At 41.8% G+C, this 144,179-nt stretch overlaps 1 protein-coding gene across 1 annotated transcript; it reads left to right on the top strand.

Annotated features, from left to right (window-relative positions):
• Positions 1-37,876: 37,876 nt before the first annotated feature.
• Positions 37,877-135,527, top strand: LOC117547585 (zinc finger protein GLI2-like). The gene is given in 15 exon segments (XM_034218403.1): positions 37,877-38,350; positions 58,270-58,404; positions 87,483-87,588; positions 97,080-97,276; positions 101,600-101,649; positions 101,651-101,798; positions 117,823-118,024; positions 120,058-120,250; positions 122,196-122,306; positions 122,724-122,864; positions 125,307-125,456; positions 126,922-127,086; positions 128,815-129,096; positions 130,533-130,896; positions 131,519-135,527. Coding segments are annotated over 14 exon segments (4,512 nt in total). The 5' UTR covers positions 37,877-38,350; positions 58,270-58,289; the 3' UTR covers positions 133,807-135,527.
• Positions 135,528-144,179: the final 8,652 nt, after the last annotated feature.

The raw sequence follows: 144,179 nt of genomic DNA, 5'->3' as shown, positions 1-144,179 counted from the left end.
TCCCAGAGAGCTTTCTTTGAAATCACCAGGCAACGCTAAAAAACACAACATTTAGATTGTATGACAAAGTGTTTGTTTAATATATCTGGCTAGCTATAGCTACTTGCTAACGGTTTAGCTTACCCGCGCGATTCAAAGTAACGTCAACGTAGCTATAATTTATGCTTTGCTTACATGTTCGCATAACTTGTAAGTTTACTTACATTTACATACCTTGTTCACCTGGCTCAGGTGGTGGCTCTGGGGTTGTTGTGTAAGCCACCACTTGAGAATTGCCGTCTTTTTTCTTAAAAAAATGTCTATTGTCCATCTTCAGAAACTCCGCGTCCGCGGCTGACAGTTTAAAGTTTAAACACTGTCACAGAGGAGAGGTACGTACCTGTCAGTTCCATGCAACTCTCTGATTGGTCTGGTGGTGTCTTGCCTCTGTTGCATTCACTGAACACGGGAAATTACAATTCTGCCGTCCTCTAAGTAAAGTACGGTTAATGTATTATATTATTGAGGGATAATTTGTCCGGGGATAAAGAAAAAACATCCGGGGGTAAAGCCCCGGATGCCTACCCCAGGCGACGCCCATGGTTATTACGTCTCAGCATATACTTCAGCGGAATATCAAAACAACGGCCCGGGGTGAAAAACGCATCAATGACAGCGACCCTCTACCACACAAAACAACACCATTTATCTAAACACCTATCATGACAGGGCACCCACCCACAGCCAAGTAACAATTACAAATGAATTAAGTCGGCATGGCGGCCCACATTGAAAATGACTTAGGCCTACCTTTGATGATCAAATCCCTTAAACACAAAGTCCATCCTCCTGTCCTTTTGGATGAAGCACTTGCGGGTCATTCAGCTGATCCTTTGCCATTCCAATTTATCATTGTAACTCAATCTTGAAAATTACTCGGTTAATAATTTCGCAACGATGTAATCACTATCACTGACATGAGCCATCATGAACGAACTTATGCTAATCATAAATCTATCGATCATAAATCTATCGATTAGATGTATGATTCGAAAATAATAAAAGTAGGGTAGACATATGGATATTATCCGGCTGAACACAACGTGCAAATTATCTAACAGGTTTGTTTTCCACAGACCTTATTTCGAGCTATTTTCCAAAATCCTATGGAGAAATCCCATTGCTTTTCTGTCGAGGGAACCCGAGCGCAGCTTACTTCCGGGTTTTAGGATGCGTCACTGCACCACTTTATAACACACATGCATAAACCATAGGGTGTTTCTCAATCGCGAGTAGGCCTACGCTTGCTTGGTAGCACATGTCTTCCGAGTCACTTCCTTCAGAAGCGAGGCAAGAATCCTTCCTGGCATTCGGAAAACGAAGAGTGGAACAGGCGAGCAAGTGTGCAGGTGTGCGTCATATGAGAGGCCCCGCCTTACATTTTCCGCCACAGATTTGTGGAAATTGGTCCGTGCGCAAAGCATTGTGGGGATTTTAAGGATGCAAAGTCTACCCATGTGCAGCCTCGACATTTCCCCCAAACCAAGGACGCGGCCTCGGTGGAATTCCAAGTATGCTGGACATTGGAACGGTCCTGCTGCGCAACTTGATGATGTAGCATCCTTGAAATATTGGCTTGGAAGCCAGTATCCTCGAGATTGAGAAACGGCCACAGACTCATAAACTTCACAGCGGGCGGAACCTGTCATAAAGTCCGCGAAAATAAAGCCCACCCATTTAGAGGGAAGATATGATTGGTCAATTGTACTGTCATTTGACATTACTCTCTCATTGAGTTACTATAGCGGGCCCTCAGTACAGAGGGACCAACAAGCTCTCCCGTCTTCACATAACTCGCAGAGACGGCGTTTAACCCTTCACATTCCAACAGAAACTGAACAGGCAGATTTGAAGGATTTATTTCTTTGGAAATGTTATTTTAAATACAATTAAAGGTGGGGTAGGTAAGTTTGAGAAACCGGCTCGAGATACTCTTTTTGTTATATTCCATGGAATGCTCTTAACATCCCGATAGCAATGAATATCTTAAGTGCTTTGACAAAAAATCCATTAAAAAAATGTTCATCTGTGGAAGCCGTGTAGTACTGTAAAAAGCACGATCAATCATTTTAGCCGGCCCGGCTAAAATAACTGGATGGCCTACCTGCCTGTCAGCCTTCCATCTGTGCACAAACTTATCTCGTGCCCTCATTGGTCATGTGCGCGTTCGTGTGTGTTGGAGGAGGGGCTCTGTAAGGAAGTGGCAGATTTTCTCCGGCTGTGTATTTTCAAATTCTAGCGCACTCGAGCTGGTTTCTCCAAAATTACCTACCCCACCTTTAAATCAAGTTATTTTGTTCAAACTAATGAAAAATATAACTCAAAAAATATATATATATTTTTTTTTTCAAATATGATTTTTTAGAATATCTTAGGCCCTCAGAGAGGGCCTTGAGGGCCCTGACGGCTCACCACTGGATGCTCGACTCTCACTCCTCACAAGACGGGATTATTCTTTTAACCTCCTGGACCTCGGAGCGAAGGCTTACAATATTGAGATGCAGGAGTAAAAGAATATAACAATCTTTGTGTACTAACTTATGTGCAGCACAACACAATCATATTCCAGGTTTGTAAAGTAATACATATAGTATTTTGACACTGATAAACAATGTTTGAAGCCATCTCCATCACAGACTAACGACAACACTAAAAGCAAATAAAATGCTCCAAAGCAACATGACGAAGGCTTGTGTCACAATTGCTAATGTATGTTTGTCTGTATGTGTGTGTATGTTATGTTTTCTTGAGGCGGGGACTGTGTAATAAGCATCAAGGGACGGACAGTAGAGGGTTCTTGGGTTTAGCCTGCACATGAGCTAATCCCACCCCCAACCCCATTCTGCAGACTGACTGCTTATTAGGTTTTGACCTGAAGTTTTTGGAGGGAAACAGCAAGCTTCACAAGATGATTAATGTAATGGAAAATAAGTGTACATGTTTCTTAAAAATGGAAGATTTCATAAAAACTCCAACAGGTGGTGCTGGACCATCAGCCACAGACATTCGAGACATTTTGGAACTTTATCTCTTCCTGATTTCAGCCTCATTCCATTTCTCTCTCTGACTCATGTGAAAGGTGTCCTTTTGTCCTCTCCATGTGTGTGCAGCTTTCCCTCTCTCTTCTGTGTGAATGATGTGCTTGAGTTTTGCCTAGTGTGTATTGTGTCTTTCCAGTCAGTGGGGCTCAGGTATCAGTTTGCCAGAACCTGGATGTTGCTGCTCATGATCCCGGGTGATTATCTTCATACAGGGTTTATAATCTAAAAACTGTAAATATCCCAATGACAACATGTTGAACGGAAAGTTACGGATGATAGAAGACACAAAAACACAACAAAGCGCAAGGCATTTAACATAAAAAACGACACCAAAATTATCCTGAAACGTGTCACCATAATTTAGGAATAAAACAAAATAACTAATACCACCGACTGCCTAAGAAACAATGTCATGGCAATATACGTATATATATATATATATATATATATATATATATATATATATATATATATATATATATGCATGGCTTAGTTGAATACTCGGTTCTGGTTGGTAAATTTGGACATTTCAGAGGTTATTTAATTCTTGCAAACTTCCTTTGTAAGAAGGATCAAGGGACTATCTACATACAGAAAGTAGGTTCAATAACACTGATCCCAGTAACTGGGACACTGTTCCTGGAAAGACATAGGCCTATCTATGTTTTGTAATTTAGGTGAACCAACCCTTTAAACCTCTCAGCTGCCCAGCGGAAGGGTTTCTATTACAGAGCATTGTCTAAGTTATGCAAGAGTTCAAATAAAAAATCCTTTTAAACCACACTAGAATCCCAACCTGTGAATGTGTGTGTGCCTATGTGTAAAGTACACGTAGGTGTATATGTGTGAATACAATAAATGTGAGTGTGTGTGAGAACCTATACCTGCATGTCCTCAGGGGGGTAACTCACACGGCCCTGACACTTCCCTCTGAGGAGTTGCTGATTATTGAGATCTGAAATATGTGGTGCATCATGACCAAAACAGAGAACAATGCCTTTATAATTCACATGTTAGTGATACTACAGAGGGGCACACAGGAACAAGGAGCCAAATAATCACATTATAGATATGTTTCACAACAGAGACCTTTATGGCCTCTCACACGATTGGAACAAAGGAACAGAACACAGCACTACTGGATGAAAACATTGCACTCTGAAAGAATAGCTTTATTGTTATATCGGTTGGCATTCTTTAAAATGGACGACAGATACTATTGGTCCTTTGAGAGAAGAACATCATTTTATACTTAATGGGTAAGCGTGGAAAATCCCTCTAAATAACCAGAACTGTAGCAAGTGGTATTACATAACCCTAATTATACCAAGGGGGCCTCCACAAAGTGACAATACAGAGACTATAGCATTGCCCCAGCCAGTAGACTGGTGCAGGAATTAGTCTTAAAACCTGGAAAAGACTTATCACTTCTGGATCCCTTGTTACAATGTTAACATTTTTTATTTTATTTTTGTGGTTAGAAGCCTGAAATAAGGTATTTGGTAACACATGCTTACACTGATACAAACGAATAATAATAATAACTAAACAAATTATTTTACTCAAAATCTCTCCTTTTATAGAATGTGTTACTTGAATTTGCAAGTATTTTATATCTTCATTTTGATAAGTACATTTAAATCATAGCACCAAGTAAATATTAACTAAAGTAATGGGTTGACCTACAACCTGTGAAAAGCTAGTAAAATGTACCTGGGCAATGTGAGTAAAGGTGGGCGACGCCCCCGATGACGTCAGAGGAGTTTGCGCACGGTACAGACATTTGAAAAAAAGCAGACGGTTCCAGTTGAAGAGAAGAGTGCATGGACCCTCATCTAATATGAACGCTCGTGGATTTTGAATCATGGAAGTATATTTTTGTACTTTATTAACTATGTACATCCCTGTTAGCTTGTCAGCTTAATGTGGATATCAAACAACGTTAGATAAACGTCAGTGTTTCAGCTTAGCAATTTAGCTAGTTACCGTGCTAGCTAGTCATGGACGAGGCACACACAACATGTAATACTTAGTGGTTTAGTTTGCTTCAAATTAGATAACAGCTGGCGAAATTCATCGTTTTGAATAAAACATGTGGCAGTGGGGCACTAGTAGCTCAGAAGAGTTTTTTTGTAGGTGGTGTACGCGCTACATTTTCAAATCCTGCTCGGTAGTTAGCAGTGTGTCGCAAAACTGAGTTTTCCTTTACTGTGGGAATCAAGTCAGTTCACTCACATGCATCCGACTGTGTGTGATGCACATGTGTGCTTTTATTTCCTGTGTACACTGAGACAGATGGCGGCACCAGATTCCTAAAAAAAGGGTCACATTCACTGTCATGGACACTGCTCTGTGGGCCAGTCTGTGATGCGGCCTGTTTCACTGCAGCCTAAAGAAGACGAGGGGTGATCCAGGAAGACTACCGTTGAACTGTTGGTGCCTCCTTCTGTAGCGCGTTAAAGTGAAGTTAAGGCATAATCTTTATTTCGAATTTATTTCTGTACTTACTAGGGATGTAACGATATATCGGATATCGCGGTAAATAAATGTCTCAATTTCGTCGTGAGACTGACGCAATATACCGCAATCTTTTTCTTTTTTTTAATAATATCTATTTTTTAAAAACTTTATTTAACCAGATGGTCCCATTGAGATAATCAATCTCTTTTTCAAGTGAGACCTGTCCAACATGGCAGCAAGTAGGTTACAGCATGAACATAAAACAACAGATAACACAAAAGGACATCGTATTTACAGGGCTACATGTACATACCTAGAGACATTGACAAGTACCAACAACAGTATATTTATATCTCGCCCTGTCAATAAGCCTCACCTTCTGAGGTGATGCACAGTTTTACCCACTGCTGTCACCCATGGCCAAAGCATATCTCTCTGTCCCAGCAACATCAGTACCAAGCAAGAGAGTTTTTTCCACAGCAGGGGATCTTGTAAACGCCCAAACATCCCAGCTTCTACCTGGAAATGTGGACATGCTCATATTCCTAAAAGATAACCTTGATGATGCTGAGTGAGTGAGTTAGAGTTGAGTTACTTGAAAAACTAAAGTGAAACTTGATTTATTCTATTGCAGGGTCTGATTATTATATTGTTGACACTTTAAAATACTACTATCCTACTAATATGCTGTACAAATCAGATTTATTATTTAATAAAGAAATAAATAATAATTCACATTTTTTTCCCTTTATTTTTCAATATCGTGATAAATATCGTACCGTGGACTTTTTATCGCGATATTATCGTACCGTGAGTTTTTTGTATCGTTACATCCCTAGTACTTACAGTTATGTGTGTTCGCTACAATAATTGACATGTCTGTTAAACTGCACCACGTTGAAGTTAGACGGAAGCCGTCCTCCCACCTGATGGAGCTTCTGGAAGAGTCTGCAGCGGAGCTGATTAAGCCTGAGAGCCCCCGGTACCGGGGGCTGCAGGGTTTTTTTCACGAAACTGTGTTTCAGGGCTTCTTAACATTTATGAAACTATTAATGTTACATACTCACTTAACGGGAAGAAACTCGTGTTCAATGGCATTAAAACGATAAAAACGCTGCTGAAGGTTAATCCAATGTTTAATACAATGTGTCTGTGTCACTTTGAAATTATTACTGATAATCCATCCTTCCATTTTTATGTCAATAACGGAGTTTTCTTATTAGCTGCTATGATAGACACCAGAGTTTATCGCAGCTTCTGGTTCCGGGGCATTCTGGCTACGCATCACTCATTCACCAATGGGTAATGTTTAGATGGATTTTAGGAACCTCCCCTCGATTCTATTGGCTCTAACAGTTAAAAAGAGGTGTCAATCATCAAAATCGAACGAGGGGGGCCAGAGATATGGAAAATAAACCCAAATGACCCCAGAAATGTTTATTTTTTTCTAAATCTCTCTAAAAAGGTCAAATGTCACTTGTTTTGCATCAATCTTGATACAGGGTACTTATTATATGTTATAGTTTGGATTCCTAAAGCTTTTAGTCTACTATCCCATCATTCAAGGGTGTTTTTTTTCACTACAAGTCATATATTTTTTTGGACAGACACTATAATTTACATTTTTTTACTATGTTCAATCTGAATTTACTTTAAAATAAAAAAAATCTATATTGATTCTGACTTTTCTACATCCAACTCACAGGTTTATCATTGCTTTGAGAAAATATATTATTTATTTACCCCTTTTAGAAGTGAAGATATAGTCATTTGTTCCGGGAATGTCAGACCTGAAAAACAGGCTTTGGGTTTAACAGGTTAACGGGAGAATAAACTCTGTGGTGAGTTAATGGTAGAATAAACTCTACCGTGAGTTAACGGGAGACTAAACTCTGCCGTGAGTTAAAGGTCCCATGTCATGGCCATTTCTACTGATCATAATTCCATTGTTGAGGTCTACTAGAATAGATTTATATTGTTCAATGTTGCAAACTCACATTGGTTTCTTACAGCATCTCTGTATAGTATGTGTATTCACTCTCTGCCCTTTGAGGCCCGAGGAGCGGACAGTGTGAGCTGTATTACTGGTGTCGTTTCCTGGTTGCTGCGTGGGGTCTGTGAGACAGCGAGACACCGCGAAACTCAGCCTGAGCACACACACACTCATAGCCAGGCTGTGAGTGCGTGTGTGTGTTTGTGGGGAATCGCGGAGCCGTGGCTGAGAAAAGATAAAGCTGAGTGATTGTGTGTGCCGGCGAAGCTCCACGGAATACCACGGCTGAGAAAAGATAAGGCTGCGTGACACACTACGATCAGGAAGAAAAAAATGGAAAAAGAAAAATCTGCAATGAGGCGTTCTGGGGCAGCATAGACAGGTATTTCTGTGTTAGAGTTTTACTCGCTACAGGGTGTACTTTGAGGGTTTGTGACTTTGCAGACCGTTTACATGCATGAAAAGCCACATAACACACAAGGGGACGGGTAATAACCAGAAAAGCATGGCATGGGACCTTTAACAGCAGAATAACCTCCTGTGGCGTTGAACCACATTAATAAACAATGAACCACAGCACTCTGGAGAAAAGTATAAGGGTTGAGAAGTAGATATTTACTTTAATCTGGCTTCGTATGATTAAAAGCAACACGATCATCGACCCGACGCAGTCCCCTATTGTTGTCGTTGTGAGCAGCATTGAGGAGAAAATCAGCGACGTAAACGGTGATGTCATGACGCAGCACCAAACACCAGTCGGGCTCTGAGCGGTGGAAACACAAGTGGTGCTACAGGGAAGAACCAGTTAAGCACCAGAAAAGTACAAGAACGGATCTTGAACCAGGACCGGTTTGGTGGAAAAGAGGCAATAGCATGTCATTATGTTACGGAAGGAAATCGAGGCATGTCAGGCAGGGGGGGGTAGTGTGTGGGCGAATACTCCCTCTGGTGGGCAATTTGGGATTTTAAGCCTTTGCAGACCATTTACATGCATAACAACATAACATACTACTGGAAAAGGAAAACAACAAAAAGCATAAAAGGGCCTTTTTATGAATAACTTTGATGTTGTTCAGTCTTGACCTTATGTTCCATTATTTTGTGTTTAGGTGTATTATTTGGTCAAGGATTAAACAAGAGCACTGCGAGATGTGCTGCAATGTTACATTTATGGGTGATAGAGCACTGTGAATGCACATCAACTGAAAGTTATTTTTGCCTTTGTTATTAAGTACAGAACTTGAATACATGTATGTGGTTTGATTACACCAACAGATCAACCTACAAACATCTCAATCATTCTATAACTAGTAAGGATGCATGATAATTATCGGCCCGATAATTATCGGTCCGATATTAGGAATTATGACGTCATCCCGATAAACCCGATACCAGTATTAATATACAATATATTTTTGGGAAAAGAAAAAAATACTGCGGTGTGGGTGAATTGGGATGAGGGGCGCTTGTTTTTCACTCGGCTCCTCCCGTTTTGCCAGTACTGTGGTATTAGTGGTTTAGGAAGAGGGGAGTTTTTCACAAATCCAGCGCTCCCTAACTCATGCCTGGCTGTGACGTAAATGGTGTGCGGCCGTGAAGCCAGGACAGTAAACAAACATGTCGTCGGTGGTATGGGCGTTGGAGCTATGTGCAACTCAAGGCATATGCTCGAACCGGAGCTGCCTGGACGCTGCAATCATGTTGCGCACTATCCGTGCTGAGTATGCTGACTTTTCATACAATGTCCCACTGTCTGGCTTCCTGCATAAAGTCAAGTGCTCGGCGCAGTTGTGGCGAAATGTCGCTAACAACAACAATGCACGTAAGGTCTCTCTCTCGCTCGCTCGGGCCACACATACACACACCCTCCCGGTCCTCCAGATGGCCAGTCGGTGCCTGCCGGTGAGCGTGGAAGTGTGGTCTGCCACAAGCGAGCGGCAGGAGCGGGGCTGTCAGCATCAGCTTGTAGATGGTATTTTAAACTCGATGCGCTCTGAAACTACGGGGCGGCCGAGGACAAAAAATACACATGCGTTAATCGCGTTAAAATAATTAGTGGCGTAAACATTTTTTTGTTATCGGTCTTGAGAAGCAGGAAGTTATCGGTATCGGTTTCAAAAAACCAATATCGTGCATCCCTAATAACTAGCTTCAATTTCATATAACCACTGAAATGGATTGAAGGCTGAATCAGATATGTGAACTTTGGCAGGATGCTGATGCCCTTCATTTAAGGACAGTAGCATATTCACCATCAGTGAAAGCACATGTGTTAATGTGACAATTTTAACTTCAGCTTGCCTTAATAATCCAAAACATTTTCATCTGCCTGTCCTCGGCTTACAATGTGTCCCTGTGCTCTCTAATCCACGTGTCTGTCTGGAACATTTCCCGCCTCATGAAGCAGACTTTTAAGCATAATCTACTTTGCACAGAAAACAGAGGTTATACTGATATGGGGATAACGGGGTGAAAGTTAAAATGTAATTTGTTTTTTAATGAACTCGAAGCATGTCCATACACAAATGGATAGTACAGCTTAGTGCGACCACTCATAACTCTTGTATGCTGTATTTTTAGAAACATTGCAAATCCTCTCTCCCTCTGTCTGATAGTCTGATATCATGCGGGGTTATGCCAGGTTTGATTTAGATGGATTATTAGATGTGGGTTGGCTGTGTGTGTGTGTGGGAAAAACTATGTAAAACACACTGATGTCATTTATGAGTTGAGAGTTTAGAGCACTGCAAAGATCACGCTGTCTAGACTCTGGTAGTGCTATAATGGGATTCAGCCGGATTACTGTGATTACACTTGTAGTTGTAATACGGGTAGCCAGAAAGCTTCGGTTTCATTCACTGATGTGTAATGTCCAATGGCTCAGACTCATAATTCATAGGGGGAGGATTTCCTCTCTCTTCCTTCTCATAAACATGACTTCCCAGAGATGCTGGCATGTGACTGAAAGATCACGGGTTTAAATTACTTTAGTTTATCAAATTTGTTTGTCAAGGACCATATACAACAACATTAATCTCAATTACAGTATGGAGAAGAGATGCATTGTATTAGATTTAGCTGTTTTCCTCCAACAGAACTTTTATGGTTACTTTTAATTAGTGGATATTGTTGTCAGCAGGATAACGAAAAAACTACGGGTCAGATTTTTTAAAAACTTTGTGGAAGGGTGTAGAGTGGTCTAAAAGGGAGGCTATAAATCGTACTGTTTCCGAATCATAGGGCAATACACTTTTAGTGAAAGAAGTTTTCGATTTCCCCATTGTCATTTTTTTTCTAATGTATTGGAATAACATAAATTCCAAGACAGTGCCGTGATCTGGCTCATTCAATGCAGAGATGTCTGAAATATAACAATATAAGATTATAATGACCACATTTTATTTATAGAGCGCCTTCCATAGTACACTGTACACTAAAAAGTAAAAATAAATCCTATAAAGCAACACATTACAAATATACAACACACACCATTAATCATAGATTGTGAAGATGTGTTTTGGGGGCTTATTCTGGAGGGAGGGGGGCAGCTATGGAGAAGGTTTCCTGATGCTCGGGGCTTGATTCTGAGTGGTGGTGATGGGGGGGGGTGAGGAGGATTGTGAGACCTGTTTGATTTTGAATAGCTGCTTCTACACTATATATTCATGCTTTAAGGGGAATCATATAGTAATAATAATAATAGATTTAATGTGTTAGCGCTTTTACAGGTGCTCAAAGACGCTTTACATATATAGTGAAGATAAAATAAAATAAATGAACAACAAATAAATATATAGTTAAAGTCAAATAATCCAAAAACAATCACACATTAAAAGCCAGATTGAAGAGGTGAGTTTTTGTAAGTTTTTTGAAGGTGGTGAGGTCAGTGCAGTCTCTGATGGGTTGTGGGAGTGAGTTCCAGAGGGAGGGGGCAGCGACGGAGAAGGCTCTGTCCTCCCAGGTCCGGTGATTGATGCGGGTGGGGATGGATAGGCGGTTCGCTTCTGATGAGCGGAGGCAGCGGGAAGGGGTGTGGTGGTGCAGCAGGTCTGTGAGGTAGGGGGGGGGCCTGATTGTTAAGGGCTTTGTGAGTAATCAGGAGGACTTTGAAGTTGATTCTTTGAGGGACGGGGAGCCAGTGGAGGTTCTGGAGGACGGGAGTGATGTGGTCTCGGGAGCGGGTGTGGGTGAGGAGGCGGGCAGCAGAGTTCTGGATATGTTGGAGTTTATTGAGGAGGTTGGATGGTATGCCATAGAGCAGTGGTTCCCAAACTGGTGTGCCGTGAGGCAAGTCCGGGTGTGCCATGGGATTTTGTGACAACCATACGTTATTATTGCGATATACAACTACACAAAAATAATTATTTTTTAATTTACTATATCAGTACTTTGTAGGTTTATATGTACGTAATCTGCGCGACTTGCGCGTCCACATCTCCACGTGCAGTGCTGCATAAACATGGCTGAGTCAGCGATAACTTTCGAGGGGTGGAGGTATGCCTATTATTTTGAGTTTGTCCGAAGAATAGACAGGAATGTGACGGTGAGGGGCAAACTGTGTCCAGGCCAGAAGCTGTTATCCACTGCTGTAAACACCACGTGGTCAAACCTCAACAAACACCTGCAAAGAACACATGCTAAGGTGAATCTACCGCACACGCTATTTGTTGTTTGTTTATATCACGTAGTCTGTTCTTCTTCTCTGTCTTCCGGTTGTTGCCTGTTTTTAATGACAAATACACACTACCGCCGCCTGCTGGTAAGGAGAGTTATTGCCACTCACGCATGCGCAGTTCGTACGTGCTCGGCGAGTAAAGTAACGAGTTACTTTATGTAGATAGTAACGAAGTAGTGTAATATATTACTTTTTTTTTTTAATTAATATGTAATATATTACATATTTTTAGTAACGACCCCATCTCTGGAGTTGGCGTTCTCTACTCTGATTTACATGAAGAACAACAGGAGGTCACGGCTCTCTGTTGAACAGGACTTGCGAGTGGCCCTCTCCTCAGTGCCACCAAGGATTAAAAAATGCTGCGCGCTCCAACAGGCACATGTATCTCACTAATTTGTTAGTCGGCAAAATATTTACAATAGCACATGTTTCAATGCTGATTGCTGAAATGTTACATTTATAATTTGTAGTTCAGGACCATGGACAATGCAGCTTCCTTGCATTGACAGTTCTCTGTGCTGAATGACTGCTGAGTTTCCTTTGCCTCATTTTTTATTTTGTGACCTGTCTGGTTTAAATGAGTGTGTTGCTGCTTTGATGAAGCCTAATTTGATAAAGTCTCAAATTAATTTCTGAGTAATATAGTTGTCTTTGTCACATTTTATTTGGCATTAGTAAATAATTATGCACATTTATAGATATTTTACATGATATGCGTGATAACACGTGTTATAAGGGCTTATGTTATATTTTGCACAATAGGTGTGCCTTGAGATTTTTACTTGTCCTTTGGTGTGCCTTGGGCACAAAAAGTTTGGGAACCACTGCCGTAGAGGATGCTATTGCAGTAGTCGAGTCGTGAAGTGATGAATGCATGAATCAGGGTTTCAGCAGCAGAGGAGGAGAGTGATGGGCGGAGACGGGCAATGTTTTTGAGGTGGAAAAAGGCGGTCCTGGTGATGTGATTTATGTGGTGGTTGAATTTGAGCTGACTGTCGAAGATGACTCCGAGGTTGCGGATGTGAGGGGGGGAGATAGAGTGTGGCTGTCAATGGTGAAGTTGAAATTCTGGATGTCTTTGATACGGGATGGGGGGCCGATGATGATGATGTCTGATTTGGCACTGTTCAGTTGGAGATAGTTTGTTTGCATCCATGCTTTTATTTCTGAGAGACAGTTGGTGAGAGTGGAGTGTGTTGTGGGGGTGATGGTTTTTGTTGAGATATAAAGTTGGATGTCATCGGCGTAGCAGTGAAATTGAAGGTTGTGACGACTAATTATTTTTGCCAAGGGGGAGCATGTAGAGGATGAAGAGGAGGGGGCCAAGCACCGAACCCTGGGGGACGCCTTGAGACAGAGGAGTAGTGGAGGAGGTGCAGTTGTTGATGTTGATAAACTGATGTCTGTCGGTGAGGTAGGATTTCAGCCAGGAGAGTGCAGTGTCAGTGATGTTGAGTGATGATTCGAGGAGGGACAGCAGGATGGCGTGGTTGATGGTGTCGAATGCTGCGGTGAGGTCGAGGAGGATGAGGATGTTCAGGTTGCCGGAGTCAGAGGAGAGGAGGAGGTCGTTTGTGATTTTCAGAAGAGCTGTTTCTGTGCTGTGTTTTGATCGGAAACCGGATTGAAATGGCTCAAAGAGATCATTGGAGCTGAGGTGGGATTTAAGTTGTGAGTCAACGACACGTATATGTCTTTACTTTCCAGAGCAGCTGCTTCAGGACCATAAAAGATATTTTGTTTTCTCCGTGTTTTTCCTTAAAAATACCCAGCTACACACAACACAGCATAATGTTAGGTAATAGGTAATATGATAGGAGGCTAGTGTTTGCTCCGTGGACATGTTTCAGATAGCAATAAGGACTGCTTCTCTCTCTGCCATCAATCACAATGGGCCCTCAAGATGTTTTTTACACCTACATACTTCAAATGTAAAAGTTCCCCAACAACAACAACGTGTCTATACAGGCATAAGGACTTGATACAGAAGACACTGAGTGACATGAAGAGGTGGTCATTCGGGACTTTGTCTCAGGGGGTTTTAAGTGCGCTCCTCAAACAAATCCCCTTTGTAAGATACTAAAAGGTGGTTTTACAGTAGGTCTGACACTGTTGACAACACAATAGCTGTTGTCTTTCATCATCTCTCATCTGTGTGGGACCATCACTCACCTGTCTTAGAAAGGAGCCCTTGGAAGCTATTATAATGGTACATCAAAGCACCTTAACTTAATCACCAAAGCTGCAGCGAGAGACCACAACAAAAGAAAGAAACAGTTGGGAAACTCCCCGACCTCTGACCTTTTCCCTTATGAGACTTCCCATGAGGAATTAAAGCGCTCAGATGTGGCACACATGAACCCCTTCTCCCCAGCCCGCTTCCGCCTCATGAGCTTGCATTTCGCTGTAGCCGCCGCTATGATCATGCAGCGTGTTATGGCGACTGGATCATATCTGAGAGGGAACAAGTGGATCCTCTGGAGACCACAAATATCTCAGCGAGAAGTGGGAGGCAGAGAGTCTAAGGCCAATTTCCTCGTCTGTCTCGATGCTCAAGGTTCCCAGACGTTTCATATGGGAAAAACAGCCAGTTCTTTCAGATGAGAGGAGCCATCAAGCTGGCCAATCATCAAGGTTACTGCATAATATATCACAGGCCGACTTTAATAAAAACAGAGGGGGGAAGGCATGTCAAAAATGAATGGCCTTGATCTCATACATCTGCAGAGCGTTGAGGCAACACCATCGGGACAGGTGCCTGAAAGCTCTCAGGTAGTAAAGGTAGACACGACCATGCTGTGCTGCAAGAACACACAATGGAGCCAGCAGCAAGCTTTATCTGCTGTATTCAAAATTGGAAGAAAAAAAACGAGCTGGAAACAGTCTTAAAAATGTAAATTACAGAATGATGTCATTCCATATTACATTTATACATAAAGGGTAAAATGTGCACTCCTCTTTTTTTGCATTATACACTTACTTGTAGATACTGTACATAAAATAAATACATCCACAAATCAGGAAAAGAGAAAAACGAGAGGGTAAAAAATATGAATGTTGTATCCTTTATGTGTAAGCTATACCTTATAAATTATAATCAAATTACACCACTTTTATTCAACATTTATAGTTAAAGGAATGCTCCACTCATTAGATAATTAATCAAAACTTCAGTATTTAGTGAAACATTATGTTTAAGCCATACCCTGAAGAAATCAGCGATATTCCCCGGTAAATAATGATTTTATAGCTCTTTTTAATCAAAACCTGTATATTCCGTCAGGCAGCTGCCATTTTCGCCATTTTCAGTAGTCACGTGATGGTCGTGACGTCATCCATGCGTTCACTTTGTAAACACACGAAAACATGGAGTATTTGAGTTCGGACTAGTCAGCCGAGGAAGAAGTTTTGAGCAATATGAAGAGATTGGAAGGGGGAATTCAGCCATACAGGTTCGAGCCTACTTAGTACTACTTAGTAGATACAATGATTTTGATTACTAGATATGTATGCATGTAGTACCACCCTTGCTAGCGATTCCCTCTCTAGTTTAGCATACTCTCCCTCGTTGTCCCTGGCCCTAGAACCACGATTTTATGGGGCCGGAAAAACTGGGGGAAAATACCCACTAGCCGGTACTACGCTATATGGAAAGGCCACCAAAAACTGGCCTGGCCTGGACGATAAAGGACGTTTAAACGGGGCTACCCGCTGCAATGGAAATGCGCTATAACATACCTTATTCTTACTCCGAGCACTACTTCTGGTCCTCCGTCGCTTCACACTTGCAGAGGGCGATTTCTCAACTGGCCGAACTGGTGTCCTGGTCGGTGATGACACCAGAAAGACCGATGGTACTGCATCTCCATTAAGTAATGGTTGTTCAATAAATCCCATGTTATGTTTTATCATACTCTCAGAGTAGTCGTCCGGAAACTTGAAATGTTCGCTGCATACATGCGCCTGTGGATCTTTCGGTTCGGGCCGGCCACATTTCGCTAGCCACTGCCTCCGAACGTACTTCCTACGCTTACCTTTTGGCAACAGATGGAACCGAGCATTCCGTGGATTGTTCCTATCAGAATTGTGGCAATGTTTCGCGATACAATGAGGCATATTTGAAGAGAGTAACTACAGTAAATAACATGAACATCAACGTGTCCTCGAAACCAAACGCATGGTTTACGTCACGTCCGGTAAAATGGCGCCGCCCACAGTGTTGATGTTATTTCGGTAATTAATCAGTTTAAAATCACTGATAATGTCATCGGATAAAAAAAAAAAAAAGAGAGACTGGCAGAGACTGGTCTGTTTTATCGGATGATAATTATTTAAAAATGAGTGTCATGAGCATACCATTCCTTTAATAATTTGAAGTATTTTTCTAATCTAGTTTGGATTATCCTCCCTACCCTAACTTTAATTAGAAAAGTATTTGTGATACAAAAGAAAATGTGTTTCACTTAAAACTAAATGGAAAACGCAGTTTGGTTGTGTCCGAAGGTCATTTTTGTTGCAGGCCTATATTAATGTGTTGCCAACTCATAGAAGGGCTCATCAAGATGGGCACTTGAAGAGGCCGAAAAGTCTCACGGAAACGAAAGAGTAACAAAAAGAGAGGATCGTAGGAGAGGGATTGAGAGATGAGGGAGAGTTTATTCCTTTCCTCTAATCTGCTGTCCTATCCTTCTGCGAGCCTCAGACCCGCGATGAGTATCTGGATCTGGCCTGCATATCTTGGACTGATCACTCCCTGGGGTTCCTCAAACTGCCCCTCTGTGTTTGGGCTAGCTTGAAAGAGAGCTGATAGTATTCAAAGTACCAAGACAAGAGAGTGACGCACACAGTCACTGACTTTTATCTCCTCATCGGCAGCTGGGAGCGCAGCATGTCCTCCGTCTCACGTTCCTGCTGCGGTCGGCCCCAGATGCAAAACGGGCCACGGACGGTGCTTCATAGGTCAATGGCTAGGTGATTTATGAGACAGTGAAGTACTGTAGCACACAATAACAATGCACTGCACGCTGTACTCTAGTTTCATTTGACGAGATCCATTGTAGGTATTGAAATGTCATCAGCTGGATCTCTGTTGAAGCTCCTCTAAGCCAGCATAGATGAACTATGAATCACTTACTCTTGCAGAAAGCCTTGAGGGGCAGTCAGCTGATAACTTAATCATGTTAATGTGCCAAAGCGCTTGGTCTAATTTCAAACAGAGAACAACAGGATGTTGGCCTGTGTTGTAATTTGGACCCACCAAGATGCTGCCCTGCATTACTGTCAGGAAAACTGGCAGATAGAGCGCGGCACACTGAGTGGATGTCACTAAGAGTGCCTTCGGTGAAGATTTGGGTCTAACTGTTCCTCGCTCTTATCAGCACCACAGATCACTGCTGGAAGGTTTTTCCAATACAAGGCAGGTCATCGCTCCACTTGCTGCACTTTTAATAAACAATGATTGTGTTTGTTTGATATTCTCATCAGTTTGCAAGGCTAGTGATAAGACATTGTATCTTTCTAGATATTTCAGTAAAAGAAACCTTTTGATCAGATCTGGTCCACTTTTTGCTGAACGTGACAAAAAAGGTTGTTATAGTTACAGATAAATTACTTATAAGGGTCTTAAGGAAAGTGCATGTGGTGTAGTTGTGTGTGTGTGTGTGTGTGTGTGTGTGTGTGTGTGTGTGTGTGTGTGTGTGTGTGTGTGTGTGTGTGTGTGTGTGTGTGTGTGTGTGTGTGTGTGTGTGTGTGTGTGTGTGTGTGTGTGTGTGTGTGTGTGTGTGTGTGTGTGTGTGTGTGTGTGTGTGTGTGTGTGTGTGTGTGTGTGTGTGTGTGTGTGTGTGTGTGTGTGTGTGTGTGTGTGTTGAATGCAGTCCCATACATGTAGTGTGTGCTCGTGTAAATAATTTAACAATTCTGGATTACCAACAGGGCAAAGTGGACAATTGCCCGGACTCTCAGGGGCCTCTAGGATTTCTAAATGCCCATTGTTTTTTAGTAACTGATTAAATTCAAATTTGGTTGGCGTTATCCACCACTAAAGGCATGGAGGGATTAGGATCAAATGGGCCTGTAGGCTATAGTAGCAAGACACCCAAACTCAAATACCACGTTAGCCATTTTGTGTCTACGTTGTAATTTTGTAATTTTTTCATGGTTGTTTTTGGGCTCTTTCTTGTAATTTTCCATCACTTTGATTGTAGGCATCTATATTCAAATGTTTGCATCGTTAGTGCTCGTTAGATTGTTACTTTAAGCAACTTTAATCGTTGTAATTTGTAAACGTTTATATTGACTGAATGCACTTTATTAGTGCGAATGCTGTGCTACAGCTTCAGCTTTTTAAACTCTTTTTTTAACATGGAAGTCAATGGGAGATGCCTTCAAATCCTTTTTTCTTACACCTTGCGCCAAATGCTACGTCTTCCACATACTTTCAGCTAGACACTTCATTCCAACTTTAAAATGATCACAAGACCTTCAGCTATAACACTTGTTATTCCGATTCTTCATATCTTTTACACTTTTTGAGATATTAGTTTGGAGCTTAGCAGAGAGGCCTTTTTCAGATTTTAACATTAGTGTGGATGGAGCAGCTCGTTAAGTCTAGAGTGCTTTGATCTCAAAACAGTGCAGGAGTGCTTGAAATTCTCCCCAAAAAATGTATTAAACTTGCCATAATTCCCAAACCTTACACTCCTCACACATATTCTTTCATGAAAAACGTAGGAAAACCTCTCCTAGGTTGGAAAATTAAAATAAATTAAGAACAAATATTAAACAAAATGCCTCTTGAGGGCATGAAGAGACAAAAAGTCCACCTAGCTCCCAATTGATTCCCATGTTAAATTTTTCCGGATCTTTCTTCAGAGCAGGGGTGCCCAACCAGTCGATCACGAGATGTGTCTAAAAATAGAACAACAATATTCAGTTGTATCGTTAATGTCCTATAACATAATCTTCCTGTGCCAGAATAATGCACTTGAACGCATCAAAGCTTTGTGATTGGTCGGCGTGACCCCATGTGTCGGGGCGTGGCTGTTGGGCAGTGCACTAGTTCGCTGACGTTGTCCGTGTCAACAGGAGTGACAGTCCGCACACACACAAGACCGCAATTATGGCAGAAGCAAAACATATATAATTTTCACTCCGAGTGGGAGGATGATTATTTTTGTATCTATTCCAATTCAAAGTCCATCTGTCTCATCTGCAATGCGAGCGTGGCTTTATCGAAGAAGGGTAATTTAGGAGCGGCATTTCAAAACAGTGCTCAAACGCTACGAGACAGAATTCCCTCCTAATTCTGCCCTACGCTCCCAAAAGGGGAGGGGCCTGAAATGACAGCTAAATGCACAGCAGTCCATTTTCACCAGGCCCAACAACAAGAGCAAGGCTGCCACCATTGCATCTTATCGTGTCAGTCATGTTCTTGCGAAACACATGAAGTCTTTCAAAGACTGCAAAGTTGTGAAAGAAGCATTCCTGGAGGCTGCCGACGCGCTTTTTGGGGACAGTAAAAATAACAGTAGCATTTCAACAGGTTTTGATATAATAAAAACTCAAGTTAGATACCGTTATTAATCAGCTGCAAGTTTTAGTTTGTTTGAACTTATTCATTATAATTAATGTACAAAATAGTATAAGAATGCAAACATTAAGATATGTTCTGTTTAAATTGATTATAGTCTATTATCAATTCAGGTTAAGAAACTAGTGTTGCTTTGTATACTCTATTAAAATGCAACAAAAAAAGAGTTTGATTCTATTAATTTTGTCTTTTTTATTGCACTTTGGCAGCAGATTCCTGTGTAGCTTCAGATCTGAGTAGTCTTATCAGTAAGCCTAATTTATACTTTTGTAGCAACACTATTTTTATATAATGGCAAAGAAAGGGTTCAGAGTATTTTCTTTTTTTCCTGTCATATGTGGCAGCACTGTTCAATGTTTCTCGACAACTTTACCACTGTAGTATGTGATGTGTGAATAAACTCCAACTCTGGTTTAGTGTACAATACTTGTATGTGTGTAGATTAGAATTAATCGTACAAAGGTCAGTTTTATACAAGTAGAAGTGTGTATTTACCTGGTAGTAGGCTGTCAGTAATGGCTCCGCCTCTCTATTTGGACTGGTAGATCTCGGCAGACTGGCAACTTTAAAAGTAGCTCTCGGTTCAAAAAAGGTTGGGCACCCCTGCTTTAGACAAACTGCTCCCATCTCCACATTTTACACACAAAACCCCCCAAAACAACATAAATCAGTTCATTGGGGTTCCCTGATGCTCACGGTCTGCTCATTATTTTTATAGGAGCCATCGTTTTTGAACAGGTGGCAAAATTGTCAGATATAATCCTCAATGCATTCTTAATGGGACTCAGTGCTGAAGTTGGTTATCATGGACACCTTTGATCTCTGGGCTCAAGCACAAGTGTCATGATACGTCATTAGCTCAAACACAAACGCCTGTGTGATGATGTCATAACTCCAACTGACGAGCTCAGAAGGTCACCAAACCATCACACTGTGGCCCTGAACAGCTGAATGACATCTTCTAATCAGAGCAGACACGCCCACAGACACACTGGTACACTAACTGAACATCTCTACCACACACACACACACACACACACTGAACATCTCTACCACACACACACACACAACACAACCACACACTCACTCTCTCTCGCAGACACACACATACTGAACATCTCTACCACACACACACACACACACACACACACACACAACACAACCAAACACGCTCTCTCACACAGACACACACACACACACACACACACACACACACACACAATGAACATCTCTACCACACACACACACTCTCTCTCACACACACACACAGACAGACAGACCCACACTCTCTCTCTCTCACACACAGACACACACACACTCTCTCTCTCTCTCACACAGACACACACCGATGATGATGAATGATCAAGAGAAAAGAGAGAGGGCGATCAAGAGAAGAGAGAGAGGGCGATCAAGAGAAGAGAGATAGGGCGATGAAGAGAGAGAGGGTGATAGAAGAGTGAGAGGGTGATCAAGAGAAGAGAGAGAGGGCGATCATGAGGAGAGAGAAAGGGTGATCAAGAGAAGAGAGAGAGGGTGATAGAAGAGTGAGAGGGTGATCAAGAGAAGAGAGAGAGGGTGATCAATAGAAGAGAGAGACGGTGATCAAGAGAAGAGAGAGGGCGATCAGGAGAAGAGAGAGAGGGCGAGCAAGAGAAGAGAGAGTGAAGAGAGAGAGAAGAGATAGGGCGATGAAGAGAGAGAGGTCGATAGAAGATTGAGAGGGTGATCAAGAGAAGAGAGAGGGCGATCAAGAGAAGAGAGAGAGTAATGTAACCTCCTAATGTAATGTATAACTCCTATGAAAATGTTCAAAAAGTGCTCATAACTTTTAACACGTTTAAAAAAAATGTAGTGTTGAATGTAAGCCGGGAGCAGTCCAAGAACAGCAATGGTTAGATCAGACAAGGCAGAGCATCCGACCTGATCACACAGAGAACAGGGTTCATGTTTTTTGAGGCTTGGATTAAATGTTTAAAATGACAACGTCCAACCTGGGTCACTTTAAGCCTTTACCATGTCAGACCATTTTTTACTTGTAGTAGAAGAAGAAGGACCTTTATTGATCCCCCGAGGGGGATATTCAGTATCTATTCTGTGTTTTATACACGCACATGCTTCTTATACAAGTACATTCAAATACACACAGTTATGTTTGTGCACAACATGCACATGCTTTTTTGTTATACATATACAAATACACAGTTATATGCACACATGCACATGCATTGAGCTTATTTCTACTTGATCCTTTTCTGTTCCCCCTCACCAAACCTTTCTCCCCTTGTCTTTGAACTTTACATCAGAGCACGACATAAGGTGGTGTGAGGCCAGGGTTAGTGGTATTACTGCATGTAAGACGTCTACTCTCTTTATCATATACATACTATAATATGTGAAATACTGATGAATTTTTGATTTAATCACTTTGAAATCAAACACATATTTGTTAAAGTTTCAGTTTAAAAACATATATTTTGGGATGGATGAGAATGTTTTATTGCTGTTAGTCTGTAGGAACCAAATGGAGATTTTGCTTCTGCCACTCAATAGTAAGGACAATGTACAATGACTGTGTGTTTGATTTATTCACCTGTTTAAAACAAATACGTTTTGGCCAGATAACAATTTTAATTCTTAAAAATAGAATATAAGTCAACAGTCAACAGATCACTGGTTCCTCCTGGTGTTCACTGAAAGTAATCCACTTGACACCAGCACAGAGAACTGAACCCAGCACGTCTGATGGTAAAATCCCATTTATTACTTCTTTTAAAAAACCCTGGCTCCAGCTGTAAAGCTTTCTCTAATGTGTGATTTTGTGGCTGCTCTTTACCGTAACAGTAGAGGAACTTTTACTGGATCATTTGGAAACATCACAGTAGTCCCTCACTGATTCCTCCCATGAGAGGCGGTTAATGTGTGATTAGCGGTCGTGGTGTGTGTTGTTGTCTGAAGATTTTCCATGTGCCCCACACGCTACCGTGCCTTGTAAAGCCAGACCGGCCTGAGTCAGAGAGGACAGGGGACTTGAGGTTAGGCGCTGGCTGTGGAGAGCTGACAGCTCCTGGATCTACAGCAATCTGCGGTCAGGAGTCTGGACCTCAAGTGACCAACCTTCTCATGGTCCTCAGAGGGGCGATGGAGGAAAGTCCCAGACAAAGTCATATCCGAGAGAAGCAGCCATGTAATTCTTCCTGTAGAAAAAGTAGAATTTAAGGTACGGACACACCAACCCGATTATCGGCGTTGGTGGGCGTCAGGCCGACGATGAGCGTCGACACGCCCTACTCGGATTGGTCTTTTCAGCCGACCCAACGCCTTTTCGGCCGAAAACCCGCCGATTCCCAAAGGCAGTCGGCGAAATAAATCACTCTGCACTGTTCAGCTAGCGAATCAGTGCATGAGAAGCGAAACGGAAGGGAGGGACCCAAACAAACTATTAAGAAGGCAAATCTGAGATTTAACTAGAAAATGCATTTCCTGCAGAAAATGCGTGTGAAAAATGCTGTAAACTGTGAACATTTAACTAATTAGTATGAATGCTGTTTACAGCATTCCATTATAGTTATTCAAATCATTATTCTTATTTCAGCCAATACTTTGGCTCTCCATAACTTCAGTTTACTTTCAGCTAAAGAAACCATTCAAATATTCAAAACTATTCAGCCTGTTCAGGAATCGATGGGAAACCTTCAACTTTTTAAACATATTTTATACTTTTTGAAATATTCAGCTTTTTAAACTCTTTTTTTTAACATGGAAGTCAATGGGAGGAGCCTTCAAATCCTCTTTTCCTACACCTTGTGCCAAATGCAACTACTTCCACATACTTTCAGCTAGACACTTCATTCCAACTTTAAAATGATCACAAGACCTTCAGCTATAAAACTTGTTTGTTTTGATATCTTGTACACTTTTTGAGATATTTAACTTAGTTTGGAGCTTAGCAGAGAGGCCTTTTTCAGATTTTAACATTAGAGTGGATGGAGCAGCTCGTTAAGTGCTTTGATCTCAAAACAGAGTGCAGGAGTGCTTGAAATTCTCCCCCAAAAATGTTTTAAACTTGCCATAATTCCCAAACCCTACACTCCTCAGACATATTTTTTCATGAAAAACGTAGGAAAAACTTTCCTAGGTTGGAAAATTAAAAAAAATTAAGAACAAATATTAAACAAAATGCCTCTTGAGGGCATGAAGCTCCCAATTAATTCCCATGTTAAATTTGTCCGGATCTTTCTTCAGAGCAGAGAGAAGTACACTTTAGACAAACTGCTCCCATCTCCACATTTTACACACAAAACCCAAAAAACAAACATATTTCAGTTCATTGGGGTTCCCTGATGCTCACGGTCTGGTATTTTTTTTATAGGAGCCATAGTTTTTGAACAGGTGGCAAAATTGTCAGATATAATCCTCAATGCATTCTTAATGAGACTCAGTGCTGCAGTTGGTAAATCGTCATAATTACATTACATTACATTGCATTTAGCTGACGCTTTTATCCAAAGCGACTTACAATAAGTGCGTTCGACCAACAAAATACAAACTTGAAGAAAACAGAATCATATAAGTACATCAGGTTTCATAGAGCAAAAACATTTCAAGTGCTACTCAACTGGCTTTAGGTAAGCCAGTCCTTTATTAGTATATAAGTGCTTTGTTAATAGTTATATTGCTCGAAGTGGAGTCGAAAGAGATGAGTTTTCAGTCTGCGCCGGAAGGTGTGTAAGCTTTCTGCTGTCCTGATTTCAATCCATCTTGGAGCCAGGATAGCAAACCCACGTGTTTTTGCTGATGGGAAATTGGGTCCCCTTCGCAGCAAGGGTGCAGCGAGCCGTTTGGTTGATGCAGAGCGGAGTGCACGTGCTGGGGTGTACGGTTTAACCATGTCCTGGATGTAGGAAGGGCCAGATACATTCGCAGCATGGTACGCAAGTACCATTGTCTTGAAGTGGATTCTAGCAGTTACCGGAAGCCAGTGGAGGGAGCGGCGTGGTGTGGGAGAATTTAGGAAGGTTGAAGACCAGACGAGCCGCTGCATTCTGGATAAGCTGCAGAGGTCGGATGGCACATGCAGGTAGACCAGCCAGGACGGAGTTGCAGTAGTCTAGGCGTGAGATGACGAGAGACTGGACCAGAACCTGCGTTGCTTTCTGGGTCAGCTGGGGACCTATCCTCCTGATGTTGTAAGGCGTGTATCTGCAACAGCGGTTTGTAGCAGCTATGTTTGCAGTGAAGGACAGGTTGTTATCTAGGATCACACCCAGATTCCTTGCAGTCTGAGTCGGGGAAACAATAGAGGTGCCAATGTTGATTGTTAGGTCAAGAGTGGGACAATCTTTTCCTGGAAGGAAAAGCAGTTCAGTCTTGTCAAGGTTGAGCTTGAGGTGATGAGCAGACATCCACTGAGAGATGTCAGCTAGACAAGCAGAGATGCGTGCGACGACCTGGGTCTCTGAGCGGGGAAAGGACAGAATTAATTGGGTGTCGTCAGCGTAGCAGTGGTATGAAAAACCATGCGGGCTAATGACAGATCCGAGCGAGTTTGTGTACAAGGAGAAGAGGAGGGGACCAAGAACAGAGCCCTGAGGGACCCCTGTAGTTAATTGACAAGGGTCGGACTCCGACCCTCTCCAAGTAACCCTGTAGGTGCGGTCTTTGAGGTATGAGGTGATGAAGGAAAGTGCAGAGCCTGAAACTCCAAGTTCTTGGAGAGTGAGAAGGAGGATCTGATGATTCACCGTGTCGAATGCAGCAGACAGGTCCAAAAGGATGATGACAGAGGAGAGGGAGGCTGCTTTAGCAGTGTGCATCATTGCAATGCATTTGAGCTGGAACAATTAACACACACACACACACATACACACAAGAGGGCGATCAAGAGAAGAGAGAGAGGGCGATCAAGAGAAGAGAGAGGGCGATCAAGAGAAGAGAGAGAGTGTGATAGAAGAGTGAGAGGGTGATCAAGAGAAGAGAGAGAGAGAGCGATCAAAAGAAGAGAGAGAGGGTGATAGAAGAGTGAGAGGGTGATCAAGAGAAGAGAGAGGGCAATCAAGAGAAGAGAGAGAGGGCGATCAAGAGAAGAGAGAGAGGTTGATCGAAGAGTGAGAGGGTGATCAAGAGAAGAGAGAGAGGGTGATAGAAGAGTGAGAGGGTGATCAAGAGAAGCGAGAGTGCGATCAAGAGAAGAGAGAGGGCGATCAAGAGAAGAGAGAGAGCTGGATAGAAGATTAAGAGGGTGATCAAGAGAAGAGAGAGGGCGATCAAGAGAAGAGAGAGAGTAATGCAACCTCCTAATGTAATGTATAACTCCTATGAAAATGTTCAAAAAGTGCTCAAACCTCACGTGTGCTAACAGTCCAGCCCTGAAGACATCTACGGGACAGTTTTGAGATTTCTTCAAATGCCGTTGCCATGGCAACACAATGCTCACCATGAAACACGGTTTTCTCATAACTTCAGTGAAAATGCTCGAAATGGCCCAAAACTTCACAGGTTTGGTAACGATGCAGCCATCAACACATCTAAGCGTATTATGGGGTGTCATCAAATGCCATTGCCATGGCGACAGATAATTCACCATCAAGTTAGTTCAAAAGTTTGCAGTTCAAATATTCTGCTGCTTTCACAAACCTTTTTACTTTCTTTTATCTTCTTAATACAAATTAATTCACTACTACTTACATCTGATATTTAACTCCTTCAGCCTATTTCCAGCTGCAGAAACCATTCAACTATTACATTTTTCAGCTATTTCAGGACATCAAGGATATACATGTTGTTTATACCTTTTTTTTTAAATATTAAGCTTTTTCTGCATTTTTGTAGCTAAAAGCATTTACCATTCAGCTAATAACATATTCAGCTTTTTCTGCATTTTCAGCTAAATTCAGCCACAAATGTTCACAGCACACATTTTCTGCAGGAAATGCATTTTCTAGTTGTTGCTAGTGGATCGCCGGAGCTGTTAGATTAACAATAACATGCTTATTGTAGTTGTAAGTGCACTGCCTTGCGGCCTGTAGCACCATCCTTGATGATATGTATGTGTGTGCTGGACCTGTATTTTACAGGAAATTAGTGAGCAGAGGGTAGAGTTGTCGATTCTTGTTCTGTTTTCTGTGACTATCTTCCTCACCCTCTCAGACTTTCAGTTGCGTGCTACCATGGAAACCAAACAATGGTGTAGCTGTATTAAAGTCTGAGTGGAAACAGTCCTGAGTAAATCTGATTTTGTCAGAAATGCGGGAGAAATATGACCCCGGGAGGAAACCGGGAGAGGGCAAAAATCGGGAGGGTTGGCAAGTATGCTCGTTGTAGAGTGAAAATGGAACACACACGCTATTTGTTGTTTGTTTATATCACACAGTCTGTTCTTTTTCTCTCGGTTATCACGCAGTCTGTCTTCCGGTTGTTGCCTCTTTCGAATGACGAATACACACTACCGCCGCCTGCTGGTAAGGAGAGTTATTGCCACTCACGCATGCGCAGTTCATACTTGCTTCTTGGCTGTCGGCTAAAGTCTTTGCGGTGTGTTCCAGTGCGAAACATGGCCAAGACGCAGAGACGCGAGGCGACGCAACAGTCGGGGTCCGTCTGTGTCAGTTCTTTGTTGTCAGATTGGTGTGTCCGGGCCTTAAGGACCGAGGCTGCTCAGTTGGCTTTTTTAAGTCTTAAAACCAGAGGTGCACTGAAAAAACTGAAACTAATAAAAAAAATATATAAAATGAAGTTTTGGTTCAACTTAATATTATTGCTTTCAACTAACCTAATACAGTTATGTGACATTTGTTGACATAATATATTTAGTCAACGTTTCAGTATTTTCAGTGTGGGAAGAGTACTCTTCTTGTACTTAATTAAAAGTGGAAGTACCAGAGTTTAGGAGTACTCTGCTAGAAGTAAAAGTACAACATTTGAATAATATATATGATATGTTTTATAATGATTGATCATGAAAGTGTTCTCAAAGCTGGTAAAGGTGCAGCTAGTTTGAATGACTTTGTATACTGCAGGGTAGCTTGTGAATTTACTCCAGGTGGAACTAAAGTCTGATTTAACACTTGATTATATTTGACATCATTCATCCACATCTGTGAAGTAACTAAATGTATTAAATGTAGTGGAGTAAAAGTACTCTCTTTACCTCTGAATTGTAGTGGAGTAGAAGAACAAATTAGCAAAATATTGAAATACTTAAGTAAAGTACTTGTTACCTTAAGTACAGTACTTGACTAATTGTACTTAGTTACTTTACCCCATTGCTTAAAACTTAGAAATGAGTTGTTCCCACCTGTTGGAATCTTAAAGCCTCAAACAATGACAACTTCTTGACCACTTCTTCCAGTAAAGCCAACAAAATGCCCTGAGCGGATGTGACAGAGTGGGTCCTTTGAGGTTGACCGTGAGTCACTGAAAGGGGACAACAACCCCCCCCCCACCCTCTTTGTGTCCCCTCCCACAGCTTTGAAGTGGTGGCAGATTGTGCACAAACAACATAAACCTCCCTGTGACAAACGCTGTGATTTACCACCCGAGGCACGGATATGGCCACTAAGACAGTTCCATTGAGTTTATAGGGGTGTTTTGTAGCTTTCGTACCTCCGGACGAACGCTCTTTTGTGAAGGCAACTTTGAGAATGCTGGAAATGAGGATTCCCAAAGCAGAGCCAGAACAAAAGCCAGGCCAGGCTCCTCTCTGAGGATCAGGACAACACACTCTCTCTGGTCTAACACCAAATGTCACCTAATGCAGAGGTGAGGAGATCATGTCAGGTTCAGGGCTCTCTCTTCACATGTGACCAACTGACACACTGAAATCATTTCAACTGTGAAGGGTGTAATTGGATATGTTTAATTTGACTGATTTACCCAATTTAAAGTATGCATATTTTATTAGGATGTGTTTCAACCAGATCGTATCCAATATATAAAATGCACTATTTGGTAATGTTTTTATTCCACTAATACTACACTATAGTATATGAATAGTATATTTAATGTTGATGTGAGAATATGTATATTACCCTTTCACTAACTAATGATATAGAGGCAGAACCTATGGCTGAGCTGTTGGATAACATTTGTGCATATATGTACACATTAGGGCACAATGTACATACTACACATACAAATAATGTGTAACCAACCAATCTTCACAAAGCAACACAATGTGTAATGGTACATGGTAATGATGAAACTCCTCCCACCTGAAGGGGTGCAACAAAATTAAAAGGACAAGGTGTATAAAATAATGAGAATCACACACACACACACACACACACACACACACACACACACACACACACACACACACACACACACACACACACACACACACACACACAATCTGAGCAGGAAATATAAGAAGAATACAAATAGTAATTTGCTGTTATACTTTTATGTAGGATCCAAAATACTCAAATATATACGTTTCATTTCCATAATCAAATGTAAATGTTTCACTCATTGACAAACAAGCTGCAATACTTTAAAATATCAGTGGAGGGCAGCATTTTATAACAAATGAAGGCCACTGCCTCTGGCTTTTTAAACCCGGACTGGACATGTTTTGGTTCTCAAGCATTTTATTTAAATGTCTTTATTGTTTCCTTTTTTTATTGTATTTCTATATTTAATCTTTGAAATTGTATTGTTTCGACATGTAAGAAATAGGTTTGCATCCGTAAATCCGTGCAAGGGTTAAATGTTGTGCAGCACCTTGGACTCAGCGCTCAGGATGAAACAATGAAACATGCTCAATAAGTATACTGGTGTTGTCTTATTATTAATTACATGTACATCTGTATATTCCACTTATATTACAGTATTATTTTATCTACTATGTTTTATCTCATTATTGCATATATTGTATTAAAAGTCATGCCACATACTTGCACCATTATGTACACTGTAAAATATTACCATGATTTCACAATATTTAGCTGTAATATTTTACAATAAATGACTGTTTTACCACTTTACAGTCTTTACCTGTAATGTTCACAATATAATACTGTAATTTAGAATTTCACAGTGAAATCAATACATTCACCGTTAATTACTGTGAATGTACAGGATCAATGATTACCAGGATTTCACAACATGTTACTGTATTAGTTCAAAGTAAAATACTGTATTCAGACCATCCTGTGATAACACAACAAAGTAAGTGATTTTCTTGCTTTTATCGCTCTTGCTAGGCTTTAAATACTAATTTATTTCTTTGGTGCAAGTTTTACTTCAATTGAAAGTGGCACCGCTGCATGTGCCTTAAAATAAACAATGCAACATATAATCTATGTAACATTGAAATTGTTGTCTTGGCTTATTGTTTTCAGGTGCTTCCTGGGCCTTAACCCTGAGACGGGCTCGAAAGCTAAAAAGAGGCATGGCAATTTAAACCCCCATGTCAGCACATTCTTCAGAAAATTGTTGACTTTGAGTGGATGTCTGTGTAGACATGGGTTACGTGCTCCCCTCCTTGTTTTCTTTTCTGGCTCCGCCTCTGCCCTGCATGTGCACCTGGTCTGCCCCTGGCTCCGCCTCTGCCCAGGTGCACCTGGTCTGCCCCTGGCTCCGCCTCTGCCCAGGTGTTCCAAATTCCACTCAGCCGTGTATATATAAAGAGAAGCTGGAGGAGAAGGATGTCTCGCCTATCCTAACGCCGGGAGACACTCTCCTTAGAATACCTCTTTGCCATTTTGAGCTGTAGGCCATATTTTTGCAGATGTGTTTATGTTTAGCCTCGAGGACCTGGTAGTCCAGTTTTCGCGGCTTTATTTTGTTTCCCATAGGGTTTATATTTGAATTCTGGTTGGGGGGGGGGAGCTCTGGGTCCAACGGTCCGTGGTGTGGCTGGCTCGGGTTCCCTCCTTCTGTTTGTTCCTTTTGGCCAGTCCTCCAGACCTTTCCCATTTCGCTTGTGTGAGCAAATGGCTGATTATCAATAAATGCTCGTTACCAAGTACCGGTTATTGCGTGTATTCTTTCATGTTGCGGGTCTCAGCACGAGCAACTACCGCGGAGTAGAGGTTGAGGCCGTAACAACATGTCCAAGACACTGTGAAATGTACTTTGCACTTCAATGGAGTAATAACAAGTTAAAATGGGCATTTTCTTTGTTTTTATTTGTTGATTGAGCTGATTGAATTGTGTAGTTATGGTAAAATCCCAGTGAACTAGTCAGATTTACAATATATTATCGTATTATTTACATTTTTATATTTACAGTAAATTACTGGCTACAGTGTTGCATTACTTCTACAGTAAAAGTGTGAAAATACAAGTAATTACTGTAATTTATGTACAGCAAGGTACCATAATACCACAGCTCTGTACTGCTATATCACAGTAATTCCATGGGCATGGCAACTGTAAAGTCACAGTATTTAGTTGTATTTGTATTCTAATTTACTCTAAAATATCTACAGTAAATTACTGTGAAATATTTACAGTCAATTACTGTGAAATATTTAGTCAATTACTGTGAAATCCATGCAACTAGTAGCCAGTAATTTACTGTAATTTTACAGCCAAACATTTTAGTGAGCGAATCTTTTTTCCTGAAACTTTCAGAATCTCTCTACACAGAGGGAACACATGTTGATGTAGAAAATACATGACAAAGTTAACTTTGCGTAATAGGTGACCTTTAAATGCTTTACTTCTTACCTGCAGATAGAGATGTGGTCCCCGCTCTGCTGCCCTGAGAGAACAGAGGAGAACAGACTGTCTGTAGTTCAGGGACGGATGATAAGAGGACAGAGTGTCCTCTGTTCAGAGGCGTCTCCCTCACCTTCACGCTGCATTTACCTGAGGAGAGTCAGCCTATTCGTCCAGTCTAAAGACAGAGAGCTAAATGTTGTGCGGGTTCTTTAACACTCTGAGTTGATGTTGTGATTGAACTGGTCTTGACTTGACTTATCTAACTTTTCCATGTCATCATTCAGTTCTGTGAACTTTGTAAACTCTACTGTCTCTCCTGTGCTGTGCCACCTCTTTTACAATTGCACAGTTCTTCCACTTTGGGGCAGCATTAGCTCAGTCCTTAGGAACTTGGCTTGGAGTCTAGTCCCAGTATGGACCAAAAACACTTGGGCACTGCCGAGGGGTCCTTTTGTACAACTTCATTAATGAGTTTATGTATGTGTAAACTTCCTTAAACACATTGTGTGTTCATATTCTGACAACTGTTTGGCTCTACATGTGTGTCATAAAAGTCTCTTTTGTTGAAACTATGACAGTGGAGGCGAAACAGCTTATTAGGTTTTGGACGTCCAATAGTAATATTGATTTTTAAAGCTGAAGTACCCAACAGTATATTTCACAAATGTCCAGTTTACCCACTATTTGAAGATTTCCTCTATAATTTTTTAGCAGGGACAATGTGTTTAAACCCTGCAGTTTGTTTAAAGAATTAAAGATTTAGTCTACTATAATTGCATTCTGTACCATTGCAGGATGAAAAGGATCTAAATGTTGAATTGAATGAACAGTAAAGCTGAAACCATGTCAATAAATAGCAGATAGTTGGGAAGCATCATTTTATTAGTTGACCTTCATGATGCATTATCTGCATCTAGAAAATAATTCGCAATTTGGGATCATTAAAGTACATCTTATCTTATCTTATCTTAGTGTTGTAAAACCTTTGGATCTTTTTAAAACACTGACATTTAAACACCCGCCCTTAAATTAAGAAATACAATTATAAATCAGTGAAAATATACACAAAAAGACCTCAACAATAAATGGTCTTCTTTTGTAATTTTCTAATCATAAATCGAATGGCCAGAAGAAAAAATGCTAGCGTTATGCTATAAAGGAACTACAGCCGAGTACAGCAGGGTCGCACGACTTCAACGTCACGCCAACTTAAGATCCATATTCAAACATACAGATTCTAAATGGAACAAGTCGAAGCGTTTGTTTGAACAGTCTGCAGGAGGACTTGCTTTCAAGCAGAACAGGGCAAACTAACTTAGAGGAGTGTTCACGTGTTCGGTGTAATGACGTAAAACGGCCTCCACAACTTCTGTAGTCCTATTCAGCCACTTGGTAACAACCATCGTTTTTCAGACACGTCAACTCTTCAGAAATCACCAGTGGGGTCACTGCTGATGGATTTAATGTCCTAGAACAAAACGTGATCCGTCTCTTACATTTGTGTCGACCACAGACCATATTTCCAGCTATTTTCCTAAATCCTATGGAGAGATCCCATTGGCTCTGAGGCGAGGGAACCGGTAGTGGTAAAAAGCTGACTCACTTCCAGGTTTTAGGACTCGTCACTGCACCACTCTATTGACAGGAAAGCAGGGCAGACGTGTTTACGTTGCTCAAATGATAACAATGTAATGTGTGAGTGTGTCCTTTGTATCTGTCTGTGTGTGTCAGTATTGAACACGGGTCAAATTAACCCAACATTTTACAAAGGGAATAAGGACGCATTTAAGTGTGAGTCTATTTTCTTTCTTCTACATGGTCTTTACATACAATAAGCTAAGGCCATGGAGTTTCAGGTAACAAAACAACAACCTTGTACTGTTTCTCTTTTAGCAAAACAGTACATTTTTGACCCAAACATCACACAGGGGTTGCATCTCAGTAAAAGCTACACACACACATGCACACGCACACAGTGAGATATACATTTGTTTTATTTCAGACACTAAAGCCGGCGATGGGTTTGTTTAAACAATATGTTGCCATAAAAATGTGGATAATAATGAGCTGCATGATGTCATCACAAAGGAATGCATTGGGTAAGATGATGCAACTATCTAACAGCCTTCCAATCAAACTGCAGATCATTTGCGTCTCTCCTCACCTCTGTTTATTCTCCTTCTCTTTACTCTGACTCTTTACTGTCTGCAATTACCTTTTTTATTTCAATCAGAAAGCTCATTAACATTCCTGCCTGTAGGACAGCAACAGCATCGGAGGGGTGGGGGGGCGGGGGCAGAGGGGGGGAGACCGGTGAGCCTAACACTGGCCCTCACCCGCTGCTGTAGGGCCCCGAGGCCCCGGCAGCCACAGAGACCCTGTGCACAGGAGCTTTCAGAGGCCACTCACAGGGGGCCAGCAGGGGCCAGCAGGGGCAGCAGGGCCAGCAAGGGCAGCAGGGCCAGCAAGGGCAGCAGGGGCAGCAGGGCCAGCAGGGCCAGCAGGGCCAGCACCTCCAGCCTGAGAGCCCCTCTCTGCTCTCCATCTTTACTCCGCTCTCTGTCTCAGGACCAGTCTGTGTGGAGCTCACAGGAGATTCACATGTTTGTGGTGAGTTTCCACGCATGTATCCCTCCTGTGTTCGGGTCACATCTGACCGTTTTACTACTTTCAACAATCGTAACAATTGTATTTTACATGTGATTGCTTCAAGGCCTTATGATATCCTCCACATTAGAAATGTGAACATATACAAATTCTGATCACCACTTTCCCTGCATTTTGAGTGGGTCAACTTTTTAACACTTTTTGTTCCCTGTCAAAAATGACTAGGAAATGAATGGGTAACCCGAGATTATGTTCATCGTCAGATAGCACACCCACAAATCTACAACCATGTTCATTTTGGAATACATTTTCAATGTCTGGTCTTTGTATATTCACTGCAGCATTAGTGTAAAACAGTATTCTGATCAATAGTTTACACCAAAGGGTGGGACTGGTCAAATTTGACCGTGAACACCAAAGTAAGGAGGGACGGTCAGATGCAAAAATACTTCTCAGACTGTGTGAGGTTGAGTGTGTACAAGGGAGTGCAAAACACAACAAAACAATGACGGGATGGGAAGGTGATGGAGAAAGAATGAATGAATGAGTGTGAGGCTTATGGTTACACTCAAAGGGCCCGTTGTAACTTTAAGACTATACAATATATGTAAAATATATCTTCTCTCTCTACGTTATTGTTGGGTTTAGTAATAACTGTATTAATAACTTCCTCTGAAAACACAAGTCTAGGGAAAGTAAGCAGATATTCAACAATTACAACTTATTGTACAATTTATATAAAAATTACTTCGGTATCAAAAACACATGGCTGTGCATTGATATATTCTGCATGTACGTAGACACACAAATATTGGGCACACACACATTTTTCTGTGTTATCATTACATAAATCCCATGAATTTATGAATAACATAACGCTCATCTTAACTCATCATTAAAAGTCAATGTTTTCATTTAATCACAATGTAACTCAGAACATATCCTCTGCAAGGTAGAATATCCCATCCCAATCCCAATCCACCACACCTTGAACTTTATGTATGTCATGATGTATGTCTTTGCCCTGTGCTGTGTGTTGTACTTGTTATCGTCTGTTTATTGTCTGTTGAATTGTATGGAACAAGCTGTAATACTCAAACACTGAACACGAATCCCACCAGCCTGGCTGTGTGGTCATTACAGATTCTAATTAAAGATTACAGATACTAATATATGTACTTTTCTTGGAACAATCTTCAGCAAGAATTGAAACATGCATGTTTTTAAAGCTAGGCTAAATGAAATGCTCGTTGATACTATGGGCACTTGTAAATGTCTATAACTATGTAAATGTATCCTGTAAATATAATGTATGATGTCCTTTATTGTTTTATGTTTCATGTGGAACCTAAATGCTGCAGGTCTCCCTTGAAAAAGAGATCTATGATCTCAATGGGACCAATCTGGTTAAATAAAGGTTTGAAATGAAATAACTTTGTTTCTTGGCAGTCTTTTAAAGTGTAAGTACTACTGTACTAGATTCCACGAGGTCGTGCTGTGATTTCTGATCCACTATCAATCATAACGGCACCTTATAGGGCTGTGTGATTGACTGATATGTTTTGTAATAAACTTCCCAACAGATTGTTCTTTACAAGTCACCTGTAAGTTAGTGCTATTTGTCATAATCCTGCTGATTTTTTGTTTTTATCTTTTTGGTTTTTAAATGCACAGATTGATAATTTTTCCCTTTTTGTATTCTTGTTATTTGATTATTTTCTGTGTTTGATTGTTGCATGTTTTTTCATCGTGTTTTAAACAATGGTGTCTTTTACTTTTCTGTCTTCCATTCGTTTAGTTTTTGGTGTTCATCTCAAGGCGTTTTATATGATAACTGTTTGACAAGATAACATTTAAATGATGCTTACCCATCAATGCAAAATAGTCTAAATGTATACAAAACAACGGGAACAGATCATTCTGTGAAATTAGTACTTTTACTTTTGATGTCACTTCTGATTTGTTTTTTATTGTGTTTTTAAGAAATGAATATACTGTATATAAATGGGGTAATTCAGTTGATCTAAACATTATACTTGTAAAAATAAATACAAAAGATTGTTGCACTTTTATAATGTGTTGTTAATGTGGAAATACAGTATCATGTTTTTTTACGGTAGTTCTTAAAATGTCTCTGTATTTTAGGGATATGCAGCAATGCTTTGTTTTTCTTTGGAATATGACTTTCAACCGCAGCAGTCTTCAAATATATTTGCTGATATTGTGTGTATGTTAATTATTTCAATGACAAGAGTTCAATCTTACCTTCACATTCACATCACTTCTTCCTAAGTATAATGCACATGGGTGCCTTTATGATGTGTATTTATAAATGAATGCTATAATAATAATAATAATAATAAAATCACATTTAAAAACAAGTATATAACAGCTATTCTGACTTCTATTCATTTACATTTGCTTAAAAATAAGAAGGACTTGTAACTCACTGAGTATTTCAATGCAATGGCACGGACAGGGTTACTTGCTATGGATCTACATGCATCCCATAATAAATGTTGTTGTCCACAACATGTCTGCCTGCTGCACCGCTGCCCTGCTGAATAAAGGGCTCCAGCTCAGATGAAAAGGGATGGGAATAAACACGGCATGAATTATGAAGATTGTTTGCCGTCTACTTTTTAAAACACGCAGCTCTAACTACAGACTGTGGATGTTGGGGAATGTGCCTTTGGATTGTTTAAGGTCTGAGTGCATGCTTATCTGTCCACCCACTCACTGAATCACTTCAGGAAAACAATGCAATTACAGCTTCAAGATCTCTGCTGCAACTGCAAGAATCCTGAAGCACTGTCAACACAGGCGTAAAGTATTCAGATGCTTAACTTGAGTACAAGTACTAATACACTGAACAAAACTGAATGTGTTGACATTAATTAAAGTCAACGGTTCTTTTTTTTCAGTGTTCCATACTGTTAAAATACTCAATTTCAAGTAAAAGTACTGCATTGAGAATGGTACTTAAGTAAAGGAACGTAAGTACCATTAGGAACATGTAGTTTAAGGATTAGGAGTAAAAGTACTCATGGCAAAAATAAATTGCTTTTTTTAAGGCAAAAGCAGAACATCTTCACATTTACGAAGCGTGAACTATTACATATTTTTATTTGCTTGAATATAATTGTGGATGGTTTAATCTAAACCAAATAGTCATATTTGAACAATCTGAAATTATAAAGTAACAAGTAAATCAATCAGTAAAATAAATGTAGTGGAGTAAAAAGCACTAAATGTGCCTCCAAAATGTAGTGGAGTGGAAGTATAAAAGCATAACAGGAAAATACTTGGGTAAGTTCTTTAAATGTGTACTTCAAATCAAATCAAAGTTATTTATACAGCCAAATATCCCAACATATGTTTGTGAAGTGGGCTATACAGAAAACACATAGATGACTGTTAAATGATAAATACAATTACAAGAAAATAATAAAGAGACCAGATAGAATGTTAAATGCAAATCAAATAGATACAAATAAAACGAGTTAAATCAATAAAAAAACTATAAAGTACAGTACAGTACTTGAGTGAATGTATGCTACTTCGTTCCTTTCCACCACTGACACGCATTGATTTCTGTTGCAGATGTTTGACTGGTAAACCAACACTGGCTCCAGCGCACATTCTCAGCAGTAAAGCCCGTGATACATCGAAGAGTAAATTAAACTTTATCTAACTTTTCCCCCCGACTGCAACTCTGGATAGAGTTAGCCCGGCCCATCTGGTGCAGCAAATGGCCCAACTCACCAGGGAGCAAGGGGAGAGGGGGAGACGGGGAAGAGGGGGGAGAAGGGGGGTCGGATTGAAAACAGATCAGCAGCCTGGAGATCTCAGCACCACCGCATGTCTCTGCAACAACTGCCGAGAGCAGCCAAACCGCGTTTACTTAGAAACTTTGACGCGCACTCGGGACAAAAACAAAGCTTTTACGCACGATGATAGTTTAGTGAAAAACGCGCAAAGCTAACAAACGGAACGCACCTCTGGGAGAAGATGGATTGTAAGAAAAAGTTCCACCCCGCTCCACACTGAACCTCCCCGGGACAGAGAATGCCGTGCGAACTTTGAGCGTCTCCAAACTTTCTCTGAACTCGGTACATGGAGTTTTCCGTCAAGTCCGGAGAGGCTTGTTTGCGCGTTTTGCCTTCGATGGTGCCAGCTCGGTCCTAGTTTCCGGGAAGCAGACTCAGGCAAAGTTTTCCTCGGACAAAAAGAGCGTGTGGAAGAGCCTCGGCTTCGCAGTGAGAGCAGCAGCGGAGGTAAGGGACTTTGTTCTGATGCCGACAGTCTGGATGTGTCCTTCTGTGTTTCCCTATGTTCGCTCTTATGTCCACACTTCAGTGGACTTTAAGTGTTTTTCTGCTCTTTCTGTTGCCTTGCGTGTCAGCGGCAGAAGAGGCTCAGGGCAGCTTCACATCTTATTTGCACTTTGAACTTATCTGACACAGGAATCCGAAAAATGTTCCTCCTGCAACTTGATCCATATGGGAAGAGATGTGATCAGAAAGCACGGCGCCAATCCCTCTAACAGCTTTTAAAAGTTCAACACCATTGTGATGTTTGAGCTCTCAAAACAGGGATGCTGCTTTTATTATTTAAACATGTAAAAAAAATATCCAAATGGCCTTCAAATATCACTATTTACATTTAAAACCTCAAAGAGCCACTTTGCTTTCTTCTCTCCAAGTTTTCTTAGGCTTGAATGAAAACTAATAAAAACAATTACAAAGTCACACACTGCACTGATGCATCCACACACACTCAGTGGAGCACTTTACTTCTTTTAATCTCTTAATGCCACAAAGCAAAGAAACAACCATGAGGCAGAGTGTGAGGATGCATGGGCACACTGTGACAGGAGGCTGGAGATGTGGACTTATTGTTGAAAGATTCAGAGTTTACTGTTTGCTCTCCGGCCTGAGCAGTCAACAAACACTTGACGCCTTTGTGGGGCCCTTAAGCAGCTATATTTGCTGTTGGCTTTTACTCCTATCCAACAGGCGCTGCTAATGATCTCCAAACTCATGTGTGGACATACGAGCCCCACTTTTTTCTTTAGTTGTTTTGGCCTACATAAAAATGAAAAAGAAGCAGTTTTCTCAAAGCTTTTTCCTTTAACATTTGAAAATCAAACAAGCTCCTTCCTCAGATGACGTTTACTTGCATATTGATGAGAAACAGGCCTAGTATAAATGAGAAGAAAAAGCCTTGAAGAATAATTCAAGTAAAATGAAATAGTGTAAAGGTTTCTACAATATTGTTAACCTTGTTTTTCCTTTTTGAATAAGAGTATGTGCATGTGGGTTTTCCGCTTCACATGATGACAACCCCAGTCAGGGCTAAAGGGGATTTGCATGAGAAAAAAACTAGAAAGTTTTAGTGCATTTGGCCATTGTGAGGAATGAAGAGTTCCAACAGTTAGGGCCTACGGAGAGTGAAAGGAGTAAAGAATGGATGAGCCTATTCAGCTTATTCAGCCTCCGTTCGGGGGAGACCCATAGTGGCCATGTCACTTTCATCTCCACAGCCCGGCCCTGTGTGTGTGTGTGTGTGTGTGTGTGTGTGTGTGTGTGTGTGTGTGTGTGTGTGTGTGTGTGTGTGTGTGTGTGTGTGTGTGTGTGTGTGTGTGTGTGTGTGTGTGTGTGTGTGTGTGTGTGTGTGTGTGTGTGCGTGTGCGTGCGTGTGTGCGTGTGTTGCTGTAGCCCCTCGTTTTCACACATCGCCTCTGCACAGGCCCCACTTTATCTGCTTCCTTTTTCTCTTTTCTGGAAGTTCACAGAAAATGTAATGAACCACATACTGGAAAAGCACTGACTAGGTTTTGTGTGTGTGTGTGTGTGTGTGTGTGTGTGTGTGTGTGTGTGTGTGTGTGTGTGTGTGTGTGCGTGCGTGTGAGGGGTATAGGCCAAGGAGGAGGAGGAGGGTGGGTGGGGAATACAGCTTTTTTTTTTTAAGCAAATACCGATGAAGTCTAGCGTACAGGCACAGAGAGGAGGGTTGGAGGAGAGGGTGAAGTCTGAGTGACTCTTAGGAGGGGGAGGGGCAGATGACCCCCCCCCCACCCCACCCCACACCCTCCTCCACCTCAACAACCTACTCCTGCTGAGTAAACTCAAAAGTTGATAAAAAAAAAAGAGAGAATACCCTGGACCCATCCCACAGCGGCCCTCTTCTCACTGATCTAACCAACTGTGCTGTACGGAGCCACTGTGGGGGTGTGGTGGGTTGCTTCTGAGGCCTCAGTGGTTTGGTTGAAAAATGTTTGTGCTGGAGTTCAGTGGCTGTGGATGAAGGGTAGCTGCTCCTTTAAGGTCCTTACACACCGAGCCGATTTTCGGCATCGATAGATGTCGGGCCTTCGATGAGCGTCCTGTCGCTAATTGATATACAAATAATATTATGGGGAATTAAGTGTTTCTTTAATATTCTTCTGTTATTAGAAGCGTTATTTTGTGATGAACTGCTATTCTTGTGTACCAACCTGCTTCCTATTATAGTTACTTCATTTCCACTATGGAGTGACTTTACAAGTGCCATAGCATAGAGGCGTTTCTAGGGTTCCAAAGGGGCGGAACATTTCCGGTAAATTTCCGGAAGGTTTCCATGGGAAGTTAAGCTGGGGAATTTTGGAAATATTCGATGCAAAATTAAACAAAAACATGACATTTCAACAGATTTAAAAAAAAAAATGTTTTAAGTAGAACAGAACCAGTTTTAATTATTTTATCAAACAATTATTTGTTTCATTGAAGAACGAAAACAGAAATGTTGAGTTAAATATTACTCATCCCCCCCAACCCCACTCATTAAAAAATGAACAAAAATGCACCCCCCATCCAAAAATCCCCACAAAGTCCCATTCAAAATGCAAATCTTCATTCAAGCGATCCTCTGCATTTTGGCTAAACCCTTTCAGTCAACGGGCTCTTCCTGGGCCTCATCAACATCCAACTCTGAGGCTGCAGCCACACGAGGACAAAAACGTCTAAACGCATAGGATTAACGTAAACGCAATCACAAACAAGCTTCCGTCCACACGCAATAGTTATCCGGATAGTGTCTGCCCACACGAGACCGCTCCGTTTAGCTCCAACCGCTGGAGAAGCTGCAGTACATATGCAGGAGCCTGTACGTGGCGCTGTAACTTCCTCCACAAAAGCAGCGAAGAAGCATGGTTGTCATGGTTGCCCTTCTGTTTATTCTCCGCGGTGGGGGCCGAGGAAACCGGGCAGAGTTTTTCGCCAGTCAACGTGTAATAAAGTTTAAATCTTCCGACAAAATTATAAAAGTGCCGGTCAAAGGTCTTCTTTGTTATTTATTGAGCTTTAAAACAAATGAATAACGACTCTATATAATATAATAATAAAATACACGGAGCCTCTCTTTTTCCTCCCTCTCTTCGGACAGCGTCAGTGTCTGTCTCATGCAGCAGCTGATCCAGTAATGAGTGACCCGGCCGACAGTAAAAATAAACATATGTATAACTAGTTTAGGTAGTTTGAGAGGTGTCTCCGTCCTGTCAGATTAGACTTCACTCGAGAGAAAGATAAATAATCTGAATTCAGTGTGCAGTTTACTTTGACGCGGGGGTGAGCAGCAGAGGTGGGGAGAGGCGGGGCTATTGCGCAATCATTATCAGAAAATGATCGTATAGGGCGCACACACGGAGCTGTTTGACCCCCCAGAGCGTTGCGTATGCCGTTCTATCCACCTTGGGACCCGTTATCGTTTCCTCAGTCGTTTAGTGCCGTATTCGGTCGTCCTCGTGTGGCCGAATGGTCTATATGAAACTAAACAGTAACGCAAACGGCCGTTTTTGTCCTCGTGTGGCTGCAGCCTGAGTCTTCCTCTTCAGTGTCACTGTCCGGCCTTGTTGAGGATGGCTCTGTGTCAGGCTCAGAGAGCCTTAGGTTTGCCCGAATGCCAACCAGTTTTTCCACTCTCACATTTGTGAGCCTGTTGCGAACATTTGTGTGGTCTCAATAGCCATGCAGTAAGCAGTGTGCTATGGCATGGATATTCAAGTGTACTTTCCCCTACTATATATAAGTTCCCTAATGAAGAGCCAACCTTCAATTTGGAAAATTCCCAGTTTATTCCCGTTAATTCCCGTTAATTCCCGTTGATTCCCGTTAATTCTCGTGGAAAGTTTCCATCTTTGAAAATTCCCGGAATTTTGCAACCCTAAGCGTTTCAATCTGAGACGAACTAAAACAGTTGCAGTGTATTCTGGTCTGCTGAGGATATAGAAAAGATGATCTCTGCTCCTTTATAAAGTCTTCAATTGTCCACTTGAACATATGCAGCTAAAAAAGGTTTGACCTTTGCTCTTTGATTTGGAGGGAACAGAGAAAGATGAATAAAATAGCGGACCTTGCATTTTATAATTCTTTAAGCACAGTAAAAAAAAAATCACAGTAGCATCAGTATTCACAACTGAGAATCTGCAAGCAGCAAATGTTTAATAATTTACTTTAACAAATAATAATGACTGGTAATGAATATAATTCTACTGATCCGAGGGGCTTCTCCACAGAGGGCCCTTCTGTGGATTAAAGTGACTCATGTACCGGGATGAATTGATGAGACATTATTGGCCTTTAAGGGGGCTGTAAAAGGCAGTGATCTGCACTTGAGATGGAGGGAAAAGAGGGAGAGATGGCCGCTAACATTCATGTGTAGAACCCTTCACTGCTTTGGCATGGGGACGGCCAGGACAAACATGCTTGTTTTAGCGCCTGTTGTATCCCCCCTCGAGGCATCCTGCTCACTCTCCCTCAAGTGTGTGAGGTTAAATAGGCTCACATCATATCTGGGTTGGGGCTGCACATTCACACCCTCCTGCTTCCCCCTCTTTACACTAGAGCAGGCATGAGTGGGCACTCCAGTCCCAGAACAGAAACGGAGGTCAGGCCGGATCGTACTCCGGGTTGCACCAGAAGGCCTCTGAAAACACGCGTCGTTGAGCAGCGGCGCAGAGCCTGATGTGCATTTAACAAGCCATTTTAAGGGCTGTACGGTAAAATAACTGACAAGCTCATTACAGGCCGATTGGCCTCATCAATCACCGCTCCCCTTCGTCTGGAACGCACAATTACAACGGATATAGGTAGTCTCTGAAATACTGTTTTTCCAAGTCATACAACACAGTCTAACAAGCCACTGAAAGACTAAAATGTGGGTTAGTTAATGGCAATAACATTATTGCTTTCAACAAACCTAATACAGTTATATGAAATCTGTTAGAATAATACATTTAAGTAAAGTCAATGTTTCAGTTTTTAGTGTATGCCGGTGCTTCTTTAATCCACGAAGCAAAAGACCTCAGCCAGCTCCAATACCTCCAAATGGAGTACAGCTTAAACAGATCCCGTCTTGTATACAAGTGTGATGCATGGTGTGTCAGCACCAAGATCTTCCCATCACATTCTGGCCCAACTCTTCACACACTCCTTCACTCTCATACTGAGTCATCGGAAACCCAGTTTCCCCAAAGCATTTCAGCAGTAACCTCATCATTGTCTGTGGGCTCACAAAGGAACAATGGAGTTGGTGGCTCTGGGGTCTTCTGGAGAAACCCTGCCCAGGTCACAGGAGGTCACTTCATTTGTAGGAGGGGGGGATGGTAAAGCTAATTTCATTATCTCAACACAAGATAAACTCCTCGCACAATGGAAAGTGTCAGGTTTTTCTTTTATCCCAACACTGTGAAAGTGTTTATCCACCTTCACATCTCAGAGCCTGAGAAGTGAAGGGATGGCAGAAACCCATAAACAGCATTTTCCCGACAACTTTACATGAACAATAACTAGGGATGCTCCGATCGCCAATTTTGGGGCCGATCGCCGGAATCAGTATCGGCCGATACCGATCGCCGATCCGATCGAGTGGGCGGGGCCTATGGGGATCTTCTATTCAAAGTGATGTTTAAAACTCGGTTAATGGGGCTCATTCACTGGAGCTTCCACAAACAACAACCAACATAATTATTACATTGAAATGAAGTACATTATTCAAGTTTACATTCACTTTGGATAATAACACGGGAGAAATTAGCGGAGCCTCTCTCTTTTCCTCTCTCCCTCTCTCTCTCCCTCTCTCTCTCTCCTGATAGCCTGTCAGTATCTCCTGCAGCTCACTGATCCAGTAATGAGTGACCCGACAGTGAAGAATAAATATATTTATAACTAGTTTAGCTTGTTCCAGAGGTAGTGGAATGCTAGACAATCTTTTCATTTTCAATTTTATTTTTGTATGACTTTTGAGTAGGTGAACACTATTATCAATATCAAGACAATATGCCATGTACACCATATTAGACATTGTAGGGCAGCTCAGCAGCTACGTGCTTAATGTTCAGATTATGATACACATTATTCTGATTTTGATGAAGCCTTCTTTGTTTGTATTGATTTGAATTGGCTTCCATGTTGACATTATTTGTGTTTTTTCATTCAGTCTTAATGAATGAATAATGAAGCTAGAACGAGCTGGAGTTTTTCTTGTAACAAACTGACTGTAATACTGAAGTTCCAGGATATGGTCATCAAGGACCGTGATATATAGCAGGACAGTCCTGTCTGTTCCCAAGTGTTAGTTGACATATAAGCCAAGTTTAAGACATTTTGGTCTCTATCAAATCCTGATGGGACTTTGTTTTATTCAATTGGCAACTGAGAAGGATAGTATGTTGGAATACGAGAGATGCATGCTTTCCATGGCTCCTCTGGTGAAATCCCTGAGATGTTAGCTCATCAGAGTAAGGCGATAAGGAGAAGGATCACAATATCCCCTCACTGTATCATTAACACTTTGCTCTGTGACCGTGAGCTTTGGAGATAGATTCGCACACAATGGGGTATTGTCTGCCATGTTTGCCGTGGGCTTTAATCTGATGCAGAGGCAGCGATGGGGTCCATGCAGAGGCCTCTGACAACAGAATGCAGCCAACGGAGGGACGAGGGGAGGAGGTGGGGTCTGTTTGTGTTGGGAGGGGAGAGGGTAAGGAGTTTGTAAGTTATGATTTACACTAGGCCCTCCCATAGCTACAAAGTGCACGCAGCCTCAAGGGCAGGGCGGTTGGACTCCTTTTTTCATACGTTTCCATATGATGGGAGATATTAGATTCCAAATTGTGCTGACTCAGTGCCAGGCCACAGTCTCCTCTCAGATAGAAGCGGGAGACAAGAGACGGAGAGTTTGGATACAGAGACATGTGGTTGTCTTTAGCGAGAAGCTCCGCAACCGTTCCCCTCCTCCCTCTCAACATGTCTCCTCTCTTCTGCTCCCTCGCTCTGGCTCGGGGCCAAAAGGAGGTTTGCTCATGTTTTGTAATCAGCTCATTAGAGAGAAAGTGGGATGAAAAAGGCGCTGGTTACGTGCGGGGCTCAGCTGGCGGAGGGTTCTTTCTCATGCGAGGCTCGGTAATGTTGGCTGAACTCAGCGGTGTCAACAGGTGGTCACAGCACAGCAAAGCATTCCTGGGAGAAAGTTGGTGAAGACAGCGGAAAATCTACATACATGTCATTCTGATGTCTGCACGCATACACTGAAACGTTGACTTTAACTAAGTGTATTATGTCAATCGCGATATGCGCATGCGCGATATTCACATCGCAGGACGTGCGATATCAAGTAGGCAAATGAACTCAAACACGTCATGTTACAATTATTTTGCTGCTTGCTACAAAAGGAAAACTCTCATGTCAGGGTTACTTGAGTGAGTGACAGCAATCAAATCTCCAAAGCAAACGGACACGGTGATTAAAGGTAAAAACACTGAATAAAGTAGTTTCATGTGTTTCTCCAGGGCAGTTCGGCGCTAACCGAGCTAGCTCAGCTTGTTGCTCTGATAACTTAAGATCCAGACGTCCGTGACTAAAGTCCTTCATCCGGTTGAATATAGTTAAAAGAATTGTATAGCATTAAAGTTCAAGAAAGGATGGTTTGCGGACAAAAAAAACGGCCTTTTCTTTCATTCCTGTATTTTTTCATATCGCAATAGGCCTATATATCGCAGGGGAAGAAAATATCGCAATGTCAGTTATTTCCAATATCATGCAGCCCTAATGTCAACATATTTCACATAACTGTATTAGGTTAGTTGAAAGCAATTATATGAAGTTTAACCTATTTAAACCTAATATTAATGTGTTCAACTAACCCAGGGGTCTGCAACCTTTTTGACCAAAAGAGCCATTTTGCTCCTTTTTCCAAAACATTTTTTTGTCTGGAGCCGCAAAACTTATTTCATAGTTTTTTATTGTTATATCAGACAAAAACTACAGTTTTTTTGCATTTATTAGGCTATTTATTACATGATATAAAACTGTTAACCTCTAATAAGAAACAAAGAACTCTTATAAGGAGAATTAAAAATAATACACAGGCCTACTTTAAAATAAATTAAACACAGCACTTGGGGAGTCCTCTGCACATTTGAAGGGAAAAAAAATATTATTAAAATGGGCCCACTTTGAAATAAATAAAACATATATAGCTGCACCCTAAAAAGAGTTAAGGTAAGAATGGAGAAACCAGCTCGAGTGCGCTTGAATACACAACCGGAAAAAATATGCCTCTTCCTTCAGACTTTCTTACAGAGTCCCTCCTCCAACACACACGAACGCGCACATGACCAATGAGGGCACGAGGTAAGTTTGTGCACAGATGGAAGGCTGACAGGCAGGTAGGCCATCCAGTTACTTTAGCCGGGCCGGCTCAGATGATTGGTCGTGCTTTTTACAGTACTACAGCTTCCACAGATTAATTTTTGTATGTATTTATTGTCAAAGCATTTAATATATGCATTGCTATCAGGACGTTAAGAGCATTCCATGGAATATAACAAAAAGTGTTTTCTGAAATAAATTACATAGCCCATTGAATTATGACTGAAGATCGTCAGCTGTCTTCCTCTCCCGTGTTGTTCCTCGATACGTAAAGGCTGCACCACCGTTGACAACTTCTCTCTACATATCAGACATACCGGTAAACCAGCATCGTTTGCTGTGAAAGCAGATAACTCTGTCCACACAGAATTAAATCCTGTGTTCCTCCGGTACTTTTCTTTGATTTATCCATAGTTCGCTCATCGAGCCGGTTATTCGCCTCCAAGAAAAGGCGCTCGCGCGGGACCGTAGCAGGATGTGACGCATATTTTAGTTGACCTTTTTGTTTTTTATTTATGTGTCACAGTATCACCTCAAAATACAAGATACGAAACATTTTCAACCATGCAACAAAATATAAATAGTCCTACAAATACTTTTATTTTATTTCCTTCTTATTTTTGTCTAAGCTCAAGGGAGCCAGAGCAGAGGGCTTAAAGGGCCGCGGGTTGCCGACCCCTGAACTAACCTAATACAGTTATGTGAAATCTGTTGACATAATAGCTTTAATTAAAGTCATCATTTCAGTTTTTTCAGTATAGGTTTTCTTTTTATGCACAGTAGGAACACTGACAAAAGCAACACTTGTGTTTACAAGAGTGTGTTATGTGTTTCTTGTTATCCACCTTGATCCATTTGTTAATGTGTCTGATTGACCTTAGACTGCCTCACTAAGCCAGATCATTTAGAACTCACATTTAAAGAGGCCCTACATTGATTTCACACATGAATGTCAGTTTATCACTTTGTACTTGGAGACAAACTGTGGTTAAGGAGTTTCAAATATGTTTCATATTGACTATAGGGTGTCATGAACACATATTGTTGGCTGCTTAATGGGGATTGGACACAGTGTTTTCCATATGGACACAACTTCAGTCTCCCTGCTACTTTAATTTTGACCATTCTGTTTTGCTTTTTGTGAACCGTCTCTTCGTCCTGCACTTCCATAAAGTTCACTAACTTTATGGAAGTGCAATAGTTTCATTGCAGAATAGTTCCACCTTAATGTGTGACTTTTTTGAAGAGATCTCCATCGGACTGGAACATCTAAACTGACACAGCCATTTACTGTGTGTGATCTCAGCTGCCTCCTTGCTGTATCCCCTTGGTTTCCATGATCACCTTTAAAGGGTCTCAGCACAGCCAGACCAGGGTTGAGTTACTCATTTAACAGGAACAAAACAAACTGCAGCATAGTTAGTGTGAACACATTCTAAAAAGGTGATCAAAACACACATTTTCAAGTTTGGCCAGCGTGGACGTAATTAGTTACAATGACACACGATCTCACCTGGTGACACGCTCTGACAGCTGGTACTGACACAAACACACACATAGCAAAAACCCCCAACTTCAAGGGGAGTCCCCCTCCCGTCACCGAGGGTCTGAGATGTGACTTGGACGTAGCAGCAGCTGGCTGGTGGGGGCCAGCAGTGCTCAGACGCTCAGACTGTGAACTCTCACATGCACTCCTCCTGGAGCGCTGAATTCACGCAACAAAGTGGAAGTCGCACCACAGTGAAACCGGAGTGCAGCAAATGCCAACTTTGATTTGGCCCAATCTTTACTCACTGGCTTGTAGGCATATCCGCTGTGGTTCTGCACACACACCGACACACACCGACACACACACACCGACACACACACACACACACACACACACACACACACACACACACACACACACAGTGTTCTGCTTAAGTAGTTGTGAGGTTATTGACAGCTGAAGCGGTGGAGAGTGAGTGCTAACAACACATTTAGGATGAACGACCCAGTCCAAATGCTTCAGAGAGGAAGCTGGCTGGAGTCGGCAGCGTGCAATGTGGCACCAGTGACAGCTGTGACTGTTACACACACACACACACACACACACACACACACACACACACACACACACACACACACACACACACACACACACAGATACACACACACACACCTCCATTACATGGTAACAGGGGCAGCTTAGTGTTCATTCAGCTGTGAACCGCCAGCAATAAAATCATCACAGTTTTTTAACTGAGTTTTTATTATCAATGAAGCTGTCATTTCTTTAATTGCTAAATATTTTAAAGTACAACATTTTCCAGAGCCTAAGCTGACATATATTGTTTGTTTTTAATGTACCATTAATGACTGCTGCATGAAGCAGCAAGTGTTCATGCCAAGTTAGCAACTTGACTTCAGGGGAAAACAGACTATAATATCCCAACAGCTATTGGACGGAGTGCTATGTCATTATGTCCAGACATGCATAGTGGCCAGAGGATGAACTTTGCCAGCTCATAGAGTCCTATTGTGAATCCGCAAATGTTGAGTACACCAAGGTTTTATGTTAGAAATGTACAGTACAGATACACATAGAAACTACCTTATGCTAACTTGCATATGTTGGGCAATTTGCCCAATTAGCATAAGTTGCATTAATTAGCATATGCAGACAATAGTTAAAAAATGCCTGGCTGATTTGGACAATGTTGGAGTGGATTTGGGGTGTTAATTAGGATTTAAATGAATTTCTGATATTTATGGATCGAAAAATTGCAATTTTGAGTCCCCTAAAACTCTGAAATCGACCCAAAATGTATAACAATCCAGCCCACTGGGAGTACAAATATGGCCACTTTCTGGTTAAAACTGCTATTTTTTATCCTGAAAATGTCAGAAATTCATTCAACATCCTCAAGAACCCATTGACAACAACTTATGCCAATTGTGCAAATTGATAGCATCCTGCAGTCTCTATGTGCTGGAGACCTGTATTATACATTTCTAATATACATCTTTGGGGTACTCAACATCTCCGGGTTCACACTGCTCGTGAGCAGAATATACTGCAATGTTGAGGTTTAAATCTTGTTTCTCTTTAGGGAACTGTCTCCACCACCTTTGGATGTGCATAAAAACGGGGAATCTCAAAATGCATTGGCTATCGCTGCTGGGGACGATTCAGCCTCTGGGGTCAAAAGCCAATATTACTGTGGTTCTGGTGTAGCCCGGGTATATCTGAGCCAGGACTTCCTTTTCTGTTCCGTTGTTTACTTAGATTCATTTATTAAGTTTTCTGTCACAGGATCTATCAACAAACAGGTCGAGCACTTCGTCCTGTCACCATATTGCCTGTTGAACATCATTTTAAAAAATGTATTCCATTCTCTTGCATCAGATCTGTTCTTTCACCGTAGTATTTTGTATTCTTCCAAGACAAAAATCCATGTATTCCTCCCGCTCTGGCCGGGACTGCAGAGACCATGAGCTCCACATCTGTTTTCTGTCGGTGAGGGAGACGCAGAGATCAACCACAGGATATTGCCTTTACTAGCAGGAAAGGTCAGGTTCAGGGGTGGGGTAAGAACTCATCCACAGGGCTTTCCTCTGCTGTTTTAGATGCCGTTTGTATTACATCAGTTGTTAGCTGCTCATTATTCTCTATCTTCCGCAGTCCACTGGATGATAGGGTTTGGGTAAGGGATTCCAGTCCCCATGTGCTGTTGTCCATTGTAAACGTTTGGAACGGATAAAGGCTTTCAAAAACAAGGAAAAGTGGAAGGATACGGAGGAAATATGATTTAAAAAGCTTGAATTTACATGATTACAAACACAATAGACATCTTGCTCTAGGTCAATATGATAACATCTGAATCATAGATTACATTTCCCTTAGTTATTGAGCCATGTGAAGCACTTACACAACCTGCTTACCGAAAACCTGCACCCGGGTTTGAGAAAGCTTATTGTGGCAATACACCTCTTCATGCTTCACTGAGCTGGATCTACATGTGTGACAGCCTGTAGTGATGTTGTTTCAACCTCTGAATCAGACTAATGGCTAATGTGTTTCAGTCAGACCTCTCACAGTCTACTTCATGACCTTTCAGACCTTAGCTTTAAACCCTCATGAGGAGACGTTCCACCACAGAGTGATTCACTCACAGAGAATGTGTCCTGTCCCAGTCTAAGCTTGTCCTCTCCCACAGGCCTCTGAAACCTGCCGTCTATTTCAGAGTATCGTCTGTCAACAAAAACATTCTCAGTCTGATAGGAACTACTTTTTCTGATGGAATCAAACTAATGTTTGTGATTAGGCTGATTTTTTGATTGTAAATGTATTTGAAAGTTTGAAGGTACAAAGCAAAACTCATTAAGAAAGACAATTTGCATCTAAAGGACATTTTTCTGGGCTCATGGAAGAGCATATCGCTTGTGTTTCCAACTTTCATTGTGTTGACCACGATTCTCTGAAGGTCTTTGAACCTCCAATGATTTAGTTTTGGTCTCCTGAATATCTATATTGGTATGAGAGAGGGGGCTTGCTGAACATGTCACTATTAAATATGAGTGTATGGTGTGAAAATTACCCTTTTTTACACCCTATTGTAAGATATGGTGCCAGTTAACATTGGAGTCAATGGGCACTCCTGTCAGTGCAAAATGTGGAGCTGAAATTGCTTGGATAGTTAGTTTTTCTTTATTTGTCTGTCCTTCCATTCAGAAAATATATCGTAAAGCACAGAATATGGAACACCAAAGTAATTGAGATGAAAGTGATGAATTTTAAAAAAGCCTCTTGATTAAACAGTATGGAAGAACTTTGGTGCCACCAATAACTTTGGAATAGGAAGACAATATTGTTACTGAAGCAGCTGTGAGAAAAAGAGCTGTGCGTCTAAGGAAGGAAGTATTTGGTAAGCTCGAGAACATTTGGTAAGTTTAAATGAAAGGTTTCTCTTGAATCTGCCCCAGAGTACGAGAGTACATCCGGCCATGGAGGTGGCCTTGTGAGGGGAGAAGCAGCTGTATTTGTATGAATTATGCAAGGAGCTCTCTGGAGCTGGATATAGTGAAGGTACAACAGGGAACAGGAAGTGTGTGTGGATTCTCCCGCCGCTCCTACACCTGTCCACCTGTAAATTCACTCTGACAGTTACCGCATTCCTCCGAGCGTATCATTGTTTTTAGCCTTTTTCCCACTTGGGGTGCAACTGGAGCAAGGGCAAAAGGCTGTAGTGGGGTTTAGACTACATGGTTTTATATTACAGCTTAAATACGTTTTCCATCTTAAAGGAAGACTTATTACTCAAGGAACAAGATATAATAAACCTTTATTATTCTTTGTAGTGAAATAATGTCATGTGTCAAAACAGCAACAGCAATCAGAATGAAACACAAGAGAGGTAAAGGTATGATTACAATCCATACAAATAAAGTATACAAATAAGGATAAAATAAAACACTGGGTTGGTGGCTATAGTCATCTGCCCTCAATTAAAATCATCCTATCCAGACTAGACAAGACAAGACAACTATCCCAGCCATTATTTGAGCCATATCACAAATTCGACTCCAGAGGATAACCCTGTAACAACTGATTGTTGGCTAAAGCATGACAACAGAATCAAGTTATTAACACATTGACATATGACAACCTTGTAAAGGTTATATGGCAAACTTGTCATTTTCCTATTTACACATAGCAGATATAGTACGCAGCAACATAAGCAGTTGTTTACCATCTGGAAACAAATATACCCGCTCTTCTTTTAGCTTAGTGTTTGTCTGAAGACAATATATTCAGCTGCCTTTGTGTCATTTTATTTATACAAAAACATTTCTAGTTGTTGGAGGTGGAGCTAATTTCAAAAACTGTTACATGTATAAAAACTTATAAATTATTCATTAGCAGCATTGCTACAAAGTGGTAACGTAACATCTGCAACGCAACCAGCAATTATAACTGACAATAAACGGGGTTTATTTTAATATAAATACTATTGTTGGAAAACATGTCAGCCCAACAACCAATAGTTGCCAATTGTTATTGTTGGTGTTATTTTAAACTTTTAATGTATCGTCTTAGTTCATTATAAGATGGACTTGCTGCTCAGAATACAAACCCATGTTTAAGTATAGGAAAAACACAATAGCGAATTGTTAATTTATTAAAATAATGGAAATAAAGAATGTAAACACTACTAAATGTGAAGGTAAATCAAAGCTGATTACATGGTAATGTTGCCGATTTGATCATAGAAGTGTCAGACCATAGAATTAGCAAAGAAAAATAGCCTATATATTTATCCAACCCTAAACCAAGTTACTACCTGATACGTCCAGTTCAAGCCTGTGATAAAGACTCCGAAATATGTAAAACAAAGCTCATTTTATCTGTTAATGGTTGTTATGTTAACCTGCATGAGTGCACCAGGAGTAACCTGAGCAGAGAGGTGCAGCAGACCTCAGCTATCTCCTCTCTGGGTCTGCCAAGTGAGCAGAGTGTGGGACAGCCTGTGTGTGTGTGTGTGTGTGTGTGTGTGTGTGTGTGTGTGTGTGTGTGTGTGTGTGTGTGTGGTGTGTGTGTGTGTGTGTGTGTGTGTGTGTGTGTGTGTGTGTGTGTGTGTGTGTGTGTGTGTGTGTGTGTGTGTGTGTGTGTGTGTGTGTGTGTGTGTGTGTGTGTGTGGTGTGTGTGTGTGTGTGTGTGTGGTGTGTGTGTGGGGGTGTGTGTGTGTGTGTGTGTGTGTGTGTGTGTGTGTGTGTGTGTGTGTGTGTGTGTGGTGTGTGTGTGTGTGTGTGTGTGTGTGTGTGTGTGTGTTGTGTGTGTGTGTGTGTGTGTGTGTGTGCTGCCAGGAAAGAGAGCCTACCAGCATAGGATCACATTGACTGAAAGATAGGAAGGAAGAAAGTACGAAGAGCAGAGCCTGGAAATCTTCACGATGATGAGAGGGCCTCTTTTGATGTGTGTTTGCATTCCTTTCAGTGTTGGTGAAAGGGGAGCTGTTGAACGGTAGTGAAGGAGAGGAACACTTGAAACTGACCGAGGCGCTAAGAAAAACACACGCCAGGTCTCATAACAAAAGTCTGGGGTGAGGGGGTGAGCTGAAGGTAAATGAACAGAGACAGGAAGATGAGTTCAGAGAAGAACACGGATACTTTAAATGAGAGACAATCAGATAATTTAATAACATAATCACGCACCTGAACTGTAACATCATTAGTCAAGTGATTATTCTGACTTTTAGTTTCAATATATAAGCATACTCTCATGAAAGATCTTCCCAACCGGGTGATTCTGCTCTGGTTTTATCAGAGCTCCTTATGATTGAAGGCCTTGGCAGATGAAACACGCAGACACTTTCCCCATTACCTCAGTGTTTTCCTGGGCCTCATGTGGTGAAGAGGCATGTCTGGGTGATGCATCAGAGCGAGGCCTGGTCAAAGGAAATCAAGATGTACACACTGACTTTTTCTCCTACTTTTTTGTTCTGAATGATCAAATATAAGCCAGAACAAAGTTGGACTGAGTTTAATAGCAGTATTGGAGAACTTATTGAATTTAAAGAGGCCCTATTATGCTTTTTGGGGTTTCCCCTCTCCTGCAGTGTGTTCTGTAGGTTTTTGTGCATGTCAATGGTCTGCAAAGGCTACAATCCCTGTGTTCCCTGTAGAGGGAGTTCTTCTCTGTAACAATTGTGCTTCTGTTTGCTAGCACTTCCAACACATTGTACATGATAGGCTAAGGGGCGGGACATCTCTAAGCGGTTGACCAATCACAGCAGAGCCGGTCAGCTAACCAATCAGAGCAGACTGGGCTCTGGTTTCAGACGGAGGGTGAAAAGAGGAGCTGCAGCATAGTCAGTATGAGGAAAACAGACAAGAGCTTTTTGAACATTAAAGCATGGAGACGTGTCACAGCAGAGACACTACATACTGATATACACCTGAAAATGAGCAAAAATATATTTCCTGGCATTTGTGTTTATTTCTATTTCAAATAAAACTCCTGCACTTGAAAAAGCAGACACACACAGCACAGATTTCTCACAAAACCTCATGTAAAATGTTTTTAGATAATTCATTAAAGGCAAAGACTGTTGTAAAAGGCAGGACGCATCCAGTTGTGTGGCTGTGTGGCAGGAAGGAAGAAGAACAAAGCCGCCTCACTGTAAAACTTATGGTTAAGGTTTCAGATATGGTTAGTCTACACAAAAAGCAGCTTTGCAGTGAAATCAACTAAATAAATCATGTAAAGTAGTAATCTGTTCTGGGATGTTGCTGCTAGACAGACATTGCTTTGGGGTTTTGCTTTGCACTTCCCAGAAATCATTTGGTAATCAGACAGTAAAGCCGATCCTGGGCATCTTTCCCATATTTTAACGCTTTTTGAGGTCTGTTCAACATCACTTCCTGTGACAAGTCAACATTCCAGATGTGGAATTGTTCATGATGTAGCAAGATGGTAAAGAGTTGATATGACAGGCATGAAATTAGATGTAATTATGTTACATTGGAAGTATAAAGAATTGTCATTAAAGTCTTAGGAGTTTACTCTAGATGGGTGTAAATCCTGCCCTGCTCTCAAGTCCCCAGTCTGTGGTCACAACATGGCACAAGAAGGTGGGGAAAGGAGAGGGTGTGGGGGGGGCTTATCCTGTTCGTGCCACAACGGGCTGCCCAGCCAACCAGAAGATGAGAAAAGAAGTGCACCCTTGTTGTTTGTTCGCCTTTGGCCCCGCCATCTGTCCGCCTGGTTTCTGACACCTGTACCAGCCTGTCAGACGGGGGCTTCCCTGTCATCGGGGGCGGTCACCGGGCGGGGGGATCAGGGTGAAGTTGGGGCCACTTTTGAGAAATGAACTCAAATGAAGGAGCTTTAATAGGCGAAAGGAGACCAAATGTGATTATTTTTAACAATTTTGTGACTTAGATCATTTTGAGAGAGGAGGTTCGCTGAACGTGTCGTTGTGGTTGAAATGTCCCTTTTTTTCATCCCTGTTGTAAATTCTGGTGAAAGTTAACTTTGGAGTCAATAGGGCAGCTTGAATTGCTAAGACACTTTGTTTCCTCTATTTTCATTCAAAAATAACGTACAAAATATATTCTTGTTTGAGTGGTACATGTTTCAAAATCATTAAATACAGTATATCGTAAATCACAGAACATAGGAACACCAAAAGTAATTGAGATGATTTCCTGAATGAGCTGAACAGATTGAAGTTGGAAAAAAAGCTTCTAGATCAAACAGTATGGAAGAACCTTGATGCCAAAAGTAACCTAAGAATAGGACGTTTGGTTTCACCAGCGCGTTTACTGGCGTCAGTGGCCTTCTGACACCATGCTATATGAGACTTCTTAAATGTTCTTTTGCACACTGGAATCTGATATTGGACACAAATTAAAAAACAACGTGAACAGCCGAATCTTAGTTCATAGCAATAAAACCAAATTGCGCACTGAGGCCTGCAGAGTGAGCGCAGCCAGGTTTGAGATCCAAAAGTCCCAAAAGCTGCCCCCGCTGATTCTGTTTTTTTATTTCGAGGTAAATGACCCTTACAGGTGCTTGTACCCCAAACCCTCTCCTCATCAAAATATTGGCTCGAGGTACAGAGGCAATTGGAAAGCAAATAGTTGGCATGCTGTAAAAGCATGGAAACAGCTATTAATGTGGTGCCAGATGTTCATCAGAAGCCGATGTTAAGGGGAGGATGCTCAGTCCTTTCTAAGGGCCGGGCTGCTTGAAAGAAGAACTGTGTTGCTGTGAGCTCTGGTGTGTTCATGGGTACATCTTATCTCTGCCAAGAGGGTTCACTTCCAAAGGAGCCGCTCCTCTCACCAACTCTGAATAAGATAAAAGCCCATGAAAGAGCACATTAAATTCTATCACAAAGGTGATGTCAGAGTGACGGAGTTCTCCAAGAGCAGACTCGAGACGTTCTGGCACAAGAAAAAAAGAAACAGATGCAGCCTAAACCTGTTAGTCACCCACCTTCTAATCGGCTTACATTGGCTGGGTGACAGGCGACTGGCACCTCCGGAGGGTCAGACATGGCTGCTAACACACACACGTCACAGCACAGGATGACATGTTGGATATCCACATGGAACCAAAAACAGCACTTCACACATTCGGCGGAGAGATCACTGAGCAATCACTTTTCCCTCTCAGTGATGGTATCATTCACAGCTCGTAATTACGTATTTCCATATTCTCATTCCATCTGGTTAGAGTTTGTACAAAGAGTGTGTTTTAATGTATTTTGATTCGTTTTATGGCCTTTCTTGAAGCCAAAAATCATATTTGTTTTAACCTGACTTGAAAATTAATTTCCGTTTCTCTCGAGGTGTTGTTTGTCTCCTTTGGGCAGAAATCTAGCCATAAACACTTTAGTTTTATAAGACTGGAGAATGCAGAAGTATTCAGTGAATTGTTTAATGAACTGACTTCCCGTAGCTTCCAACAGGTGTGAGGAGGGAACTGAAGCTTGTTTGAGATGCCCTAAAAGCATTCAGACGAACACTAACATGTTTTTACACTTCTCCAAACATGGAAAGAAGTCCCTTCCCTCGCACCTGTGAAACATTAAGCCCCCTCCTCGGATTACGTCCGTCTTGCCATAATGTCCTCTCAGCGCTCGGTCGACATTTTCTCGCCAGTTCCTGAAAGCAGGTGTTAAAGCGATGACCACGAGCTAGCAGGAGTGTGTGGAAGACCCCCCCCCCCCCTCCAGGCCGGGCTCTTGTTTGTTCTCAGCAGAGGATGATCTTGTAGGTCCCACCAAGTCAAACAAGTGGCACGTTGCCAAGTCGTCGGCCTTTCACAGACATGAGGAGGGATTGACACAGTATGGGCTGAGGGCCACTCACATCCACAATCAGAACAGAAGAGCACTGTGAAGTCATCAAACTGAGAAACCTGTGTGTGTGTTCAGGCCCGAACTGAGGAGTTACACTCATAGAATAAATACATACGCAACTCACACAGTAAACATTATACATCACTTCAAGGAAGATGCGTTATGGTCTGCTATTTGAAACCGTTATATTTTCAGCTAGCGTAAAATGAATTGTTTAACCTGGATCATTTCAGGAACGTTTTCAGAAAGGTTGCACATACCCATTTACCTTAGAATATAGGATAATGAAACCCAAAAAAACACCCTTTTTACAAAGACCAATGACAGGAACCCCTAAATAATTATTATAATATTATATATAAACCTTTAATAAAGTTTCTACTGAAATTAGTCAAAATCCCTCCAGTAGCTGTTAAAAAGCGTATATGTTGTTGTTTGTTTAGGTTGAACTATCCCATAGATAAGACATGAGTTTATGCCACCTTTTTGAAAACCTTCATGAAATGAGGTTTAGTAGTCCAAGTAGTTTGGATATAACTAAACTAAACATCCCCTTTCCTTTTTTTCAATGCTTTACTTTTCAACTTGTTTTTCTTTTGCACTGTGACAGGCTAGATCAGATAGTTGACCTAGCATTGTGTCCTGTTGCCTCCCCAGGACGGACAGTGAAGAGCAGCATGGAGACTTCAGCTCCAACAGCCACTGAGAAGAAGGAGTGTAAGGGGTCAGGTCTGGATGGAAGCAGCTTCTCAGAACTCCCAAAGAAGCCCTCGCCCACCACTCTGACCAGAGGTAAGCCCTTCTTCATTCACCTTGGAACTACATATCTAACACAGTGAAGACCAATGGAACTACACAGCTGGTGATTGTAAATGCTACTACAGTAGCTCTCTTGCATCCTTCTGTTTGTCTGTGAGATCATGCACTCACTCACAGTGCAGTGAACTTAAACATTATGGCTACTTTAAGGAGCTGGGTTGCAAATGAGAGATAGACCAAGAGATGGGGCAGCATGTTTCAGAGATGTCAGGGAATGGATGATGAAAACATGTTATAATGAGGTCGAAAGACCTTGTTCTCACCTCCCGAGTGTACATTTCATGAATTACTAAAGAAGGCTGGCACAGCAGTGGACGACATGGAGTATCAGAGTCCTCAGATAAAGGCTGGGCGGAGGGAAGCACCTTTGAAATGCTAAGAAGATGTGGCATGACATTGTGGCGTTAGCGGTATTTCTGCTTAATGATGGGCTTGGTGGCTTGGTGGCTTGGTGGCCTGCCACACGAGGAACCAGGCAGTCATTGTTTGGGGATGCGGGGTGAGAAACTAGGACATATCAGTGCCCTCACTGGCACCTCCACAAAGAGGCTGCAAGTTGTTCAAACCAGCAAGAAAAAATATTGTGCATGCCATGACATGAATTATTAAGTCATTTACACGTATGACCATTGTGTGTTATGTAGGCAGTGGGGAACGCATTTTCATAACCTTGCAGCGCTGAAAGAGAGTAGTCCGCACCCATCAGGGCTTATTTGTGCTTGTGAGGTACTACAGAGGTTGCATATTCCCCCTAGGAAGGGGTCATAATTAAAAGATGAGCTCATGTTTTCATCAGTGAATGTGATGAAAACTCCTCGTAACGAGGTTTGAGGACTTCGCTGCATCCTCTGAGGTACCAGGGTTATAAATTACTAACGCCTGCTGGTGGACACTGAAAGCCCTCAGGAAGACCCTCTGTTCATCTGAGGGGCCGTGGCAGGAACATGCCATTCAAGTGCTTTTACTGTTTAATGAAGGGCCTGGTGGCCTGCCATGGCAAAGCTCACTTTGTCACACGGGGGAAGAGAAGAAGTAGGCCGTCAGGACGTCATTAGATCCTTTTAATGCTCTGCTTTTGTTTTCATTTGATTATTCTGTATTTTTATTTGAATTGGTTCTGATATTAGTATGCATGTGGAAACATAAATGGGGCAAATGTGAATAAATAAAGTAGCTTCTTGGTAAGATGTCACAAACAGGCTAACTTAAAGGTCCTCTTGTATCTAGCTCTCTCGTATTTGAAATGGAATTCCAAAGTAGTCGAAAAACTCCAGACTGCATTATCAGTTTTTTTTTAAGTTTGAAAATGAAACCGCACTTTACAGTGTAACTTAAGCAGGAACATCCTGGGAACATCTTGTTCACCCTAATCCCTTGTGTCAGCTGGCCCTGATTCTCATAACTTGTTCCATGAGAGCTCACTTTGCTTGTGTTTCATAGAGACATGCCTCGCCCTGTTGAACGTGTCTGTGTCTCTGAGTGTGAACACATCATGTGAGTGTGTCTGGACTCTAATGCAGAGTGTGCATCGGGGTCCGATGGGTAAGAAAAGTCCAGGGTACTGGCTCCAAAGTGCAGGTCGGGTTCAGTCCGTATGAGGGGAATCAGGCTTGTTTCTCAGGACCTCCCCCCCCCATCTGTCTGGCAGCGAGGGGCCTGCTTCCACAGGCCCGGCCCCTGCAACCTGACTCCCAGCTCGGGGATTTACGAGTGTGTGTCGGCTCTGTGTCAGAGTAGCATGTGTCCAGATTAGGTACCAGGATTGTAAAACATCTCATGATTTCAAAGGAATACCTGTGATTCATGTACACCCCCCCCCCCTCCCCACTTCACACCAAAGACTAGCATATGGATGCTCTGATGTGCTGTTAACTGAGGAAGAACAACGCCTTCAAACACACATCCTCCAACATGTTGTTTTACGGCCCTTGTTATATTCCGGGGAAGTTTGCCAAGGAGATTTTTTTCCATCATCCCTCACGGAGGTGTTGACTGTACGAGGCCAGTGGAGCAGACAAGCTCGCTAACACTTGTGATTATTTCTGCCTAAGCAGTGCGTTACGCTCATCTTTCTCAGAGCCGGCCGTAGCTTGCGAGTTCCAGACGCAGATTGATGTTCTTCAGCATCGGAAAAACATTGTCCACAGATAATTATTCACAGTTTGATGTATGTAAGGAGGATGCCAATGAGAGGCACTACAGAAACATGTCCTCAGCTTTGTCAACACTTGCCGTCCCACTTGTACTCAAACAAGAATGCAGTATTAAATCACCCAACCTCAAGTTTTCCCCCGTGAGTGTTGTATAATTAGTTTAGCGGGGAGTGTCTCTGCGATAAGGGGCCGTATGTCACGGCCATCAGGGCGAAGTCTTACAGTGGAAAAATGCTGCTCCGAAATCAAGTAAAATAAAAACAAAGTGTTTTCACTTGTAATAAGTCAAACAAATCTGCCAATAGAACAAGTGAAATGTTCTTGCTGAGATTTCTTTAAATAAAATGGGATATTTAGATAATTGAGCTCTTGTAATTAGCTGGGAACATTTCTTTTTAACTATATATTACCACGATCAGTAAATGTTGGCTACAAAATAAGCCAGAAATGCTCCAAAGTTTTCGGTTTGTTAATGTTTTCAAGAGTCTTTGACTTCACAAGATACTTAAGATGCATTGTCTAAAAACCAGGCCCTATATCTCCCTGCATTGTTACTGCTTAAGTTATAATGTCTTATATCAAGTGGAAAGACATATTCTGACTAGAGATTAGAGAAATATACCTGATACAAGATTCCGAGTTTTTACAGTTTAAATAGAGCTGAGGGTCTTCACTGGGGTCTCCGCATTTCTGAAGGGTGCTCTGGAGCGGGTCACGCCCCCGCCGGCAGAGAAAAATGTCCTGGTGCAAAGTGTCCCCCCCGCCTCCCCCAGCTCCCTCCCCATCCACAGGCCGACTCCAAAGGGACAGCCACTAATCTTCCTGAGAAAGAGATTTCTGCCTTTCTTTCAGCGCTCCTAAATGAGGCTCTTACGCCGCTGTGGTTCCACAGACCGGGGGGAGAGGTGGAGGGGGGGGTTCTGGGACCAGGGTTATGCAGGGATGACCGCATTCAAGCCAGACCCCTGTGCCCCCTTTTGGTTTAACTTATTGGCCCTCCACCTCATCTGCTGAGGCCTGAAGTATTCTACTTCTACAAAGAGAAAAAATGACCTTTTAAACAATGCTCCGTAACATCCGGACAGGTTCATTATTTGATGACCAATGCAACTAAGCTTGTGCGTTAAAGGAATACTCCACCCATAAAATGACCATTTGTATATGAATTACTCTCACCGTTTTACTTTTTATTCTTACAGAAAACATTGTATTTCTCGCATGCCTGCACGGTAAACCAAAAGCAGAGAGAAGTAAATCAGAGTCATTAAAGCAAAACACCTATTTACAAACGTTCACACAACCATTGCAGGATCATGCAAGTTTTATCTCTACAGTCCTATGTTAGAAACATATGCTTCTTGGTGAAACCTTAAAACATTTCTTCATAACAGTCTCCTCTGTGCAAGTGTTAGCTCTAAATGCATTCCCAATGAACTTTAGTTTATGAACTGCTCTCAGGTTTATGATGCTTCATGCACTGTTAAGGTAAGCGAGAAAAAGCCATGTAGGTATCACAGCCCGACATCAGTGTAATTGATATACAAACTTTCATTGTGTGGTTGAAGTGTGCAGGGCAATGCAACTTTATGTGTCTTTGCTATTTAAAGAAATACTGCAGATCCAGTTAAGAGTTACAAGAAACCCTTTGCTCCGAAAGACCTGAAACATGTCATGGATTTTATTCTGAACAGCCAAAAGCATATATTCGATCAACAGTGTTGAGAAAGCATGGGCTCTATCAGGCGTCATCTACAGTAACATGTTGTTACAGCGTATCAATAACGCCTTTCCTGATACTCGAGAAGACCTGCAAGCAACAAGCTTACAGGAAGGCCTATTGACCAAGTCCCAATGTTGTTTATTTTCCTGTCAGGGTCTATAGCCTCACACTATCAGGAATTCACTGCTGTCCTCCCAGAACCACCTCAACACAGAGAGATATGGTTTCGGTCCCGGAATGACTTTCAATTTCTGGCTTAAAGCTTCATCCTCTGCACAGTCAGTTTACACTTGGACTTCAACGAGAGCTGTGATTTGGGCAGAAAAGGCTCTCAAATATATTGATTTATAGTTTTATATCAAACTCAATATCTTTGGGTTTTGAACTGACTAAACGAAATAAATATAAAGACATCAGCTCTTGTAGTAACCCAGAAACTGGTATTACAGAATGAATGAAGAAAATCAACAGCAATTGTAGCCTCTAATGCAGAATGATAGCAACAATGTTTCACATGTTCCTAACATGATGGCTCGAAACAGTTCACTTGCTTTCTACAGTAGGTGACCCCTCCCCCCCAGCTTCCATCCTCACATCTTTCTCAATCTATTTGATCTAGAGTTTCATTTTGTTCACTGCCTGGCTAGAACTGGATTTACAGATGATATATGCTAAGTGAAAGCAGAAAGAGGACATCTTGTTTATTCATTGTTTTGTTTTGTATCCTTGATGAGTGCTTTGTAACAGCCCGAAACACAGCTTTTTCCTCGCTGAAGTAACGGCTTTTATCACCCTTCATTACCGGGCCTTGTCATCACAGAGGGGCCGGCCTACATACAGAGCAGTGTGGAGCTCCTCCAGAGATTGGTAGCAATTGTTCACAAGGGTTTGAAACATACTGTATAGTATCATCATTACTTTATTGACTTTCTTACATTGGATTTAATTCTGAATTATACATTAGTTTTCCTGGATTCTTTTTAATGTTTACTTGAAATACATGAGAAGAAAAAAGGACGAGCTGAATCCAAGCATGGAGTTCAGAGGAATTCTTAACAAGAAGAAAGCACTGCGGAGACTTGTCTAACTAGTTTTGAAAAAGAATATCTCAAGACAAATGTTTATTTCAGTATATATCATAAAGGCAAATATTAAGCAGCCTTGTCTTCAAATTGTGTTTTGTGAGCCTGGATGGAGCGCTGACAGCCTCTGAAGCTCTCTTCTGTGGTTTAGAAATGTAAATCAGGCTCAAATGAGAGGACATTTCTGATATTGCTTGTTTCTTTGGAGCGCTTCAAAGCACCCTGAGTGAAAAAGCAACGTGGTATGCTTCGGTCAACGTCTGCGAATATAAATCTCTCTTTTCCAGAGGCGTCTACACACACAGCGCCCAAAGACAACATGTTACATTCCTGGCCGTTTACAAGCAGCGGGAGAGGAGGTGGAGGCAATATATGGATGCTTTAAGGGATTAACCAACAACCCGTCCGCCAGCTCTCTCCCTATCCCTCCGCTCTCTCGCTTGAACTTCCCTTTTTCTTTTTGTGCTTCATCCTCTCTTAAACAGAAAGCTATTTCCCAGCGTGAAGAGTGTAATCCATGCCCCTGCCTCTAAGACACTTCCTGCCTGTTTTGTTTGTCGGACTGATGGGAATCAGAGCAATAAGGTGCCTAGCTCTCCCTCTTCTCTGAGGTGTCGCCTCAGGCAACTGCTTTCTCTGGACAGGAAGAAGCAGCATGTTATTAAAGAACTTGCTATAAGACCATGCATTTCCATGCTCTCAATCTCCCTGACCCAGCGTGACCCTCGTCAGACTTCAGCCACCGGTCTGCCAGCTGCTTTCATCTGCTAATGTAGCCCCAACACTCACAGTTCAAGTGAAGCAACAATAAACGTCCGATGAGTTTAGACGTGGTAAAACAAAAATGTGTGCTGGCTGTAAACACGGGCGGGAGGCACTTATGTAAACAGGCCTAGTTCCTACGGGGGAGCTGGTCTCGAGGCGGACAGTCTGTGGTCAGGCTGTTCCGGTCCGTATTCCCTCAGACCCCCCCCCCCCCCCATCACACACACATTACCACCACCACCCCTCGCTTGCAGACACAGCTGTGGTCCGCCTGCAGACACGCTGCTGGAGAACAAGAATCAATGACAGAGCTGCACTGAGTAAAAAAACCGCACACTCACCCACGATGAGAAGTGCATGTCTGCAGGCACTGAGGCATCAGTCGAGAATATATAAAACTATAAACACCTCTAAAAGTTTGCATCAACGTAAACCTCTCCAGGGAGAACCTTTTATTAAATGTTCCAAACTTCTTCTCCTTAGACCCCCAACAGTTCTGCTGTGTCAAAGTCAGAGCATGTAATGCATGGTTTAATTGTGTTGTAGCTTCCCCAGGAGCAGGAAATAGATTTCTGCCACCAGTGAAACTCCTCATGAGGTGTTGCTTCTTGTAATTACAGATCTGAGATTTCACTGCTCTCCAGCCTTTGCTAGCATTTAGCAATTAGCCACATCACTGTTAGCTATGAGGTTCAGTCACATGGCAGGCAGACGTATGTTTGAACATATCACCTGCCAGCCGGCGGTCCACTGAGTCAAATGCACTGGGGTCAATGTTTTAAATAAAATGGCCGCGATGAGAAACAAAACCAAACCTTGCCCAGTCTGTGGCTAGATCTTGAAGCCAAGGTGGAGGAATTCCATAAACAATTGTGAAAGAATAACTTTTACGATATACTTTCATGGCCACATCCCCAGGAGGGGGATCTTTCTCCAGATGGAGAGTGGGCCTACAAAGGCCTGCGTCCAAAGGACAGGACGCAGACGAGTCGCGGTAATGCATGCAACCGGCAAAATAAGCCATATACAGTAAATCAAACAAAAGCTGCCCATAATTCATTGGCTCTCGCAATATATCCTTAAAACAGAATCAGAAGGGAAAAACTGAAAATCTTCCTAAACATAGCGCATACATATCAAATTCTCTCCTGTTTCTGAACGTTTGTTATATAAAACAGAATGTCTCAACTCAGTTCCTGTTACTAGCTTTGCAGGACATTTAAACGTAATCTCATGGTCTTCCTCAGAAAATGGTGCTAGCTCCGGTGTCATTGTCATATCCAATTTATGACAGTGAATAAAGACAGTAAGATGTGTTTGCAGGCTCTGATAAGCTACTAAGTAAACATTGAGTTTATTTGTTCAGAACCTGATGCTTTGTTACCTGCAAAATTCCTATGGTACGATTCCTTACTAGAAATAAAAAAGCCATAAGCATCCGTTTGCTAAAGTGTCATATTTTTTGTGAGACACAGCTTCTGGGCTGTGCTGCTATTTCTTTCCCTGCTCTGTAATCACAGCAAAGCCTGTCATCAAGCCATTGTATGGTTGTCATGGTCCATCAGAAAAAGAAAAAGAAATCAAACAAAATCCTGCCATATGGAAAACTCATTGGTAATGTCATCCATCACACAGCAGCAGGAACAGGGATAAAGACAGTGGTTCTGTAACAGCTGGGTAGCAACCGTAGCAACAGATGATGGAGCGCTGACCCACCCTGGGCTTGTATCGTTGTTTTTATTGGTACAAAAAAAGAGCCACTACATCTCCAGGAACAGGAAGTCAGATATTTGAACTCTACATTTTGATCCAAAGATGACCTTTACCCTTTGGATGAAACTTTTACCCAATATGCTTCCCATTGTTAGCTTGGATGGTGTTCTAAGGTGGCAGTGAAGGCATTATCTCATTCTTATGTTCATAGTTGAACTGAAACATGACATTGTTGTTTCAAATAGCTATAATAACACCCCTCAGTTTGCGTTGAACGTGCTTCACCTTGCTATATCTCAATGATGTAGGAGGAAGGAGGTGATGGTCTAATCAACAGTCTACAAATGAATGGGTTTGTTATTGAGTGAAAAGTGTGTGTGTGTGTGTGTGTGTGTGTGTGTGTGTGTGTGTGTGTGTGTGTGTGTGTGTGTGTGTGTGTGTGTGTGTGTGTGTGTGTGTGTGTGTGTGTGTGTGTGTGTGTGTGTGTGTGTGTGTGTGTGTGTGTGTGTGTGTGTGTGTGTGTGTGTGTGTGTGTGTGTGTGTTGCCGCTGCTTCCCCCCGTGCCAGTGGCAGATACAGACATGTCCGCGCAGACATGCATCTGACGTGCACAGATCTGCCAGAAAACAGCACAAGAAAAGGAGATGTTTCACCATCATCTTACTTTTGAAGATGATGTAATGATTTGTCGATTCAATTGTAACAGTTGTTCTGTTGTTATTAGTAATGTATTACTTTTAAGCTTTACACTGAAAACCAAACAGAACAGGCGATGTGAGGACACCTTGTCTGTGGGAAGTTGTGTTTGTAATTTTCAGATTACATTTTGAGATTTTTCAGAACAGATCACTGAATAAAGAAAACTATCATTAGTGTCAGCCCTATACTTACATTCACACCCGTTCACTATGTGCAAAGTAAGACCCTGTCAGAGTTCCTCCACTGAAGCTGTATTGACTGTAAACTTCCTGCAGGGGTTAGCTGCGTTCCTACCTTCAGTCTGCGAGGGTTTGGATTTACAGTTCAGTGACTTTAAGACTTTAAAGCTGAAGCACTGAGTGTTTGTGTTGCATTGTAATTATACTCCCCACAGTGACTGTGTTTAAATTTGTTTACATTGTTTCATACTGAAAATGAGACTTAATTACATTCTGTCAGTGACACTGTAACGACTTAATGCTCTATAAATCTAGTTTACATTTGAAAACACATATTTTCCTCTGGATTTGGCCTTTCATCCACTTTAAGCTGACATTTGTCTGCACAATAAGCATTTTCTCCAACTCTTTACCATGTGTAGTATGTGGTGCAAAGTTTTGTTGTTAACTTACCAAAAGAAGAAGAGATGAAATAGTTCAGGCCTTTCAGCGTGGACACACATCTTATTGAAATCCACCCGAAGATGCTCTGCATGTGCGCCTTCTAATTTGTAATTGCAGGGAACCTCCTAATGTTTAAAACAAACCATGACTTGTGCGTGACCTCGTAGTTTCTATTTATTTTTGGAATGAATGAAAACAACCTACCAGAAATCCCAAGTACCACAAGTTTACCTCCAGGCTGTTTCTGTTTATTTTCAGATCATGGTGACTACTGTTCGTGAGGGCAACAGTCTCCACATAAGGCTACATCCCAATAAACAATCTGCAAAAATGTCAATTTTTTTATTATTTCAACTCAAGGCATTAAGGTGCATAAACGTAAGCAACATAGAGCAAATCACGAGACGCTCAGCAACGCACAAGCAGAAAGCACAAAACCTCAGGCTTATAAAGTGTACTCTGTCTGATCGGGCCCTTAATGTAGATAGCATAGCTTATCAGAGAGCATAAGGTTGGAATCAACTGTCAAAGTAAAATATGTAGTGTCTCTATGGCTGCAGTCAAATTGTCAGTTTCTCTTAGGAACCTTCCTTACGAAGTGACATGATCTGGAAGTACATCAGTGGCAGCCATGATAAGAGCCGTTCGAATTCTCTAGTTCAGGGGTCCCCAAACTTTTCAGCCCGCGACCCCCAAAATAACAGTGCCAGAGACTGGCGACCCCTGTCAAGGGCATGCCAACAAATTGCCGAAGGACCTTGCGAAGGTTCATTTTCATGGGCAAAACGTGTCCATTTTGCCCTTCGTAAGGCACTAGTGAGGGCCATGAGTGTCATCTTCGTCTGATCATCGGTGCCATCGGGCAATTTTTTGGCATGCCAAAGATTTTGCCACCGCTCACGAAGTTGCTGCTGGAGCCTGAGAAACTCCACCGGCGGTCATACGATGGCTTAAGATGCCCTCACGAATGGCCCGATGTTGCTACGATCACAGCCGAATTTGAACATTTCCTTTATCGTGTGTTCATCGGGTTGTTTTATTGCACAACAAAATCATGTAAACATATTATGTAAATAACCCAATTTGTGTTCTGTGAAACTGAAAAGGATATTACTTTGTTTTTGTTAAATTCGTAGCATTTGTATGTCTTAATGTAATTTAGGTTAACTTCCTGTTTTATTTAGATGCTTTTATTTTGAAGGCGAGTTGATAGGAAGTTGTTGTTGCTATGGGAACAACATGACGGAGAAAACTTAATATCTTCTACATATAAAGACGGAGAAAGTAAAGAACAAAGTCTGAAAATATCAGTACAGTATAATAGTACTTTGTGTTACTTTCATTGCAGTTGTATGTCTTAAATGTAATGTAAATGTTGCCTTTGTGTGGTTCGGGGGCATATCTTCGTGCGAAATTCACAATTCCATATTCGTGTGTCCATCTGGTGTCAATTTCGGGACAGTGTGACTGGGGCTTTATGGACTAACAAGTTTATAATAAATACATTTGTATGTATTATAAGATCTTTTCATACAATCATACGTATTGGGATCATTTGTATTAATGTGGACCGGAGGGTGAGGGTGCATGACGACCATAAGTTTCTCTCTCCTTTTTTATTTCAATTACAACCTCGTTCATGAAGAATTTATGTTTCTCTGTTGTCCACGTTCATAAAGCATAACACAACACCATCAGAGTGCAAAGTCTCTAGATGCGTCCGCCGTTCTTATCCATGTAGTCCGCTCACTCCGCTATAGAAAACTGTAGTTTCCCCAAAGCAGACGCATATTCATGATGTCCGCTGGCGCATCCGTTGCATCCGCATACGTCGGATAGTAAATCCTTTTGAATTCTCCTATCCACTATTCCTTAACCCTGTGACGTTTCACTCAGAGGTCAAGGAATAGACGATAGGAATAGACGATAGGAATAGACGATAGGAATAGACGATAGGAATAGACGATAGTTGGTGATTTTTGGACTATTCGACTGCAGCCCAGATCTGTCAAGTTGTGGCATGGTGCTTTTCCTGCAAGCACACTGAAGCAATTGTGTTTCTATATGCACAGCAAATCATAGCAGTCAGTGCACACCCCCCCCCCCCTAGTGAACTAGTGAAAGTCACATTTTATGTCAAATGTGGATTTGATCTGCACATGCTTTCTTCATTGGTGCTCATTATCTGAGTGTTGGCTTTGGAAGAACAGTTCTGAGATGCTTAGGCGATAAAGGTACTGTAAATCTTCTTTATTCAGCAGAGTTGTGGTCTTAGAGACAATCTGGCCCATCTACATTTCCCACGGAACAAAGAGGGAGGCAGGGGGTGAGCAGAGGAGGGAGAAGGGACTCAGCTGAAGAGGGGGTATTGTTTACATATCAAGACACTTCCTCTACTCCCAGGAAAAGCAGTAATTTACCTAGCAAGGTTTTACAGTTTAATTTCTCCATTGTGCGGGGGGATAACCCCCGTAATTACAGGGGAGGAAGTAGCCCTAAGCCCCGGACAGAGGGTGAGGGCTCACTGAGCCTGGCTGAGTTTGGACCCCCTCTTCTTCAGGCTCAATCTGGATTTCTCCCACCCTCATTGCTGTGGCTATTTCGCCTTTCCATTAGCACGTTTTGGGTGTCTGGGCGCCGGCCAATTAGTGCTCCGCTCCGAGTAATATTCCCTTCTGTGAGGCCAGAGCAGCTCCTCTGGTGGAGACTCAGAGGCATCTGGACCTGGAGGACCAGGGCTGAGGGGGGGTTGGCACAAGTTGGCAAAACCCTGGGGACCCTCACCCTTTACAGACTGGAAGTCACTTCATAAAATCATCCCAGCTTGTGGAACATTTAATGCAAAAGGCATCTCATAACAACTTTGACAATTAAAACCCAGACTGGTTCTGGCACGGTGAGCAGAAGATGACAGACATGTGCAGTGTGTAGGGTCAGATCTATGGATACTGGAGAATTCTCCATCAGCAAGTTATTAATTTGTGTAGTCAGTGTCTAAAAGGATGCAGAGGGGTTGGGTATGTACTTTGTCTAGATACAGTTTAAGATAAACTAAATTGAAATAGCTTTATCTCAAATAGTTTCTGTTTAAAGGTTTGTTTTTTAGTGACATGATTCTGAGTAATCTGCATACCAGTACATGATGAAAATAGGCACCATCGCAAGAGACCTGGCAGTTTCTTGAATCAACTCATTCAGGATGTGAAGCCATCACAAGACTCGTGTTTGCACGCCAACACGTGAGAAGAAGGTTTTTGTAAAAGGTTACATTTGCAACATGTAAGATGTCTTTTAGTGTGTGTGTGTGTGTGTGTGTGTGTGTGTGTGTGTGTGTGTGTGTGTGTGTGTGTGTGTGTGTGTGTGTGTGTGTGTGTGTGTGTGTGTGTGGTGTGTGTGGTGTGTGTGTGTGTGGTGTGTGTGTGTGTGTGTGTGTGTGTGTGTGTGTGTGTGTGTGTGTGTGTGTGTGTGTGTGTGTGTGTGTGTGTGGTGTGGTGTGTGTGTGTGTGTGTGTGTGTGTGTGTGTGTGTGTGTGGGTGTAGCAGCTTGTCATAGCTGTAGAGACTGTAATTGCTGAGTAACAACAATAACACAACGTTTTCTTTGTGTGTGACTCTCCTCTCCTCACACAGAGAAAGCTAGGCGAGTTATGAACATTTAATGGTTCCTAGCTATATATGTTGTAATGGTAAAGACATTTTGAAAGATGATGTGAGTCTCAGCTTAACTGTTGCCTTTGCTACACTCTGGTAACTCAATACTTTTTACACACTGGCAATGTGTGCTGCCCATGCCACTTATGAGAGTGTGCATGGGGGGAACAGGGCCGGCTCTGTAGGCTCATGTTCGCTGAAGATTACTGAGAAATATTTTCCTTCATATAAATGAATGCTGAATTTCACTATTCACAGCCTGCAAGTTTTATTATTATTTAACTGCCCAAATATTGTATGTCTAGAAGCAGTGATGTTTAGTAACTAAGTAGATTTACTCAAGTACTGTACTTCATTTCAATTCTGAGAGACTTGTACTTTACTCTACAATTTGTTGCTACTTTGTACTTCCAATCCACGACAAATCAGATGTCAATGGTACACTACATGTATTTAATACCTTTAGTTACTTTACAGATCTGGATGAATGATGTGAAATATAATCAAGTGTTAAATCAGATGTTAGTTCCACCTGGAGTAAATCCACAAGCTACCCTGCAGTATACAAAGTCATTCAGACTAGCTGCACCTTCACCAGCTTTGAGAACACTTTAATGATCAATCATTATAAAACACATCATATATATTATTCTGAAATGGACCAATCTGCACAATGAATACTTTTACTTTTGGTACTTTAAGTATATTCTAATGCTAATACCTTTCTACTTTTACTTGAGTAACATTTTGATTGCAGGACTTTTACTTGTAACAGAGTATTCCTACAACTGGGTACTCTGCTTGAAGATCTGAATACTTTTACCACTTCTGTCTAGAAGCATGTCTTGTCAAATGTTGATGATATTTCCAAATACTGACACATACGTTTTTCTTAAAAGCTGCTAAAGCAACACTCCCTCTCCTTCATCCATGCTTCAAATACACATTGCAACAACTTTGGTCTCTATGAAAGACAAGCATCCACACCCTTATTCATTTAACCTCTGTCTCTCTCTTCCACCTCTAGCTGTCCCTCTGCCTCCTCCTGCCTTCTCGCACTCACACAGTTACTAGTACCATTAGGCTGTCATAACAGGGCACGTATAACCTGAGCTGATCCCAGGTCTGAGTGAAGCGAGCATCCCGGGGCCGCCGCCGCCACAACCAACAGGATTGCTACCTCATGGTGGGGGGGGGGATGGGTGCCACATGTAAGCAGAGGCAACCGCTGGCCCTAATAGGAGCTGACAAGTGGCGGTCGGACAGCGGGAGATCAGGTGGCCTGGGCTGGCCCATCGCTATAGAAACAGTCTATAGGAGCTATGGCAGAGTAGTTTGCTTTAAATATACTCTTTGTACAGAGGAACACTCGCTCCTCGCTCCCCTCCTGCTCTCCATCATTCTAGGGCTGCATGCAGGAATTAAAACAGTCCTGCGTCTTTAACGGATCCTTTTAATTAAAGGGTCCGTGGAGTTTTAGACCTCTAACAGCACTATGGGGGTGTTTTTGTGTGAGTGGTTCTAATTTGTTGTTATTTCCCTAGTAATGCACACTAAGATGCTAGTGAACACTGGGTAGGATTCCACTATTCCACTAATCTACAGGGTGTACTGCAGTGCACCAACTCAGACAGAGACAAATAAGACTGCAAGCTAGTTAACAGGGATGTTTTCAAATCTGGATCTAATAAATCATCTTTTTAAAGGTTTTACGAGGAAGCAAACACACTTGACACATGTATTAAACCTCAAAGACACACCCAATGCGATGGATGAGTAACACTGAAAGTTACTATTTTCGTTTATAAGAAAATTCCACATGGCCCCTTTAAATGAGTCGCTTGAGTTGCATTGAGGGTAATGTAGTCATCAGGTGTTGGCAGGCGAGAATGTGTGGAATAAAAAACAAAACAGCTCCTGCATTGACTTAATGAATGTCAATAATGATTCCTAGAGTTGAATAGGAGAGCAATGTTGAATCAGGGGAGATCTTATTTTACTGTAAATGTTAAAGTCATGAGATGTGGTGTGTGCTGTTTGATGCTTAATGAATGTGTCACAATGTACACATCCTCAAGTCCACTACACATAGAAATAAACTGATTTGTCACATAATTAAGCCCTCAAACAACAACAAGTTATGTCCCTTCTTTTGACGGTACCAAGCTCTTAATATATAGTATTTATCCTCCTTATCAGCCAATATTTTATTGTAAAAGGTTATCTTAAAATAGCTGGGAGTGTGGCTTGACAACGTCCATTAAACACATTAAACATGTTCTCCTCATCCACTGTGACACCACACAAGAAGACATGCCATCAGCAATCCATGGGGAATGTGAAAGAATCACAGCTTTTCTGGAGTGTCAGCTGGTATTAATGCCAGGAAATATGACAGTGGCGTTTCCTGAAATGGTGCATCTCACGAAAACGGACCTCAACGCTGTGAGTAAGTCACATTGAAAACAGAAGAATCCACGACAATGTGTGTGTTTTAGCCACTTCTTTTCTGCTACTACAGTCTTTGTGCATGACAGAAGATCTAATGGACCTCAGACATGCCAGGACAACCGTGTTGAAGTATTGGTTGCTTTAGATACATAGCTGCGTGGAAACTAATGAGTAGTACATTTTCTTTATTTTTGAGATAGCTAAAGCCACCAAAGTCCCAACAGTTTTTATCGCCTTTACTGAAACCATGATCCATTCCCCTCTCCTCAACCACAGCGCACAGTGCAACTTCACATGATGTTTGCTATGAGCGCTTAATGTGGTTATTTTAAAGAGGGGGTTAAGAATAATACAGTGGCAGCATGTGGCACCCTCTCCCCACACAAAGAACAAGAGTTGGTTGATGAAGATCACAACTGTGCCACATGTAGATCATTATCAAGAGCCAGGCAGGAACAGTTAAACTTCAATGTGCTCTCAGATTGGGGCTTTGAAGGGAAAATGCTTTCTAATCAAGGCCTTGGAAAAACAAAAGCCACAATGCCTTAACTCGCAGACGGCCATCTCCAACCTAAAGAGCCAGATGGTTTGTGTTTGTTTGTTTCGATTGAAGGGAAACCCAAACGAATAGTGAGCGAGTCATATGATAACTGCAGTCATTTGTTTGTGAAGCACATAAAAGCTGAGCAAAAATTCCCTTTGGGGATTCTCAAGACAACATTTTCTAGGTTTGATAAATGGAACTCAGCAATGGAAACAGACTCTAAAGAACATGTACCACTTTTTCCCCCCTTTTTAAATGGAGTCAAGATAAGCGTACAAGTCTTTATCCTGGATTTGCTCTGGAGCCTGGAGTTTGGCGTGAGTCCATGCTGTAATTGTTTCACCATGTTGCCGCTCAATTGTGCCGTCAATAAGACAGAGCATATGGACCTCTCTCCAGTTTAGAGTGTTTTATTTTAGCCCTCCAAAATGTCAAGGTTTGATCAAATTCCACTGTTATCATCAGTGTTGTAGTTCAAGTTAAACACACTTAACTCGCACTGTCTTCAATTTGTTCCCCAAATGTTTCACTTTGTTTGCTCTCTGGCTGCAATTCAGTCTAGAAATGGACTCAATGACAGACTAAGATGGGTCACCACACTTGGGTATGTTATTAAATTACAGTGAAAATGTTTTAATTATAGTGTGAAAATGTATTGTTTCCATTGTCAATGGTATGATTGGACAGATTTGCATGATTGAATACATAGATCACACATAATGAGGCAGTTCAAGCCAGGTTTAAAAGCATCCACCATTGGTTTAGTATTGCACTTCACAAGAGTTAATTGCAACATTACAACATTTCCATATTAATGCACAAGAGGCCAAAACACAGTATCATACACTTCTCATAATTCAACTGAAGAACATATTTGTATCAAGACTGTCGCTGCCCACGTCCTTCACCTCTCTTCTGTCCTTGACTTTGACCACATGACTGTGATGTCATCAATATTAGGTGTGAGTCCCAGTAGACAATATACACTGAGTGTACACTGGTTAACAATGCAGTTTGGAAACTGACTCATATGTATAATTACCCCTTTGTAAATATATCGTACATAAATAAAATAATTAAAGAAAAGTATTTGAAATTCTAGGTTTATGTTTAACTCACAAATAGTGAAAATAAGACATCTATATATAAATACGTCATTACATTATATGTTACTTGTTAGTCGCTTTTATCCAAAGCGAAGTGTGTCTCAGGGACACAACGACATGCTGACTGCAGTGGGGTTTGAACCTGTGACCCCCTGTTCCCAACACCAAGGCTCTATCCAATGCGCCACACGCCTCCGAGTCACTCACTGACTCCTAACATTGAGATCAATTTCTTGTTGTAGTAAAACCTTCTTTTCACATGTCCAGAAATGCTGCTACTCTGCAGAGGCCCTCTCTGTGATCCAGCTCCTGCTCTCTCAGGTTCCGGTTCCATAGGGACCCTGAGTCCAGGCTTTAACCAGAACCTGCATGCTTTACATACATTTACAACTACCTGATTATATCGCTGTCATCGCCATTTCTATTCTCTTTTTCATTTGCTTAAACCGCCCCCAAGCAGCCTTTACCTTTTTGATCAAACACACAATGCAGTCCAGATGCGCTTTCTATGAGTCAATGTGAATCCAATGGATTAACATAAGATGGTACCTGTTCCATATGAACAGTAAATGGTGGGAAAGCAGAAATAGCCCTTATATTAAAGTCCCCATTGACCTTATCTGAGAAGTAATTATACCTGTCGGAGTTAATTGTTTAATCACCAAATGAAAGTGTCTTGTATGGCAGGTACTTCTTTTGTGATCTCCAATGGCCTGGTCAGCTTTGATTGAGCCATTGAACACTTTGAATAACCTTTGGACAGTCGATATCCCTTCAATGATCTTCTTAAAAGACTTCATGTATACAGTACATGGTCCATACCATGAATTATCACTAAGTAGGACTTTTTATTACGAAGATGATTTGTTTCTATTATGATGCAGACATCTGTTGTATTGCGCTCACAGAATTATTTGATGAACTTCATGTTCAGCGTTCGACTGCACTTTCTCTACTCTCACTTCCAATTCTTTTTCTAGTGGTTCCAAGAGCAAATGTTATAGTTTGCTCTGAAATGCATGTTTTTTATTCAACAACTGTATTGTTTTTATGTTCCGTTGAATTTCTCTTGTTGTTTCTTGTGATTTATGCTTTAAAACAGGGTCCTTGAAGGAAGAACTTTATATGAAAGTTACCGCAGCATAACTTCCTTATGATGAAGAGCCCTATCCCACCGTATCCACCGTAGAGTTTGGCAGATAAAGGAGATTCCCCCACAGGCTTACCCCGAGGTGACTCACCTCTCTCAGTGTCACACAGGGGAAGCAGCTCATTTGATCTCACGATGCATGCTGTGTGTCGCTGCAGCTCCTGTGACAAATGATGCCTTATCTTGAGGCTGCTGTTTGTTGCTGAGTAATGTGCTGGCCACTGCTGCTGTCTCTGGAGCGTTCAGCTGCTGTCGCCTGTCAGGAACCACGTGTACACACCTGAGAACACATCATCACTGGGTTTCAAGTGCAGCGCTGCAGAAAAACAAACTTTCTCTGGATTTGTGCACAAACTCAGATGTCCTTTCCACCGCAGGCTACCTGTTTTCTGTGTTTGCCATTTCCTCTCTGACTCAAGCGTTCCTCCACTCGGCTGGGTGGCTTTTCCATTTGCCTGCATACAATCTAATGAAGACAGACATGTAGACTAACACAGAGCAAGCTCCTTTTCTCTTTGAATGTCACAAATCCCTCTCCTTTATAAACGATTCGACCCCATTGCCAGCGAGGGACTGATGAAAGCGACATGTGTTACTCATAGGGCCCCTTGTTTATTTTGACTTCCATACTTGCATTAAGGCCAAGTAAACACATCAACCGGCCTCCAGTTTGCAGAGATGCAAGCGCTCAGATCGCTTCCACAGCACCCCCCCCCCCTCGCTGCCAGACTGAGAGTTCCCTACCAATGAATGCACCGCTGATTGATGCCATTCAGCACTCATTTAGTAGAGGGCACAACTGATTTTGTGTAGTTTTATCAAATCAAACTTTATTTACAGTGTATAGCACTTTTCATACAACAAGGTACGTTTAAGTGCTTCACAAACCAAATGCAGAGACAATTTACAAATCCCTTCCAAGGTAATCACATAGCTTTGTGATTAAAAAGAACACCTAATACCAATGCATATATATATATATATATATATCTATATATAAAAACATAAAAATATAAAATAAATAACACAAAAGACAATACAAATAAATAAATAATATATACAATAAAATATTCCAATATAATATGTCACTAAGACTCTTAATAAATCATCACAAGGATTCAACTCAATAACAATGCGGAAAGAGAGGTCCTCTTTAAGTAATCTTGGCATCCTGCGACAGATAAACAAAAATCACATGACCTGCAGATCCCAGAGGTTTGGCCCTTATAATGCACTGACCCCATGACCTCTTCTTCTATTTCCTTCCCTCTTATCACTGAATCAACGGACCCTCTTAACGTCTTCCTTTACTCTAGCCTGAAGCAAGGCTGTCTTGTTTTCCTATTGAAACCTTAAGAGGAAGCAAAATGCTGTTTTCAATTCACCAATAACCAGGAGCGTGCTTTTTAACATGCCACACAGCTCTGACTCCACGTCACTCCCCCGCTGTGAAAAGGGAAACATTCCACTTAATTCTCCCCCGTCTCTGCACCTTTTCAGACTGCTGTACTTTCCATTCTGAACCAATGGACTACTTCCCTTCACTGACTCTGTTTAAAACAACCAGGATGCTTCAATAAAGAGCCTGGAGTCAAAGAACCAGAGGGGGGGGGGACATCTCTCCACAGTTCTTTATCACAGTGGTCATGCAGGGTTTGAAGCGCACGGCTGTGCTGTTAAAGTTCTATAAAATGAAAAAGCTGGTTCATAAATCAGTCCTCTGTCGTCATGGCGATAGGTGAGTTGTCTTTTCGGGTAGCGCTGACAACAGTCCAACTACCTGGAACAACAACAGATGGAAAACAAGTCAGCAAGCATGCCACAGTTTACTGCTAACTGCAGCAGGAGAAACAGGGTTTATGAATTTCTCTGGATTTGAAATGTGTGTAAATACATTGAGCACAAAACAATCATTCAACTCCCTGCAGGTCAGAGTTTAATTTACTGTTAATGAATTCAATTACTGTTCAATTCATATCAGTTTAGGGAATATTTGACTTTTTTAAATGAGAAAGGAAACATCAGAATTTCTTCAGATCTGTGGTGTATTGGGGAAGTTGTTTTTCTCAGACTATTATGGGATCCATTTACACTTCTATTAAATGTATTTATTATAGGACATTAAACCTTGAGTTTCATTCGGAATGTCAAAGAATGTATATTGAATTCCTTCAAATGTTTGTTTTTAATATAAAATCTCACATATATCAACCACTATCAACTTCCTATTTCCGTTGTACAACAGGGACCCTACAATGAGGGTCACTTCAAGAGAAAGAGCAGGGCAGCATTATCAGAGCAGAGGGTGTGTTTTTTTTGGGGGGGGGGATATCACCTGAGAGCCAATCCCGTTGGTTGGAGGCCCTCTGACCTGCTTTACAGCTGTTTCTTGTTAGTGCTTTAAAACAAATTCCCAGAGTGAGATGGTTTCCACGCTCAATCCTGCCCTGCAGAGAGAGGCCAGACGGGAAGGGGGTTTATAAGACCCCGCTGCCGTGTGTGTGTCTGTATAAACAGCTCGGCCTCAACGTTTTATCTTATCAGGATAGATGACCTAAGAGTGGGGGGGGGGGGGGGGGCCTGGAGATGCTCTGCCCTGTGTTATGAACGCCACCAACAGTTGGCTGAGTTTTCCAAATCTATTTCCAGCTTTAAACTATCAACTAGAGGATGTTTACAGTGTTTTAGTGAGAGTCGACCTTTGATTCAACTGTTGCAGAGTATAAATAAACGTTAGTATCTTACTTTGTGGATGGTTCAAAGTATTTTTGATCATTTATTCTCACCTGTCTCCAGACTTTTAAAAGACTAAGAATTGTCCGGCTTTGTAATGCAAACAGACACAAAGAGAATGTGGAGCGAAGTGTCCCACAGTTCAGTCTGAAATGGGCCACATGTTTTAGAGCTGTTGTAAACTATGCTGCTATTAATGTCATCATGAACTTAATGGATATCAGTGGTTTATTTAATAAAACCTCCGGGCTGATGGGTATAAACACTTTAAAAGACATGGACTATTTTAAACATGAGTTGTTTTTCCCTCAAGCAGAATTCCCCTCTGACCTGTTAAAGCCTCAATAAGTCCTGTCTTAAATAACAGCGGTGTCTTCCCTGTTCAAAAGGAAATGTTCGGTAAGACACATCTTACGGACTCCTTGAGAGAGACGGTCTGTCCAGGAGACGCTCCCCAGCCCCCTGCTCGGGCCCAGAGAGGCGTCTCCCCGGGGGGGCGCCTCACCTCATGGTGACCCCCAGCTGAGACGACTTTAGATTGATGTGCTCTGCCTCGCTCTCCCACACATTGTCTGCTGTTTTTAGGGTATTTCCTCTGCCTTTTCCTTAAAGAAAAAAGCCCTGTTTACAAGTCTTGAGGGGGGGGGTGCTGAGCTTGTGCTGAGATGCCGTCATAGGGTGCTGAGGACGCTCTTTGTGTGAACTGGCAGCTTCTCCGTTAGCTGTGACTCAGAGGTTAAAGGGCTCACAGAAGACAGAGGGGAGCTCCGGGTTCCCGCCGTTTGAAGTTCTTGGCTTGATTGGTCCATTTACACTTTCCAGAAACTGGCAAGTAAATGCTGCTTCAGCCCTGAGAGAACGAGGACCAGATGAAGTCACACGGATGCTTTGTTATGATGAATGGGTATAGGGGAACACATAAAGTAGTGCAACGCAGTATTTCAAGTATCACTCCTAATTGAGACTAAGGGTTTATCATGCTGTTGCCGTGCATCCTCCTGAATTGAAATAACCACCGTAGCAACAATAACAAACCCAGTGCATTAATTACTTGATCAGCCCCACACCTGTGCTCTTAAGAGGCCAGGCGATAAATCAGAAGTCTACACGGGAAGCTGATTATCCTGACACCTCATCCGTCTTCACAGAGAGGTCTGCAGCTTGCTACAAGGAGAGGTTGCTAAGCCAAGCTACCTTTAACACAGTCATTCATGGAGGGGAGACCTAGCCCACTAAACCCCCAACTCTCTTCCCATGATGCATGCCATTGTTAGACAATAATAGGATAATACTTTATACACTGAAAATGTATTATGTCAACAATTTCACATAACTCTATTAAGTTAGTTGGAAGCAATAATATTAAGTAAAACCCAATATTCTTTGTTTGAACTTAATATTATTACTTTCAACTTACCTAATACAATCTCTGAAAAATGTACTTGTACAAGACCCTCTAACGTTCATTTGACCTGGGATTCAACTCTGTATTTAATTTGAGGATTGACTGGTGCACAAAGGAGTGCTTTAGTCTAACGTTATGAAATCACAGCGACCCTGTATCTTCGATATGATGGCAACAATGAATATCCACTGTTCAGGACATGGTGGGGTCAGATGATGTTAATATTTTGTTTAGGTAAGCTGATTCATAGAGTCTCTCACAGGGTTGACCTACAATCTTTGAGCAGATGTTCACCTGGTGGAGCAGTTCTGACTTTAAAGAGTTGGACAAACACTTGCACCATGTACTATAGCAACACTGTAGAACAGTCAATATCGCAGATGAAAAAACAAACATTGACACGTTGGAGGTGCAAGTGTCTGACAAAAGTAAGAGTCTCTTCTTGCCATGCTACTTACCTTAGTACCTGTTTCACACTGAATGACTGTTAGAACCACCAGCTAATGGCAACCCAGCTGAGATAAGGTCTTGGTCTTTAGAACAATTAGGATTGCTGGTGAAGCCCCTTGTAACCCAGGTGATGGATAATAGTGGTGGTGGGTTCGCGGGGTTGATGCTGAGACCAAGGACTGATGGCTGAGGCCGGCCTGCAGACCTGACAGAGACTGATGGGGGGTGGAGAGGCCAGCTGGGTCTGAGAGGGATCTGTAAACACAGCGGGACAGAACCCCTGCTAGGTGATACAACACATCTGGGGGGAAGGATAAGGGCGCCATGTCAACGAGATATACACACTGCTTTTTTGTTATCTAACACTAATACAGCACAGCTTATTAGAATATCTCCATTAACTAGAAGGGCACTCGGGAAGCCCAGACTTCCCGAAGGCCCTTACTTGCTGTGTTAATGAAAGTAAACATTATTTGTGTATCCGCCACAAGATTCTGATTCTAAAATGTGATGTGTTTTTCCAAGGCCAATGTTAAGCCCTCCCACCAAATCTCATACAAATTGACCAATAGTTTTGTTGTACTCAGTTGTTGTTGTAAATGCAGACTCCAAAGAAAATACGCCTGGTAATAATTATATATTTTTATAAAAAACTGCAGTATGAGTCAATCCTTTGTATATGTGTACATTGGAAGGTGTGTCTTGTTGGGACGAACGAACAGAGCATGATACAGCTCTGTCTCATCTCTACACAGCATCTGAACCTCTTTCAGGTCATGTCCAGGACTTCACTGTGTTTCTGCGCTCTCATCAACCATGTCTCTTTCAGCTGTTTCAAAACAATTCTACCTGCTCAGCAGCAAACAGCAGGCAGACAAAGTTAGCAACTAGCTGCTGAATATAGTGGAGAACTTGCAGCTGAAGAGACAGATGTACTTCTCAGGAGTTGGTGAAGACCAAAACAGAGCTAAAGCCAAAAGTGTTTCAAATACGTGTGTGCTCTTTACAAAGTGGCTTTAATATCAGACCTTATACAGAACCTGGGTTTCGGTACATTACAGAGAAATACAAATGTTGTCTTATCAGTTAAATTAAAAAAATAATAACTTCCTCAATGTTAGATCTTTTCCAAACACAGCTGCTGTAACTGTACAAAATGTGTGCCTTAACAAAGCAGCCACCCAGTGAATTGCTAATCTGAGTATCATTGTAATGTCATGTCAGTTTTGATTACCGTAGTACATGGTATGGACACAGTTTGGTCTGTACTATCAAATTGTTAAAGATCACCACTCATTCCTAGCCGAGATGACTGACTAATGGACATTGTTATATTTGAAGTATAAACATCTGATTTCACAATGTGCTATCAGTTACAAGCTTCAAACGCCGTGCCCTCCTCACAGTGCTGTCTCCAAACCTCTGGAAAACAGCGGTGTTAGTCTTCCCAGGGAGAGAGTGTTTGATGTGTTCATCATAACATACACACACTTAGCACGAGTTCACAAGGACTAATGAATTCCCTCTCAAACCGTCTTGTGTCATTACAGGGACCACTGGCCTAATCCACTTACCTTCTGCCAAAAATCCCCCTATCAATAAAAAAGGTATAATTTTACCCTAGGGCAGTTAAAAGTAAAGAGCCACTCTATTAAGACTTCCTTTCATAGATGGCGGTGGTTCCGTGCTCTCTGTAAGCCTCTAATCCCTCTGTCGCCATCACTCGCCCATGCACTGCCCTAGAGGAAGCCACGTCTTGCAAACTAAACCTGCAGGTTTCATGTTGTGTGTGTAGAGCGGGATTCTCGGATTAGGTTAAACATACACTTTTTATTAACCTTGGGCATAACACTTGCTGTGCTGTGTGTGTGTGTGTGTGTGTGTGTGTGTGTGTGTGTGTGTGTGTGTGTGTGTGTGTGTGTGTGTGTGTGTGTGTGTGTGTGTGTGTGTGTGTGTGTGTGTGGTGTGTGTGTGTGTGTGTGTGTGTGTGTGTGTGTGTGTGTTGTGTGTGTGTGTGTGTGTGTGTGTGTGTGTGTGTGTGTGTGTGTGTGTGTGACTGTGTGTGTATGTGTGTGACTGTGTGTGTTTAAGAGAGGCATGTCTGTGGAACCTCAAAGTAACACGTCTGTGTTTGTGTCAGTCCCTCTTGATGGTTGCTTACTGAGAGTGAACTGCAGAACAAATCAGTGTCTGTGTGTGTAATTGCGAGTGTGTGAGTGTGTATGCATGCACATGAGCGTTTGTGTATAGCCGTTGGCACAGCGCTGTGTAGTTAGGACCCGGGCCAACTTTTTCTGCTGGAATTTCCTGTCTGAATGGAGCTCCCCCCTCTCCTCTTCACTCTCTCTCACTGCCCTGTTCTCTCAGAGCGCCACAAAAGCTTCTTTTTTTTCACAAAATTATTCCTGGCCTGACCTGGCCTCTCAGGGCATTATTATTATCGTTGAGTACTTCCTCCAAGACATGAGCCCACTCCACTGTGCACTCCAGCACGGTCCTGATCTGGAGTTTTATTTGGACGTAATGAGAGAGTGCTTTTCCTTCCTTTGTCTCTGAGTCATGAGACTCAAAGGGGCCTTTGTTATCGCCCAACACCTGGCATTGTCTTCAGTGAGAGATCAAACCGGGCCTTTAAGATGCTAAGATGTGACAGGAAGTTTGGCACGTCTGGAGCGTCATGATGGGGGCTACAGTATAGGGGGCAAAGACGTGTTCTGTCCTAAAACATGTTGTTAGAGATCTGAGCAGATATACTGCCTGAAAACAACCACCAGTTAGAGGTTCCTGTAGGCTGATGTGATTCATGGTTTTAGATGATACCATCCCAAAGCTCTTCAGGGCATTCCAAGCATTTGCCATGTTTAATAAAATGTGCATGTTAGAGTAAAAGAAAGCCAAACTAAAATGGAATAATGACTCTGCAGTAGTGACTTTATTAAATAAGTCCAACTATGATTTGATTGAAACTCAATCAAACGGATTGGACAAAAAAAAAAAAAAAATTTCACGAGTGAGATGTGAAATGAAATAGCCAAATAAGACCAAATCAAATTCATCATATCTTTCCACTGTTTGAACGTTCAGCCTCCTCTTTGTTGAAAGATAGACTGAATAAGTGGCAGATAAGACAACTAACCGTAAATACTTTCTACTGCTTACTGCTCTAAGACAAAGACAAAAACTTTTCAAACAAGTCAAAGGTGTAGCATGATTTTCCGTGTTTTAAAAAGCTGTACATATGTGCTACTTGTGTTCGAACGGCGGAGTTGATTGATAACCTTGAGATCTGAGAAAGTGAGGCATCATGGTTATTATATCAAACTTTTCCAAAACATCTGAAATAGCTCCTTCAGTAAGGTTATGTGGTTTTAGTAGCATAGGTAGTATATCCTCTGTCTCAATGTCACATTATGTTGTTTGTTGTGCAAATGTGGGTCTGAACAGTCCTCAGCAGTACGAGGCCCAGCTGAAGTGAGGCTGTGTGCTAACACACCCAGAGGATAGACGGGCGGTAAATCAAGCCGCTGAAATGTGTGAATTGTCCCCGCCATGTACCTGTCGGCAGCCGTCCCTGCAGAACAGGAAACAATGCAGCTGTCCGGGTGATGGAAGGGGCTGCTCTGCTCCTATCGCCCCCACATCAGCAGCCCCACGCTGGGAGCGGGCAGGGGGAGATCAGCCTCTGGGGCTTTGGCTGGGGCTGGTTCTTTAGGTGTGTTTCTGCCTGTGTACTAATGGCCATTACATTATTTCTTAATGGGTACTGAAAGAAAAATTGTAAGCAATCTACGACTTTTTCATTAGAATTAACGTCCTTGTGCATTAGAAGTTGTCATTGATGGGAGTGATTCTCAGATTACAAGCTTGAAGTCAAGAGCGCTACCTTTGATAACCAAAACTTTATCGAAGTACACTGAATAAACTGAAATGTTGACTTAAACTAAATGTATTGTACCTTATTGCTTTCAACTAACCTAACACATAATGTGTCATTTGTTGACATAACACATTTAAATAAAGTCAACGGTTCAGTTTTTTCAGTGTACTTCACACCACAAGTGCAATAACTGAAAGGAAAAAGGAGAGCCCTTGAAAGTGCATTGATACACTCTTAAAGTGAAAGTCTTAAAGAAGCTCCTGTGCCTCCTGACTTCCAGCACAACCTTGCTGTGTCTGTCTTTGTCTCATCTCTTGCCCCCCCCCCAGCCCCTCTCCACCAGAGATGTGCCAGGCAGCACAAGCAGGGGGCACCTCTCAGACAAAGCCCCAACTTCTGGCTCCACTTGTGAAACAAAGCTCCAACTCCTCTTCCCAGCTCTCACTCCCTCTCACTCATTTACCGGTTGCCTCTCTTGGCTTTGTAGCTCACGAGTTGACTCGGAATTGACCGTCTGTCTCACGTACAAAAGCAAGGGAGGGTCACTGGCTGAGGGTCACTGGCTGAGATCCAGCGGCGTAGATCTTGATAGAAACACAGAGCCCTTGGCCTTCTGAGCTCAGAGACGAGAGGAGACAAACAGCGCGGGGCACCAGACACATTTTACAACTCACTTTGGCTTCACAGGCCCTTTTCACTGTTTGGGACTGTGCCGCGGGACATTTTGAGACTTATTGCACCTGCAGACATCCAGTGATTTGTAAAGTTGTAACGGTAGTCATTAGTTTTCTGCAAATCTGCCATGTCTGTAATTTCTGCACAGATGAACCTGGCATGTTTGAAGACATATCCTCTGGCAATATAATCATTTGTTTCAAATATTCTCTTTTTATAATCGTAAAATGTTTGACCTTCTCTAACAACTTATTTTCTTATGTTGTTAATGTTCGCACCTTCATACACCAAAGCGAATTCCTTGTATGTATAAACGTACCTGGCATTAACTCCATTCTGATTCTGAGCAACTCTTAATCAACTGTATCTTCAGAAAATGTTTAATCTACTGTGAAAAATAATTTGTAAAATACAGCCGACAGAAAACTACGTAACGCTTCCAGAAGGGAAATTGTTGGCTAATGCTTGTTCTTAAACTAATTCCACAGCAGTCACAGTTCAGGCCGCCCTCAGGGAGCTCTCCTCTCCTCTGGGTGTAATCCCATCAGAACAAGATGCTACAACGTCGTGACGATTACCTCAATCACAATAACAAAAGGCTCAATCAGGGTTAAGTAGCAGTAATGTCTGTCATTGTACTTGGCATTACCTAAAAACAACATTTAGCGTTCTGCCACGGCCTAAAGGCACGGAGTCCTGTTACACCTTGTTAGCCCCCCGAAGGCACACCTCAAACAGGGAGGTGTTTGAAAATGCCGACTTTGAAAATAAAAGCCACACGATGTGATAATCTCTGTGATTAAAGTGACAAACACTGGGATTGAATGCAAATTCCATGTATGCGAAAATCTGTTTCCTTGCAGTAAAATGGCAAGCAGATAAAAAATACCCTTTCCATGTCACAGAACTAGACATTCATTTGTAATACAAGTTTATATTACAGATGTTTTGAGATCTACTTTCTCTGCTGTTCCAGTAAAAAAACAGATTCCATATCTAACTGTTGTCTTGATAAAGTCAGTACAATTTACACTCCCCAATTACTTACAGCCAGCATCCCGTTGCCCTGGTTTTTTAGTGACTAATTCCAGTCACTTCCACTTTTCTACTTTTTTTCGCCCCCATCATTGTAACTACCGTCAATAAAAAATATTACTAAGATGTGTGACATTTGAAGCCCTCCAGTATCTAGGTGAACGGCTGTAATGAATTCCTTTACTGGCAGACTTGTAATGTGAAAAACCAGCAGAAAGTTAGATTTCATTGAGAAAAGTGAAACGTGGAATTGATGAGAATGATAAGTGAATGCAAGTTTTTCTGTTTGTCCTGATTGACTACGGCTGTAGAAAAGGACATATTTTTGCAGTATGGCTATTCCTTCTATTCTCACCCTTAAAATGTGTTTTTTTTAAAACGCTGGCATGTCATTGGTTTGATAACATGAGCTCATTTCCCCCTGCCACCCAGTCCCAGTGATCCTCTCAGAGATAACGATCTGCTCTCACTGAGCTTTGACCTTTAACCCTGGGGTCTCTGCTACCAGGTCAGCCCAGGTTTACTGGACCGTACAGCCAGAAAATCCTAATAGCATTCTGGACCAACCCAAGGGAGCTGCTTTGCACTCTGTCTCTATCTCTGTCCCTCTTTAGAGCACACACACACACAAACACACACGCACACACACACGCATCTGAAAGTGCTCTGGATCAGAAGTTATTCTGGATTGTCGTCCTGCATCACACATGTAAAACTGAGAACCTGCAGTCTGATGAGAGCTCTCCTCCTCCTCACCCAGGACAGTGCTGTCTGCTACTCGCTGTAATCACAGTTATTAATGAAGGCTGTGTTGTCCTAATGAGACTCCCCTCAAGCCATCAGACCATTAATGGCAGGAAATGGTGGACTCGTGCATTCTTAGTCTGACACATAAAAACACATTCATTATTGTGTAAACCATGCTTTGGTTTCATTGGATATACTTGGTCATTAATGAACATACAGTTCTCGGGGCAAAAGCCACAGACAGTGTAAAAGGTATCAATTACTGCTGGATTACAGGAACTGTAAAACGCTTCAGTTTCATCTCAAGCTGCGTTCAAGGCATTAGTCAGGAACTGAGCTCCAGCCTTAACATTTGTTCGTCTTTTACTACATTAGTTAATGTTAGGCCCTCTTTAGGAAACGTGTCACTGTATTTGCTTCACTGTATTTAGCTGTTTTCTTGATTTATGACATTGTCTCTCTTTCCCTCCCAGGTCTCCCCCACCTCTTCCCCACGTTTCACACCCCCATCCCAATCGACATGAGACACCACGAGGGCCGATACCATTATGAGCCTCATCCACTCCACGCCATGCATGGGTGAGTCTTCATTGATATCACTGTCATTGTTAAAGTATATATTTCCTAAAAAACAGTGTTCCATCTGTGGTACCAAATCATGTAAATAATCCATGTTTATTCAAATACAAATATAATGTGGAGGAGATCCCAAAGTTTAAAGATGCCAAATGTGTCAGGCTGGCTTTCAATGAAAAGACCAGAAAATGTTACACAAGACTTTTAGAATATTTCGATTTGATCCAATCATACAGCTTACAATTCCGAGTTAATGTAAGTTGATACAAATGATTCTGTACGACAACACAGAAAACAATGGTTATCCAACCTTTCCATTGTTTACCTGAATAATAAAAACAATAAAAACAAACGTGCTTTTCACCTGATAATACAAGTAACACATGAGTCATGTCATCCTGGTGTCAGCAGTATTGAAACATCACTTTGAGATTAAGGGCATAAAGAAAAAATAGATCTGAATGTGAAACAGTCACCAATTCCACTTGAAGATTTGTGATTTTATTTTAAAGATCCATAGTGGCTAATTGTGCGTTGTGGAGGTCAGCTGTCACTTTCTTCCAGACAATCCCTTTTACTCCGATCTGTCAACAGCAGAGTGGAGACTAGAACATGCCGCTCTTTCTGAGCTGTATTGACAGAGCAGAGTTAAAATACATCAAAGACAGACAAGACACACGGAGCAAGAGGGAGACAGGGAGGACGAGAGACACATTAGAACTACAGCAAAACTACACTCTGTTGACTTTGCTCTTCTGTCTCCGGCTACTTACTAAGGTTACTTTATCAACCAGGATGGGAAACTTGATTTACAGTCAGGGTCAAACAACAAATACAACAATACAAAATGATACAATACAAAATATAACAATACAAAATGTTTCCTGTACATATACAATACAGAACACAACAATTCACAATACTACTACAAATATCTTTAAATGCTGAATAACATGTACACATATCCTACACTTAAATGTTCTATTATTGGACAAAGGCATTTGAGAAACAGTGTTGTAAGGAGATTCTTCACTTGAGTAGAACTGTCAGCACTTAATTTGTTAAAAATCCTAACATCCTTGCATTATTATTATTATTGGCTGTTAAAGAAGAAATCTATTTCATTTCTAAAAATTACATTTTTAAACATGGGCTCACATTGGTTAGTATAAACCGGCTGCGGGCTTGGATTTGAAACTTGCATCGACCTAAGAAGAAACTCATTTGTTTCCTGACTGTATTATGTGGCATTACCATAAAAGTCGTGCCTTCCGAACATTGCCGGCCTCCTCGTGCTTATCTGAAGTAACTATGAAAGGAACCCAGGAGTAAGATCAATAGAGGTTTTGTGAGGAACTGTGCTGTTACATTTAAATTCAGCGAGATCCGGTGATACACAGTGAGGCAGAGCTATTCATCACCTGCAAAGCAAGCGAGGGGGGCGAGGGGGGGGGGTCGACAGCTAGCTTTTGCACCCGCTTCTGTTTTGATTAATGTGATGTGACTCTGACAGAGTGCTCCCACCAATTCATCAACACCTTGATCCGGCTGTCTCTGTGCCGGCTCGCGTCAAATTCACCTAATTACTGCGCGTCGGCGCGGCAACTGGAGCAGCGTGGCAGCGTTTTGTCAGCGGCTGGTGTCTGCGTGTCAGGGTTCTACTACCTGTCTGAAGGATCGGGATAATAGGTAAATTATCTCATATCCAAAAATTATTCATTTGATAGAAATCCACCAATGATCTGATATTAAAGAGACACATAGTGACTCTTTCAGCTACCTTTGCTAAACGCCATCTCCTGACTCTCTTGTATGTGTTTTATATGCTGTACAATTCATCTGAAAAGTAAATGATTTGATTTGTTAGGCATTAGCAGTCATTAAAGAGTATTGCACTCATGGAGTAACTATTAAAGGAAATTATAGAAATGGATGAACCAGAGATATTGTCTTTTATATTTCATGCCATCCTGTGTCCTTTAAACTGTTAGTACCCTTTAACTGAGGTTCTTGTTGGACTGTCTAAGGCCCTTTTATTCTTTCTTTATTCAAAAGCTGTGTTTTCCCTAAATAATCTCCTGTGCAGTACAATAGATTATTTTCCTGCATTACCCAATGTCAGTTCATGAAGCAGCCTTGCTTCTGCCATCTTTCTGCTCATTTCTAATGTCTTGATGCAGAATTTAAAAGTAGCAACCTTCTGGCTGTGGTTTTACTGCCTTTTACGAACTTAGCGGCCATCAGAGAGCAGAAACATGCCGGAGCCTCTTGTGGAATGACAGCAGAACTTGTGTTCTGCATATTGTGGAATCGGGCATCTTCTGTGCAAACCCACAAGCCCGGAAAGCCAGCCAGGGTGCCAACGTGTTTGACCGAGTAATTAGCATCCGAAATCCAGCCTTCCGTTCCCAGAACCTCAACGACAATGCAACAGATGATAAAAACAGATCCCCCGCTCATTCCACAGCTTGTATTTATGCTTTTTGGGAGGCAGTCGGGGGCAAATTGCAGCACAAGAAAAGTTGAAATATGCCCAAGGATGTTGTGTGGCAGACACCGCCCCTGTACACAAACACATGTGGCCACTCTGCAGGAAATCAGACCGCAGCACGGAATGTGTTGATTAAAGACAGTGTACAGATCGAGTCCATGTTGTTTCTCCGCTTCATTGTTTCGGGTTGGTTAACATGGAAGTGTGGGGGTGCAAGATTTTCCACCCTGACGATTGGTTGTCAGTGGTCTTGACAGACGTGTCATGTTGTTGCCTGTTGGCCCCGGCCTCGCTCATCGTCACGGATAATGTTTGAATGTGGATGCTCCCTGAGTTACAGCCTGGAATGTGCTGCAGAACAGACAAGAGACCTGTCAATCAAAAGATTGGGAAGTGGCAAATCAATAGCCCGAAATGTCCTCGCGGCTCACACGGTCTCAAAATGATTTTCTTGCACTCTAAAAAGACTAAATGGTATGTGACAGCAGCGGAGCAGAATAATAGATAATTACCCTCTGTAAAATCCCGTCTCATTTAAGTATATTATCCAATCGGCTGACATTCCACTGGGCCCCTCCTTTGTACACTGCCCCCTCCTCTCGGGGAGTACAGTATCAAGTTGTGTCCAAATCCTCAGCATCCTGATCAGGGCCCCAAAAACAACCAAGGCAAGTTCTTAGTGTCCCCTGTGGGGCAGCGCGGTGATTTATCTTGATCGCCGTGGCTGCCCAGAAGTACAGAGGGGAGTGTGTCCCATCATAATTCATCCCACTCCGAGCCAGTGGGGAAAATGCCAGAGAGGCAAATTGTGACTTGTTGGTCAGCCAGGAGGCAGGAGGACGGACAGAAACCCGCTCCTCAAACACAGGTTGCATGGGCAGCATCTTGTGGCAGCCCAGAGAGAAATACGCAGAGTCATCAGCTGCAGAAAGGCCCATTACTTTGTGAATTCACACTATAGTGAACATGGCTGTATTATGACTATTGTAGGTAAGGTCAAAAGATAGTTACGGAGCCGGGAAGAAGGTTAATATTCCGTCATATAACTAAATCCAAAATTAAATTGGTTAATTCTCTAATATTAAAAACATCATCTATCAATCAATTAATTTGCTCGAAAGAAATTCACAAATTATCTGAGATTGAAGACAGAAATAAAGACACTTATTAGGGCTGCTCAATTAATCGTGTTTTAATCGCAATTATGATTATGGCTTGCAACGATTACGAAAACAACGTAATCTAAATAATAAAATTATTCTTTTATTTTAATTTTTTTTCTTTCAAATTACAATTTTTTTTAATTGGTTTTTCAGTTGAATTATACTTAAAGTTCAGGGTAATCAACTGTTAAAAACATACTGTTCAAAAAAAAATTCTCCAATAAATTGATGTTTTCAAAGTAAATGGATAATCGTTTTTAATAATCGTGATATCAATTTGACCCAAATAATCGAGATTATGATTGTTGCCATAATCGAGCGGCCCTAACACTTATACAATGTACAATACTCACTGTGAAAAACATACATTGTTATACATTTCACAACATTTGTATTTGAATAATGTCTCAACACCTTGTTAAGGTTAAAGTTAGTTCATTTATATATCACATTTCAGACACAAGGTAGTTCAAAGTGCTTTACTTACCTAATGAAATGTAACATATGCCTCTTAGTTCTTAAAACGGCTGCGACTTTTTAGCCATGATTGTGTATTTATTGCCTTTATGTTTATTCTATTATTACTAATGTGTGCTTTTCTTCTCTATATATAATAAGTTAGCTTACTCTTTATTATTGCTTGCCTTTTTTACATGCTATGCAACATTTGCTGTATGACTGTACATTTCCCCGCTACGGCAATAATAAAGGAATTCTGATTCTGATTCTATCATGGCCCTGATATACGCTGTCAAAGAAACTAGATTGGTTCAAATGATCAACGCTAAAATACCTGAAGTCTTCCTTCCTGGGGTGAAGTAGTTCATAGGATTGGTCCAGAGGTTGTTTGGGACTCACTCCTCTGTATGTTCACTCTGCTATGTACTTACTCATCACGTTACTCATATGCTCAACAAGCTGGCCATGTCCCAATCACTTTTTCTCACTGCAGGGATTTAACAATGGAACAACAGAGAGCATGTAATCACACAGTACAGAACACAGAGACAAAATAGCAATTACCAGCAGGAACTGAAAGCATGTCATCTCCTCACTGGATCCCTCTATCTATTCCTGCTCAAGTATCTGCCTTACAAGGATCCTCAGAGCACTTTTATCTGGCATCATTGAAGAATTTAGATTTTCAGCAGAGTTTCTTAGCATGTTTCCACCAGGCCAGCCATCCATTGTGTTCAGGTATGATGGAACCTTCTTTAAAAGGCAGCCACTTATTAAGAGCCAGGCCTCAAAGAGCTTCCCATTCAGCCTGTGCCTCTGAAGCCTCTGGAAAACACAGACTTCAAGTAACATCTTGTCAGTAAAAGGGTGGATCGACAACGCTTCAATAATAGTACCTGCCAGACAGGACTGTCATTTGCAGCAGCAGCACATTTCACCGTATTATCAAGGTCGTCTAGGTGATTTACTACAGCTGGAGTTTTGTGTGTCGACACGCTGGTTTGCTATCGGCCAAGAAACAAATAACTATTGTTGATGGATAAAGGTTTGAAGTAAAGTATTGCAAAAAGGTTTCTGGTAGGTGGAACATGCTGGTGAAGGAGCATGCTGATTAGAACTACTATTGAAGTTTACACTTTAAGCTCTGAATATGATGACACATAAAGCACGATCACAAGGAACTCATAGGGACTAACACATGGTTGTTTTGGGCCTGGTAGTAAGATTCAGAAAATATGCAATAATGCCAGCCTCATCTTTTATGACTATACGATTTAAAGCATACTCTGATCAAACTTGATATCTGGCTCAAACCAGGATCCGTTTATCAGCACTAATCAAAATGGAGGTAAAGGTGCTGCATACATTAGGATGGTATTTATTTTATTCTTTCCATGGTGGAAACATATTGGACTATATTGCATTAGAAGTGTATTCATCTAAATGCTGGGCAAAAGGTAAAGTAACTAAGTATTACTCAAGTACTGTGCTGAAGTAACATGTTGAGGTACTTGTACCTTACTTGAGTATTTACATTCTTTGCTACTTTGTACTTCACTCCAAATTGTGTCATTTTTACTAAATTGTTTACAGATGTGGATGAATGATGTGAAATCTAATCAAGTGTTAAATCAGACTTTAGTTCCACCTGGAGTAAATCCACAAGCTACCCTGCAGTATACAAAGTCATTCAAACTAGCTGCACCTTCACCAGCTTTGAGAACACTTTCATGATCAATCATTATAAAACATATCATATATATTATTCTGAAATGGACCAATCTGCACAACGACTACTTTTACTGTCGCTTCTTTCACTATATTTTGATGAGAATACTTTTCTACTTTCACTTGAGGAACATTTTGAATGCAGGACTTTTACTGTAACAGAGTATTCCTACACTCTGGTACTTCTTCTTAAGTACAAGATCTGAGTATTTTCCCACCACTGATGGTGGGAATGCCAGTGTGATTTATTTGCTGAGCTGTGAGTCTCCCTGTCTGATCAGAAAGAGAGCCAGCAGCAGAGCCAGTGTACCCAGGTAGTTCTTCTCTGATCTGAGGCGGCACTGCCAACTTCTCTGTGTGCTGCTTTGAGTCGGACTGAGGGAAGCATGTTTTTGTGTATGGAGCGGCTGTTTCTTCTCACTTCTCCGCTCCCGCCCAGAACAGAGGGCTCTTTATGGTTGTTTGCAGGGGAAGACTGGGCCTGACGGCAGAAAGTTGGCCCTCAGACAAGGCCAGCAGTCTGCAGGCGCTTACTGGAAACGGAGCGAGGGCCGGGCTCCGGTTGGTTGGCTGCCTCAGCTGGGCCGGGTGCAGGTTGGCATCCGCACATAGGCAGGGAATGAAAAACTGAGCAGGGAAACTCTGGAGAGGGATTTGTGGGGGGGGGGGGGGGGGGGGGGGGGGTTCATAAGCCCACCTTTCATTGCCATAGCCAGTAACTACAACCTGGACCAGTCACACTCATGTCATCAGGGTCAACCCATCTGACACCTCTGACTGATGTTCTACAGATCTATACTGAAATATTTATGTATGTACTTATCTAATTTGAAATAAACTTAAGGCATCTATTGTCTGCATACAGTAGCTTAGCATTCACTGAAAAAACGGAAACGTTGACTTTAATTAAATGTATTAAGTCAACAAATGTCACATAACTGTATTTGGTTAGTTGAAAGCAACACTATTAAGTTGAACCTAATGTTTTTTATCTAAACGTATTAGTTTTGCTTTGAACTAACCAAATACAGTTGTGGAAATCTTTTGACATAAAACATTCATTAAAGTCAATGTTTCGTGGTTTTTAGTGCAGACTGATACAAAAGCTTTGGTTGTAACCACTAATAACCTTAGAAAAATAATGTCACTTGCTATTGTGATCCGGGCACCATTCAACATGAACTATCTGTTACACCCTTTTATTACACATGCAGTTGTTGCAGCCAAGAATCAAAACCACACATATAAACACTCATGTGTTCACCACAGCCATCAGGCTGCTAAACTGTGAGCCTAAACAGCATCTCTCAGGCACTCATAAAGACAGCTATGCTATGTCCTCTGTTTTGGTGTGTCAGCATCACAGAAGGACTGCCGGCCCAATGTTCATGAGACATTCTTAAAGAGTGAAGCATGATCCAAGGATGAAGACATTAGCCATTTACTGTATCAGCTGTTTACGTGATGGATAGAAACATTATTTGTTACTTTCGTTCACCATATGAGATAGGGCATAGTGCCTTTATTGTAATTACATTGTGTTTATAATTCTGAGTGTCAATATGGTCATATTTTATACAACAGAATGCTTCACTATTATGAGATGGACAAAGTAAGGTAAGGTAAGGTAAGTTTATTTATATAGCACATTTCAGACGCAGAGGCAATTCAAAGTGCTTTACATGATCATTAACACATGATAGTAGAACAGAGAGGGAAACAAAGTAGTGTGTATTCTTTGATACCGTCCAATGGGGTCATTCAAACACTTTGAATATAAATGTTGACCTAACAGTAAAGTGACCTCAAACGGGAATTCCATTTTCAAAAGAGGCTCCCATGCCTGACATGTAAGTCATCTGTTACTCAGGCTCATTGAGTAGGGGCCTCACTGACATTATTACAGTGAGTCATCTAAATCCTCTTGAGGTTGATTACCTTCAACCCTTTTTCTTGTCTTTGTCCTTTTTTCCTAACAGAGTTTGACTGATGACCTATATATCTATACACACTTGTAAGAGGATGTTAATGCTTGTTGCCACATACAGTTTTAATGGAGATAATGTGTAGGGGTCCTAGGGTTCTCATGTGTTTTATAATATATATATATATATATATATATATATATATATATATGTATGTTTGTATATGTGTATATGTTTGTATGTATATGTCATTCAACAAGTAAAGCAGATTAATAATAATAATAATAACAATAATAATCATAATAATAACAATAATAATTAATAATATTAATAATGATAATTATTTATAGATTATAGATTATAAATAAATAATTGAGGGAAAAGGGGGTGAGATTAAATTAATTATACTTCTTCTCACTCCTTTTCGAACACTAGATGTGGGATTGTTTACTGTTGCTAATGCTGTTGTTGTTGTTGTTGTAAATGTTACTTAGTTTAGTTTTCTCTTACATAACTATGCACTGCAACATTTCTTTGTTTTTTGCAATTATTTATTTTACTTGTTCGAAATAAAATGTATCAATCAATCAATAATTTAAGCTAATCCATAATATTCCACATTCAATTCTTTGTTTCACTGAAAAAACTTTAAACTTAACATTATTGCTTTCAACTAACCTAATACAGTTAAGTGAAATCTGTTGACATAATACATTTAATAAAGTCAATGTTTCAGTTTTTTCTGTGTTTCTGAAAGAAGTTGACTTGTATCACTGTAACCTAACTCTCAGTTAAACCATAGAGTTTCACCTAAAGTCCACTTACATTCCAAGATTGTATCATGTGAAGATAGACAATGTATTAAACAGCCAGCTCATTCAGTCGTCCTCTATTAGTCACTCAACCTGCTTAAGAGACTTTCTGAGGGATGACTGTCTACCAGGTGCTCCTGCCACACACAGGGGGGGGGGGGGGGGGGGTGGTGGCAGGCATCTTATCAGAGCAGGAGCACACTAGGTTGACATAAGTACCAGTGCCCCTTCAAAGGGATGTGCCACTGCCAGCGGCCAGCAGACGTGTTTATCTGGAGTTCAGCCCCTCTGGGCGTTTGAGAACTACAACACCCACTTGTCTGTGTTTCTGCAAGCAGAGATGCCAATTACCTGTCAGAGATGACATATTTAGTGAACAGCTCCATGTGACCGGCAGGCTGTTGGAGAACTTCTGACTTTTCTTGCCATATAGACTGCTACTTAAGGTTTTTGAACATCCAATTGTACTCTTTTATCATACACCATGTAAAACCTGACAGTGTTTTGCCCACCCAAACTGATAGAGGATACACTTCCTGGTAGCCTTGCAATGGAAAGCCCTCAGTCTCGACTTGTCTGTGGCTCTAGGGCTTAATAGGAGAAGGCGAACAAAAAGGGATTATTATGTATTAGCTGCGGGACCGGGGGGGGGTGTAAGTGGATTGAGACGGCAGACACTTTTGTGAAATAACAGTGGTTAAGGCTTGTCTATGAACATACCAATGAAGATCACTCACGATGATAACTGAGCACAATCCAAGTAATTAAATTAACACAGGATGTCTCCACTATCCACATCCTAGCATCTGCTCTTGTTTTTCTATTTATCTATGACCCTCATACTCCATTGCTTCTGTTTCCTTATTTTTCTGTGTCATTTGTTTGGACTGGTCTAACTCTAACTCCCTCCTCACAGACATCCAGGACTGACGGGCAGTCCAGTCATCTCAGATATTTCCCTGATCCGCCTGTCACCCCACGGATCAGGAGAATCACCGTTCAGCCATCCTCATCCTTACGTGAGCCCTCACATGGAGCACTACCTCCGCTCGGTGCACAGCAGCCCCACCCTCTCCATGATCTCAGCGGCCCGAGGACTGAGTCCTGCTGAAGGTAAGATCTGACCCACGTGCCGGCGTTGCAGCATTAACAACAATTGTCTGTAATAATATTGTAGCGTGAAAATCAAAAAGATATGAAACAGAAAATAACTCAAAATAAAACTGCCAGTGAAGCCACAGTTAACGAATCTTACGCAGGGAATGATTTAAGTCCAAGCAAAAGTATCCTTTGGTTCCAATATCATCAAAGGTACAATGAACAGTGTATTCTTGTCTTGCAGCCTTTCCTGTAGACTTGACTTGAATCCCCCTGGTAAATGTGCGCTAACCCAACCACCAGTTGTCTCCAATATAAACACCAGGTGCCCAAATCACCCAGTGCCCAAAACTGCCTTCAAAATAAAAGCATATACAACTACTTTATTCTAACTGAAATAATTGCAATAAATAATTATACATTTAATATAAACAAAAACAGCAAGAAATGAAGGAATACAAATCATTAAATATGTATATATGTAGATAAACCATCGTATATCGTGCAAACACATTATTGATCATAAAGAGTTAATCAAAATAAACACTAGGGCAGGTACATTTAGTTACCTATTGCAAGCGCTGTAACAGGATGTGAGGAAGACATGCAGGAGCTTCTCACATGCTGTCAATCACCTCTGCTGGTAGAGGTGCCTGATCAGGGTTCGAGTTATGTGGGAGCCAATGAGAGCTGAGCTCCCATAAGGAGGGGTCTGAGCTCCCACGGACGCAGTGAAATCATACATCTGTGTCGCTAATACATTACCAACAACCATTATTTTAATCACAAATAATGCATGTGTCAATGTAATGAGTATTATTTACGTTAACGAGGTGAATAGGCTAAAAGAAAAACATGTTTTCCAAAAGAACTACGCATCTCTTGAATGACAATATGCCTGCGCTGCACCTCCAAGGTGCGCAATACAATATTGCACAATCTATGCCTGTGAGCGTGCTGCGCGAGCCGAGAAGACGTGCGTAGTTTAACCTTTTCATATTTAAGTTTGTAGCAAGTAGAGGGCTGCTGGCAGGCCCGGACTGGCCATCGGGAGGACCGGGAGGTTTCCCGATGGCCTGGCGATTTTTAATTTTTTTTTAATGTAGGCTATTGTGAACGCAACGCATCGCAAATGTGGGTTTGCCTCACACAGGGTGACTGTCTGTCTACATGATGTGGCATCTGTTTCATATGGGTGTTTCCGTAGTCTCTTTATTTTCCCCTCAAAATGCACCAGATTGATGCATTTCACTCACCCCCTAGAGGATTTCAGGTCCACCCCCCAAAATATGTTCACATGGATAGGTTCCCAAATACATTTGCACATTTTTAAAATAGTAACCCTGTCCGTGTGTGTGTGTGTGTGTGTGTGTGTGTTGTGTGTGTGTGTGTGTGTGTGTGTGTGTGTGTGTGTGTGTGTGTGTGTGTGTGTGTGGTGTGTGTGTGTGTGTGTGTGTGTGTGTGTGTGTGTGTGTGTGTGTGTGTGTGTGTGTGTGTGTGTGTGTGTGTGTGTGTGTGTGTGTGTGTGTGTGTGTGTGTGTGTGTGTGTGTGTGTGTGTGCACGTGCATGCATGCGTGCGCACAGATGTATTAGTTTCAAAGACCCCCATAGAGCTCAGTTTATAACTCGAACCCTGTGCCTGATGTGTGAATAACTTCCAATGCATACCTGTTCTTCCACAAACACTCATGCACTTACACCAAGTGATGTGGAAAATCATCTACATGGTTGCTATCCTGCAGCTGCTTTGACCAGCTCAAATTAAGGAGGTGGTATTACAGTTGAGCGGGTTCACAATGTATGTATCCTGCGGACTATAAACCAACTCTGACTGCTTTGTTTACACAGTTGATTATTTAACTGATGGTGATAATTAGCCTCGCACCTTATGTATTCCCATACATGAAGTACACCTTTCACCGAGCAAGTTATGGTGTGATTGCATGTGTGTGCATGCTGGTGATTTGGGAATGTATCCAAGACTTGCTTTGCGGTGCGGGCAACTTTCCTGCTTATTTGTTTGTGCAGGAGAAACCATGAAAATTAGCACAGAAAGAAACACGCGGCACCACTGAACTCGCTGCCCTGTTCAAACAACAGGTTGGAGAAGTGAGGAGCCACAGGCCTGCTACAGCACCGATAAATCCCCAAGCACACGCTGCTGGCAACTAATGCCTCACTGGCTTTCAAGAGAAGCAATGCGGAAGAGATGCTGTCACTGATAAAGTGGCAGGGAAGTATGGCACCAAATGGAGGACACTGTGCAGCTCTGCAGAACATAAATAAAGTCTGTAGGACCACGGAGATCAGTGGAGTATGTGTAAATCCTCTGATAGAGAAACCTGGGTGCGAGGCAAGTGGTAAATGTTCTTTGCGAAATGCATAAGAATTGGAAAGGGGACTAGAACAATGGACTGAAGTATAAGTTGTTTAAAACTGATTGCACTACAGTATATCCAGGTATCAGTATTCCTTTTCCACAGAGGGCACAAGCTTTCCATACAACTGATTATGCACTACCTCTTTTAATATCAGCAGGGCTGTTTTGTCATACTGACCGTAGTTTTTTGGTATATCTATATTTCATTTAAATATTTCTCTATATTTTAATGTTAGAATAGTCCCTTTCTTTTAAATGATCTTCTTTCACTGTGTTTATGTATGCACCAAGGCAACCAAACAGCTTTGTTACCAAACAGCTGTTTCTGATTCTGATATGCAACAACTATTAACCAGAAGAGACACAAAAATCTGAATTAATAATGTTTATGGACACCGTAAGATGCATCAATCGATACATAGAGACATATAAAAAGCCTCTTACCTTCTAATATTTTATTTCCCTGTAAAATGTCAGAAGCTCAACAATGCCCCAAAATCGAAAGAAAAGATAGGGTCGATAACATGTGCACAACTTCCTCCTAACAAAACAAATGTGGCGTATCATATTCTGTAGTTCATAAACTTATGACACTAACCTATAGTGTAATGGGATTTAATTGGGACCAGTGGAGGTGTACCTGCTGTCTGTCATTTTCTGTGTTCATAAGTGAACGCACAAACACAGAACGCTGCTCTGTGGAGGCAGTAACGTGATCACCGGCAGCTGTAGAGAAACCGGAGGAATATGCTGCTGCTGGAGCACAAACACGCGGCCTGTGCTCTGTTAGCACGGCCTCACAGCCTCTGATGGATCTAGATTGTTTGGTTTACGTTGCGCTTATGTGTCTTTGCACAGAGGGGTGGGGGGAGGCTGTGGTTTCTCTCCCTCAATATCCTACTTGGCCCCGACCCCAACCCCCACATCTCCCCATTACCAGCAGCATGCATATTAATCCACCAACGGCCTACACCCCTGTCCCCTCAACACACCCCAACACACTGTGGGAAGGGGGGGTAGAGCAGCAAATGGGGGGGGAAAGGGGATGCTGGCCCAGTTTGATTAAGTAAAGAGGAAAACCAATCCATCCCTCACTCTTATACTTCCTGACACTTTTAAATGTGGCTTTACTGGGTGCAGGTGTTAACACATTTTAAGTCAATACTCCCTTTGCCCACGCAGCGTTTGAGGCCTCCTCAGCATTATGAGTCCTCATGCACCTGCACTGTGTGACGTCAGCCTGTCAAACTTTGTGCACAACAGCAGAGATGTGCGAGAATGTGGTATTCCACCGCCCCCCCCCCCATCTGCCTTTCTCCGTTTCTCCCTCTGCTTCCTTTGCTCCCTAGAGATATTTTCTCATAGACCAGCAAGCCTCAAAGACATCAGACATCTTTTATCAAAAGCCTCAGGCCCCGGGGCATGCACCCGAGCACAAATATTGAAATCTGTAAAGCAGATCACTCGTCTCCTCTGTGGAGGCCTCCTCGCAGCTTTCTGTTCATGTCTTTGTTGTCATTCTGTCAAGGGTATTTTAAATGTTAGAATCAGAATGTGTTTCACTCAGCATCTCTGACTTGTCAAAATGTCTTAAGCATCACTTTGTGAGTTTTTTAGAAGCCTAAATGAAAAGCAAAAAACTAAATTCAGACAGTACGTCTACGTATATCATTTATTATAAAACGCAAGTATTACATTAAATGCCCCTAAGAATCCCCATTTCAAAAATGTTTACCAGTAATCTGATTCCGTCTTTTTTATTATTTAACTGTAAGGGTATACAGTTAGCTTTTGTATGTGTCCCGTAATCCCGTTAGGGTGTAATCTGTTACTCCCAAAGCCTGATAACTAATGAAGCAAAGGCAGACATTTCTCCAAAGACCTACCTCCTGAATTAATGATTCTCTAATGTTTCATTAAATGAGGTGTATCCTATTCCTTTCTCTTGTTGCTGCAGTGACCCACGAACACCTGAAAGAGCGGGCCCTGTTCAGTCTGCCCCCCCCACCCTCCAGGGGCCAACCCCACAGAGTACTACCACCTGATGGCCAGTGCCAGCCAGCGAAGCCCCTACGGGGACCTGCTGATGCAGAGCAGCGCGGCCGCAGCAGCAGCAGCAGCAGCTCATCTTCCAGATTACCTCAGCCCCATGGATGGTGAGGATACAACACTTGTGATTGTTGAAGTTTAACCAAATTACAATTTAACCCTCCTGTTGTGTTCGTTTCTCCCCCTTGGTGTCCCTGGTCAAATTTGGTCTGTTTTAACTGGTCTTACATTAACATCAAATCATCACCAAATTGTATTTAACACATTTTAAGCTGTAAACAAGACTGGTTACATGAATTACCTCATTGAATATACAAAGAATAGACACTGAAAAGGTATACCAAAAATAACATTTTGTTGATTTGGTTGTGTACTGTCTGATGGAAGAACATAATCTAGGGTTATCCATTCATTTCCTATGGAGGCCATATTTGATCAAGAAAAGCATAGATGTTACAAAGTTCAATGAAAGTGATGATCAGCACTTTTATATGTCTACTGTGGAGCATATCATAAGGCCTTGAAGCAATCGAATGTAAAACACAATATTTATGATGGATGAAAGTAGTAAAACTGTCAGATTTGACCAGGACAGGACAGGAGGGTTAAGATATTGTACTGTAACTGAACAAATTGACATATTTACAATCAAGCGTACCAGTTCAGTTACTCTGTGCTATTTATATTATGAGAATTATACTATAAGCATCAATAGCAAATCAGATATTAAAATGGTTAGATTTGTAGAGCATTTTATCAAATCTAAATCCTGTAACAAAGTTCACTTATCTAATTCAAAACCTGTTTGTATCCACATTGTACTCCTTGTTATCAGCATACTTGGTTTTCACAGATGGAGATTCTGAATCCAACATTTAATAGCAAAAAAGTTTTATGAAAAGACTTACCAGAACGTTAGTCTTTGTCTAATAAACAATCTTTTAGTAGAGGAACCATCTTTCAGAGAGTTTAAGGCTAATTTACACATGAAGTGTTGTCTCTTGGCGAGCTATATGTTATCAAAGTGAATGCTGATATGATGGCCTTTGTACCACTAGTGTGTGTCATTGAAGAGAGTGACGCCCGCTCCAAGCTATACGCCTGCTACAGTATACCTGAATGATCTGCACATAATATAATGGAATGAGAAGAGACAGAAGAATCTAAATATGTTATAGATCCTAAAGAGAACCTGTAATAGAAAGCTTATGTCAGTGTGATATTTCCATGCCAGAAATTATTAATTATCTCAATGAACTCCCATCGCAGTTCTACTAAAGCCCATGCATGCCTTTCATCCCTGGTACAAGAGTAACAGGCAGACTTAACAGCCATGTCGGCCTTTGTTCTCAGCACCAGGCATGTTGATACCATCCTCTTATTTTTCCTCTGGAGGCCTTTTCATGGAAGAGTTCCCCACATCAAAGCGAGTGGAGCTTTTTTAGACTTATAGCATGAGGGCCAAGGCTAGTTGAGGGTGCATAAACACTAAAAGCCCAGAGGCCGGGGAGATCGTAAAATCACGTATTAACTCAGAGTGTCTCATTCTGATGCTGTTGCAGGTGTGTTTCTACTGTTATTATGGGTAACATCCGACAAAACAAATCCATGATGGTTGGTGTCTGATCTCTGTCAGGGAGTGAAGACAGAGATTATCTTCATGTGCTGCATTCGCTGTCCAGTAAATGATAGTGATGAGGCCTGATACACACACATATACAGACAGACAGTAAAAGTAGAAATAAAATGGTCTGAAAATACTTATTACAAGTAAAAATCCTGAATTCTTAATGTTACTTAAATAGTGTATTATGAATTATGTATGTTTTATTTAAACTTATTATTATTGCGTTCAACTAACCTACTACATTTATGTGAAATCTGTTGACATTTAATTAAAGTCAGTGTTTCAATTATTTCAGTCTACAGAAATATGATCAGCTAAATGTAGTCAAAGTACTCAGGATGCAACACAGCTTTTGTTTCAACAGAATATTGTATTATCCTGTTTTTATCACTAATAAATATGTGGATGATGAGCATTTTGATGTTGTATTTTATCGATTTGGAGCTAATTTTATACATTTGTATCAATATACTCGGTTGTGTTTATACATTAGTAGAACAGTACTCTTTATTATCTTATATCACATGTTTTTGTATGTAAAAAGTAACTATGAGTCTTAAATAAATGTAGGGGGTAAGAAGAACAATATTCCTCGTAAAAATGTAGTGGGGTAAAAGTATAAAGTCGCATAAAATGTAAATACTCAAGTAACAATTACGTCTAAATAGTACTTGAGTACTTGATTAATCTACTTTCCACCTCTGCAGACATTGGCACACAAAGAAAACTAACAGCCCGGCGATGCTACATGTGCTTCCACACACTCACAGAGAAGCTGTTTGTTCCAGTCAGCTCCTCTATCAAGATGACGCTCAGGCAGCAGAACAGAAGTTTGATTTCAGCAGCGCAACGCTTCCAAGAAAGCTTCAGCCCTTATGAATGGGGAATAGAAAGTGGAGAAAACTGTGTGTGAAACTCAGTCTTTTCAATGCCTGATAATCAAATAGTGGCCTTGGCAGCGGCCCGCCCTGCTCCAGGAGCTCGCTCTCTCTTTCCTCCCCTCCAGCCACCCACCCAGGGGGGAAAAACTGCCCTACTGCTTTCACCACCCAGTGTCACTGATCCAAGGTCTCTGTAGGACACCAGGGTGACCAGGTGTCCCGCATCACTGAAAGAACTGAAACATTGACTGGTGTTTCATTTGGAGATTACATTAAAGCTTGCTTGGGACCATGGTACTGTTGGATTTTATTTAAAGCAACTAAATAATATATTTTTGTACCGATTAAGAGAAATTGGACAATTCCCCACGGCACCCCAGACGTTCTCTCATGGCAAACAGGGTGAATCTTTACACAGAGGTATTCAAAAACAGCAGAGAGGGAAACAGGTCACTCAGATATGGGATCGCTCGGTAATTCATCTTTAAAAATGACCTCAATCACTTTGTTAAACGCTAAGGGAACATCTACCTCCAACCACCTCAGTGACCGCCACTGTGCTGCATCATCCGCACTTGTTTGGTGAGGCTGTTTGCTCAAATAGCCACAACCCCCCCTCCTCCCTCGCCCTCAATGCTGCGTCCACACTTGCTGCCACACCGTCCTGGTAGCTTTTATTTAGTGTTCGGCCATTCTCAGAGTGATGTGGTCAGGGTAAGGGGCTCTTCCATTACGGCCTCTAGTCACAGGGGCCCATGTTGACCACAACGGCCAGCTAATGGTCACCGCGGGCAGCCTCCGCCTAAATCAAAGGCCTCATTTACTGCCAGTGTGGAGGAGGAGCAGGGGCAGAGGTGGCAAATATGCGCTTCATCCCTCACCGTGAGTTTTAGAAGGCAGAGCAGATTAAACCCATATTAAAAATCAATGTATTCATTAATATTCAGCAGACCCACCGCAAAAACTAGGAGACCTCGGTGAACCCGTAGTATGAATTGCAAGGCTCAGGGTGAAAACATGAAACACTGAGCGCTGCTGTGCAGGAGTGTGCGGCTGGAAAAGCTCTGGACAGCGGGTGGGGGTGTCAAGACTACAGGTCTTACCGCTCCACTTATGAATTTTAAGATTTACAGTTGTGCACGCATGGAGTCGGTCCCTTAAAACCAGGAATGTATCTCCATTATATGGATAAGACAACATTAAAAGCCATGCCATGATGTTGTCTGAAGAGCAGGACTTCACAGAATCTGGAGGACTTGTTTTTATGGCCTTAGTCAAAACACGAACGGACCCAGGAAAAGGGTTGTGTAATTGCTCTTGTTTCACTGTTTAAAGATCCAGAAGATGGGTTTTTCTCCCATATAATTGCTACATAATGTGTGATGGACAGGAATGCTAGACCTACCAGCGGCTGTAAAGGCCCTGACACACCAAGCAGTCACCAGAGAACTCGCCGACTGTTGCGTCGCCGTGTTCTCCTGCGTCTTGGCCATGTGTCGCACTGGAACACACCGCAAAGACTTCAGCCGAGTATGTACGAACTGCACATGCGTGAGTGGCAATAACTCTCCTTACCAGCAGGCGGCGGTAGTGTGTATTCGTCATTCAAAAGAGGCAACAACCGGAAGACAGAGAAGAAGAACAGACTACGTGATATAAACAAACAACAAATAGCGTGTGCGTTCCATTTTCACTCTCGTCTGTCGAAAAACATGTTTCGTGCGGTACTGGAGCTATCAGCCATTGGAGTGTTGCTTGTGGAAGACATTCTCAAGCAACCGTTTCACTTCTCATGCACTGATTCGCTAGCTGAACAGCCAATCAGAGTGATTTCTTTGTCCGACTGCCTGTGGCCAAATAAGGCGTGTCACGGCCGACGGTGCGGGACACACCAAATTGAGTTTGGGCGACAGGGCACGCTTCGTCGTCCGACTAACGGCCAATTTCGGCCTGGTGTGTTAGGGCCTTAAAAGCCTGGCTGTAACTCTAAGCCATACTTGCCAACCTTGAGACCTCAAAAATCGGGAGCATTTCAAAACCACCACGGGGGGCAGGGGGGAGAGGGGTTAGATTAACATTAACATGCTTATTGTAGTTGTGGCCTGTAGCACCATCCTTGATGGAACATATGTGTGGGCCGGATCTGTATTTTACAGGAAAGGAGTGAGCAGAGGGTAGGGTTGTCGATTCTTGTTCTGTTTTCTGTGACTATCTGCCTCACTCATGGATGTATAATAAGAACGCCTCACCCTCTCAGACTTTCAGTTGCGCGCGCTACTAAAGAGACGCGCTACCATGGAAACCAAACAATGGTGTAGCTGTATTAAAGTCCGAGTGGAAACAGTCCTGAGTAAATCTGATTTTGTCAGAAATCGGGAGAAATGCGGGAGAAATATGACCCCGGGAGGAAACCGGGAGAGGGCAATGAAATCGGGAGTCTCCTGCGAAAATCGGGAGGGTTGGCAAGTGTGCTCTAAACTGCTTCTGTATGTCGGTGTTAGAGTCTGTGGTCTGTTTTCCCACATTAATCATCATGGGTCCTTGCCTCATGAGTGACACGGAGACTGAGATGGGCAAACTGGACTAAAATTGCAAAAACACATTATTGCTACAAAGACACTTTGGCATGTCTTTAGGCATTAAATGTAGAACTTTCCTGGTACTTTCTTCGAACAAATCAAGCTTTCGGTAATTCCAGTTTTCTCTCAAATAAAACGTTTTATATTGTTTTGAATCACACATGTTTGAGGATGGCTTGGATTATCTAACTGAATGTAAGCAATTACTTTTGAAGATGTGCAGCCTTTCAACAGGGCCAATGATAAACCATATGTATATTTCCCTCTCTAAACCCAGATAAAAGTGAGAAATAGAATGAATCCAATTTACGTCAAACCATTCAAGCATTAGCTCGGTACACCACCACTACTGTGTGTCCAAATAAAGTCACATTATGTTATACCACATTGGGATTCATTCACAGGACTATTTGTTTATGAGCGGGAAGGTATTTAGGGTGGGTGGGCAGAGAAATATCAGAGGGAAAATGTTGAAGCTCCCACGACAAAAGCAGCGGCCAAAGTAAATGTCTGCCATCCCGAGGAAAAAGATTCCAGTGTTGATGCAGCGGAGGGAGAGAGGGAGATAGATTTGTGTACTGGTGAGGAGTGAGGGGGCGGGAGCGGGGCCGATCCCTTCAGACTGCATACACAAACACTTAACTATATGTTGGTTCATGAGCACATGGTTGGAAGTGTGCGCATAAACACATTGGCAAACACAACGGCTGCTTTGGGCTGGACACTGGGGGCTCATAGAGGATTCAGCACGAGCCCCCTCGCTAATAAAATTCACAGTGTTAGTATTAGTGAAATTTAGCAGGGAAAATAAACATTTCCCTACTTCCACTAGCTAGGGGGGGGCTAGGCTGGCTGAAGATGTGGAGGCCTGGGGCCCTGCTGGCACTAACTCAAGCTGCAGTATGGTGGGGGGGTTGCCCAGTGTGGAGAGGAGGGGGGCTTGAAACTGCTTCACCCCAGCCAGGGTTAAGGTGAACAAGCCAAGGATTATCCACGGAGGCCAACTGCATGGGACATAGGGGGTTACCAACATGATGAGCTTACTTATCTTGAAAAGCACCTTTTAAAATACATTTGAAAATATAAGTAATCAACTCCACTGTACTTGTATTAAAGTTAGCGGCACATGATCACTAGTAAAATCTATTACTCTATACACTTGCAAATGTGCTGTTGTTTTTGTAAGGGTAACTGTATTGTGGCTCCCAATCAGACTACAGTACCAGCATACCAAGTTCCCTTAAAGTAGTACCTATACAAAAAGAATACTTGATTGACATTTTTGCTTTCTTCATTTGAATTCCAACATGTCAATAGAAACATTCAGTTGTGTTTAATGCCACTCAAACTCCTCCCCATCCCAATGATTTCCCCAAATGTATTTCCAGTTTTTCCTGCAATAATCCTTTTAAATGTATGCATTTATTTTTATCAGACACTAATGGCGTGTAGTAGAGACACATTTTCAGACATTTGGGTGGCATCTCAGCACACTGAACTCTCTCTATCCACTCTTGACTTACCACATAACAGACTGCAGGGGTTTTAGCTGTGGAGGGACTTCGACAATCATATGTTGCATTAAAGCAAACAATGCTTGCAAGTGAAATATATTTTTTTTTAAATGTCTTCTAAATTTGGCACAAAAAGGTATTAATACAGTTGTCATTTGAGTAGAGAAGATTTCAATATATTGGGACAATGTTATTTTAGTCAAGGCCTGAAGGTATCCAGTAAAAAGGGGTTAGATACTAGGTTCTGCATACATTTCATTCCCCTCCAACAACCTTATGAGCGATGAGAGACAGGTAAAGGACTCTAAAGGAGTTACACTCCATGTGCTAGCTAGCAGGATGTCACTGAAAGCTAGCTGCTTCTGAGGATTAGCCCAACCCTCCAATTAAAGTGTTTTCATTTTCCACAAAGCCATTTCACTTAAATCAGCACAGGCAAATGCTTAAAATAATCACACACACTCATGCACACTCTTTACTCCCATATTTTTTAATATTTTTTTTTTCTGTACTGTATCAATGTGCAGTGGAGCGCCTGTAATTATGACTCTATATAAATCCAGATCCCACAATTACAACCCGCCCGTGGTGCAGTCACACGGATAGACACACACCATATACACACACATACACACACACACATGCCATTATTACCACAAACTGCTGCGCTGCCGTGGCCTGTGCAACATCTGTTTTCTCACTTGATTCCGGAACCTGCTCACCCTTTCAATTATAACCGGCACCTATAAAACACTCTTTTACCAAGTGGTGAGAGTTGTGTGTGCACGTTTGTGTACAATTAGTTTCAGGTAAAATTAGATTAGACCAATGAAATCCACTGGAACAACACTGAGCTAAACAACACTGAGCTAAACAACACTGAGCCAACACTGAGCTAAACAACACTGAGCTAAACAACACTGAGCTAAACAACACTGAGCCAACACTGAGCTAAACAACACTGAGCCAACACTGAGCTAAACAACACTGAGCTAAACAACACTGAGCTAAAAAAACTAGCGTTTCCACAGCTAAGCTTTAGAAGAATGGACGCATTTCAGTTTTTTGCTGGAGGCGGTGTGAATACATCTGGGCTGAGGTTGATGTACAGATTGAGGGGGTGGTTTGATGATGGAGGTAGAGGGCGGTGTTTCGGGCACAGTGCCCAGAAGGGTGAGGCAGGCGCCAGGCTAGCAGGCCACCAGCCTGTGAGGCCTGTTTCCTGCTTTATAAAGGGGAATATTAATACACTTATCTCCCATTAAATCTGTTGGCAAGACAGCAAGCTCGCCTCTCTGCACAAACAGTAAATCATGCAGCTTTACGCCTGGTATGCAATCAGTGTTGGGAAGTAACGGATTACATGTGATGGGATAACATAATCAGGATGCAAAAAAAAGGGTACATGTATTCCCTTACAGTTTGGCGTAATCAGATTACTGTTACATTTCTGTAAACTGTGAAGTCCATTGAGACAAATGTAAAATAAGAAAAGGGGAACAGTGCCTTGTTCAGGGACACCTCGGTAGCACTTGGTCTTGCCGGGACTTGAACTGGTGATCTTTCAGTTGCCAAGCCAAGTCCCTATCGACTTCGCCACCACCGTCCTTTTGTGATATTGGGCTATTGATTGATTGATTGATTGATTGATTGATTGATTGATTGATTGATTGATTGATTGATTGATTGATTGATTGATTGATTGATTGATTAATTGATTTATAAAAATTGGAAATTACTTGCGGGATTACAATGTTACTAAAACAGATAATTAACTAACTAACTAACTACGACTAAAAGGCCTTAGGCCTATTACAGCCATATCTTATTGATTGATTGATTGATAACCTTATTTAACAGAAAATAAAATGGCAACAACAGGGCTTGGGAGCAGTGGTCGCGTTAACCGAATACCCCCCTGTCAGCGCGAGTGAGTGACGAGTTGTGTACAGACTCGACGGATAATAATGGATTATGACGGAAATGTTACGATCCTGTCCGTCAAAATGACGGACTACGGAAAAGTCTAACGCCACCACTGCTTGGGAGAAAGAAACAATTTGATATTTGGGCCCATTTTCGCTACAATGAGGCGGAGAAAAAAAGTGAATGCATTGTTTTATCAGAAGGGAAGCAATGTGGCCATAACACAGCTGGTAAAAACACCACAAACCTGACCAGATACTCTGCATTCTTAATCATTCAACCTGTGTTTTTCATCAAATAAGGACAAGATATAATCTTATTGTGAAATAAGTGTGACTAAAATGACAAATGATTGGTTTTGGCTAGACTAGTTTGACTGAAATGTTCTATATAATCTGATGACTAAAAAAAGACTCAACAGTTTTCATTGACAAAAATAATTAGTTTTCTTTGACTAAAATAAAACTAAAATGCTCAGACTTTTAGTCGACTAAAACTTGACTAAAATACTTACTGTTTTCTTTGACTAAAATAAGACTAAAATGCTCAGACTTTTAGTCGACTAAAACTTGACTAAACAAAAACAGGATGAAGGTGACTAAATATGACTAAAACTAAAAAGGAAATGTAACACAGGAGTAAGACTAAAACTAAATAAAAAAAATAGCTGACAAAATTAACACTAGTAGGCTACAGGGCTCTCCAAAACGTCGATCGCGAGCTACCGGTTGCTCGCGGGCAGCTTTTCAGTAGCTCGCCGCTCGATTATCGATTACAGCGTAGTAAGGTTGCTTCTTGATTTTTCGGCCGCGGCTGGACAATAACGTTTTTTTATTTTATAATTTGTACTGTCACACGAATATCAAATTGGTCGGTGACGCAGTGATCAAGGAACATACGTGACTGCGCCACAGCGACACCACACACGGAGCAGTCTGCTTTCTCCACCAACACCAGTCAGTCTAGAACCAACAGCAGAATGACCCGCTCTGAATCAGGCGGTGTCGCTGCGGCTGAGAGACACACAGGGAGGGATTTGTGTTTTTTGAAAAACACTCGTTATCGTCATGTCAGGTTTTTGGTGGATTTAATCAAGTCTTGGGTTGCAGAGTATGAACGTCCTCTTGCTATTTTCAGTTGATAAATACTTGTGTAAAGTTTGTGAAGGCAGGAGGAAAGCTTCCGCGATCACCGTCTCCTCTCCGTTCCTCCAAACCCCGCCCCCTCCCTGAAAACAATGAGGCTGCAGCCACACGAGGACAAAAACGGCCGTATGCGTTACTGTTTAGTGTCATATAGACCATTCGGCCACACGAGGACGACCGCATACGGCACTAAACGACTGAGGAAACGATAACGGGTCCCAAGGTGGATAGAACGGTATACGCAACGCTCTGGGGGGGGTCAAACAGCTCCGTGTGTGCGCCCTATACGATCATTTTCTGATAATGATTGCGCAATAGCCCCGCCTCTCTCCACCTCTGCTGCTCACCCCCGCGTCAAAGTAAACTGCACACTGAATTCAGATTATTTATCTTTCTCTCGATATGGACATAAACGCGAGTGAAGTCTAATCTGACAGGACGGAGACACCTCTCAAACTAAACTAGTTATAAATATGTTTATTTTTACTGTCGGCCGAGTCACTCATTACTGGATCAGCTGCTGCATGAAACAGACACTGACGCTGTCCAAAGAGAGGGAAGAAAAAGAGAGGCTCCGTGTATTTTATTATTATATTAAATATAGAGTCGTTATTCATTTGTTTTAAAGCTCAATAAATAACAAAGAAGACCTTTGACCGGCACTTTTATAATTTTGTCGGAAGATTTAAACTTTAATACACATTGACTGGCAAAAAACTCTGCCCGGTTCCCTCGGCCCCCACCGCGGAGAATAAACAGAAGGGCAACCATGACAACCATGCTTCTTCGCTGCTTTTGTGGAGGAAGTTACAGCGCCACGTACAGGCTCCTGCATATGTACTGCAGCTTCTCCAGCGGTTGGAGCTAAACGGAGCGGTCTCGTGTGGGCAGACACTATCCAGATAACTATTGCGTGTGGACGGAAGCTTGTTTGCGATTGCGTTTGCGTTAATCCTATGCGTTTAGCTGTTTTCGTCCTCGTGTGGCCGGGGTCTGAGTGACAGGCTGATAGTGACCCGATAGAAACTTTATTATTCACTTAATCACTGAGATATAATGAAGCTAACTTAATCTCATACATTCATGGGATTCATGTAACAGTAAGACAGAGAATGTGAGTGTGCACCCACATGCACTATTTTTGTTTGTATGCTGTTGTAAATACTCCTGTTGTCTGCTGTGTTCAGACTCAAGTCATGTGTGTGATGCCACATTCAAGTATTCAGTATCCTTTCTTTAACAGAAGGCCGTTGCTAGAAGCTGCAGCTAGACTGCAGAAGCATTCGTTTTTTGTTTTTGAGGATGGAACAATTTCACACACAGATATAGGGAGGCTAGACCAATACAATTGATGTATTATGGTTTAGAATGTAATGTCAAGAATGAGAATGTTGAATGAGAAGATGGCTGAACTGTTCAGTGTCAATCCTGTGGAGATGGAGATAGAGGTTATAAATCTCCAAGATAATGTTCAGCTTAAGTCTCAGCAAAACTCACAACATTTCTGGAGCCTTGTAGACCCAGAAAACCATAAGAACATTCACCAAGCAGCACTGAACATACTGCTTTATTTGGTTCTGTTCTACATACCTTTGTGAAGCAGCTTTTTCTGACATGAATGTCATGAAATCTAAATACAGAACAAGACTGACTGATGAACATTGAAATGACTCTTTTAGAGTTAACCTATGGGTACATTCCAGCATACACCTGTATGGTGGACTCCATGCAGTGCCAATCATCTCTGTGAAAAAGAGTGAAATGCTTGTAAGGTGGTGATTAAGGACATGTATGTGAATGTTCAGTTATGTACTTACTATGAGGGCCATGTAAGCGATGTGATGCAAGTAGCTTTTGGCCACTTTCATTTTTTCAAAGTAGCTCTCAGATGAAGAAAGGTTGGAGACCCCTGCTCTAGTATATGTGTTGCCTGAATATGCTTAATGAAAGGCAGATTTTCCTATTAATCAAATCTCTGAGCATTTTTTTATCTTGATTTCTTCTTTTCTAAATTCACATTGTATTGATATTTATTTTCTTTTGTATTTGTTTAAATTGCATTTGTAATTTAGGCAATCCAAAAGTAACAGAAAGTAATCAGGTTACATTACTTTTATATTTTGATACTCAGATTAGGTTGATTACTGATTACATTATATGTAACTAGTAATTGAAACAGAATACATTTTTAAAGTAACCCTCCCAACCCTGTATGAATTGCTTAGCAGATCGGAAAGAACTCCATTTATGACGATCCATGTATCAAAGTGGATGATAGACTCTCAATGCTTTACGCTGTTTTTTTTCGACCAACACATCTCCTGTAGTTTACCAAAGATGACACATTTATTTATTAGCCCTAAAGAAGCACATTCCTGAGGACCGTTTGTTGTGTTTGCCAACTCTTTCATACACATCACGATCATCTCCACCAAGTCGTTTTTTGGGCCCCCAACAACTGTCGTCCGCCATGGATCATCCCGGGGGCCTTTAACTAAGTGCACATGCCACTGCTTTACGGCTCGCCACCTCCAAACATAATAGTTTTGTAAGTAAGACCTTGGTTTATGGCTGTAGGGCTGGCGCGGTGATTACAGCGGTGCCTGGATTCATTTAGCCTGAGGGTTGTGAGTTCCAGCAGCACAGAGAGGGATTGGCTGCATATTGACAGCAGTGAAGTTGACGTTGAGCAAATGTGTGCCTAGGTGAGCTGTGATGGGCCTATTATGAGTTTCCTGCCTCTCGCGCCTCTGATGATGTCCGCTGTAAGACCTAATTAAACGTGAGCACAAAGACACACACCGGTCCTGCTTTCTTTCCCTCACACTGTCAAGCAGCACCTGTTGGTTCCAAGTCATCTGTCTCTGTGGGAGCTATATGCCTCAGAAATGTAAAACAAATAAATACACATGAATGATGGACTATCAGTATGAATGGAAAAATAAATAGCCATCTACAAAAGTTCATTGAAAAGTAGCTTTTCCCTCCATTTTCTGTGAGAAAAAAAAAAGAAGTGCCACAGCCAGGTCTAGCGGAAGGTCGTGAACGCCACCTTTGTGAGTCCGCCTTGTTCTTTTTTAATGGTATGCTGAGATCAATTTGTTTAAATTGCTTCCATTTAACTTGCCCAAGTACAGCAGTCTGAAAGAGATTTCTATCAAGGTAATTACTGAGAATGATTGGAGGCGATTCATTATGCATAGGAGGAGGAGAATGTTAAATAGGGGAGCAGTGTGTGTGTGTGCGTGTGTGTGAGTGTGTTGTGGGGAGATGCAGGAGATAGAGTGTTGCTTAGCATGGCTATGACCTCCACTTCAATGGGGGTGAATGTTTCTTCCAACCTGGTCCAGGGTAGCTGCTGGTTTCTATTGAGGCTAACCCTAACCCTACAGAGGTTATTTGTTCTCCAATCCGGTGCCAGTGAGCCCTGACAAAAGTATCTGAAATATTGTTCTGATGCACTTTGGACAACATGTATCTCAGGGGTGTCAAACAAATGTTAGTTCACGGGCCACATACAGCCACATTTGATCTCAAGTTGGCCTGACCAGTAAAATCATAGCATAATAACCTATAAATAACCACAACTTCAAATTGTTCCCTTTGTTTTAGTGCAAACAAGTATGTTGTTCAAATGCTCACATTAAATCAGCTATCTTTTTACAAAACATTATGAACAACCAGATATTCTTTGAGAAAAATAATTGTAATTTCAACAATATAATGCCTCAGTTTATCATTTACACATGTGCATTATAGATTACATTACATTACATTGCATTTAGCTGACGCTTTTATCCAAAGCGACTTACAATAAGTACATTCGACCAGGAAGACACAACCTTGAAGAAAACAGAATCATATAAGTACATCAGGTTTCATAGAGCCAAACATTTCAAGTGCTACTCAACTGGCTTTAGATAAGCCAGTCCTTTATTAGTATATAAGTGCTTTGTTAATAATTATATCGCTCGAAGTGGAGTCGAAAGAGAGGAGTTTTCAGTTTGCGCCGGAAGATGTGCAAGCTATCTGCTGTCCTGATGTCAATGGGGAGCTCATTCCACCAATTTGGAGCCAGGATAGCAAACCCACGTGTTTTTGCTGATGGGAACTTGGGTCCCCCTCGCAGTGAGGGTGCAGCGAGTCGTTTGGCTGATGCAGAGCGTAGTGCACGCGCTGGGGTGTACGGTTTAACCATGTCCTGGATGTAGGAAGGGCCAGATCCATTCGCAGCATGGTAAGCAAGTACCAGTGTCTTGAAGTGGATTCTAGCAGTTACCGGAAGCCAGTGAAGGGAGCGGAGGAGCGAGTGGTGTGGGAAAATTTAGGAAGGTTGAAGACCAGACGAGCCGCTGCATTCTGGGTGAGCTGCAGAGGTCGGATGGCACATGCAGGTAGACCAGCCAGGAGGGAGTTGCAGTAGTCTAGGCGTGAGATGACGAGAGCCTGGACCAGAACCTGCGTCGCTTTCTGTGTCAGCTGGGGACGTATCCTCCTGATGTTGTAAAGCGTGTATCTGCAGCAACGGGTTGTAGCAGCGATGTTTGCAGTGAAGGACAGGTTGTTATCTAGGGTCACACCCAGATTCCTTGCAGTCTGAGTCGGGGAAACAACTGAGGTGCCGATGTTGATTGTCAGGTCAAGAGTGGGACAATCTTTTCCCGGAAGGAAAAGCAGCTCAGTCTTGTCAAGGTTGAGCTTGAGGTGATGATCAGACATCCACTGAGAGATGTCAGCTAGACAAGCAGAGATGCGTGCGACGACCTGGGTCTCTGAGCGGGGAAAGGACAGAATTAATTGGGTGTCGTCAGCGTAGCAGTGGTATGAAAAACCATGCGGGCTAATGACTGATCCGAGCGAGTTTGTGTACAGGGAGAAGAGGAGGGGACCAAGAACAGAGCCCTGAGGGACCCCTGTAGTTAATAGACAAGGGTCGGACTCAGACCCTCCCAAGTTACCCTGTAGGTACGGTCTTTGAGGTATGAGGTGAGGAGGGAAAGTGCAGAGCCTGAAACTCCACGTTTTTGGAGAGTGCGAAGGAGGATCTGATGATTCACCGTGTCGAATGCAGCAGACAGGTCCAACAGGATGATGACAGAGGAGAGGGATGCAGTTTTGGCAGTGTGCAGTTCCTCAGTGACAGCAATGAGAGCAGTTTCTGTGGAGTGACCTGCCTTGAAACCAGACTGGTGCGGATCCAGAAGGTTGTTCTGATGGAGATAACAGGAGAGTTGTTTAAAGACAGCGCGTTCAAGTGTTTTAGACAGGAACGGGAGTAGAGAGACAGGCCTGTAGTTTATAACATCTGACGGGTTGAGAGTGGGTTTCTTTAGGAGAGGGTTTACTCTTGCCTCCTTGAGACTGTTTGGAAAGTGACCAGAAGTTAGAGAAGTGTTGATGAAATGGGAGAGAAACGGTAGAATATCAGGAGCGATAGTCTGAAGGAGGTTTGAAGGGATGGGGTCCAGAGGACAGGTGGTAGGGCGGGCAGAGGTAATGAGGGTAAGAACCTCACTTGGAGAGAGAGGGGAAAAGGAGGTTAGTGTGTGGGTGGAAGGAGGGTCTGGTGACCCAGCGGTGAGTAGAGGTGAGTCAGAAAAAGAAGAGCGAATATCATCAACCTTTTTTTTCAAAGTGGATAACAAAGTCGCTTGACAGAAGTGAGGAGGGGGGAGGGGCTTTGGGAGGGTCCAAGAGGGTGGAGAAGATGGAAAATAGTTTTTTGGGATTGGAATAGGAAGATTGGATCTTATCTTGAAAGAAAGTGCTTTTTGCCTGAGAGATCGAAGCAGAGAAAGAGGAGAGGAGAGCCTGATAGGTTAGGAGGTCGTCACAGTGTTTGGATTTCCACCGTTTCCGCTCTGCTGCCCTAAGGACGGTTATATTAGCACGCAGTGCATCATTTAGCCAGGGAGCAGGAGGGGACTGACGAGCCTGCCGAGATGTGAGAGGACAGAGAGAGTCCAGAGTGGACGAGAGAGTAGAGAGGAGAGTTTCTGCAGCAGAGTTTGGAGGTAGTAGTTGGAACGAGTCTGAGGAAGGGAGGGCTGAGAGCACCGATGAGGCAAAGGTAGAGGGGGAGAGGGAACGAAGGTTACGGCGGACAGGTGCAGGATGAGAAGAGATTAGTTTGTTATGTTTGGAAAGGGGTAGAGAGAATGAAATGAATCACAGTGTATCTACAAAGGCACAGAACATTAAGTCACAGGTATCTGGAACTGAACAATATAGTATTTTATTTTATGATCCAAACTACTTGTCAATATCTAGAAATTATTTCCACATCTGTGTAGTAATCCTGACCACCTGAACTGACCCACTACCATACAAACAACACGATACTACCATGGACGCCCTGATGTATCTATTTGTAAGCAAGTGGTTAATTTATGTTCGAGTGGTCCATCATCTTTACCAAAGGCCAGATTGCTAAAGTTCTCTTGTCGTTTCTTTTGTCAGTATCACGTTTCCCAAGCCCACGGCTGACCCCCCGGCTGAGCAGAAAGAGGGCGCTGTCTATCTCCCCGCTGTCGGACGCCAGCATCGACCTGCAGACGATGATCCGCACCTCGCCCAACTCCCTGGTGGCGTACATCAACAACTCCCGCTCCAGCTCGGCCGCCAGCAGCTCCTACGGGCACCTCTCAGTCGGAGGCATCAGGTGGTTATATGGTGCACGTGTATACACATCTGACAAACATGCATATGCACATTTACATTACATTATATTTCATTTAGCTGATGCTTTTATCCAAAGGGATTTACAAAAAGTGCATTCAACAATGACGAAACAAAGTCAAAAGCAAGAATCCTGCTGGTACCTTTCCTATCTGTAAACCAGATGAAGTGCTTCTGCATTAGCTTCACTGAAAGCCAAAACTTTGTATGTGCTACGTACAGACGAGAGATTTTCTTTTTATTAGCAAAGATGCAGTTTAAACTGTTAGATTTTCAGTTTTGCAGCAGAAGATGTGTAGACGACTTAGGGATGTGCATCTCCATCACTGAGGCCGATGCGATGCGCATCTCGATACGTTGCCACGATACGATACATTAACGATACATTTGAAACACCAGGCGATGCGATACGATACGATTCACCCCTGTTGCGATACAGTTTGATACGATTTGATTCAACATTATGCGATTCGGTGCGATACGATGCGATTCAACACGATGCAAAAATAATGATACTTCAATTTGGTACGACAGAGGATTTTTGTTTTATTCCTTATATGCAGCAAATCATACATTAACAAAAAAGTGCTTTACATATTTGGTACTGCACATCCCATCATGCCGTTTATTTTTTTGCCTTTAAAAGCTCTCCAGAGTACAATTGTATAACACCTCACAGTTACACAATGTAAGGATGCATTGCTCATGATTAACAATGTGCAAATAACAGCTACCATAGAGCAATGCCCATACAGCTGCCAGCCTGATGTGCTTAACACTCATTCATAGGCTAACTCACCAGTGAGCAGAAAGCGGTGGGTTCTATATGAACAATAAATAATACAAATAACCTTTCACAAACAGGTATTTCATAACTGCTTACAGTGAGGAATACATTTAAATTATTATTGGCCGTCACAGGCTGCTGTAAACTAAACACCACTCTCTCTGACAGAACACCTCACTGAGTGATTTAACTCATATGTCTAACTTTCAGGTTTCTCTTTTCAGCCGCAGACCCCATGTCGACTCTTTATGTGCGTCGCTAAGTTCCTCGTACTACTTGTGTACTTTAAATCGGCTCGGCATCGTTAACAATTTGCGAGCGATTTTTCAAGTTGACCGTCTGTGCCGCGCACATATACCATCAGGACGTTACTGATGGGGTGCGGCTGCGGAGTGATACTGTGTGTATACAAGCCCGCATCTAGGACGGATCTATGTATCATGGCTGTAGACCTGTTAAGTAATAAAGATACCTCATACAAAGGTCTACGGATACCTTATTACTCTCCATGACCTGCGGTCAACTATATAGCCTAGCATAAAGGACTATTACACCGTCTTTCTTGAACAATCCGAAGTGTTGCCAAACGTTTGATTTGTAGGTATTTTTCGGTGCGCTGTGTTTCTCTTTCTCCTCGACTTCCGTGTGTGTTGATAACTGAGACTCTCGGCCTCCGTAGTGGCGAAGATATCAAAGATCGTATCTGCTGAGCGTTGACAAGATTAGGAGATTTTATATGAATGAATCGGTTTTTTACCGATGCAAAGACGCTACGCAATCGATGCATCGCGAGTTCAACCCGGTTCAACCCAAACTGTAGCCGATTTGCACTCTTTCAACCGGTGCACTCGCATCTTGAACGTTTATGCCGGTGCACCGATGCGAATCGGTGAATCTTAACATCTCTAGTAGACGTCATGCTGTCCTGATATCAGTGTGGAGCTCTTTCTACCATTGTGCAGCCAGAATAGCAAACAGGCATGTTGAAGAGTACCTGCGTCACGCTCGCAGTGAGGGAGTAGCAAGTCGATTGGCCGATGCAGAGCGAATTGCACGTGCTTGAGTGTATGGTTTAACAGGCATTCAGTCAAATGCATTTAGGGCATATAGGCAAGTAAAAAGCATGTTTGCAAGGTCTGACACTGTGTCATTACTCTTTGAATGTTAGCCACCAGTCGAAAAATCTCCATAATTTGTTTCCAGATGCTAACTTTTTCCCTCTTGCTCAGTCCCTCCTTCAGCTTCCCTCACCCCATCAACCCCATGGCGTACCAGCAGCTGTTGGCCCAGCAGAGGAGCCTCAACGCCTTCGGACACACTCCTCCTCTCATCCAGCCAAACTCTTACTCCGCCCGCCAACACCCCCTCACTGCCTCACCTATGACCACCTGCCACAACAGCTCCAACTCTGAGGCAAACCAGGTAAGAACAGGAGCAGTCGTATTTTGATTCATTCAGCCCATTTTGAAATTAAAATAACACAAAATGGCTGAATTGTTTAAGAAAAAACTCAACGGCTAATTCTGAAGGTGACAGTTGTTCTTTTTCTGACAAAAAGTGATAAATAGGTAGTGTTAGTCCTAAACACAACATATTTAACTAAAATAAAACTAAAATGATTGACAGCTAGTTTTACGTTGATGAACTAACTGTTTCGGCACTCTTTCAGAATTGAGGATGAAGGCCTGTCATGAATGAAGTATATTTTGTAAATGGTCTCAGGTCAGAAATATGCAGGACGCTCCCTCCCAGTTCCATCTGTCTTACTTCCTACTGTCTCCTCGTTCTCTCTTTATCAGCCGCTGTATATACCACAGCGTAATGTAATGTAAACTTCCCTCTCAGTGAATCACTCCCCCTCACATGGCTCTCCACTGACACACACTGAGACTATCCAAGAGTATATGTTTGCACTTTTTTGCACACACACACGTTTAATTGAATTTCAGCAGTGATCACAACCATATTTGCTGCTTGGTTTTCAGCCAACTAGATGAATCATCGAGGCCCCCAGAAACTACACTATAGCGTCTGGGTGGGATTATGAGACCCCCCCCCCCAGCAATGAACCGCACTATACACACACAGTCATGTATCAGCTGCTTTACATTTGATATCTTTCATTTAATTTCTTCTCCATTAGTGCTTTAAGAGGGCCTTGTGTGTCTTTGTTTTTTTTTTTGTCATCTTAAGAATCTGTTAGCAGATCAAAGCCCCCCCACTCCCCACCTCCACAAACGCCAACCCTGCCGCCTTCCCCCTCTGTAACGAGGGAAATAACTCCTCTTCTTTCATATTTCCTTGCGGCTTTGGTGATCATAAAGCAGTCTAAACTGTTTAGTCTCGGCGGCGGGTCTCGCTCTGACTTATGGGCCGCGGTGCCTGGCGCAACATGTACTCCACACATATCTCTGCAGCACACCATCCAGACAGAAACAATGGCATGTCATCTCCTCGACTCTGTTATCTGATTCACATCCGTCGCTCTCTGAGGTTCATGTGTGGAATCTGGTGGTTTAATACGTTGAATGGATGGTTGAATTAATAGCAGAATGAGTGGGAGGGCTAATGGATGGATATAAGGCTTTGCTGCTATGTACTGTATGATTCACTAATAGATGATGAATGACTGGGATGTTGTGTCTGAAGATTATAAGAAGGTTAGATTTTTAGTTTCTTACAGTTTATATGCTTTATTTACAAAAGTAGCATGGCTGCTTCAAAAAATTCCATTCACACTGAAAAAACTGAAATGTCAACAAATGTCACATAACTGTTTTAGGTTTGTTGAAATCAATAATATTAAGTTGAACCTTATATATTTGTTTTTGAACTCAAAGGTGGGGTAGGTAAGTTTGAGAAACCGGCTCGAGATACACTTTTTGTTATATTCCATGGAATGCTCTTAACGTCCCGATAGCAATGAATATCTTAAGTGCTTTGACAATAAATCCATAAAAAATGTCATCTGTGGAAGCCGTGGTACTGTAAAAAGCACGACCAATCATTTTAGCCGGGCTAAAATAACTGGATGGCCTACCTGCCTGTCAGCCTTCCATCTGTGCACAAACTTATCTCGTGCCCTCATTGGTCATGTGCGCGTTCGTGTGTGTTGGAGGAGGGGCTCTGTGAGGAAGTGGCAGATTTGTTCCGGCTGTGTATTTTCAAATTCTAGCGCACTCGAGCTGATTTCACCAAAATGACCTACCCCACCTTTAATAGTATTGCTTTCAACCACCCTTATACTGTTGTGTGGAATCTGTTGACATAATACATTTATTTATGGTCAACATTTCATCTTCTTTAAGTGCAGAAAATCATTACCGCTGTATTAAAAACCCTGTCTCCATTATTTTCTGTTCTTCAGAACGCCAGTGGAGACCCAGCAGTGAGTAGCACAGTCAACCCATTGACCACCAAGAGGTCAAAGGTTAAGACGGAAGCAGAGGGTCCACTGCCCATCTCACCATCATCTCATGTAAGAAAATCCAACAATAGTGGACTGAAATCCTAACATAACAAAAGTAAAATGTAACATAACACACTCCAGACCATGATTTCTTTGCTTTCTACTGCATAGATTTTCAGTTATCTCTATAACAGCTTCAGATACCTACTGTACAGTGAAAATATCCCCTCTGAAACTGCAGTTGCAAATGTGTATCTAATTGATTAAATGTAGCTCTAATCAATGACAAGCTCATTCGGATTTAAAAAACTGATAAGATAAGAGACATGCTAAATAGTAGAGAATGCTTCTGTAACATATTGACCACTGATTCTGGTAAAAGATGTAGTCAGTGTTGGCATGTTTTTATTTTGTAGATGTCTTAATGGATACCTAGATATGTACTGTTTGTTAGCCCCCCTGACAAAGTGCTGTCCCTTTCTCCAGGATCATTGTGGGGGGATCTTGGACCTGAGTGAGGATCTGGACAAAGACGAGTGCAAGCAGGAGCCTGAGGCCATATATGAGACCAACTGCCACTGGGAGGGCTGCTCCAAGGAATACGACACCCAGGACCAACTCGTTCATGTGAGTGATGGCATCTCTAACCCTTTCACACATACTTTCGTTTAGTTTGAACTCTACAGCTTGATCCGAAAGAAACCTACAGGTGTGAATCCTCTCTCAGAACACTGTCGGGACAAAACAGCCGGACCTTGGTCTGACTGACAGATGTGGTTCATGTAGGCTTCGACCTTTACGCCTATTACAGGAAGTTCTGGCAGGCTATGGTCATGTTATAGGACTCCTTAGTGAAACAGCTTAGTGCAAAACAAGTGTGTAGAAGAACACAGAAGAGAAAGAGAGAGTGACAGTTTATCTGCTTAGAGAAGGCAGGTGCTGCTAATTGTAGCAGAGAAGAAAAAAGCAGTAAAGTGTCAAGTGGTGGTCAAAGTGTAGGTGTCAGTTTGTCTCTCAAGAAAAGGTTCCGCCCTCTATGTTGGCTATAAGGACAGGAGAGCCGGTCTACAGATCAATCGATTGCTGAGAAATGTTTATTTCTTTAATGTATGTGCTTATTGCAATTGTGACTGGTTAGATCAAATGTATACAAGGTAACAAAAACACAAAGCTTGGTTCCCACTTTCAGCTGTGAAAGGCCATACGTTGCTGCAGCATGTAGGCTTTACAACTGGAAATTCCTCTGTTAAAACACACCCTCCAATGTCAAGTTTGTTACAGGCATGTCTCTCCAAGCAATTCTGGACAATGTCATTAACATAGTGAAAATCTCAAACTGTGCCATCAGAAACATTGCATTTTGTTGTGTAGAAAGTGAAAAGTGCAAACACTCTTCTGCTTCTCATTAAATCCCTGCAGAAAGCTGTCCATCCTTTCCTGTTGGGTTGACACGCGCAGCGTTAATGAGCCTGCCGGCTCTCGCCAAATTCAAGCCCATGCCCTGCAGCTGTGCCCCCCGTCCCACCCCCAACCCTTCAGCCCCATGACCCCTAACCCTTACCCTCTCACTCCCAACAATACCCCCCGCCCCTAACGCCCAGAGGGCCAGCCATAAATCCATCGTCATGCCAGAAGCTCTGGAGTTAGAGACCCTCATGCCGCCCTCTTTTCCAGGCCAACTTCTCTCCTTGCTTCTCCCCTTTCTGACCGGCTGTCAGTCATGCAGAGTAGTGGTAGAAGGGGCATGTGTCAGGTCCACAGACCCACAGATTATAGGAAGTGTTGGCTAAAGTCAGGGCCGCGATTACCTTCAAGAACCTTTGCACTCAAACCAGCTGCCGAGCCACAAACCCTGTGAGAGCTCACCGGGATAATTAAGAAGTCTAGCAGACGATCTGTGGTTTGAGCTTGGGTGTGGATGGTCAATTTGAGGCCAACACATTCTTTAATCCTCACAGGACCATTGGGTTTTTCAAAAGGCCTCGGCTTTCTTTTTTTGCAAAAATTCCAGACAGCATCTCCCCCAGCACACCAAGGGTTTCACACAAGGTTAATATCAGAACAAAAACACACCTCTTCTGGCTTCTGCCTTAACCAAAGTATTCCTGTTTCAAGAGTCACCAAAATATTATTGGTTCACAGCCGTGTGAAACCCTAAAACAGAGGCCTCCACTCGTTTCCGTTCCTCCTCCTCACCCAGAATAGATCTCAGCAGAATCAACCACTGAGCGTTCCTACTGGTGGAGAGTGGCCACAAAAGTGGTGCATTTGAGGGCCTGGATGTCCTCAGGAAATGCAGTGGTTCCTCTGGAGGTGTGGATATTTGTGTGTGGTGCACAGGATGAGAAGTTCTTAGTCTAAGTTTGTGTGTCAGCAATGTAAGTCTTTAAGTCTGATGAAACATGTTAAGATAACCGGCAAGGTACTCCAGCATATCTATAGTAGTGGCTTCCTCTTTCCCCATCAGTGGAAATTATTTATTTTACAAACTAAATCCTATACGTGATATATTTCTAGGCAGTGGAAAACATGCTTGAATTACACTAAACATGCATATTGTGTTTGATGTGTAGATGGACCATTTAAAACAGAATTATCTGAGATTTCATTATTGGGTTTTTTTAGGTTTTGAGAGAATTTAATTTTTTAAAAAGCAAGCAGGAAACATTGTGTGTCTCTTACTGAAGGAATGATGCAGCAAAAGTTCCAAGTGGAAGATAACGTAGGTTAAAACAAATCCTTTTCCTGAGGAAGTTCCTCTTCCTTGAGAAACCAACACTCAGAGCCTGAAAAAACAAAACAAGCTTTTATAGTTTTTGTTTCCTGTTGACAGATGCATAATAACTGTCAGCCATAATGGATGGCATCATCACTCAAACTGTGTGTGTGGACAAACCCATGGACACATGAAAGAGGGAGGGAAAAAGACAAGAGAATGCTGACTCATTTTTAGTTACACACATGCTCACACACTTGGTATCTTGCTTTGACGTTTTTCACAGCGTCTCTATCACAAACATATGTTATGCTCTGTTGTGATGATTTACTCTTATGATATTGTCTCCTCAGCATATCAACAACGACCACATCCACGGTGAGAAGAAGGAGTTTGTGTGTCGCTGGGACGAGTGTTCGCGGGAGCAGAAGCCTTTCAAGGCTCAGTACATGCTGGTGGTCCACATGAGGCGTCACACGGGGGAGAAGCCGCATAGATGCACAGTAAGAACCAGGGGACTGTTAGACTACCTGTTTTTTACAAAAGTACCTTCAAAATCAAAGCAGCAAAAGCTAAAATAATCTGACATTGAGATAAAAGTAATGGATCCTATATTTCTCCCATTGAAACTAAATGCATATTGTGTTTGAACCTCATAACCTGAATGTCCATGTTTTTAGGCAGTGACACTCAGTCACAATTGACCTTTTAAAAATTAGTATTAATGTACGTTTTTAAATGTTATGAATATATATTTATATGAAAATAAATACTAAAGCTTGTATAAAATGCCCCATATACCTTAAACAGGCCCTATTATGCTTTCTGGGTTTTTCCCTTTCCTGTAGTGAGTTATATTGGTTTGTGTGATGTAAATGGTCTGCAAAGGCTAAAATCTCTCCCACACACAATTGCGATATCATCTCCCTATATTTATATATATCTTTATATATATTTATATTTATTATTTATTATAAATAGTACACTCTGTGTCTTGTTGAAATGACAATAAAGTATGTCTATGTCTATGTCTCATGTGTCTTTCTGGGTGGAGCCTTCCGATGGATACTCAATATCACTGATGCTGAGCACAAAGAATATTTGTTGAGATTAGGAAACTCAAACTAGACCGACCAATGGTGTAACTAGATCACTCACTCAGTTCCTCGCTCAGTGACTTCATGTTAATAGGGCTGGCCCCTTTGCAGTCCAGCCAAAAACATTCCATGTGATTTTCTTTGTGCTGAGCACCAGTGATATTTTCCATGTTGATTAATCATGAGAGGTTTTATTGAAGGCTTCATTTGCTGTGTGAAGATCAGATTGTGGGCCTGTTTGCCGGGCTTCAAAGCTTGCTCTTGTGAATGCATTAAAACAGATGACTTGTTAAGGAGAGAGTGAAGAAAGCTGATTGACAGTACAGGCATGTAATTAAAATCTGCAGACAAGCAGGGGGCCATGGATCCTTATTAAGCCCAGGCTGTATATTCTCTGCACGAATCCCATGTGCATCTTCTTATTAGACTCAAACTCCCCTTTAGTCTCCTCTTTTAAGGGAGAATCTTCTGACTCTTATATCCAATTTCTGAGCTTGTTTAATTGAATTCTCTTTACATCTCAGAGACAACTACGTTCACAATGACTACTCAGAAAGAATACCAAATTATAGCTTGTACAGTACAAGTGAACACAAAGGATAAACACAGGCCTCTCTTTGTCTCAACAAAGTACAAAGAGCTCTACCACACCTCACACAGTTAAGATATTTCGCATAATAGCGCTTTTTACCAAAGTGTAACACTGCTTTGTGTTTGTGCGGCATGCCACAGTAGATGGACACGAGTCCAAGAGTAGATTACATTTGAAAACTGACTGACAGTTTTCTCCCAGCACTTTTCTTTAACCAGCTGCAGACAAACCAACACAGGCATCCAGTCTCACTGTCTGTTTGTCTCTGTCTTTCTGCAGTTTGAGGGCTGTCCGAAAGCTTACTCTCGTCTGGAGAACCTCAAGACCCACCTCAGGTCCCACACCGGGGAGAAGCCATATGTGTGTGAACATGAAGGCTGCAACAAGGCCTTCTCCAACGCCTCAGACCGGGCCAAGCACCAGAACCGCACACACTCTAATGAGGTATGTCCATTCACACACAACTGACTCACTCAGTGGAGCTTCATGTATTTGAGCCACCTTCAGCTTTGTCTTTAGTGTAGGGAAAATTGTGCAAAACTAGGGGACGTTATCATGAAACCAAAACAAATCAAATACAGACACTCCTACTGATGTTTCCTCAAAGGAGAACACAGGATAGCTGACACAGAGAGCAGCTATTAAGCTCTTACTGGTCGCCTAAAATGAATAACGTTACCATCCGACTCAACTGCATTGTCTATTACCTTTTGAGGGATACTAGTTCTTTCCAGGATTACATTTGTTTGACGCACTCATGAGACGTCCAGATGTATGCTGACGACACGGTGGTTTACACTCATGGGAAAGCTACTGAACAGGTTGCCTCTAAGCTCTCGTTGACGCTGCACAAAGTTGCTCAATGGTTAAATGACTCGTGTCTTACTTTAAACACTAACAAAACAGTGACAATGTATTTCACGAATAAGAAAAAAACAACCACGCATCCACAGCTTCGTGTGAATGGTAAAATAATTGAAAACGTCAATGAGGTCAAATACTTGGGAGTGATCTTGGATGCCAATTTGACTTTTGAAAGCCATATTAGAAGCATGACTAGAAAGCTGAAATATAACATTTTCAAATGTAAACATATTAGGAACTCATTAACCATAGAAGCATCGAAAACCTTTTTGCATGCCATGATACTATCACATTTTCACTACTGTATAACCTGCTGGTCCCAAGCAACTAAGACTGCTATGAGACCACTTGAGGTTCTTTATAAACAAGCCTTCAAAGTTATGGATAGAAAGTCATTAAAACACCATCATTGCAATATACTGTCCAAATACAAACTGTTCAGTTTTGATAGTCTTGTTCTACTTTCCCGAGTTCGATTGGTATTCAGAATCATTCACAATTCTACAACACCACCGTTGAGGGGCTTTTTTCAGTTTCGCCGTGAGCAGAGTTGCAGAAACTCCAGATCTGCATCAAATGCAGATCTAACCATCCCTCTGAGGCGCACTGCCTTTGGACCATCAGCATTTTGGTTTACGGCCATCAAGCACTGGAATACTCTTCCAGTTGAACTTAAAACCTGAACTGATTTTAACTCGTTTTCCTATGGTGCAAAAAAAATGATATTAAGCAACCAGTCATGCCAACATTAATTACACTGTAATCTGAGTTTTTTTTTAACTGTATTGTCATACTATATCGTAGATATTTAATTTAAGTGTATTTGAAGTGTACTAAGTGTTATGTTCGTAACCTGAATTCAAATCAGGCTTTGTAATTATTTGAGTGACCGAGATCATGTAAGTGTATTTCAAGTGTACTATGTATTAATTTATTGAGCTGTACTTAAATCAGGTTTTAAAATTGTTTGTTTATTGATTGTTATGAACCTGTCTGAGGACCACAGATGGAAATGAGCTATTAGCTATAATCTGGCATATTGCATCTCTTCTCTTTGCTGAGATTAATGTTTTTGTATGCATGGTCCTTCTATAAATAAATTTAAAAAATAAATAAAAATAAATAAAAAAGAAAGATAACTGTTCCTGTCCTGTGAGAAAAAAGTTCCAATGTAATCTGTGTCATTATTTTTCCCTTATAACATCATTGACAAAGCAATTTTATTCTATGAAATGTGATTTTGTAGGAGACAGGGTTGGCCCAAAAATGTACCTCAATTTAATTTGCCCTTTAAATCTTTCTTGGCAGAAACCGTATGTGTGTAAGATCCCGGGCTGTACCAAGCGTTACACAGACCCCAGCTCTCTCAGGAAGCATGTTAAGACAGTCCATGGACCGGAGGCCCACGTCACCAAGAAACAGCGAAGCGACATCCCCCCCAGACAGCAGCCCCCCAAAGGCAATGGGGAGAATGAGGCTAATTCCAAGCTCGGTGGAAGAGGCCTGGACGGCAAGATGGAGGCCAACAGCACCTCTAGAGGGGTGGATGACTGCCTACAAGTCAAATCCATCAAGACTGAGAATTCTATGGTGGGTCCTCCCTACATGAAATTAGAAAGTTATCCCTCACTATCTTCCTTTTAAAATATTTGCAGGAAATTGTCTTTTGATTTAAACTTGACTGCATCCTGAAGCTATTTTAGCAGATTTAAACTCATTCTTAATGTCACTTGATTATGATATTATAGCATGCCTCTGTCTGTTTAGGAAACAACAAAAACACTTGTTTATCCACTGTTTTCACTTTACTAACATGGCTCTGAAGTTAGATGTGTTCTTCCGGTACTTCCTGCATCCTACCTAACTCACCTCTCTGGTTGTTGCTTGAACTTGCTTTTCTCAAGTTAACCTTTCTAATGGACAGACTTCACTGAGGTGAGCACTAAAACTGTCCCGTCACCACTCAGCATGGGGAGGTGTGTGAATGTGTCCTCATGTTCATGCCACATGGTTGCATTCTTGCATGATGGTCACGGTTATTTTTGCATGAATACCCATTTTTATAATCTCAAACATAAATGAATGTATGGAGACGATTAAACTAGATTATTTTTCCACAAAGATCCCTGGCAGTAGACTCTGCTGTGGGACAAATATAAAGCCACTGTAACATTCATATTCAGTGGCTGGGAATATAAATAGTGCCATGATCAAGCTGTGACCAAGACTTTATTCATTTCCGATCAGTTTGAATTACAGTGGCCGCTGTATTGTTGCTCACAGAACTCATCTATTATCAACTTGTTTTCTGGTTGTAAATAAATCAAATTGATCTATTATTAATGATATTATGAAACTCTAGACCTACATTAATTATTAGAAAACACAATCACAATCAGAATTTACTAAATGCGCTGATTATTTAAAATGGAAGAATACATAATGGATTTCTCTGAACTTGGCATGAGACAAAAGCTTTGACTATCTTTTCCATCATTTTTTGTTATTCATCGGTGTAAAAATTCGAATTGTACCACTATCGTTTCTAAACCCTCCTGTCGTGTTTGTTACTCTCCCCTTACTTTAATATTTCCGGACAAATGTTACCTGTCTTTTTAACTGCTCTTACATTAACCCCAAAACCGTTAATCATCACCACATTTTTTTAACTTCCTTTTAAGCTGTAAACAATGACTACTACTGGAATACTGGTTTACATGAATAACTGCAATAAATATACAAAGAACCAACTAAGGAAATGTATTCCAAAACTAACATTTTGTCGATTGTGGGTGTGTTCTATCCACTCAGAATTCAATGGAAGTGGTGATCAGCAATGTTATATGTTCAAATGCCTACCTTGGAAGATATCATAAGGCCTTGAGGCAATCAAAAGTAAAACACAATATTTATAAATTATGAAAGTAGTGAATTGGTCAAATTAGACCCAAACACGACAGTAGGGTTAATAAAGCTTATTTGATTCCTCCCACTCACACACTTCCCTCCCTGCTGTCCTCCACCAGATGTATCAGTCCAGTCCTGGGGGCCACTCGTCATGCAGCAGTGAGCCGTCGCCTCTCAGCAGCGCCAACAACAACGACAGTGGAGTAGAGATGGCCCTGCACAGCGGCGGCAGCTTCGGGGACCTCACACAGGACGATGGCCCCATGGTGGACTCTACTGTTCCCATCGGGGGACATCTGGCTGGGGTGGGGCTTCAGATGAGGAAAAGTGTGGGTCATGGTGGTGGGGTCACGATCAAACTGGAAAACATCAAGCAGGAAAGGCTGACCACAGTGAGGGACTCCTGCCCCTGGGGAAACTCTGCACCACAGCCACTGCAGGGCCAACGCAACAGCACGAAGCTGCCCCCAATACCTGCAGTCGGTACGTGTGGAATGTTGAGGAAATCTTTTCTTATTACCAAGGGGACACAAAGCTTGATTTGCATTATGTCCTAGAATTCAATAGACAAGCTTGTTTAATCTTTCTTATTATTTATGTATATTGTTTTATTTATTTATTTATTCTATAGGTTGTATAGGTTTTTTATTTATATTTATTTATTTTACAGTTTGTAACAGTTTGCTTTTATTATTTTTGTATTATAATTGTATTATCCTTTTATTTGTTTTATAGGTTTTAATGTTTTATTATATTTATTCAACTTGTCTTATGTCTTCCTTTATTTTACAGAGAGGGATCATTATTTGTATTTTATGATGTTTTTATTATCACAGCTTTTGCCTCTCTGTGTCCCTTGAACTGTTTCATTATGTTGTTATGCTGCATCTGTGCAAAAAGGTTTTACATGTTTTGACCTAAAGTATATGTATTTAAATTGTATTTGTGATGTCACTTTGAGCTGCACCTGGTGTATGTAAGGTGCAATACAAATACATCTTTATTATTATTATTATTATTATTATTATTACTGTTATTATTATACATTTGAACAACTCTACATTAGTTAGTGTCATTATGTAATAATGTCCTTTGTTTCTGCCAGGTTCCCTGCTGGAGAACTCCAACTTGATCACTAACCTAGGCGGTCAGTACCCCGGACAACGCATGGGGGACCTGTCTTCTTGTGAAGTAACGCTGCTGAACCAGCTCAATGAGCGGCGTGACAGCACCACCAGCACCATGAGCTCAGCTTACACCATGAGTCGGCGCTCCTCCGGCATTTCACCCTGCTATTCCAGCCGCCGCTCCAGTGAGGCGTCCCAGTTTGGTGGTAACCGCCATAACAACATCAGTTCGGCTGATTCCTATGACCCGATCTCCACTGATTTGTCTCGCCGCTCCAGCGAGGCTAGCCAGTGTGGAGGTGTCGGTGGAGGAGGTCTCCCAAGCCTCCTCAGTCTGACACCAGCTCAGCATTATCGACTTAAGGCAAAGTATGCTGCTGCCACTGGTGGAGCTCCACCCACTCCTTTGCCTAACATGGATCGGATGAGCCTGAGGACCCGCATGGCTCTCTATAGTGACTCCCAGGAAGGCTTGTCGCACCAACTCCATCAGCCCCCCTCTGGAACTGTGCCTCGGCGATGCAGTGATATTGGATATGGCACGCGGAGTATGATGCCCCATGAAGTACCCCCCCACCTTCCACGTCGTGCCAGCGATCCGGTGCGTCGTTCCACATTGGACCCTCTCTCCTTTCCCAGGGTTCAGCGCTATAACAGCATGAACAGCATGAACCCCATGAATTGTCCATCCTCTGAGCGCCACCAAGCACTGGCGATGCAGGGCTATACTCGCTCGGATGGCAGCCTGCAACGCTACCCATTTGCCCCCAGACCACCTAGCATTTGTGAGAATGTAGCCATGGAGAACATGGCAGTAGATGGGATGATGATTGGGCCGGAGCAGAGTGGAGAGGAGGACATGGTTCTTCCGGATGATGTGGTGCAGTACCTTAGGACCCAAAATCCTGGCCCCACAAGTAACAACTCTGGGCAAGGGGACTACCATTCCAACAATCAGACTCATGGCTACCAGACTAGCATGGGCCCACCAGCGTCATTTTACGCACAGAGGAGAATGGCTATGGTTGATGGCACGATGAATCATCAATCAGGTCATCAAATGGGTTCTGTTGGCCCACATCAGCCCTTCCCAGCACCATTGGACAATATGAATAAGAATAGCATGCCAGTGCAGTGGAACGAGGTGAGCTCAGGGACTGTCGACACCACAACCAAGCTCTCCAAACCACAGCAGCATCCTCTCCGGGGGAACCTAGCTGTTGTTCAGCAGACACACAACGTTGGTTCCTTGCAGGGACAAGGTCAGGGCCTTGGCAGCAACCAGCAGGTAGTGCCTATGAGTCAGAACATGTCTATGCAGGGGTATGCTAACCACAACAGCCAGAGGCTGATGAACGCCTCCCACCAGCAGCATCAGCAGCAGAGGCAGTGCAGTGTGAACTTTATTGATCAAATGAGTCCTCAGCAAGGATTTGGCCAAGAAGCAATCCCAAATGCTATATCTGGGAGTACCAGCGTGAGACCTACCCGGAGCACTATGGGAGATCCAGAACTGCAAAGTTACAGAGCAAGGACTCAGGCTGATGGCTATCCTCATGTGAACCAAATGGATCAGCAGCAAAATTACAGCGTTCACTTCCAGCAGCAGCAGCATGTCCATAATGCAGGAAGAGGAATGTTACAACCCAGGCCTCCCATGGAGCCGAAGACTAGTGCCAGACTACAAACAGTGACTAGCATGATGCAATCGAGCCGAATACCCAAATCATCTGATTTTAGCCCCAGTCATGGTACTGGCACCTCAGAGGCAAGCCCAAAGAGGCCCAGTGGCTCAGCAAGCCACAACAGAAGCTCTGAAAATCAGAACTCTGCTATGGTTTACACAGATCAGAGTCATATGTTTGAGCCAAATTCTGTCAGCTTTGATGCCCCCATGTCCCCCGGTGCCGGCCAGGCTCCTGCCAGCAACACCATTGCTGCAGCCAACATGGCCTCACCAGGAGTCAATCACGTCTCCAGCAGTACAGTGGATTCTTCTACGGGTGGATCAGGTGGCACGGAGCATGCCCAAATCGACTTTGACACCATGCTGGATGATGGGGACCACTCCAGCCTAATGTCAGGCACGCTGAGTCCTGGCCTCCTGCAGAGCCTCTCCCAGAGCTCCTCCCGCCTCACCACCCCGCGCAACTCCGTCACCTTGCCATCTGTACCGGCAGGGATCGGCAACATGGCCATCGGTGACATGAACTCTATGCTCACAGCCCTGGCTGAAGAAAGCAAATTCCTTAACATGATGAGCTGAGAGCAATCAAACACCTCATCATCCCTCCAGTCTTAACCATGTCTACATCAGGAATATTTGCCTACACAAAGCACTGATTGAACAATGCAAACTGGCTATTTCATACATTTGTTTCCTTATCTGTCCATAGTTATATTCTTATCTCTTGTAATATTTGCTTCATATTATAATGTTACATTATAAAAAACGTATTAGTAAGTATAGCTAGGGTTAAGGAAAATGTTGTCATTGTTTGATAAAAAGCCATATGTTTTACCGACAGATATATGATAGTCCAGGGTAACAATTGCCATTCAGTATTTGCTGGTGTAATAGCCCTTTACTAAGTGGTGCACTGAAAGCAGTACACACACATGTAGTACCACGCTGAGGACATCAACTATGAGCATCTGAGTACGACGTGAACACAGGAAATGAACATGATATGTAGATAACAGATAGTATTTTCTCATGAAGACTTTTATGTGTATTGATTATACTGTATGGTACTTGCTTTAAGTTATGCTATAGACTCTTGATGTTTAAACTAGGGCTGTCAAAGTTACAGTAACATGTGGACACCTACTATTCATTCACAAGGTATAATGAATAAGATGTTTATGAAATAATCATGTGGAATGTAAACAATATTGTTACAAAGCTGAGCTAAAATTGTATGTGTACAGAACAATGTGTAAAATAAGTGTTGAGACTTGCAGTGGTATCTTGGAACACACATTAAATATATTAATGTAGAACAATTAATTGAAAATAACCTTTTTGGTACCACATCTAAAAAAGATATATGACATGGCTCAGGCTGACATGGATGTCATTTTTAAACAGGAAAACGTGCAGGTGCTTGAATAAATAAGACAGAGACAATAAACAAACCATGCATGTAGAAATTGATGCATACACGCCCATTATGAAAAATACATTAAATGTTATTGCAATTGATGTATGCACTTATTTCAACACTGCAGCTTAAGAAATAGAAGTGCTATTAGAGGAACCTGTATTGCTTGTATTGCAAATACACCAAGATCTTTGAAATAAAGGATATTTGTGGTTCCAATCAATTCTGCTCAAATTAAACATATTTTATGACATTTCATTAAATTCAGTATGAATTTCAATTTGAAATGTGTGACTAACTGCGGTTCACAAAATGAAGCATTTGACAGCCCTATTTTAAACGTGGTTGTACGACGTCATGATCCATAGATATTAGGTGCTTTTTGATCATGGTCTGAGCTCTTGGGGATGGCACTGTAAAATCTGATTTCCTTCTTTGCCCGATGGATCAGAGACAGAAACTCTCCATCTCACAAGGGTAGATGATTGAAAAGGACAAGGATATGCCTCTGTGTTAGTCGTTCAGGGCACATGAACCCATGTGTCGACGAGGAGCATTCTCTAAAAGAATATACAAGTACCTCTGTGTGTTCTCAGTAGAGATCCAATCCAAATTAACACATTCATACCCCCCCCCCTCGCTGCACCACGTACTCCCCCCGGGCTCTGGACGAACTGCTGAGAGCACAGGGAGGGACACTGACTTTAAAAATAAAATCCTGTTTTATTATGTTGCAGCATTTCTAAGTAGCCTTTCAAATGTTTGTGTGTATGCTACCATTCACTTTTACTATGCTCAGTGTGTGTGGTTTTGTTTGTGTGAGTGTGTGTGTATATAGCTTTTGTACATTTCAAATAAACTATCCCCCTTGTTTCTGTTTTAATCCCTGCGTTGTGTCGTCTTTGATGTGTCGTCCACTGTTCTCAGGAGGTCACATGAAAGTGGGTCTTGCATGCTAAAAATCCCATTTGGCCTGGTCTCAGACTGCAGCTGCAAGAGCAAAGACCATTCAACTCACTGAAGCCATATGTACAGTATGAAGGGTGCACACACATAAAGAGGAAATCAAGCAGCAGATATAAGGGAAAAACAACGAGATTTAAAGAGATGATATTTACACTGCACACCCACACTGAAAAAACTGAAACGTTGACTTTAATTCAAAGTATTATGTCAACAGACTTCACATAACTGTATTAAGTTAGTTGAAAGCAATAATATTAAGTTGAAATATTATTGCTTTCAACTAACCTAATACAAAACTCTTAATTTTTCTCATTCTGCTGCAGCACCTCTTTTCACCCTCTGTCTGAAACCAGAGCCCAGTCTGCTCTGATTGGTTAGCTGGCCGGCTCAGTTGTGATTGGTGAAAAGCTTAGATCTGTCCCTCCCGTTAGCCTATATCACTTATGTGTTGGAGCGCTATAGCCAATAGAAGCGTTAGTGTTACATATTGATGTCACTAGCGGATCTTTTGGAGGGGCAGAGATAACACGCTGTCCACACAATATTCACATTTGATTACCATAAGGAGAATGTGTTCGCATATACTTACTTTTTCACATATCGAGCAGTTAGCGACTCCAGTAATCTTCACCTGGACTGGATTTTGCATCCACCTGATGAATGTTAGTCCAATATTCACTGTCCTTTTGGTTATCTTTAAACTCCTGATGGAAATGTTGGTTTATTTAAGCAGGAATAGCTCAACTTCATTCACCAGGCAGTGTTTCTGCTTAGTAGGTAGAAGTAAGGAAGGTTTTAGAGGTTTGAAAAAATATGAATATGTTATCTGCTGTAGCAAAAAAGGCTGTTATGAGAGATAACCGGAACAGCTACAGTAATGTGAGGTCAGCTACAATGACCTGAAACACACTTGCTCTGCAGATCCTAGTGATCAAATGTTGTTATTACAATATAAAGTATAGCTGCTTTTAGTGAAACATTTGAGAAGATCCATCCTTCAATCCTCTAATGTTAAAGGTGGGGTAGGTAATTTTGAAGAAACCAGCTCGAGTGCGCTAGATTTGAAAATACACGACCGGGAAAAATCTGCCACTTCCTTACAGAGCCCCTCCTCCAACACACACGAACGTGCACATGACCAATGAGGGCACGAGATAAGTTTGTGCACAGATGGAAGGCTGACAGGCAGGTAGGCCATCCAGTTACTTTAGCCGGGCCGGCTCAGATGATTGGTCGTGCTTTTTACAGAACTACGGCTTCCACAGATGATATTTTGTATGTATTTTTTGTCAAAGCACTTCAGATATTCATTGCTATCGGGATGTTAAGATCATTCCATGGAATATAAGAAAAAGTGTATCTCGAGCCGGTTTCTCAAACTTACCTACCCCACCTTTAATGTACTATTCCTTTAATGATGTATAATCACTATATTAAACCATGTGCAGCAGCTGCTTTAGTATATCAAGTGATTGCAAACAGACCATGTTGGTTTTTGGAAAAATGTCAATGATGGCTTACAATTTATATTGGATTATAATTTGTATTATGTGCACTAAAATGCATTTTTGTACACTCCTTTCTGTTGTGTTAGAGAACGTTTTCCTTGATATTGCTAATAACTGTTTATGCTTAAATAATGGAGGAGCAACATGTGTTATGCTTTGAAGCCCTGTGTTTCCTGAAAATATAATGTATTACTTTCAGTAGTTGTGCTTTTTATCCTTCGTTTTTTATTCTGCATACTCAAGAAATAATAAGAAAAAGAACCTCCACTTTGAAGACCCAGGTGAAAAAGGATACACCATAATGCATACAGAGCAGTTTCTAAAGTTAGATTGCATGTTGTCCAAAGTTAACAGTGGCAGGCCAGCCTTGGAGAAATGGGTCTGAAGCAACATGAAACAGGAAAGAAGAGAGGAGGTGGTGTGAGGAGAAGGAGAGGGCCGGAAAAGTCTGTAGAGGAAGAGAGGGGTGCTGTTGAGTTGAACACAAAGCTGGTAAGAGGTGGGAAGCAGGGGAGAGACCATAGATAAGGGAAGAGGATATGGGTACAAGAGAAGACGCAGAGTGCAGAAAGAAAGAGAACAAATCACTTTTCATTTGACAGCAAATGCAGCTGGGGACTGGTTAGAAGTGGAGCCCACTGATTGCTTTTGCCACTGGAATTCCTTATTCTCTTAGAGAGAGGATGGGAGAAAAATAGCCCCAGGGTAAGGAGTCTCACCAGAGAGGAGAACAAGAGGTTAGTGAGGCAGAAACGCATGATTAGACAAAGCACACAGATGAGGAGAGATGGTGTGCTGTGAGGCACACAGCTTCATACTGTAAACAGGACACAGACAGTAAAGTGTATCCAGATGTGAAAAGTTCAAGCAAAAGTTTTCTTAACAATGCTCAGACAAAATGTTGAATTTCAGGCTGGAATAAACCTTTAAGACACCTGCTCTTTAAGCTGAATCAAGCATTTGTAAACTCTTGTAGGCAGAAAAAAGGTAAAAATACATACAAAAAAAATGCTATAGCTCACAACTTAGCAAACAGCAGACACAGAGCAACAGTCATTTGGGCAGTGGTGGAAAAAGTACTTGGATCCTTTACTTAAGTAAAAGTAGAAATATGATGGTCTTGAAATATTTAATTAAAAATGAAAGTCCTCATTTTGCTGAATGGCTCTTTTGAAACTGTTGTAATATTATAGAGTATATGATATATAAGAGTTGTTATTTGTCAATGTACACTAAACAAAAATATAAACGCAACACTTTTGTTTTTGCTCCCATTTTTCATGAGATGAACTCAAAGATCTAAAACATTTTCTATATACACAAAATAACCATTTATCTCAAATATTGTTCACAAATCTGAAAAAATCTGTGATAGTGAGCACTTCTCCTTTGCCGAGATAATCCATCCCACCTCACAGGTGTGGCATATCAAGATGCTGATTAGACAGCATGATTATTGCACAGGTGTGCCTTAGGCTGGCCACAATAAAAGGCCACTCTGAAACGTGCAGTTTTGCTTTATTGGGGGGGTCTGGGGGGGGTCCGAAAACCAGTCAGTATCTGGTGTGAGGAGTAGGATTAGGGTTAGGGGTAGGGCTAGGGTTAGAGTTAGGGTAATGTTGTGAATCGAGTGGCCTGTGTTCGTTGTCCATAACATACGCCTGCCCATACCATAACCCCACCACCACCATGGGCCACTCAATTCACAACATTACCCTAACCCTAACCCTACCCCTAACCCTAACCCTACCCCTCACACCAGACACTGACTGGTTTTCTGACCCCCCCAGACCCCCCCAATAAAGCAAAAATGCACGTTTCAGAGTGGCCTTTTATTGTGGCCAGCCTAAGGCACACCTTTGCAATAATCATGCTGTCTAATCAGCATCTTGATATGCCACACCTGTGAGGTGGGATGGATTATCTCGGCAAAGGAGAAATGCTCACTATCACAGATTTTTTCAGATTTGTGAACAATATTTGAGATAAATGGTTATTTTGTGTATATAGAAAATGTTTTAGATCTTTGAGTTCATCTCATGAAAAATGGGAGCAAAAACAAAAGTGTTGCGTTTATATTTTTGTTCAGTGTAGAACACATATTGGATATTTTGTGTTGTACTGAGTGAAGTAGTCTTTATTTATATATTAAATATACGGTGTAAAAACGTAAATTTCAATTAATGTAGTAGAATAAAAAGTACAATATTTCCCTTAGAACTTTAGTGGAGCAGAAGTATACAGTTGGGGAATATAAAAATACTCAAGCAAAGTACTTAGTTACTTGATACCACTTTGTTTGGGGTTATGATTCTGGCAGCATGATGTATAGAAGTCCAACATTCACTTTCCTTTTAGCTCTGTTTTTGGTCACGACCAACTCCTGTGAAAAATATCAGGCTCTGTAACTGCAACATGTGAGTGCAAACCACAGGGAGTCAGAGCGGGATGTGCTGTCTCATCATCATCGTGGATCGTGGGTAAAATAAGGCTATTATCGATGTATGATTGTAATAATTGAAAACCAAGTTTAACCAAAAGAGACACAAAATATATCTCTGTAGAGCTGCAAAGGTGATTATTCTCTGTGGGGTTCTCACTACGAGCAACATGTTCCATTAGTAATAGTAATTTCACCATTTGTTTAGATAAAGAAATTGAGGAGTGCAGTTTTAATGAAATGTGTAGCTCTCTGGCCCGGCTATAGGGGAGAGTGGGGTAAGATGAGCCCATGTTTACTTGTGTTAAACACATGATTGACTTTTTCAAGTTTTAACCTGAGCATAGGTAAACAAATATATAATCCTTTCTCTGCCACGCCCTGCTTTGGTGTCTGCATTGTAGAGACACCTGTTTCGTCAGCATTATAAATCATGTTTGGAGGGAATGAATGCCTGTAAAACCAACATGAAAGAGCCAGATCAGAATCCGAATGAACTAAACAGCCATACACAGATATCCTTGTAAATGTAGCTGGTAGGTAAACACATGTACCAGTCTGTTGAACATGTACTTTACTGATTTACTTAACATTGTTAGTTATTCATGTGATCAAATGTGGTTATTCTCTCATCGGTAATCACTTTAGCCGGATTGTCAAAGAACTTCTGCCAGGCATACGGCAGGAAAGATGGTGGCATGCCTTAAAATTATTGAACCAATCTAAACCTAAAATAATATAATTAATGATATGAAGATACTGCATTTAGCAAGACCTGCACATGGGCTGACCTACTGGATCATGTGATCTCTTGCACACCCTACCTGCTAAACCATATATTCTTCCCAAATGTGTCTAAATCTGTGTTAGTGAGCACATTCCTTAGCAAAGATAATCCGTGGGACATATCAAGATGCTGATTGGACACCATGATAATTGCACAGGTGTGCCTTAAACTGGTCACAATAGAGGGGGGTGGTTCAGGAAACCAGTCAGTATCTGGTGTGACCACTATTAGCCACATACAGTGCAAAACATCTCCTCCACATAGAGTTGATCAGGTTGGTGATTGTGGCCTGTGGAATGTTGGTCCGCTCCTCTTCAATGCTGTGTGAAGTTGCTGGATATTGGAAGGAACTGGAACACGCTGTCTTATACGCCGATCCAGAGCAGTGGCGGCGCTAGGGGGTGGCTACTTGGGCTTTTTAAAAAAAATAAAAAATATTTTTGTTGAAAACGTCTCGGGAGTAATGTGCAGTACCGGAGTCCACCAGAGAGGCAGCCGCTGCGGGACATTAGCCTGCGTACTGCGTAGCCTTCCCTGCCCTGAAGAAGAAGTGATCCTTCCTAGTGCCTGACGAGTTTTAAGCTAATAGCCTATAAAGTTATGGATATTAGAAAGTTATTTTCATCGAAGCAGGCGCCACAAGCTGTTCTAATAAAGTTTTTAATAAATGTTTTCATCTAATGTTCAAAGAACCTTTTTAGGATGTTTATTTTTTCAAATAATGTTCCTATAAGGTTTAAGGTTAACTAAGACGTAACGTTTTAACTGAAACATTCAGAGGATGTTTTCAGGATGTTATTGAGGCCTGAAATGACAGAAAGTGTTTTTATAAAATGTTCCTTTAATGTTACATGATAACAAATGAAGAACATTCTCCAAGCAACATTCTGAAAATGTTTTCAGGATGTTATTGAGGCCTGAGATGACAAAGTGTTTTATAAAATGTTCCTTTAATGTGATACGTTAACAAAGGTGGCTGCAACATTCTAAGGATGTGTTTTGGACGTTGTTGGGTAACACATTAAAGATGTTCTTTATAAAATGTTCCCTCAATGTGATATGATAACAAATGAAGAACATTCTCCAAGTAACATTCTGAAAATGTTTTCAGGACATCAGGTCATGGTCAACGTCAGATTCATTTCTAGAGCGCTTTAAAAAACAAACTTGTTGCATTTGTTTGAAAAGGATGTTTTAAAAAAAATCTGATGTCACCACATGTTCCTTTTGAAAAAAAAAAACAAGCACGTAATTCATGATAAGCTGTAAGCAGATATTGCATGTTTGCGGTGGCATGTGTGAGTTCCCAGCTAGAAATGTTTGTTACCATTCGTTGTTCTAGGAATGTGTTCAGCGGGACGTTTTATTTTGGTTCGCAAAATGTTCTTCTGAAAGGTAGGATAACGTTCTCTAAAAACATTCTTAAAATGTTTGGTGATAACTTTCTTAAGATGTATGAGCGCATTGAGACAATGAATAGGACGTATACAAACAAATGTATGCATGGCAATATTCACTCACATACACTTATAATCACACAAAGGTATGTAGGCCCACAGTATTCATAATATCATTTGTGTAAAATATCAGAAAATAATCACACTTTTTTCTGACTATAAAGGTTGTGTCTCGTATGTAGGTTATAACTGTTGGATACGCTATCTGGCCGTGTGTGGTTTGTGAGGGCTGCGTATAAACAGTGTCCGCTGTTTATGCATATTGGATAAAAATCGTTATTGCACCCTTTAGATTTGAGACCGACAGACATATAGAAGAACGGACCGACTGTCACTGCCCGTCCCTGAAACCCCTGTTAGTGTTTGTATGTGTTTGTTTCTACTGTGTGTCTCTCTCTCTGCCTGCTGGTCTGCTCAACACTGCTGGGAGCAATCTCCAATCTACCACACCTGCAACATGCTCATCAGCCACACTATGAAAGCCTGCAGCCTGCACTCATTCCCTGCCACTTGTCTCTATTCTTGTTTTGCTCGATCTCACTGCTGCATTTGAAACTATCGACCATGATATCCTATTGCAAAGATTAGAGCACTTAGTTGTCATAAAGGGAACTGCTTTAGGCTGGTTTAGGTCCTATCTATCTGAACGCTCTCAGTTTGTACGTGTCAACGATGAATCTTCCACGCAAACCAAAGTTAGCCATGGAGTGCCACAGGGCTCAGTGCTCGGACCTATTTTGTTCACATTATATGTGCTTCCGTTAGGCAATATTATAAGGAATCATTCTGTAAACTTTCATTGTTATGCGGATGATACTCAACTATATTTATCAATCAAGCCTGATGAAATTAATCATCTAAATAAAATTCAAGACTGCCTCAAGGACTTAAAAACGTGGATGACCTTAAATGTTTTGATGTTAAACACGACCAAAACTGAAGTTATTGTACTTGGCCCGAAGAATCTACAAAATTATCTAAAGATATACTTACATCCTCGTGAATTCATCTTCTTATTACAGACACATGCATTTCCTAACATTCGGTCTATATGCTGTAAAATGTATTATCTCTTCGATTTACACACGGCATCTATTGCACGTCTGTCCGTCCTGGGAGTGTGCAATCTGTTGCTCTCCCTGAGGTTTCTCCCATTTTTTCCCCTTAAACTGTGGGTTTTCTCTGGAAGTTTTTCCTTGTACGATGTGAGGGTCTAAGGATAGAGGGTGTCGTTTTTCTCATACTGATATTCTGAACAATCTGTGCTGTTGTATTTGCTGTAAAGTGTCTCTACTGTAGGCTATTTTTATTTTATGTACAGCACTTTGGCTCGACCAAAAATCGTTTATAAATGTGTTATATAAATAAAACTTGATTTGATTTTATACAAACTATGGATGGCATTAATTTGGCCTCCAGTGAGACTGTAAGGAATCTTGGTGTTATATTTGATCAGGATTTATCCTTTAACGCCCACATAAAATCCATTTCAAGGACCGTCTACTTCCATCTACGTAACATTGCAAAAATCAGGCATATCTTGCCTCAAAACGATGCAGAGAAACTAGTCCATGCATTTGTTACTTCAAGGCTGGATTATTGTAACTCCTTATTATCAGGGTGTACCAAGAAGTCAGTCAAGTCGCTTCAGCTGATTCAAAATGCTGCAGCTCATGTAGTAACCAGAGTTAGGAAAAAGGACCACATTACTCCTGTTCTGGCTCCCTATAGAACACAGGATAGAATTTAAAATTCTTCTTCTCGCCTACAAAGCCCTTAATGGGCAGGTGCCATCTTACATTAAAGAACTCATTATACCCTACTGTCCTACTAGGGCATTGCGTTCCAAGAATGCAGGGTTGTTGGTTGTTCCTAGAGTCTCTAAAAGTACAATGGGAGCCAGAGCCTTTTCTTATCAAGCTCCACATTTGTGGGATCAGCTTCCAGTTTGGCAGACACCCTATCTGTTTTTAAGAGTGCGCTTAAGACCTTCCTTTTTGATAAAGCTTATAGTTAGGGCTGATTAGATTCAGCCCCTAGTTTTGCTGATATAGGCTTAGTTTGTCGGGGGACATCTTACTTCTTCCTTCTCTCTGTCTATACCTGTGTACTCTCATGTTCCGATTAACCCAGCTTCCCCACATTTCTTTCTTTTTGGTGTCTATATACGCCGGGATCCGGAGTCATGGAAGATCCTGCGGTCCTGTTTCCTGGATCGCGAGCCCTGGATCTTGAGTCGTGGCTGTGGTCCTGGATCATAAGTCCTGGATGGATATCCTCGTGGATTCATCTTCCTATTATACACACATGCATTTCCAAACATTTGGACTACCTATGTTGCAAATGTATTATCTTTTCAATTTACACACGGCATCTA

This window comes from Gymnodraco acuticeps, unplaced genomic scaffold (genome assembly GCF_902827175.1).
Source record: "Gymnodraco acuticeps unplaced genomic scaffold, fGymAcu1.1, whole genome shotgun sequence".
NCBI lineage: Eukaryota > Metazoa > Chordata > Actinopteri > Perciformes > Bathydraconidae > Gymnodraco > Gymnodraco acuticeps.
The sequence above is the reverse complement of the archived record's forward strand: the minus strand, read 5'-3'. Positions and strand labels throughout refer to the sequence as shown.